This window comes from Prinia subflava, chromosome 5, assembly GCF_021018805.1.
Source record: "Prinia subflava isolate CZ2003 ecotype Zambia chromosome 5, Cam_Psub_1.2, whole genome shotgun sequence".
NCBI lineage: Eukaryota > Metazoa > Chordata > Aves > Passeriformes > Cisticolidae > Prinia > Prinia subflava.
Window position 1 is genome coordinate 34,171,121 of NC_086251.1, and position 144,179 is coordinate 34,315,299.

The 144,179-nt window shown below is 38.1% G+C and overlaps 4 protein-coding genes across 5 annotated transcripts; all 4 read left to right on the forward strand.

Annotated features, from left to right (window-relative positions):
- Nucleotides 1–2,473: 2,473 nt before the first annotated feature.
- Nucleotides 2,474–11,321, forward strand: ZNF770 (zinc finger protein 770). 2 transcript variants are annotated; one of them, XM_063398833.1, is made up of 2 exons: nt 2,474–2,615; nt 7,342–11,321. In XM_063398833.1, the coding sequence occupies exon 2, from the start codon at nt 7,484–7,486 to the stop codon at nt 9,677–9,679; it is 2,196 nt and encodes a 731-aa protein (XP_063254903.1). In that variant the 5' UTR covers nt 2,474–2,615; nt 7,342–7,483; the 3' UTR covers nt 9,680–11,321. The 2 variants fall into 2 exon arrangements, with proteins under 2 accessions (XP_063254903.1, XP_063254904.1); XM_063398834.1 differs by having other exon boundaries at nt 2,478–2,594.
- Nucleotides 11,322–20,496: 9,175 nt separating this feature from the next.
- On the forward strand, nt 20,497–69,394 carry AQR (aquarius intron-binding spliceosomal factor). The gene is made up of 35 exons (XM_063398835.1): nt 20,497–21,013; nt 22,098–22,154; nt 22,974–23,014; nt 23,986–24,021; nt 25,056–25,176; nt 26,476–26,616; nt 28,162–28,230; nt 28,699–28,799; nt 29,427–29,503; nt 30,724–30,788; nt 32,678–32,794; nt 34,257–34,370; nt 35,158–35,261; nt 35,766–35,868; nt 36,896–37,016; nt 39,893–40,034; nt 40,757–40,935; nt 42,727–42,894; nt 43,328–43,497; nt 47,554–47,795; nt 49,318–49,461; nt 49,962–50,031; nt 50,344–50,454; nt 52,104–52,213; nt 53,480–53,615; nt 55,316–55,525; nt 56,192–56,329; nt 57,169–57,240; nt 58,600–58,787; nt 59,644–59,815; nt 62,056–62,226; nt 62,892–62,977; nt 63,796–63,970; nt 65,248–65,361; nt 68,890–69,394. The coding sequence occupies exons 1-35, from the start codon at nt 20,756–20,758 to the stop codon at nt 69,115–69,117; spliced, it is 4,551 nt and encodes a 1,516-aa protein (XP_063254905.1). The 5' UTR covers nt 20,497–20,755; the 3' UTR covers nt 69,118–69,394.
- A 25,739-nt stretch (nt 69,395–95,133) lies between these two features.
- ACTC1 (actin alpha cardiac muscle 1) lies at nt 95,134–100,525 on the forward strand. The gene is made up of 7 exons (XM_063398836.1): nt 95,134–95,277; nt 95,844–95,992; nt 96,959–97,283; nt 97,929–98,090; nt 98,203–98,394; nt 99,670–99,851; nt 100,203–100,525. The coding sequence occupies exons 2-7, from the start codon at nt 95,864–95,866 to the stop codon at nt 100,344–100,346; spliced, it is 1,134 nt and encodes a 377-aa protein (XP_063254906.1). The 5' UTR covers nt 95,134–95,277; nt 95,844–95,863; the 3' UTR covers nt 100,347–100,525.
- Nucleotides 100,526–118,309: 17,784 nt separating this feature from the next.
- GJD2 (gap junction protein delta 2) lies at nt 118,310–121,453 on the forward strand. The gene is made up of 2 exons (XM_063397339.1): nt 118,310–119,759; nt 120,339–121,453. The coding sequence occupies exons 1-2, from the start codon at nt 119,689–119,691 to the stop codon at nt 121,180–121,182; spliced, it is 915 nt and encodes a 304-aa protein (XP_063253409.1). The 5' UTR covers nt 118,310–119,688; the 3' UTR covers nt 121,183–121,453.
- Nucleotides 121,454–144,179: the final 22,726 nt, after the last annotated feature.

Here is a 144,179-nt window from a genome sequence, read left to right on the forward strand (position 1 = left end):
TAAAAAGAAAAAGATATATATTCAGGTGATGTGCAGTTATTAAATGATGAATAAGATTTCTGAATAGTTTCATGCAATGAATGTGGCAATTATTATGCACTTTTTATAGCTAGGGGATGGACATCTAGAAGCCTAAGTGACTTCCCTGTGGTCATATAGTGTTTCCAAGCTTTCAGCTCTAGGCTGTCCCAATCCCCATTTTAACCACAAGACTTGGCTCCCTCTCAGGGAGGTTTCTACATGACTGTGTGCTACTGAAGCAACAATCAACACTAGCTAACCTGTTTGCTTGAGCTGACATGCTTAAATGGAAATAAATTTTGTTCTGTAGTGTTACAGCTTGGTTTGTATGTTGTAAACTAGGTGTTATTGATACCACTGGCGATGAGAATGATTTGATTTCTAATGGTACTAAGCTAAATAGTGATTGTTCTACAGACATTTATTTCTAGGTATCAGAAAAGGACATTTCTATATGATTCAAGAATAGTTGTTCACAGACACCAGGGCCTGCAAAATTATCCTTAGGCTAGTAAATACTGCCAAATTCTCTTTCATTGACATATACAACATTCATTAAAAAAACAATTACTTTTATTTTATATATGCAGCACTTGTTTGGAGTTTCCTCAGCACAGATGATTTCTACTTGAATTCTGAGTAGAACTGGGAGAGAGGGCTTAACACCCAGAGCAGAAAGACAATTTAGGTTACTGCAGCCTTTTTAAAACTTTGCTATTTTACATGTTTGATATTTCCTTGGTTCTGCCCTCTTCTATTCCTCCTGCTAAGAGTCAGATCCTTGCCTCATCCATTGTACTGAGATGGATTCTTGGTAAAAGGACAGCTGAAAAAAGAGGAGTGAGCTGGCAGTCATGTTTTTCTAAGAAATTAATGCTGCGCGTGCCAATAATTATTTGCTTAATTTCAGTCTGCATGAACAAAAGAAAATAAGCAAAGCCCTTAAGAAAGTGCATCTGTATCAAAAAAATGAATGTCTTATAACCTTTGTCTCGGGGAATGACCGATTTTGTCTTCAGCTGCAATTTCACTCACAAAGATGGTCAAATCAATTATCTGATGTTTAAAAAGGTGCAGTATGGTGAGCTGTCCTTTTTTTTTAAAGGAAAAAGAAAAGCATAGAAGACATCTACTGGTCTTCTGTAATTTCTGGAATATGGCAGATACCTTAGAAATAATTTAAAAAACAGAAAAAAATCTGCGATCTGTCTTTATGTGCTTTTGATAAAGAGTTTAAGATACGACTAATAGAGTCCATATTGAGCTATAATGCAGATGGCTAAGTCAAAAGTGTAGTGACTAGAAATCCTCTGCCTCAATGGGGACAATAACCATACATATATGGGGACAATAACCAAACATAACCAGCCTCATCTATGTCCTTGTGTTTTATTAACAGATATTTATGATGAATCTTTTACACTTGCTGTGCATTTGCATGTTCTTCTATGAGAATCACAGAGAAGAGTGATTTGGTTTGGCAGGGACCAAGCCCAGACTATCTAGTCTAAACCCTTGCTGTAGATAAGGGACATCTTTCACTAGACCAGCTTCTTAAAGCCCATTCGGCCTGGCCTTGAACACTTCCAGGGATGGGGCATCCATAGCTTCTGAGCAAGCTGTTCCAGGACTACCACTCTTTTTTGTGCAATACTTTATATGTCCTGTCTAAATCTACTCTCCTGCAGTTTAGAATTTTTGTTCCTTGTCCTGTCACTGTAAGCCTTGGGAAATCTTATAAGCCTCCTTTAAGGACGGGAGGGCAGCTGTACATTCTCCGCAGAGCCTTCTCTCTTCCAGGCTGACCAACCCCAACTCTCGCAGTGTGTCTTCATGGGAGAGGTGCTCCAGCCCCTTTCTTGGCCTCTTCTGGACTTGCTCCAGCAGCTCCTGTGCTGGGGACCCCTGAACTGGATGCAGGACCCAAATGTAAATGGTTTCTGGCTTTTTCTGTAGGTCTTCAGCCCTTTGCTGGCCATTGCTCTGAGGCAACCTCAGCCAAGCTGTGCCACCGAGGGAGATCTGGCTGCTGCTGGGCGGGTGTCCATCCTTCAGCCCAGGCGCTCCTGCACTTGTTTGTTCCCTCTGTCCTGCAGAGGAGGCAAACCTGGCACCTTTGTGTGCACGCGTTAATGAAGGTGTTCTCAGAATTCCGGGAAAGCGTCTCTTTCCCCCTTCCCTTCTAGGTACCATTTCCTGGCCTTTTAGGCCAGTAGGTTTGGCTTTACGGCGCGTTTAACACAGAACAAGAATATAACTCTGCCATCGTGCTTTGGTTGCAACCCTGCAACCACCTGGAATTGGTTTTTAAGTTGCTGAAGTAGAAAATGTGTCTTATTTGTAGGGAACAACGTGCCACACCGACTAAACTTCATCGGCAGGCCCGGGGGCATTTTCTGCCTGGTCATAAATGAAGCCTTCCCCGCGCCCGGCCCGGCCGCGGCCCGGCGGCGGGAGGGGCCGCATTGCGCGGGGGAACGGAAAGCACCGGCCCGGGTTTCCCGCTGTCCCGGTGCCATCCGGGGGGAAGCGTTTAGGCGGCAGCAATCCCCGGAGAGATGAGGAAGGTGGAGGTGCGCTGGCTGCTTCTCCAGGTCGCTCCCTCTTCGCCCCCGCTCGCTGCCTTTCCCTGGGCCGGGCGCGGTCCCGGCGCGGCGCTGCCGAGCCCCGGGGCACCGCGGGGCCGGGCCGGGCTGTGCCGGGCTGTGCCGGGCGGGGGTGGCGCGGCGGGGCCGGGCGGCCGCGGGCCCAGCAGGGACCCGTTGTGCGCTGAGGGAGGCCCGCCCCGGGGGTGGGGGTGGTGTATATGTGTGTGTGTGTACATGTGCATATATGTGTTTGTGTATATCTATGTGTGTGCGGTCCGCTGTGCGTAGGGGCCGCCTCACCGCCTGCATTCAGGTTCCCGACTGGATTTACGTGTGTCCTGTTGGGGGAGTGTTGGTGTCAGGCCGCTGAAGCAGAACCTATGTCTGTTCTTAAACCAGCCCTGCTTCACCATCGTACATCTTTTACTTTGGTTGGCTTCAGGAAGGGTATCGGAAAGTTAGAAGGAAAACAGGAGAGAATGGCGGGTGTTGGCTTGGAGGAGCCATAATGCCTGATGTTGATTTCTGTGTAATTGGCGAGTGAAGGTTCGTAGCGTTCCTGGTGTGGTTTGTTCTCCCGGTGAAGCAGTCTAAACTTTTTTCTCAAGAGAGAGCTGGTGAGGAAATCCAGCGGGCAGCGCGTCTTGGTGCTGAGGTTCCTCTCTCTCTCTGTCATCCTGTTTCATTAATCAGCAGCTAGATTTGTACTGTCTTATTGTGTTCTTAGTGTTACTGGAAGCACCTTATGTTTCTTCACACATCTATTATTATAATTTGTTTTCTTACATAATTGTTTCAGAGAAATTATAAGCATTAGCATGCCTCAAGAATTTGAAGATACACTGATAATAATGCAGAATTTTGAATGCAGAATAATGGCAAATCTTGAAATATATAGAATTTTTAATTCCCAAATGACTTGTTTTGAATTACAATAACGAGTCACCAAAACCAAGCAGGAATATATTCTTTTGTGTAGGGTCAGCTATATGGGTGAGAATTTGAGAAGTGTTTGTACAACCTCCTTTGGAGACTTCCAGTGTAGGCAGAGCAATCTCCTCACATAACTTATTTGTATGCTCATTAAGAAACATGTGGCAGCTGTAAGGACAATAATATATTTGAATTCTTTCTACTGTAATTTGAAGCCATTTTCATTCACAACAATAAATGGTTTGGGAAACTCTTATTTCTGTTTTTCTTAAAAGTGATTCTTCTGCTTTGTCTTGCAGGGAGGGTGTGATTTTTTTAAATTGTGTCTCCTTTAACCTAAACGATTCCAGTTACTTTAAGCTTTTCTTGTATATTTTGCATTTGAGCTCAGATCATCCTTGATCCTCTTCTCTGAATTCATTCATTCTGATCAATTCATATGTTTGACTCAGTTTGAAGGGCAGTATTCAAAACTGGGTAGACTACTCCAGCTGAATTCTAAACAGTAGTCAGTAAGTAAGAAGGAAGATTTATGTCCTTTCAGAGCTTTACATCTGTTCACTCATCCTGGTATGGATGGTAGCCTTTGGCATATTCACCTTCTGTTCCACCTTAGACTCTAGGTCTTTTCTGCACCAGGGGATTATTCTGTCCTAAACTGAAGATCTTGCTTTTCTTCTTATTTAAGTACCCTCTTCCTGATTGGTCGTTTGCTCTTTTTTTGTTTAAGCTTTTTGCCTTTTTTTTTTTTTTTAACCCCCAAAACACCACAATACAAACTATTCTGATTAGTAAAGGCTGGATTAGAATTCAGAATTTCTTCCATCATGTTCTCATTTTGTTGCAGCTTGCTGCCATCTGTAATATTAGGGAAACAGTTAATCATTAAACAGTGCTACTTAGGAGGGTCCTCTCTGATCCTGTTTTTCTGCATGACCTTCCAGCCAGGATGAAGAGTAGTGACAATGTAATATTAAATTGGACCTTTGCCACAAACTAAATCCTTATCCCGTAGTGAGGTATGTTTTCTAATTCAAATTAGGACAAGCCTGTGTACTTTCAAGGCTAGCAGGAAGCAATATTCCAAGCTTGTCTTTTGCTCTTTGATCTTCAGCAGCAGCATGTTTACTCCTTAGATGTCCAAGGCACAGAGCACCCTGAAATAGATGTGGAGACGTCTGTCTTTAGTAAATAGGATTTGAAAATCTATTTGGGCCACACAGTAATGCCCATCTTGGCTCCTTTCTCCTTCCCTTGCCTCCCCTTAGTTTAGCTTATCTGAGCTTTCAGTCTTTCACAGGGCAAGAAGATCACAGCAAGAAGCTCTGCTCTGCTTTTGACACCTTGTACTACAGAGCATTTTCCTCATTCACCAGATAGAATCTTAAAAAATTTATAGGCTAAATACGAAATCCCTGGTGTAATATGCCACAGCTGTCTCTTACTTCGGACTTTTTTCTTCGCATGTCACTGTAGTGTTTGAGCATTTTCCTGATGTGTAAATTAGATCTGTATGACAGTATGTTAACTGAAATTCATCACTCTTTACAGTTCTTCCTCAGGAGATTTTCTTTCTCTGCTAATGGAGGCTGCCTTGAGCTGCACAGAAACTCAGGGTAGCAGAGAATCTTTTCTCCTCTTCTCAGCCTGCCTGTCTTTAGCTTCATGGTAGCACAAACTAGAAAGCGTTTGGTGTCACGCACTTACTCTCTCTAAACCCCCAGCTTTCACATGATGTGACAACTGGGAGGACAAGGGGGTCTCCTAAAAATGTTGTGTTTTCTTGCATCTTCAAAAGAAGAGTAAAATTGAGTAGCTATTAAAATTCTACAGAAAAAGAGAATTGGAAAGGGAAAGTTGACTTTCTCAACTGCCTTATCTACCTTGAACTGTTTCAGTGAGATTAAGAAACTCCTCAGTGTAGTGACAGTCACATCTAAGGCAGACATCCATGTGTTCCTTATTAAGGCCCACAGTTAGATAGGAACATACCCGTTAGGGGTGGAACAACTCTACCTCATGACCAGGTTTTCTTTCCATTAAGCTTAAGAAAAATCATGATTCACCAGATACTGTCAGTCTTCGTGCATGTTTCTTGAATGTCATTGGAAATTGCTTTAAAATGCAGTAGGCTTGTATTCTTTGCAATTACTTTGAATAGACATTTTGGATATTTATAATTTTAAAAAAAATAAGGATATTATCTCTTTGTGAAGTGACGGGTTTTGGAGACACTGAAGAAATTAATTTTTATTCTGCTGGTGTGTTGAATGAATGTGCAACTCGCAATAACTTTGAGATACACGAGACATTTCTACTAACTATAGTTTGTGGTAGTTCGATACTACAGCTCACAAGTGCTAACTGTTACGCTCCTGCTTTAAAGTGCACTCCCTTCACCCCTTTTCTTTCATATTGGTAATATCATAGAGGTATTTTTATTCTGTTGTTTGTGCTATGCTTGTAGACTGGAATATTTAATCTGTCTTAGATGCTGCAATTTAGGAGTAAAGTGACCAACTGAAATTGATCCAGAGATGATTAAAAGCACCAATTGTTTTCTTTTGTGGACTTAAAAGCAATACTTAGAAAACCCCAGAATTTTCCTAGTTTTAAAACAAAAGGGGAGAAACCAGACTTTGAATACATAAAGTTGTGACAGAAACACTGACAATAACTTTGTAGTAAAGAAAGGCTCAGCTGGGTGCAAGAAAAAGCTTCATAAGAAGGTGAAGCTTTGAAGCAGGAGCCCTGCTGAGGTTAAGGAACCTCTCTCACTGGAAGTTTTTAAGACCACTTTGGAGGCTATCTAGACATGAGTTGGCCTCACAGTGGAAGGCTTGGGCTAAATGTTTGGCTGAGGTACTTGCTAGCAGTTCTTATGAATATTTCAATAACTTTTCATGCACTCAGGAGCTTAAAGATTATTTGTTCTTGTTTTTAAGCCATTGAACTGAGACACAATAGCTTGCCCAACTGTGTTCCATGTTGAAAGTTCAAAGAAAATTAGAACTGTTTCATTATTTTGGTTTAGACAAAAACAATAATTATAATGAATTATGATAAGTACCTTGGTATTCATGCTGACTTCACAGTATATGCATGGTTAGGTATCACAACCCTGATAATCTAGTTTTTTGGCGACACAGCAAACATAGCCTGTGTTTTTACCATGTTCTGGGAGTTTGCTTTGTTGTGGTTATAGTTTATGGGTAGTTGCTCTAAAGTAGTATGTTGCTCTTGCTGACTGGCTCTGACATTTACAATTTTGAGAGAAATCAAAATTGATTATACTGCTGGATACAGTTGATAAGGTGCAGAAACATGAATAGTAAATGTAACAATATATTGAAGCTAAGTGTTTTTCTTTTCACTAACACTGCATTTCATTTAATGTATTTCTGAAGTGCAGGAAATCCTAGTTCTTCTCTTTTTCTCTCATCTTCATAAATACCATATTTAGGAGTTAGAATTACTGCTGTAGAGAAGACATTTATTACAATAAGTTCTTGAATTTTTTAAATGAATACAATGTAGCTGAACTGTGTATTATTTGGAAGAGCAGATGAATTTATAGCACAGATGACTTATACTCATTTTTCTTCTGAAAAGTAATCTAGCTTTTCTGTATCATGTAACATAACTAGTGATTACTTGGTTATAAGGAAAGTATTTTAATCTGTATCAAATTAAGAGTGTACTAATCTAGGTACATTTGGTATCTTAAGTAGAAAACAAGAGACAAACTTAGGCAATTATGTATTAATAGGCTAAATAATAACTCTCTTTCTTATTTTAGGCACCAGTGGGATTTAAGAATCTCTCTCCTGAGAAAATTTGCTGCCTCTACAGCTTTTCATCTTAGTGTGCACTTGATGATTTCACTTGAAATACCTATCTGAAGAAATTAAGAGTAGGCGAGGTGTGATTACCTTTTAAAAATGTTAAAAGTTCAGCATTGTGTAACAGCTGTCAAGATACCCAAGAAAAAGCCATATATTTGTGACATGTGCTGTAAACAGTTTGAAACTCCATCAAAATTAGCTAGGCATTATCTCATACATACTGGTCAAAAGCCATTTGAGTGTCATGTCTGCAATAAAACATTTAGGCAGCTAGTCCACCTGGAGAGGCATCAGTTGACCCATAATCTGCCTTTTAAGTGTATTGTTTGTTATAGAAACTTCAAAAATGTAATCACTTTCTTAAAGCATCAGCAGCTGCATAATGAAAATTATGAGAATGATACAAAGGAAGCAGAAAACGTTGTGAATTCTGAGCAAGAGAGGGTCACTTGTGGCATCTTTCATTGCTCTGTGTGCTGGAAAGCCTTTACAACTGAAGAGAGGTGGATGCTGCATCAGTGTCTCAAGTCAGATCATCTGCATGGTGCCAGAAGGAGAAAGAAGAAAACTCACACTTGTGAATCATGTAACAAGACGTTTCCATCAAGATCCAAGCTAGAAAGACACTTCCTTATTCACACTGGCCAGAAGCCTTTTAAGTGTTCTTCATGTGGCAAATCTTTCAGACAGTCAACACACTTGAAAATTCATCAGCTCACACACACAGAAGAAAGGCCTTTTCAGTGCTGTTTTTGTCAGAAGGGATTTAAAATACAGAGCAAACTCATGAAGCATAAACAGCTCCATGCCAGAAATAAGACTTTACCCAATATTGTATGCAAAGCAAAGACTCTTAAATATCCCAGACCACACAACGTGTTGGAAGGAAAACGGGAGAGTTTTGAGAATGCTGGTACACACAAGTTACAGGAGAATGACCCACTTGATGTGCACTCAATTTATATTGTACCCTTTCAGTGCCCAGCATGTGAACAGTGTTTTGAAACAGAACATGTTCTAAATTTGCACAAATGTCGTTATTCAAAAGACAGCAGAAGTTCAAATAAAGGTACAACAGCATGCAGACACACAGTCAACAGGAGAAATAAGGCCCTGATGCAACGGAAGCATTCTGGCGGAAAGGCAACAGATTTTTCTCTGACCGACAGACAAAAAGTTAAATCAGGTCACGTTGGAAGTCCTGACGTGGTTGCAGCTAGAGATGAGCGTTGTGCTCAGCGTGTGTCCACTAAACCTTCCAGGGACTGCCGGAGCAGGCGTGACGTGCACAAGGCAGTTTGTAATCGGATGAAAAGAACCTTGGCTGTGCCATTGCCTTGGCCGCAGTACCCACAGCCTCCCCGCTTGGGCAGTGGTTTAAAAGGTGTGCTTCCCGATGAAGGCATGTTAAACATCGATGATTCACTGGATAATAAAGATGGTGCTTTTTATGGTTTATCAAATGATAGTTTTTTTGATAATCCAGAAGTGCTTCACTGTGCTTTTTCATCTTCTGCTAAAAATATACATAACAGACACAAAGTGTGTAAATGTGACAGATGTGAAAAAATTTTTCTATCTTCATCCAAACTGCAAAGACATTATCTTATACACACGGGACAAAAGCCCTTTGGCTGTAATGTTTGTGGGAAGACATTTAGACAGTCAGCTCACTTAAAAAGACATCAGCTCACCCATACCGAGAAGAGAGCCTGTAAAAGCCCCGTTTGCCAGGCAGAATTTGAAAACCTGAACAAACTTCTCAATCATCAGGGAGATCATACTGAATTTAAGTCTTCTCAGCCTGTGGGTTATTCAGGTTATTCTCCAACACCTTCACAGCCATCTGGCTTTCAAGAATTTGAGCTGATTCAGTCAAACCAAGCAGCTGATATCAAAGTTGAAATTGAGTCACAAGATTTTGTTCTTGACACCAGCAGTAGAAACCCACAGCCATATTTGTGCAGTAAATTGTTGGAAACAGAGCAAAGCTCTTACAGCTATTGGCATGATTTTTCTGAAGGTACTGAAAAAAGTGAAGCTGTTAACAAATTATATCAATGCAGTATCTGCTTTAAAACTTTTAAATCTCCTTCTAAGCTTGAAAGACATCACCTAATGCATGCTGGACAGAAGCCATTTGAATGTTTAGTTTGTGGAAAAAAATTCAGACAGGCTCCACATTTGAAAAGACACCACCTTATTCACTTTAAAGAGAGCTTAAAGCTTAGTTCCTCTGAGGAGCAAGCAGAGAATGTATTAGTTTTATCAAAACAGGATAATGTCCTATGAAACAATATTTAAAATTTTTGGTTACATAATCATAAAATATTTATATTAGGCCAAACAACTGAAGGGGATTATATTTTCTATTATAGAGATGACCTGGTGAAATTAATTCACTGTCTTCAGATCTGTCTACTTGATATAATTTGTGATACATTCATGTTGAGATTTTTTTTTTAATGGAACAAAACAATACACACACTCTTTGCATTCCCTTTGGCTAAATTAATTTATAAATACACATTCATATTGTATCAATAGTGTTGCAGCAATCTGCAATGTTTCATGGAAAAGATAATTAATCACTGAACATAAAATACAGTGTGGGAAAATGTGATACTTTTAAACTATCAGAAAAGTAAAGACAAAAAGGTAATTTTAAGAATATGAAACAAAAGTTCCTTTTAATTTCTTCTGGTTCCCCATATGTTCCAAGCAAAGGATTCTTGCTGTATTTATCCCATACCTTAAAAAAAGTTATTTTTAGATAGAAGAAAGTAGAAAAAGGGGCAAAATTTCAATGAGAAGTATGTTGATGTGGCATTATAGAACATTCTGTTTCCTACAGGATAGAAAAAAATAACTTATTTACACTTAATGTGCTTGGAGAGCTATATGTGAGGAATTAGGTAATTTCCCTTTTTATATAAAATACAAGGAGACAATGCTATAATATTAGGATTTATAATCAATTAATCCATTTCACTATTTCATTAACTCCACTTCCTTGTAAATCCCTTGCATTCACTAGAATTTTTGGCCACTTTATACTTTACTTAACTATTTCCCTGTAAGAAAAGAAGACAAGAAATTATCATTAAGATTACAAATGGGCTTACTATCTGTTCAGTCTCCTTTCCCTCTAGCATACATAGTGAACCAGTAAAAGAAGTGTTCTCTAAGATGTGATAATAACTCAGATGAACAGTTTTGTCAGGAAGTCATGTTCTCATTACATTAAATATATGAGACTGAAAATTACTTTTAGCTGAAATAAAGTAATTCTGATTTTGTATTAATAGAATCTGTAGTTATACTTTCTGTAAAGTAAATGGTTTTGTCCATTGTGCCAATGGGGCTGGCAAGAAGTGCAAGTGCAGTGGAGCTTCATACATAATGAACAAGATTGAAGTTTGTTTCTTCTTTTTTGTCCTCTGAAAAAAACCTACCTTTTAGGATACTTTCTTTGTTATGCAACTTTTGAATAGTTGAATCCTGAAGTTTGTATTCCTGTTTCTAAATGAACATATCTGTAAGATACATGACATTGGTTTTAGTATTTAAATAGAACCATATTTATTTAAGTAAAATGGGTTTTTTTAATTATTATTTTTGAAATGGCATGAACTTTGTGGTACTTGGTGAATATGAAGGGTAAAAGGAGTTTTGTTTTCATACATGTTATTCTTTTCCATTTTCAGCAAGAATAAAACCAGGAAAAATACTTGGAAATGGTCTGTAGTTCCTATGCTTTTTGTCAAACAGACAGAGTCCGTATATTAATGATGATTATAGTTATATATTGAGATTTTTTCTCCCTATGTGAATTGTTTCATATTGAAAGATAAAATGCTGTATAAAAAGTTTGGAAAGCATATTGTAGAGCTCTTTTAAAATACTTGTAATAAACTATTTTATTTATATTATACTTTCAGAGTGTACTTTATGTGCAAACCAGAGTTGTGAAGCTACCTAACATTCATTATGCAAAAAAGACTGCATATCAAAATAACTTTGTATGTTAGAACAATAGGTGTGGTTTCAGATATTTTTTGTTATAAAATATAAATATGTTTAAAGATAATATCTTTCTTAAGGAGTTACAGTCATTTAAAATGCTGTGAGAGTAATGTATAGAGAACACAAAACTTTCATGTTTTGAAAATATCAATTTAAGTAAAATGAAGGGAAAATAATATAAAAAAGGTATTTTTGAGGGGTGAATGAGACATTTGCAGGAAATGTTACTATTTGATGAATTTGGAAAGTAATGAAATCTTTGGGCTTAGATTTCAGAGCCACAATGTCTCTCTGGCTTTCCATCCCTTCGTAGAAAGTTTTGTGTTAGTATAAATTCATGATTTTATGTGGATTATTCCATAAACCAGCTAGAAAGGGGTTAAATAGTTTCTAAGAGTCAGAAGAGAAAAAACCTGAGGTTGAAATCCTGTGTCTTTTGCAGTTAGCAGTAAAATTTCCCAAGTATCTTCAAGAATTTGAGCTAGAGCAGTTTTCTCTGTGTTCACAGGAACACTTGTTGTTCAGTAGTATGTCAGTCATTTTCCATAATGCGTCAAGGAAAGTTCAAGCCATAATGTTTTAAGTATCTTTGGTGGCAGAAACATTGCCTGTGATTTTGTTAGAATGAACTGCTGGTTAATGCTAATAATCTGATAGTACTGAAGTAGTGGATTTTTTGAGACTGTGCAGAACCAAAGCATATTCTGCAGAGGAAAACACTGGTGTGTTAACAATGAGCTCCTGCTGAGGAGAACTCCAACAGCATGGGTTTAGCACTGAGGTTGTTCTCTGTGGAATAGAAGAAGGGTCAAATACTTTAAAACAAGCAGAAACAAAAGGTAAAAGGGATTTTTTGAAGACAAATTATGCAACTGCAGTACAAACTGATCACATCAATTTTCTGTCTAGATGTGGCTATGGATACCTTTAAAATGTTCATGCTGCATTATCATTACAAAGTGTCATAAATGAGTGTTTCAGGTGGCTCAAAGAATCACCAGCAAAGGTATCCTCAAAAGCTGGTTTAATGTAAAAGTGAAAGCACAAAAAGTTTGTTGGCAATGTTCACTCTGCTGCTTATTAGATGGCTAAAACACACAGACAAAAATTGACTGAAATCTAAAATCAGTAAATCTATAACTAAAATCAACCTAAAATTATCTGTGTGGAGGCTGATGATGGAATAAGGCAAAGAATGGGAAAGGGTAAGGATAAAAGAAATAAGGGGGACCCTCCAATTGAGTCACAAGGTTCAGAGGGGAGCCCCTTGCCAAACTTAACCCCAGGTTTGACCAACAGTTTTGGCCTAAAGTAACAGCGCTTAAAAGCACTTAATTGAAACAATTTCACTCGTGTGGCACTACAGTAACTCGAAGGCTTAACTCACAAATTTAACATACTTCAGAATCCCAGAGAGCAACTTCACAGTATGTTTGCTTCAGCATATTCACACTCGCACACACAGAGAACTAAAGGAGTATGTCCAGGGTGTATCTGTGAAAATCTTCCCTCAGTTCAGTGAAGTTCTCACTGCCACTGCAGATGCCATGGCATCATCTCAATGGGCAAAGGGCTGAGCCTGTGGGGGTCAGCCCAGGCTCTAGCAGCAGTGTTTGGTGCAGTCCTCAGAGTACAGCAAGCTTGAGAGTTCACCACCTGAGAGCCATCCCACTCCCACGGCAAGTGCTGTTTGAAGCCCACGGTGGTTCAGGAGAGCTCCAAGTGTCTTACTCAGGACTGCTGTTTATAGGGTTGCTAGAGAGACTTTAGTCACAGTAACTTGCCATCCTGGATGAAATTCAGCTCAGTAACTTTGAAAGTTTAGGAAAAAAAATTGTTCCATTTATGGTGTTATGCAGACAAGAAAAATAAGTTTCCAAGGCTGTTTGTTAAAAAACAGGAGCTTGTTATATAACAGAAGTTCCCAGAAAGAGACAGTGTTTCTGATAAGCTCAAGAGGAGCTCAGCCCCAATGCTGTTTGTCAAGGCCAAGGCCCGAGGAACAGTTCTGAGATGATTGTGTGGCCCAAGGTGTATGTGTGGGTGGCAGCTGTGTCCCCACAAAAGGTTTGCAGAAAGTCAAAACATACATATGTTAGTATTCCTATATATGTCTGCAGAAAAAGTCAAAGGAGGAAAAAATAATAATAGACCACAGAAAAACTGTTTAATGAACTGAAACTGATTTTCATTCTGTTCTGGGTTTCTCACTTGGCTGTGGTCTGCTCCCACACACCCAGAGCCAACAAGAAAATTGGGAGATGGACACAAAAGAAACTCAGTTGAAGTGAATGACACCTTAGGCTTCAAACCAAGATGCTGGATCTAATGTTTAGTTTTCCTGGCTGCTTCCTAGTAAAAATATAAAACTCCGAGAGTCATAATCTCTCAATAGCAGCTCATTTGAGTTAACACTTACCTAAGTACAGTTGGATGACTCTTAAATCAATAAAGACTATGGTTTCAGTCCATCTAATGGCCCCTTGTAATGATGTTGAAAATGCCCAGACCTCCTAAATAACTGAGGTGGTAATGGTTCATATTCCTAGCACCAGGCTTTGTGGATTTTTAAAGTGTAAGTTTTAATTTAATAGCTTGGTTTTATGGTCTGACGGCTGTGGATGAGATGTGTCTGAGAGGCAGTTATCATAAGGAAAATTGAAATTACAGAAGTGACTTTTCTATGCTCTCCTATAGTGTTCTTTCTCCAGGTTAAGCAAATAAGTTGTATTTCTTCATGTAATAAAGCTTTTAAACAGCTTTGAAACAGATTTTTTTTTAGCATCTTTTTAAAAAGTGAATCTTCAAAGTCCACACAAGTGAAGGAGAAATCAGTCTTAAGACAACAAAATCACTCACAAATGAACTGATATCTCCTTGTTCAGAAACTATTGTTCTAACATGAAAGTGTTATTTTGTCTATGCTATCATGGATCTCTGAATGCTGTTTTACTTCTCTGCCATTCCAGTTCCTGACTGCTCCCAGGATATCCTTATGTGTGGCTTGACTGTTAAACGCTTGACATGATTTGGGTATGTGGCTGAAATTTTTCCTCTTCGCTGGAATCCTTCCAGTGTCCCTGGTGCCAGTCCGTAGGGCTCTGTGAGTTCCAGTCCAAGACTCCTGGAGCTGGCTGTTGCACGGGTGCTGCCATGGCGTGTAAAATAGTGCCTGAGGATTGAGTGCAGGAGGATGTGAGGAGCTGACTGGTGATGATGGAGACCGTGGCCTGTCGTTCTCCACTCAGAGTCATATGGGTGTGTAGGGCAGTAGGAGCATATGGATACAGTGACTGTTCAGCTTTGCCTGTGGCACTGGAATGTGCCTTACTGACCTAGTGAAGGAGGGGAAAAAGAATTGCATGGTCACTGATATTTAAAAAAGTAAAAGACTAAAGAAGCCAGCCATGCATAGTGTCTCCCCTTTGTACTCTTAATGTGCTGCACTCAAATCCTATTGACATAAAGGAAAACACTAGCTGGATGCTAAGTGGCTTGATTTTATCTCTGCGTTTTTTGGGAGTATTAATTTTAATCCCTAGTATGCGTTTGCCAAAGTAGCTTGCTAAGCCACAGAAAATCAGATTATTTCCTCAATTTTTATTTATTTTGTTTCTAAGATGATCCTGAAAACACAGCAGAGAGATTCCTGCAAGTGACAATAGAGTCCCACTAAATGAAGTAGAAATTTGCTAAGCTATCTAGACACTCCAAGTGTAGGAGCCAATTTGAGGATAATTTTTAAGATCAAAACAGGTTAGGATTTTTTCATTACACTGAGAGCAACCTTGGATCAATATCTTGGCAACCTTCTTTGCTGTAGTGTACTATATCTTGTATTTTATACTCTGGGTCTTAAAAATAGCAGGTAATTGGGTGGTGAGAATAGCTCCGGAGGAATCCCCTCAGGTGTTGAGTAATGTGTCTGATGCTAATGCAATTAGCAGAGGAAACATATCTATTTGCTAATAAGCGAAATTGATTTGTTGAGTGATATTGTCCTTTATATTACAGTAGAAAGGTTTTTTCAATAAAAGGAATTATTAAAAGTCAAAACATTTTTTTTTTAGTATTACACAGGTGTGAATTTGCTGTTTTCAGTAGGTATTCTGTTTTATTGCCATTTTAAACTCTTTTAAAATCCTGAAATGCTAATGGAAATGTCTACCAAAAACCTAGAAAATACAGAGAAAAGCAAGGATGAAAGCTTTAGGAAACTGGAGTTAGCTCTCAGCATCTTAGAATGCTGTCTCCATTGAGTTTTATGCTGCATATTAGATATGTTACAATTTTTTCTGCAATATGTATTTTTTTCCTTTATTGTGAGAAAAGAGACATCATCAAGAATGTAATTTTACAATGATGTTGCAAATAGACCCAAATTTCTGTAGCACTTCTCATGCCACTACTAGCAGAAAGGAAATTATTTGCCTTAAAATCTCATTCCAGTGATGAAATTTCTCCATCAAACAGATTTATTTAATATTATTTTTTCCACATAGAAACTTTATCACATAAAAGCCTCTGACCAGATTTTTAGCAAATATTGCTAGAGGTTTTCTGACCATTGATCTCAGCTTCTCACCACTGTTCTCCCTCAGCTGGCAGGAACCTAGCTGGAAGTCTCTGAAGAGAATTAGAATAGTCCAGAGTCTGCTCTAACTTGAGCTGTTAGCCAAACGTGAGCCCAGCAGCAGAAAGCTAAGAATGACACCAAGTCTCCTCTTTCACCATCTCCTTCACTAGAGGCATTGCTTGCTATTCTGGGATATAAAAGCAGCTGGGTTGCTGAATTAACCATATTTTCCTCTAGTCATGAGCTCAGAATATCCACTGAAGTTACTGTAAGTTTTGCACAAAAATCAAGGGCAGTACATTGGCCAGAATGTGTGCTAAATAAATATTTATACACAAATCAGAATGCTACTGATGGCTTCTTTACACTTTAAAATTCTAAATATTTTAAGAAGCATCTGTTACTAAACTGAGGCATCATTTTTGAAAGTACCCATATTTACTGAGTGGAAGTACACATATTTAATGAGATGAACACAGTGACAAAAGTCTTGGACTAGAAGAATGCACATAAATAAAATAGTAAAAACAACGTGACATGATTGAATTAAAGCTGTAATGAACCGTCTGAACATTTAGTTGATATGAATATTAACTGCTATGAAAGATGAGCTATAACCAAAGCAATAACCCCCTGTCATTGTGCCTAACCTTTTTACATGTTAAAGGATTCCTCTAATCTTTTTGGAGAAGATTTTTCAAATTTTATTTACCTAAAGCAGGTTTAAATCAATATATTTCTTCTATAATTTCAACAGGTAAGAGACACAGAGATTTCAGATCTTTGCTTAATATACATATTATTCTGTTTATATGCCATTCATCCTCTCATCCATTTCAAAAACTTCTTTCATATAACTTAGCAAGAAATATTTTGAAATATTTCAAAATATTGCATATTCACTTTCCTCCTTTGGTTAGAAGAAAACCTGTATATGCAAGTTGGTATATATACATAATGCATGATGACACTTGAAATTCTCATATGTGGAGATTTTGGTTTCAGAACTTTTCAGAGGGACGCCTCTTGAAAAATCTCTTGTGTATTTGCAAAGTCAATAAACTGAGATAAAAGCTGATTTTAAAGTGATGCGTTCTCCTAAGCTTTACCGAGTTGCTTGACAGGAAGGCTACCCAACATATTGCTTAATGTCACTCAGGCTGAGATTCATGTGCTTTAAGTTAAGGTGTGCATGGTGCAGTTAGGTACCTCCCCATAGCTAAGTGTACACGTGTAGTGTAATGCAATGACATTAGGCCAGATAATACATTCCCATACAGCGCTGAGATGCACCCCAGATATTTCAAGCCCCATCCTGAGAAGCATAGTTCTTTTAAAAACCACCTGGACCACCTCAATATTTGTAAGCTGTGCACACAGAAAGCACAATTCAGCCATCAAAACTTAGCTGGTTTAGATTTTCTGCACACAGAACATGGCTGTCAGAACACTCATGGCTCGCTTTCGAAAAGGGAATGTAAACTTCCCTTGGCCTCTGAGTAATGGAACACAGGGGCCAAGAAACACTAAAGGGTATTCAGTATATGCAGAAAGGAGGAAAAACTGCTGTTGAAAGGGGAAGTACAGCCACAGTCAATGATTCGGGAAGGAAGAAGTGTCTCCATCTCTCAGGACCCAGTGTCTCTATAAAGAAGCAAATGAGGCCAAAGACTCAGCAGCCTTGGTCATGTAATGGAACTTTATAACTAGCTTGAAACTGTACAGGTGGATCAGCAGCAAAATTTGATCCAACCCCTGGATGGGAGTGCATGGGGCAGTGCAACAATGCTGTCTGTCAGTGAGCTGCTTCTCTGCTTTATGAGAGTGGTGTTAGCATGCCCTCAGCTATGAGAGAACAGTCTTCACCCTGGAAAGAAGGTTTTGGTATCTTCAATTCCATCTTATGTCAGGGGAATGTTTGCACCCCTGGCCACCTGGACAGGTGACAGTAGAGTTGTGGTAGTAGCCATCCCATCATTCCAGATCAAAGAGCCAGGAAAAGTCTCTGCTGCTGTGCTGCAGTGTCAAGGCTAAGGCACATGGGGAATCATCTGTCCCAGCAGAATGCTTCTTTGGAGGAGAACAAATCAGTTGTCCACCAGACAAGGTACTAGTTCATAATTTTCAAAAAAATTGCTGGCTAGAATGGGAAAGATAATGCCATTTTGCACGCTGAGTGCAATGCTGCTGGTATTTTTTACCTGCTTTAGAACAAAACTTTCCTACCAGAGTATACAAAGGTGCAAGATGGTATCCATACAGAGTCTGCATCTTAGTGCAGAGTTTGTTTATATCTCAGAAGCTGAAGTCTAAATCTCTGTGTGCTAGACAGTCAAAAGTGTGACAGTGTTTATATTAGAAGTATGGCCCTGCTGAATCTGCTGAATTCACTGGTCATGTCTCACCGATAACCTTAAAACAGTAACAAACAAAATCAGTGTTTGAAATCTTTATCTATGAATTGTCTGGAGTTTTCATTGCTAGAAATTAATATTTTCTGTGACTCTACATAGAATCTAAAATAATCTGAAAGATAGAAAATAGAGAAAATAGACTCAACCCCTGCTGATTTATCACTAGGTACTTCCTGCTCTGGTGGAACTGAAGTAAAAGCAACTGCCAGCTTACTGATGACCTTGGCTTACACAGTTTACAAATAAAAGGAGAAAAGTATATTTTTCCTGGTTACAATAATAGGGAAGGGGAAGCATTCAAAACAAGAGGTGCTAATTAAGCAAGAAAGCAGCATGGAATATAAATTGACCAGGACTGTATGCAGCCTAGAAATGAATAATAGTCTTGAAAACTGCATCTACTCAAGTATGTGACTTTTAAATAATACATGTCTTCATGAATGAATTAACAGGTTTTTGAAAGGAATATTTGATTTTCTTGACATGTTAAGCCAATGAGCATAGAGAGATGGAGAACTTCACAGGCTGCTGGGATGATGGGGTACAGGGTTTTATTTCTCCTCAATTACAAAGGAGTTTGGAGTGCAAAGTGTCAGATGTGCCTCCACTCTGGGGGAAACTGAGCATAGGAATTCAAGAGACCAGTCTTAACAGACACTGTGAGCTGGGGTGAGATTCACAGATGGGGACAAGGGGACAACACTGGCTGGCATTATGCATGGTCTTACCACAATTCTTTAAAGATTTCCCTGCACTTGAGGATGAAAGTAATGTATTTTTCCAAAGCACAAATTTATACATTTGCTACTCATTTGTAGTCCTACTGTCCCTGTACTCTCTTAATAAACAATACCTAGAATAGAGAAAAATTTAATATATAATTTATAGGGAGGGAATCTTTGTCACTTTATTTGACATTTTCACAGAGGGATGTAATCATACTGCTTAACATTAGGCATCTAATGTTAGTTTCTGATATCAGAAGCTCCTTCAGAGAATGAGGGAACTTACGTTAGTTCTGATTTGCCCTTTGGAAGAACCTCTGTTGCCACATTGACTGTAGTGAGATTGAAGACAACTGACCTCCTCACTGGGACACCCAAATGCCAAAAGTTAGGTAAATGAGGATTCATCCTTGAGGTTTCAGAGCTTTGATTACATATGGAAAGAAATTTGTGGGTTTTGACATAGGCCTGATAGTCCATCATAACCAGTTTTAGGTCAGCCTTGCAAGAAAAGAAAATTCACTGTTCTAGAAAATCCACATTTTTTTTTCAAAATATTCAAAGTCCAAAATGCATTTGCCACTCCTAATCATCTCTTCTTAACACAAATCAAACTTTCGGCTTCCATCTGAAAGCCGGTTCAGAAACTTTCTTAGTTTCAGCCTATACTTGTAGGTAAGAAACTTACATTCCTTTGTACATACATTTTATCACTGTTTTGTAGCTTCAGTTTCACTCCTTGTTATTTACAAAATTTGCTACTGATACTTTTGTAACTTTTAAATTTTACTAGTTTCCATCTTTCTGGATCTTCTAAAGTAAAGGCAAGCAGTAGGTGTATTTATTTGAATGCAGCCATTGTCTGATCCTATTCAAGGTACTGTCATTACTTTTCCCATTCCCATTGTACATTCTAATTCAACTTCAAAAAGAATATTTAGTTTAACCTCTGCTTGAAGAACTGAAATGGAGATCACCTTGATATGAAAACAAAGGAGGTCATATTCAAACAGACTTCGATAGGACCTGCCTGGAAGTTTAAAGGACTCAAGCGGTAAGTGATGGATAATGAGCCCAGAAACAAAGCACAGTAACTTCCCTGGGGAGCCTGTTAATTTCCTCCTTAATTAATCTGTTTACCAAGTAGAGTAAGTTAATTGCAAACCATTCTAAAGCATTATCAAACTGTTGACTTCCTTGAGCGTGCAATTTTCCCCTGGTACCTTTGCCTTTCCTCCACACATTTCAAGAGATTCACACAGTATTATTCTGAATTGGAAGGGACCCCATAAGGATCATCCTGTCCAATTCTTACATAAATGGCCCTAATTACCGGCCTATGGATCGGACAGAGCGCTCACCCACGCTCACGTGTCGGTGGCAATTGTTTGATGTTAAAAAGAGCGTGTTTTTTCTACGTTAGATGTGCAGAAAGCTGCGCTTTAAGAGATACATAAAATAGAAGGAGTCCCCCTAAGCGGATTCACTGAGCGCTGGAAGGCTGAGTGTGGCAGCAACCCCGTTCCCTCTTTTCCCTCACTTTTCCCTCAGCCTTCCTCCCCCGGCGGCTGAAGCCCGGCCGGCGGCGCGGCGGGGCGGCGCTGCAGCGGCGCGGCGGCACCAGCAGATGGCGGCGGCAGCAGCAGATGGCGCCGCCGCGCCCGCGGCCGCTCCAGCCCTCCCGGCCCCGGAAGCGCTCCCGCCTCCGCTGCTCCCGGCCCGGAGATCCCTCCCTCGGCCGGGCCCGGGCTGGCTGCGACCGAGGCCTGTGCCGGGCGGCTGCGGCGGCGGCACCATGGCCGCGCCCACGGCGGCGTCCTCGGCCCCGCCGAAGAAGATCGTGGCGCCCACGGTGTCGCAGATCAACGCGGAGTACGTGACACAGGTGGGGCCGGCGCTCGAAGGGGCGATCTGGCGGCGACGGCGCCTCGGTGTTCAAACAGCCTTTGTAGGCCGTGGGTGGTGGGGTAAAGGGTCTTGCTTGGCCCTAGTTGACAGAGATGTTCGCCTCTGGCATATACGAGAGGGTATTTCCCCCCGCGCTTCCAGACCAGCGGCGTGTACAGAGCAGCGCTCCCAAGCACATCAGTGCAGTCCACTGTGCATCGCTGTGAGGCGTGTTTGAACGTGTGAAAAGCTGCCCAGAGTTCCTTGTTGGTGAAAGTTTTAAGTGTTTTTCTACAAGTTGTCCTTTTCTTTTCTTTTCTTTTCTTTTCTTTTCTTTTCTTTTCTTTTCTTTTCTTTTCTTTTCTTTTCTTTTCTTTTCTTTTCTTTTCTTTTCTTTTCTTTTCTTTTTTTTCTTTTCTTTTCTTTTCTTTTCTTTTTTTCGCTTTTTTTTTTCTTTTTTTTTCTTTCTTTTTTCTTTTTTTTTTCCTTTCTTTTTTCTTTTTTCTTTCTTTCTTTTTTCTTTCTTTCTTTTTTCTTTCTTTCTTTTTTCTTTCTTTCTTTTTTTTGGACATCTGCGCTCCTTCCTCTTTCAGAGCATAAAGAAGCTTGAGCAAAGTTGCATAGGAAGCTCCTGACATCATGGCTCAGGATGAGGTGATGGCTGCAGCAAAGAGCCTTAAAATGCTGGAGTTTTGTGTATAACCTCTAGTCACTTGTCACTTTCCTCAAGGGAGCATAATCACTTGCCACTTGGGATTTGCAGTTCCTGAAAGATCATGGTGTATTTTTGGTGAATTTATTAGATGTAACTTAAGAATAGAAAATGTTCATTAGATAGCAATCTATGCATCTGAAATTTTTCCAAATAATTGCATTTCTTTTGAAAGGCGTTTAGGCATAAAAGCCTTAAATGGTTGATAAGCATTGCTGTTAGAAAACATAATTTTATTACTTGTAGTTAGCATAAGCTGAAATTAGGCACTAATTAGTGAAATAAAGTTTGAGGATGGGATATGTTGTGAGAGCTGCTGTATCATTGACATGAAACTGTATGTATTTAACCTTTTTTTTTCCTTGTGCAGTTAGCAAATAAATACTGGGCTCCACATGTGAAGAAAACATTGCCTTTTGATGTAAAGGTAATTAGTTCTACTGCAATTTTTGGGGGGGGGGTTGTAAAAGAGTGAGGATCAACCATTCCATGATGTGCCAATATTTAGTGTTGCTTATTTTATATGAGACTATAGGAGACTGCTTGGAAGGGTCAACTGTTGCCTGAGACACTCTAATTTGTTATTCATTTGTAGTTTGTAAATGTCGGCACTGTTAGGAAGTGTGCTGTAGCATGCAGTTATTTTGTATGCTACTCAGTTTGTTTTGGCCAAGAATTTATGAGGGCAAAAGGCTTTTGCACATTTCCTTTGAGGTTAAAAGATGCTTGAGGGGGTTCTACTTTTAAAAATCAAACAGGGATGGAAGATACAGGTATTTCTGAACTGTGTTCTTTCTAAAACCTTCTTTGGTGAGCTTCCATCAGACAACTTTATTGCCATTCTGGTGGATATGTGCATTTGGAACATTTAAAATTTGGCACAGTGTGTTTGGTTTTGTGTACTGCAGGGTACTTAAAAGAAACTTGGGTTTCTTTTCCTTGTTTTGCCTAAATCTCCCTGTTTAGCCTCAGTTCATTTTGTAGCATTTGTGATAGAATTTGTCTATGATTGTTAGAACTGCAGATTGTTAGGATGTACATAAACAGCTGAACTCTACCTCTGTCTGATGTGAGGTCAAAGTGTGCCTGTTGCAACCTACAGTGCAGATTCTTTCATTCTTGTTGGAAAAATTTATTGCAAGTATTTTAATAGCAATAAGCAGAGAATAATTCAGAGTAAAATGTCTTAATACATTTTGAATCACGTTAGTGGGTATATAAAATTCTCTTAAAATTTTTTTGACAGGTGATTGAAGATATATATACAAAAGAAATTGTCAGGTCAAAGTAAGTACCCCATTGCTTTCTCTTATTTACCACCATTCCAACATTATCTGTGTTGGAGTTGTTGCTAATGTTTGATAAAATACCTTAGAGCTCGTCTGTATGTTGAAAGCAGATGGAAATTACTCAAGTGCATTTAAGTAGTTGAATCATTATGGTATTTAAAAGTCTGAATGTGGTAACAAGAGAGTTCCTAAGCCCATAAACCTTAAACGTGATGGTTGGAGTTAATTCAGACCCTTTACCTGGTAGTCTGTTGTCTTTTGTGTTGGTTTTGTTGTGGTGGTTATAGAAGTCTGATCTCTTCTTTTGTCACTAAGAAATGTAAGGAAACAAAGAAACTGTTGCAGAGTGCCCTGTCTCTAGCTTCCATCTCTTCTGGCTGCTGTTACCAGATTCATGAAGGGAAAGTCTAGTTTTGATGAATTGCACTGTTAGATGGGGGAGACAAATCCAAGATACGCTGCATTCTGCGGCTCTCTGTGCAGAAAAGAGGTGTAACTGTAGCTGGAGCTTTTGGGGGAGGATTGAGCTCTGCAGAGAATTCTCTGTATTATTTCTGTATGAAAGCAATCTAAAAATTTGTTACATGGAGTCAAAGCAAACTTCCATTTCCAGTCACTAAGAAACAATACCATTATGAACAGATCAAAGATATAACTGGAATTTTCCAGGAGAGACAGCTTCTATTGGAGGTGGTGTCTTCATATTTAAAAGACCTACATGAATTTCTTTAAAATGTGAATTTAATTGCTTAAAGAATCTCCATGAACTTCAGCTTCCACAGTGTTACAACAGTTGCTTCTGCATTCAAGTGTTTGCTATTGTATATAAATGTCAAGACAGAAATAATTCCCAAGTGTTTCTACAAGTTTCCTTACATAATGAAATAAGGGAAAATGTAGCCATTTTCCATGCAGGTGTGTGTGGGAGGCTTTCTTTCCTGTGTTAATTGATTATTTTTTCCTTTTTAGGTTTGCAATTAGAAAGATAATGCTTCTTGAATTCAGGTAAGCTAATGGGAGGGAAATTTGGAGTTATTTTTTCATAGGAACCTGTAAAGGTGAGAGGCAAATGCAGTAGGACAGTTTGAAGGTAGTGTATTTGTTCATACTTTGTAAGGCTGTGAATTGTGTACTCAGGAAAATTAGGTGAGGAGAGCTTAATTAAAAGAGGAAATAATTCCATAAATGTAAGTAACATCTCAGAGTGTCTAGTTTTATGATTCTCAAGTTCCAGTGTAAGTGGAGCACTGAGAAAGACGGTATGAATGAAATAAATGAAAAACTTGGTTCTGTAATTTGGAGTGTATCATTAAGCCTTAAATAAGAACTCACTGAAATTAGAGAAGTTTTTGGATTATGTCTCTTACTATGAGGTTAAAAATGATTTGTGCTGTGGCAGCATCAATAACATTTTCTTCTCTTGAAAAAGAACGGAAATTTCTTTAAAAAGCAGTTTACAACTGCATCAGACTTTCCTGGAAAAACTTATGAAATATGTCTAAAAAGATATAAAATAAATATTTGTAATATGTACTTAAACTCACAGTATTTTATGTTTTGTTTTGTTCTTTTATCTCTCAAATCTTAAGAAAAAATGTGAGTTTTTTTGTTTGAGGTGCATTCTTTGTTTCAAAAAGGTTCAAGTCCGTAAGTTAGTACCAGTAGCTACAAAAGGACAAACTTCCCTTGGTTTTTGCATCTTAGTTAGAAAAAGTGCAAAAGAGAAAATGTAAATTATTAAGGGTTTGACACTAACAATGACATGCAATGGACTTCTGGAATTTTTTTGCCAGCAGTAGCACAAGGTTAGAGGTTCCTGTCCTTTCTGTGAACATTCTTAATGTCATCAGTTACTGAGTCTAACAAGTTTTGCTGCAGTGACCTAGATGAGAGGTAACTTGAGGAACTACTCACAAACTGTGAAGATGGCTTTCAGGGGAAGGAGAAAAAAAAAATCCTTGTGGATAACTGCTTTTTTAAATGAGTGACAGATTATGTGGGTGGCTGCAACTAATGAAATACTCTTTATCTCTTCACAGTCAGTACCTTGAAAATTACCTATGGATGAATTATTCTCCAGAGGTGTCCAGTAAGGCATATTTAATGTCAATCTGCTGTATGGTGAATGAGAAGTTCAGAGAGAATGTCCCTGCGTGGGAGGTAACTGATTTCAATTGCAGCTAGAATTGACTTTGATCTGCAAGTTGCAGCTTTTATGGTGTGCTCACTTAGAGTGACAGAAGGTAGAAGAGCTTGTAGTGCTAAAAGGAAAGGGTGCCTCAGCTAGAATATCTCATATGGTGTTTTAAACTTCGTGTTCTTTTTTGGAGAAGGGAATGGACAGGTGAAAAATTACTTGAGTCTTTCTGGTGTTAAAGTCCTTGGTTCTGCTGTGAGATGCCGAACATTATCACCAGCATTTGCTTTTTTGGCACTTGACAGAGGTTGGATGTTTACAGAGTAGTTCTTGCTCTGATATTGAAAGAAAAAGCAGGATTTATATATCCATATATACAAGAAGGCACCACTTGTATAGCGTATTAACCAGTAATGTCTTGTTTCAAAACATGTGAATATCAGTTTCTACCTTTTTTGCTTTATACGAAAATAATGTCTTACTCTTTTTTTGTGTATATTGTTTGTTTTCTTGGAGTTTTTTGGGGGGCTTTTTTTTTGGGTTTTGTGGGGGTTTTGGGTAATAACAGGTCTAGAAATTATTTGAGGTTTCTACAAACAATCCAGGTTTTACAGGCCATCTCAACAACAGAAGCCTAGTTACATATTCTGTGCAGGCATTATTTCAGAAGTACACTTTCTTCAATATGTTTGCCATGACTTGCACGTTGGCAAAGCACAAAGGATTAATAACTTGCTCATATGTTGTCCATGTGCTTTTCTTCTGACATATGTACTAGAAGTAAAGTGATAGGTCCGTGTAATGTTCCAAGCAGCTTAGTTAAATTTATTTGGTACGTGATTGTCTTATAAAGGCGCTGTTTTATCTTGGTGATTATTCAGTTTATCTTTTTCCTGCTCAGGTAGCTGAATGGAAGTTCCAGGACTGTCATTAATCTCTGGTGGTTTTTACTTGCTCACTTTTTGCATGTCACTTAAATCTGACATAGCTTTGGCCAAAACCTACCATTTATCTTCTATTTGGGAGATTTTAGAGTATTTCTGTGCAGTCACCAAAGGAACATCACCACAAGACTTCACCTGTGCTTCTTGTTTAGTTTGTTCTGTGCATCACCTGTTAGACTGTGCAGAAGGTCTAGGAGGAGGATGTCATTGGTGTGTTTTGCTTCTGCTGCCTGGTCAGAATAAATGAAAGTGGGAAGAACTAATCCCTTCTTTTATAGATTTAAATGGCTTTAGAGAACTTAAGCTATGTTATGTGAATGAAGATTGAAATTATTTGTATCAGCCTGACTCAAAACTACCTTCCTCTTCTATTCCTAGACATTCAAGAAAAGGCCAGAACACTTTCCTTTCTTTTTCAAATGCATACTGGAAGCATCGCTGGTCGAAGATGAGAGTGAATACTCTCTGCATGAACAGACAGTCCTGCTGCTTTTCCTTGATCACTGCTTCAATAGTTTGGTATGTTAAAAGTAACTGTAAATATTTCCAGTGTGTTTATACTGTTGTGTGTTAATAGCAGTTTAGTTGGAGCAATTTCTTCTCACAAGGCAGATGAAGCAAAATCCTGATTTAAGGAAAACACAGTACCAGAGGGCATCTACCCTCTGTTTTGACTTTATCTTGATTTATCTCTCTCATCACATCTACTTTTCTCTGACCCAAGAGAAAAGATTATAGATGAGACTTGGAACTGGAGAGCTGGCAGTTATACAATTGAAAGACAGGATTTAATATAAATTCTTGAATTAAAAATGGTACAATTAGTTACTACTGTGCTCTTTTTAGTTGGCCCAGGAAAAAGCACAAAAATAATTTCCAGTAACAATTGAGAAAGACAGTGAGGCTTTTTTCACTTTGGAAACCAGGTTTAGATATGATTTTTATCTGCCATTCTCCTGAGTTAGTTTTAAGAAAGCATTAGATCAATTTGTGTTCTCAATCTGTAGTTAAAACAGAGTTAAAGATCCTAGGCAGCAAGCAGGAAGAACAATTTACAATTACCTGTTATATGAAGCAGTGCTCTCTAACCTCTCTTGCTACTGGACTTTTTCCTTACTTACACTGCACATGGGGTGTATTATTCAAAGTCAGGATCTGCACAAATAACAAAATTGTCTCTCAGACAAAACAATACAGAAAATGTATTATTTGATTGTGGGATTAGGAATGATTTTGGGAGCCAGTAACAATCTTGGACTTTATGCATATAGTTTATTGAGATAGTATTTTTCTGTAGTGCCCATGGTACAATGCAGCTTCATTTTAAATAGTTTGATGATGACTACACATTCCTTGTAGAGCACGTTTCTAATACAACATGACAGGGAAGGTAGTGAAAATGTGCCTGTAAAAGCACACTGTTTTTGGAAGCTGCCCTTCTTTGTGAAAGGCAGAATGGAGTAGTCAAAGTAGAGTTTTAAGTGAAGAGCACTGAAATCTGAAGTTTCAGGATGCTGGGAATGGAGTATTTGTCCATGAAGACCTACCTAAGATTCAATAGCTCAGGAAAGAGGGAAAACTGTGTGGATCCAGATCACAGGTATAGTTGGAGAGAGCACATTTGAACTGACATGGAGAAAATGATGTTTCAGACAGTAGGAAGAGTGTAGAAGAAGTGAGAGAAACTTGATAAATTAAGGGCTTCAGGAGACAAAGAACAGCTTAAAAACAAGTAGAGAAAGCACAGTAGGTGAGTTCAAAGAATAAGAAATGACTGAAGAAGGAACATCAGTTCTCAGCAGCTTTTGTGCTAAAAATACTTGCATGGATGGGGCCCTTGGTGAAGTATTAAGAACTGACAGAGTCCATGAAAAGAACCTGAAATACAAAGGTGTCACTGGGTAGGGTTATAGTGCTGTTTCCTGTTGGGAAATCGTGAAATCTAATAGAAAAATGTAAATATTTTTGTCAGATGGTAATATACGTTGGTGTATTTTGTAAGACAAGCATATCAGAAAACATAAGAATGTTTTAAAAATTTTATCATCTGTAACTTTCTAACAGGAGGTGGATTTGATCAGAGGTCAGGTGCAGCAGCTCATTTCCTTACCGATGTGGATGGCTCTACAACCTGTAAGCATAACACTGTTACCTGGCAGAGGTTTTCTGTGCATTATCCAACTCCTGTTGAGTAAACTCTCATGGAATACTGTTAAGGAACTCTAATATTTACAGCATTGCTGTGGAATTATATTTTTGTGTGCTTTGCTAAATTCTTTCTTGTTTGTTGCAAATTTCCATGTAATAATGTTTTTATGTAATTTTTCAGAAAACTGAGCTTTGTTGTTACAGCTTCCTCAAGCTGTAGTGTGTAGGCAAGACCATGAGGTCACAGGGAGGCAATGGAATTGACATTTAGTCCTGGCTGGACTCTAGCATTATTACATTTTTGTTTTACAGTGGTTCTGAGAATAGCCAGAGACAGCTCTTTATTTCAGTTTGTTATATATTTTGTCTTTTTTAATAAAAAGACTGGACTGTGTTTTTCTTTTTTGAGAAGACAAGGTTCCTTGGTGACTGAATATCATTTTAACATTTCAGAATCGACTGGAACAAGAGTTGAAAAAGACACCAAAACTAAAAAAATTCTGGAATCTAATTAAGAAAAATGATGCAAAAATGGATGAAGAGTCAAGAATGCAGTATGTACAGAACCCTTTTTTCCTTAATGCATTCACTGTGTTTCAGCTAATATAAATAGTTTCAGTGAAAAATGTGGTTTTTGAAAACTTATGGCAAATGAGGATTGATCATATGCAGCCTCCTGGAAGCTGTTCTGTTTTTCAGTAGTCTTTATGTAAAAAACTGTTACAGAACTTTATATTTTATTGGTCAGTGAATTTGTGATATCAAATCCTAAAACTAAAGTATGAAAGCATAAAAGAATATTCATGTAGCAACTCACTTTTTTTCGTGACCTTTAACAAATGTTTAGCTCTTATGCATATAGCTTATGCAAGCATTTCAGTAAATCTGTGTCTGTCTCACAAAAATTAAATGTTCTAATGCCTTTGTTGCAGTGTGGTAAAGTGTAGGAGACTTACTTCTCCTTGACACAGTAAGAAGCATATGAATCAGTTTCTGTGCTGCTAATCTGTCTGCCTGAGTGCAGAGAAAAGTTATCATCTAAACAGTTTAGGTGTGTTTCAAAGCAACCTGCTTCCATTTATGAATTTTGAAACAGCTAACTTTGTATTAGTGAAAGCTACAACATACTTCTAGTCTGCATTTAAGGAGTATTAATTTGTTTGTCATATGTCCAATTTTAGAGCATATCGAGAGAGAAGATTTCTTTCACAGCTCATTCAGAAATTCATTTCTGTTCTAAAGTCAATACCTGTCTCAGGTAACTGTGATTCTTATGTTGTTTTGTTATCTGTTTTTGTTATCTAATGTTTTTGTGTTGCTGAATCAACTAGTCCTTAGGATATCAGCCTGAGGTTGGGGACGTTGTTCAGGTGGGGCTTGTAGGGAAATCTGTGCCTGTCTGCATGGATTTCATATCAAAATTAATATTCAAATGTGTATATACTTTAAAAATGAAACAGCACAAAGTACTTTAAACCTTCTCTGTTCAGTGTGTACTTAGTAAAAACAGTATTTCTGGAGCTGATATTCTGTATTGTGTGCTTAGACCCTTAAAGCATTAAAGCATTTCATACATACTTAGAGGCCTCGTTAAATGGGTGGTGTAAATGGATATCATAAGGCTCTCTATGTTCATACTGTTGTTTTACAGTAAGAACAAAAGCCTAAGTGAAGTGAAATTCTGTGAGATTTGACTGCTCTTGAGTCATTGTGACAAGCAAAATTATCTCCTTGCCTGATTTAGAAAGGAAAAGTGTTTGTAGAGGAAGGTGTTAGCCTTTTAACAGAAAAGGGTTATTATGCTCTAAGCACAGCACAATTTGGGTGAAATCAGTTCCCAGAGTTTTGCTTTTCCAGTTAAACTCTTAGCAAACTTCAGCTCGTAGCTGAGCTGTAAGGGTAAATTTTGTAATGTGGCTTCCTCAGAAAGGATACTTATCCTCTCTGTTTTCCTAATTATGCTAGACCTGTTTTAGGAAGATTTACTTTAACAGTTCCTTGGAGGCTTTAAGAATTAGAGTCATTAAAGCAGACTTGGTGTGTTCTGACATTATTCTAAAGGCCCCTTAATAGTCACCACTGAGTACCTTTGAACATGGTCACATGCTCACATTTGCACAAATCTTGTTTGCAGCTTTTAAGAAGTTTTATTTTTTTTTAGTGGCATTAAAAATTCTTAACAAATATAATGGACAAGTGATATCTCATGGAAGTGAGCATTTTGGCATGTTACATTCAAGGTTTTTCAAAGCTGATAAAATCACTCCTGAAATTCTGGTTCTGTTACTCTTTCATTGCTAACCAGAAGAATTTTTACTATAAGAAAGGATTGTTTTAAAAGGAGGATAATGTTTTAATTAGCTTTTGACAAGATTCAAATTAATCTTTGTAGCATTTATTTATTTTTTAAGGAATTGTTCAAGTGTAAATATATTGTGTTGTGGATCAGTTTAAAGATTTTTATTTTTTTTTATCCAGGCCCTATTTCTATGGACAAAGTTCATTATTGTGAGAGGTTTATTGAACTCATGCTAGACCTTGAGGTAAGTTTTTAAGTTGATTCAGCCAGTGTCCAGGTGTACTTTTCTAGGGTTTAAGTGCTAAACAACGTAATTATTACAGGTTTATTGCAAATAGGAGGTGATTATGTCACAGCTGTGTATATGGTTGTTTAACAGTGATTTTTCCATCTGTAAATAAGAGGCTGTAGCATTGCATCCGTATTGGGAACTGACCAGCAATGTTGATAAGCCAGTTGAATTCTAAGACAAAGCTAGGATACTAAAGTGCTCAGTGGAGAGGATTTAATTGGAATAGTGGTAATAATACTTGTAATTTCTGAAAATTTGTGATGCTTGCATCTGGTAGGAATAATTCAGAATTATTCTTCCCAGTCCATAACAGGTCACTTAAAGTCTCTTTTGTGTTGTTGGATTAAGTCCCAGAAAGCAGCAGTAGTATGAAATGCAAACTATTCCTGTTTGACTAGAGTTCATTATTTAGAAGTACCAGGTCTGGTGATCTGCAGTTTGTTAGAGTAATAGGGCATGGAGCAAGGTTTTGTGAAATTTTTCAGCAGATACTGAGGAAGTGAGACAATTTTAAGCACCACTGTGGCAGGATTAAAAGTAAAAGTAAAAAAGTAAACAATTTCTTGCATGAGTAATTATTTATTTAGAGTAACTTCAGATTCAGAAGGCATTGTGAAATGATGAGTTAACAGTTTTCTGAAACAGTATCACAGGGAACTTTAAAATGGTTTTGTGGTGAATTTCTCCAGGCTGACTGTTAAATCACTGAAGTAGTCTGTGCTTGTAGTTGCAATAGATTGAATAAATTAGAGCTTGTATGCCTTGTAAAGTCTCATGTATGTAATATACTCTGGTAAGAGAAAATATGTTGGAAAGTGAACTACAGTCTGACTTAAAATGCTTAGAAGCAGCACATTTAATATTGGTTCTCTCTAGGTATAACTGATTAGAATTCAGACAGGTTATAAAGCCTATTTAAGTGACTGGAACAACAAAAGAGAAATCAGCTGTAAATCCAGGTCTTTTTGTCTTTGTAGCATGTACTGTGTTAGTAGGTTCTTTTTATTTGTGTTAAAGCCCTGTTCAGAATATTACTGTTTGTATTACAGTGCATACACTGCCATCAAAACAGGTGATTTGGTAATTTGAAAATAATGATTCAATGGAGAGTTCTTGCAGTTTTTGAATTTGTTTTTGTAATTATTGTGCAGAGCAATCAACATTTTCTACTACATTTTGTCTTAGTTGTAATGCTGATGCTTTTTGGCATTCTAAATTCAGTCTGTAGAGAACAGCTATTTTTTCTCTTAAATTGTTGTGGTCTATTACTGTATGCTGTTCAACACTTGATACATATAGCAGCTTAATCTAGCTACACTGAAAAGAAAAGATCTCTATCATGTGTTATTGAAGATTTGAAAAATACTTGAGTATTTTGCAAAGAAAAGAAGATACCCCATCATATTTAGAAGAAAGAGTTGGCAATTTTTAGGAAAACGAGCTTAAAATTCATTAAATTAGTGTAGAAAACAGACATTTAAAACAGTGCTGAAGCAGATTGACATATCATTTGTAGCACACAATCATTATGTAGACACTTAGTAGTAGAACAATTGCTTTATTTAATTTACTTTTTTACTGGCAGGATGAACTCTCACTAATGGCAGGTTGGTGCCATGCTCCTGTTACATAAGGGACTGTGTTTGTAGCAGCTTACCTGCATAAAGTCAGTGTCTTGGCATGCATAAATGCTGCTTTATTGCCTCTGTAAGGGTATTAGATATGCAAATACCTGCAGCAATCTATCTTAATAGGCCTTCTTGAAATGGAAAATTTGGAGAAGCCAGAAGTTCTTACTTTTTAAACAGTTGCTTGTATTAACGTGATGTTATTCACCACAGGCTTTGCTTCCCACACGGCGCTGGTTTAATACGGTGCTGGATGACTCCCATCTTGTTGTTCACTGTTACCTGTCTAGTCTTGCTAAAAGAGAGAAAGAGGGTCATCTCTTCTGCCAGGTGAGATACAAAGTTCCTGAAAAGAACTTTTTCATTCCCTTTGTTTCTGAATGCTGCAGTTGTTTTGTTTTTTATTTTGTATTAAAGTTAGGCTTTGGTTTGGGTGCAAATTACATGTTTATTTGAATCCTTCACACAGTAATTCTGTGTGACTGCTCCTACATTTCTTGGAATCACAGGATGGCTTGGGTTGGAACAGACCTTAAAGATCATCTGCTTCCAGTTCCTCTGCCATGGACAGGGACACCTTCCACTAGATCAGGTTACTCAGAGTCCCATCCAGCCTGGTCGTGAGCACTTCCAGGGATGAGGCATCCTGAGGCTCTGTGGGCAGCCACTTCCAGGGCCTCACCATCTTCAATGTAAAAGGTTTTATCCTAATGTCTAACTAAACCTGCACTCCTTCAGTTTAAGGCCATTCCCTCTTGTCCTGTCACTACATGTCCTGTGAAAAGTCCTTCTCCATCCTTCTTGTAGCTCCCTTCAGGTTCTGCAAAGGGAGCTATAGGGTCTCCCTGGAGCCTTCTCCAGGCTGCACAGTCTTCACTCTCAGCCTGTTGTTACAGAAGAGGTGCTTCAGCCCTATGGTAAACTTCTCTGGACATTTTCTAACAAGTCCATGTTTTTTTTGGTGTTGGAGACCCCGGAGCTGGACACAGTACTCCAGGTGGGGTCTCACAAGAAGAGAGTAATATTTCTGCTTCTGTTTTTGAGAAGTTCTTAAAAATCCAAGCTGGAAAGCAGTGCAGCGTCTGGCATGCTTTACCATACACACAGCAGAAGTTGTCACCACTGCATTCTTCTCTAGTCCATTTTGACTTCACACTGTTCCGCAGTGCAGCTGTTTTTCACTGCTGTCCTTCCATTTACTCACTCATAGCTAGCATATTGGTTTTTATGGCAGGATCTGAAGATCTGTCCCCTTTCCTGCATCTCAGCTGCTTTTCCTGCTGCTTGCTGTCCCCCATCTCTTGCACTTGTACATTTTCTCTGAGGGTCAGTATTAATGGAACACGAAGCCAGTAGCACATCTGAATTATTTTATTCCTCCAAATTAAATAATCTCATTGAAAAGGAGGATGAATTTAAGAGCTGCCATCAGAGAGGGCAGAAGGGCACAAGGCCTCTCTCTTTTGGTAGCAGCAAGCTGTAAGTTGGGTTCAATGATAGCCTGTCGTAGGATGACCTTACTGTGATCTATTTCAGTTTCATGGCCTAGTATATCAAGAAACTCTGTTCCTTATGCATAATACTGGAATTTTGATGGCTTGCAGGTGAGATACATAACAAAAACTATTTTGTGCATCAGCCAAGTATAGAATTTAGATACCACTCCTTAGTCCAGTTCTTCTAGAGTTTTGAAGAGTTCTTGGTTGTGCATTTGTCCTCTTAAATTGTGGTTTGCTTTGTAGCACAGTGTCTTTTACTGTTAATTCACTAATTTATATTGATGATGTCTCAGCTTTTAGATATGCTCAAATTCTACACTGGCTTTGAAATCAATGATCAGACTGGAAATGCTTTGACAGAGAATGAGATGACTACAATTCACTATGACAGAATTACTTCTTTACAGGTAAGCACAGCATGAAGTGCTTTCGAGAGACAGAGGATTTGGTTTTACTGTTCTAGTCTAATTAGCCTCTGGAATAGGCATGGGGTTATTTCCCAAATCAAAACCCTTATGTTCCCTGTTGAGTTACAGGAATAGCTCTAGCTTGACTGCTTGTACCATATTGAAGACATATAATGCTTCAGTATGATGCATGTGACTATGACTAAATAATATGCCCTAGCAAAACATCAGCGTTTTGGACCTTCCGGTACCAAAATGAACTGTTTCTGTTAAGTCTGTTGAGAAGGGGAAGCAGAATGCTGTCGGGCCCTGTGGTGATGCAGTAGGTGGCAGCATTTCCTCAAGATCAGTGTGCACTTGTGCCTGCTGTGCCTACTTGTCCCTTGTACAAAAGAGACAAAGTAAATTCACACAGACATTTTAGAATTGTTCCCATCAGATTTAACAGAACAATTCAAGGAAGCATAGTTAAGTTAAACTTGTTCCTAACTTTTCTTAGTTGCCTGCAAAGCTACATATCTGCTTCCTTATGTTTTATTTTAATGACAACAAAAGCTGATAGAAATGTGTATAAGAAAGATACTGTGTCAGAAGTAGAGTAGTAACAAATACATTGTGTTAAGAAAAATGGAAATTTAATCTGGTTTGTATTTCAACCTATTAAGGTCCATAGAGTGGTTCATGTTATGAACCAGAAGAAGCTATGCTTTTTTCCTAAGTATTTAAACTGTTATTAAATTGTTTCATTGATATGCTTATCCAGTTTTCATGCGTGGATCTTTTGCAGAGAGCAGCATTTGCACATTTCCCAGAGTTATATGACTTTGCACTCTCAAATGTAGCTGCAGTAGATACTCGTGATGCACTGGTGAAGTTGTTTGGACCTCTTAGGTAAGTTATCAAATTGAAATTGAAATTCTTGGGTTCTCAGTGTGATTAAATTTAACAAATTTCCAGCCTTTTTTTCCTTCTGATTTCTCATGTGCATAACCATGCTCTTAACTTGTTCAGGTTTTTTAGTTTTTAAGTCTCTTCTGTAGAAGTACTACAACAGAAATCATGAAAGCATGCCACTGTATTAACTGTACTATATTGTAAATGCTGTGAGTAAAAGGTTAGCAGTATGTATTTTGAGAAAGGCAGTGTGTGCTTTGTTGTTTAGTTCCATGGCAGGTCTTGAAACAATAAAAAATACCCACCCCTTGCCATGTTTGTTGTAGGTGAGAGGTTCAGCTCACACCTTATACACAAACTTCACTTCAAAGTCTGACCCGTAATTGTTTATTTCTGGTCGAATCAGCCAGTTGCAATTTTCTTTAAGGAAAAAGCAGCTGCACCAGCGCCGTCTCTCCGGTTTCAATGTGACAGAGGCTTTTTTTTCCTTTCGCTGTGCAGCTCCAACGTTCTCCACCAGGTGGCGTCGTACCTGTGCCTGCTGCCGCCGCTGGCCGAGGGGGAGGACACGAGCCACGAGAAGGAATTTCTGCTGGAATTGCTGGTACGGACGTGCTTGGTGCTGCTTGCACTTCTTCTGTTGAAAACTCAAGGCATAGCTACATCCAGCAGCTACACGGCAATAAAGTAGTCATTTAGAAGGCTTTGTGAACCACCTGTGAACCACAGCAGTGTTGTAGCAGTAATTGGGAAGTTAAGATGGAGTTTAAAACCGTATCAGTTACATGTTTGAAAATGCTTATTCATAAATATAGTTTCCATGAGAAACTAAAGTATTGTTTTTTAGGTCAGTGAGGGCAGTCTTGGAAATGGTTTTGAGTTCTTCTGATAAAGTTTTTGTCTTGTTTAAAAGCAAAAAAATCTGCTAAAGTAGATCTAGGTATTCAGTACCTATTTGGGCCTCATACCAGTTTGAAATACTGTTTGACGCACATCATGGTTGTTTGGATATTCAAGGTCTACCAATATTACTGTGGGCTTCTAATCTGATAACAGTATTAGAATAGCATAGCTGTTTGGGGTTTTTTTAATCTCTTTCATAAGTTTGTTTTGTGGCCCTTGATTTCTTAAAAAAATTGTTCATGTAGTTTTCTGAGGTTCAAGGGTAATGATTTGATGCCTGTGGATGCCATGGAGAGATAGTTGTTCAGATAACATTTTATGGTATTTGATAGATTTTTTGGTGTCCCAAAGAGGAAGTAAAGACTAAGTGTTACCGAATGAGCAGGGTTAGGTAGGTACTGACCATATTTTTAATGGAAAATAAGACAAGTTTTATTTGAAGTTGATTCGCTGCTGAGCCTTGACTGAGTATTTTCATTTCTGTTATGCCATTTTTGGTCTGCTAAATAGCCAAATAATTGTTTGATTCTAGTACAATGACCAACAGTTGGACTACATGTTTGTTCATCTTCTGATGTCACTGTGCGCATTTATTATATTAAAATATTTAATTAGAAAAATACTGATGGAGAAAATGCAAGTGACCACCTTATGAATTATTGTCTGTGCTTCAAAAGTGTCTTTATTGTTCCTTTTTGACTTAGGTTTGAAATGCTTTCTTTCTTTAGGTTTCCCGTCATGAGCGACGAATATCTCAAATTCAGCAACTCAACCAGATGCCTCTCTATCCCACAGAGAAGATTATTTGGGATGAAAATATTGTACCAACTGAATATTACTCTGGAGAAGGTATGGTTGGTAGTTCAGTAAATGCTGAACAGAGCAGTAGATGCTGCCCCTAAAAAAGGAGTTCTGATGTGTTATGTTTATTCTGTCCAAGAAACTTACACGTGGTACTCTGACATCTTCCAGTATCTTAGAGAAAGATCAGGGGTTTTTTTCAGTTATGAATCAGAAACTCTTGAGATTAAATTGTTAGCAAATATATAGTGGGTTTAAAGAAAAATCTGTTTTTACACAAAGGTGTTTATTTGCTTCTGGATAAGAGATGTGCTGTACAACCGGCTGAGGCACAGGTAAGGTGGAAAAGGTTGGAAACAGTAACAGAAAAGCTGTTGTCTATGATTTGTGCTGAAGTATGTTCAAGAAAGCCTTTCTAAAAAGGGGAGGGAAGTGGTAATGGGGGAAAATTAGCACTACTTATCTTACTTCTATTTCAAGGTAGAAGTACATGTAGTCTCTGAAGTGTGACTACTTTGAGAACCAAATGTGCTCAAGATCAAGGAAGCAAACTGCCAGTATTGCAGACAAGAACCCTGTAATTTTAAGGCTTGCAATAGACAGGCCATGTATTTTTGTTTAGCTGCTTTTAAAAACTGTTGTTTTAGTGTAGATCATGAGAAATTTTATTAGAAATGTCAAAAATTTAATTTGGAATGTGACAGTTTCAGATAACAATATATCTCTTCAAAGACTAGTATAAAGTTGGGTTTGGATTTTAACAGCCAGTATTCCGTACCTTCTCCATGTAGTTTTGATTTAATGGGGTTTTTTTAACATAGGTATAAGCTGTAAGTTCAGCTCCTTAGCATAGATTAGTCTTTTTGGATAAATTCTCTGTAAACAAGTATTAATGAGAAGAAAGATGACCCCTTTTAGATAGGCAGGGTTATAGGGAACAAAGGATCTTTTTCTCAACAAAGTGGGATACTAATGTCATCTAGAGATCTGCCACAAAAGAGGGAAAAAAGTATCTTTATTTAGTATGATGCAGTTTGGTAAAAGCTGATTCAGATTCTTATGATGATGATATTAAAAAAAAAAAAAAAGGCAACAAAAAAGTGACTGCCCCTCTTTCCCCAAAAAAACCCCAAAACAAAATAAAGGAAAAAAAAATTGAACCAAGGAGATTGCTGTAATTTCTAGGAAATTATTATATAAACCAAGTCTTCTTTTTAATTTGCTTCTTTGTTTCGGTGAACAGCACATTGGTTGTTACACTGCTCTGAAACATTCAGGTTCTTAAATGCAGGTCAGGGCGGCTCTACTGTAATTCATCCTTGGGGATGGGAGGTTGACCTCTTTGTGCTATGTGGTTATGTTTGATTAGCCAAATATATTAATGGTAGGATGGGTTACATTTAGGGAGGGAAGGTGGGGGCAGGAGAAGAAAGCAGCTTATCATTGTGACTTTTTAATAATGCATTAAAGAAATTCTGTTAATGAAGAAATGTAATTTTGTTAAGTAACACTGGTTGCTAGTGTAAACATTTCCTCTTGTGGTTAATGCTTTTGGAATTATGGTATTGGTGGTGCTGTTGTGAAGGATTTCTTTTGCTGTCAAGACTCTTACAAGTATTTTTTTCTATTTTGTTTCTCTTAGTTTAGTTTACACTTTCTCTTTTTCATCTTTGTGTATACTGCTGTCGTGGTTTCAAACAGGACAGTGTTGGTTTTTTGGTCTTTTAAGGGTTTTTTTTGTGTGTTCTTTAAAGTAACTAAATAAGTTTGGTCTAAAATTTATGTAAGAGTAATTTAACTCAAGAATGTTAGGAGTATTGTTTCTATTTCCTCTTAGAAAATTAGGGAAGAAGACTGAAAGAGGGAAAAATGGGGGAAGAAGAGTGAAGAGAGTATTCATCTCTCTAATGAATACTGTGCAGCCTTAAAGAGGTGTTGCTTCACACCTTGCCCTGTGCATATGACTAGCTTTATAGGACAGAGTTTCTGACTTGGTGTTGGGAAATGTGTTAAAGTGTTTTATCACCAGCAGGCTTTCCACAATAGAAATTACTGTGTTCTCCTGCCTTTCTTCAGTGCTGTTGTATCTCAGTGCATATGAAATTCAATACACAGTACCTATACCAGAGAAAGGTTTCAACAATGATATTGCAAGTTTCAAAAACAAGATGCTGTCACAGGTCTTAAACATAGGTATCAAACTGGAACAGTGGTTCAGTAGTTAGATGAGTAACTTACAGGAATTTTAATTATGGAAAATTTGCATCTAAGACTATCCTAAAACAATGGAAGATGCTTTAGGACCTGTCTAGGAGTTCTAATACTCCTTCTGTAGTAGGATCAAATCTTCCTGTGTTTTTAATTCTCACTTAAAAAACAAACCAGTAACAGAAGCTTAAGAGATGTGTGTTAAAATTTGATTTCTTGAAATAAAGCTTTTTTCTACATTAATGGTTTTCTTGGCATCTAATAAACATAAAGCATGGGAATAGGGGAATTGTCAGATGTTGCATGGTTTTTATTAATTTATGAGCCTTTTTTATCATTATTTAATGCTAACTTAATTGTTGCATTTCCAAAGACCATTATTTTCCTGTGCATTTGATTTTTCTAAACTCAGTTTTGTTATAGTCTGAATACATTGATGGATTTAATATTTAAGTAGTTCACTGTATTACTGCTAGAAGGATGAAAATTCCTTCAATCCTGTGCAGGTTCTTTTAGAGAGAACCTGAAAAATACATGCCTGTTAGAGGTGTGTATTGAGAAAAAGGGTTTTTAGAATCTCCAAGGATAACAGCTATGGCAGTAGTACAGTAAAGTGTGTATGTATGTATGTATGAGTTCACAGAAACAGTGTATTAATTCATCATTTTTTTATTTATCCTTCAAATACCTCTTTCCTTCTACCCATAAACCCTTAGGCTGTCTTGCACTCCCCAAGCTGAATCTGCAGTTTCTGACTCTCCATGACTACCTGCTGAGGAACTTCAATCTTTTCCGCCTGGAGTCTACCTATGAGATCAGACAGGACATCGAGGATAGTGTCAGTAGGATGAAACCATGGTAATATTTATTAACTGGTGCAAACCAGCCAATTCACATCTAATCAAACTGTATTTAAAAATCAAAAACTGATACTGTGTGTATGTTAACTACATAGTAACAAATGCATTTAAAATTATTGCATACGTGCTGTGGTTTATACTTACTCCTGCCATAAGGTGTTGCCATCCCAAGGGTTGATATTTTAGGGGTTTGTAGATATGTAAGTATGTTAAAGGCAATATGTTGGATGCTAACAAACAGCTTTTGTTGTGTTGACATGGATGAGTTAATTTTCCATGAGTACTAAGCCTTGGCTGACATTTCAAAATATGCAAACGTCATAAACTCCTCTGTTTGGGGGAGATGTTATTGAGTATTCTTGAATTTACCATCTGGCGCATTTTAATCCTCTTTTGATTTAAAGGGTTTATTTGGTGTGATATCTTTTATACTCAGTAGTTGCTTTTTCTTACCTTTCTTCTTACCTTATCTTCTGTCTCTGTGAGGTTTTTTGTATAATGCTGGCATAAGTTGCCTTTGTTTTTTGAAATATAAGTCAGTTCATGTTATGCTTTGATTCTAAAATGAAGGATTCCATGAATCTAATTCAGTAGCACATAAAGTTAAGAATTCTACTTTTGTCTTAAAAATTACTGTGTGGTAATTTTTTTCATAGTTTAAAAAAGAATTGAATCTGGTTTTAGCTAATGACTAACAAAACTTTGGGGTTTATTCCTTAGGTTATCAGAATATGGAGGTGTGGTCTTTGGTGGATGGGCTAGGATGGCACAGCCCATTGTCTCTTTCACAGTGGTGGAGGTGGCCAAGCCCAACATTGGTGAAAACTGGCCCATGCGAGTGAGAGCAGATGTTACAATTAATTTGAATGTCCGAGATAACATCAAAGATGAGTGGGAAGGTACTTAACATGCTTTGAAATAAAGTGCTCAAAATAGGTGCTCATCAAAATACTTATTTTATAATAAGATATTCTTATGTGTAAGAAGAAGTTTTAAACCATTATACAGAGTTATCAATACACTGTTTAGAAGTCAGGTACTCAAATTCCAAGTTTAGGAAGTTTATATTTTCATGAAGTGAAGTTTGCAATAATTAAAGTTCTTAGGCGTTCATTGGGAACAGAATGTTTATTACTTCAGACTGATGTCATTTAGTGACCACTGTAAAATGCTGTCCTTTACAGGGACTGTGGAAAGTTAACTTAGCATTTTAAAATAATGTGTATGCTAAAACTGTCAGATTGAAAAGTATGGGCAATGTGATATCTGTCTCATACACAAGTGGAGGGGACAGATTTTTATTTAATTCAGACCAGTACATTTCAGTAGTTTTCAGTATGTCTGAATGTTACCAAGTGCTGACTGTATCAAATACAGTTTCTTACAAGTATCCACAGGGGACACTTCTTTTGCTTGGGGATTTGAACTTCAATTGACCATGTTAGAAAGTGACATAGACGCATGCACTTGTATTATCAGTAAATGTCACTCCTTTCTCTTTTGTTAGAGAAACCCGATAAATGTGCTGGAGCTGTGATTACAGGTCACGTAGCACAGATGCTAGAGCTGGGCTGTGTGATAAATGAGCAGATACCAATTTGGGATTGTAGATTTCTGTTAAAGTAGAAAATCTAGGAGGGTGGCAGAGAATTCACTATACTGAAGGTATCTATGTAGTGGTCCACCTCGCTTTTTAAGTACTAAAATAGTATTCTAGTATTTATAGAATACTCTGATACATAAAAAATCGTGTTTTAACTAAAGCAAAATTGAGATGAGAATTCATGAATTAGTCCCTGATGTAACAGGGTCTTGATGAAGCTGCCTTCTGTAGAGTAATATCTGATGCTTAGTGAGGAATTATTTGTCTCATGAAAAATACAGTATGTTTTCTGAAATTTGAAGGTGTCTTAGGTCTCAGAAACTCTGGAGGTATACTGGAGAGAAGGTTGAATGTTTAGAATTATGTTAGTGAATTGGAAAAGCAGCATTTTAAAAGTAGGATGTAGTTCAGCAGGGATGAGTATTAAGCAAGAACAAGTCACTGTACAAATACATGTTGGGACAATAACTTATCAGGCAGTACCTCTGCAGAATGGAAAGATTGGAGGTCATCATGGCTCACAAGTGAACACTGTGTAAGTGCTGAGGGAAAAAGAAAATACCTCAATTTATATTGGAATTTGTAAACTGGAATGAAACAGTAATCAAGTAACTTGGTTAAGTGACATTTTACTCTGTTAAACAGATAACTAAAGTAACTTAATTTAGTTTAGTTTAGTTTAGTTCCAGGCATTGCTGTAAAAAAAAAGAAAAAAGGGAATTGGAGGTTTGTCCAGAGGGAGGCAGTGAGAATAAGGGATTAATGCCACACTTCTTTAGAGATGGTGGAAAATAACTAGGTTGTGTAACTGGAGTAAGATTACTGGGAGAAGAATAATCTTGAAATTCTTTGTTCTTATGGAAAAAGCATTTGACTTCTACTTTGTATATCTATTATATCACAGTGGCCTATGCTTTTGTATTCTTTAAGTTCAAGGCATATTTTGAAGTAAAACAAAATGTACTCTATAGAGGTGGGATTTTAGTGAATTTTAAGCAGTTCTGGTGCATTCTTTCATATGTATGGTAAGGAATTGCTAAGGAAGTTGCCATTCAGTGCAATGACTGCCTGTTCCTTTGGGGAGCAGGTCTGCGTAAGCACGACGTCTGCTTCCTGATCACGGTGCGGCCCCTGCAGCCGTACGGCACCAAGTTCGACAGGCGGCAGCCCTTCGTGGAGCAGACCGGCCTGGTGTACGTCAGGGGCTGCGAAATTCAGGGCATGTTGGACGAGAAGGGCCGTGTTATTGAAGAAGGTGGGGTACACCAAAACTTGTTCAAAAGATTCATCTTTTTTTTCTCTATTTTTTTTATTTTTAACAGCCTAATTGATAATTTTCCTCTCTTTTAAGGAATGCTCATTGAATTAGTTATGTATTAGTTATGTACTTGGAAAAAAACAAACCAATTCCATGAGCAGCCTGAGAAAGGTTAACTGCTTTCCTCTGGTAAAATCTGATGTAGCTACATTAGTTAAATAAATCCAGTATGTTGGGTTAAGGAGTAAAATCTATTCAAAAACTGTTAGAATAATGCAATGAAAATGTTTCTATTGCTATGCAGGAATTAATTTCATCATATAAATTTGTCTAAATTTCATTTGAGGAACAATTATGGATCACTTACTTGAATGATAATTTGCTTTTAGCAGTGAGTCAAATTCTAACCTTGCTCTTTCATTATGAGCAGGACCTGAACCAAAACCAAGACTTAAAGGTGATTGTAGAACATACAGAGTATTTCTGGACCCAAACCAGTATCAGCAGGATATGACCAATACAATCCAAAATGGAGCAGAAGATGTCTATGAGACATTTAATATAATAATGAGAAGAAAACCTAAAGAAAACAATTTCAAGGTAAGGTACTTGGCTCTTAGCTCTTAGCTAAGAGTATGTCTGAATATGCTGTCAGAACTGAGACTTTTTTATTTTAGATGCATATCGTTAGGCTTTTTTAGTTGGCAAAGTTTAGGCTGTCTCTGCAGTAAGCTAGAGTGTGTCACTTGGTGATAACTTTTCCCTGCAGTTAACTCTCACACTGAAAATCAGAACACTGCTACTTTGCTTGAGTATATATAAAACATTAGTTTATAATTCCAGTCTTCTAACAGGAAGCCTACAGATAGGGACTTTTGGGATAAGGGAGTATGTGGAATGTTTTTGTTACCTAATGTAATAGTGAACTATAAGAAAAGGAGTAACCAGTCAAAATGTGAGAATCGAAGGAACCAGTTTGGGACAGTCACTGGATCAATTTTTTCCTGGCCATTGGAGTGTGCCAGATCAAGAGCAGCCCTCCTGGGAAGCACTTGGAGGTACTGGTGGATGATCAGCTTGATATGAGCCAGCAGTGTGCACTCAGTCCAGAAATCCAGCTGCGTCCTGGTCTGTGTCAAAAGCAGGGTGGCCAGCAGGTCACAGGAGATGCTTCTTCCCCTCTGCTCTGCTCTGGGAAGACCTCACCTGGAGTGCTGCATCCAGCTGAGGGCTCCCCAACACGAGAAGGACCTATTGGAGCAAGTCCAGAGGAATGACAGGAAGATGATCAGAGGGATGGAGCACCTCTCCTATGGGGAAAGCCTGAGATGGTTGGAGTAGATTAGTCTGGAGAAGAGAAGATTTCAGGGAGATCTGACTGCACACTTTCATTAAGAGGGCTTATAAGAAAGAGGAGGACAAACTTTCTAATAGTGACAATACAAGGGGTAATGTTTATAAACTAAAAGATGGTAGATGCAGACCAGATATAAGACAGAAATATGAGGGTGGTGAAATGCTGAAACAGATTGCCCAGAGAGGTGGTAGATGCCCCATCAATGGAAATTTTCAAGGTCAGGTTGGACAGGGATCTGAGAAACCTGGTCTGGTTGCAAATGGCCCTGCTCATTGCAGAGGGGATGGACTAGATGAGCTTTAAAGATCATTTCAGCCAAAACCACTATATGATTCAGCCTCAACAGTGCTGAGCAGAAAGGAAGGAGCCACTTCTCTTGACCTGCTGGGCAAATTTATACTGTAGCACAAGGTGCTGTTGGCCTTTTTCACTGTGAGGGTGCATAATTTTGTGCACCTAAAAATATTTCTTACTCAGTTTCTTTGCTTTTTAGACCTTTGAATCGTTAATGTTCCTTAAGTTTTCCATTATGAAAATGCAACATGAATGAAAAACTACATTTCTTTTGGTGCCATAAAGTCATGCACTGCATAATTGACGTGATTTTCATTTTAAAGAATTCTGTAGCAAGTTCTGTGTAAATGGATAAAGAGGTAGGCAGGAAGACTTGGACTCTTTTTTCTTTCTGTGTCTAGCAGTATACCTCTGGTGAAGCAGTAGCTTGCAGCCTGCATAGACCATTGTGGTGCCATCCACCTCTGGGTTGGTATACTGAAAGTACTTCATAGAGAGTCCTTTATAAATACATTCAAAAGAACCAACAGAACTGATTGTTTATGTTGTGTGTCTGTGGTAGGTTCCTTTCACATTATAAATACAAATGCTCTCTGCCAAAGCCTCCTAGTGTACAAGCATGTTGACATGTTTTTTCATTCACATGTATATGAACTTCTGTGTAGTGAGAGGGAAAGTTCTGCAGTGAATGCTTAAGTTTGGTCAGCATTGCTGTTAAACATGAGTGTAGCTTTCACATTTGTACTGTGTTCTTGCAGCTAATTTACAGGCAAATCCCAATGCAAGCCATTCTGTGGTGGCATTTACTAAAGTATCATACATTCATTTTTCAAGACAATCTAAGGTAATTCCACATTTATCATATTGTTACCAGTTTAGGTGCATGCATTCCATGTCGTTTGCAAACCTTTCTAACTTCAAGTAGAGAAAAGAAAGAAGTTGGTGCTATATGACTAGTGTAGACAGTGTGTGCAGCAGATAGAAGGCAGCTTGAAGTTTAAAGCTGAGCTTGTAGGAGAGAAGACAAGAGAACTCTTGTGCAGTCCTTGTAAATTAAGCAGATGAGACAGCAGAGAAAGTGCAGATATGATGTGTTTGCTGGAGGTGACATCCCTGTGTCACTGCAATTGGTCAGCAGTGTTAGTTCTTATAAGAATGTCTTACTATTTTTACATGCATAGAAACTAGTTTTTAAAAAGCTGAAGCAAAGTTTTTGTGATGTAGAAGCAGCACATTAGCTATTGGGAACATATTTCTTGCTTCCTCTTAGAAACTGATCAGTAGGTTTAGAAATACTACCTGAAATGTGACATTGTCTGATTTCTTTATGCTTTTCTTAGCACAAACATATTATGCTTTGCTTAATATATGTTTGAGCCAGAAGTACTTGTTCTATTTTTGCAACAGGAATGTAATATTCTTAATTCATAAGGGACTTCTCCATCCATATATCTTTGAAGTATTGCAGGACGTCCAGGCTTTAGAAGTGCTATGGTGCCCCCAACTTGGTAGCTTGACAGGTCTGTCAGAATCCACAGCATGACTGTGATTGGAAGGAACAGATTCAGAGAATGGTTGAGGTTAGAGGGACCTTTGGAGATGATTTAGTCCAAGGCCTATTTAAGGCAAGTCAGCTAGAGCAAGTTGCTCGAGTTCTTGTGACTTTGTGCAGTTGTAATTGGCTATGTCCAGTGATGGAGACTACGTAACCAGTCTAGACAACCTGTTCCTATGTCGCATTACCACTACAGTAAAAATGTTTTGGTGTATTTAGGTGAAATTTCCCGTATCTCAATTTGCATCCATTGCCCCTTGTCCTTTCACAGGGCACTACTGAGTGGACTCTCATTCCATTGACCTTACGATTTTTTAATACAAATCAATCAAATTCTCCAGTGTTCCTTGAGGTTTATATTCCTGAGGCTAACCAATCCCCAGCTCTCTCAGCTTCTCATACAGCAGATTCTCCAATCCCTTCATCTTGGTGGCTCTTTGCTGGACTCATTCCAGTATGTCTGTGTCTCTTGTCCTGAGGAGCCCAGCACTGGACACTGCACTCCAGGTGTGGTCTCACCCATGCTGAGTAGTGGGGAAGAATCAGGACCTTCACAGAGGTTGACTGAGCAGGGATGGTGATCACGTCGACTCTTTGAGTGATACAACACAAGCAAGAAAAGAAAATCCTACCCTTTGGAGATGGATATGTAAATGTAGACTATCAGAATAAAATTCTGTACTTTGATTTGACTGACTACTCTTTTACAAGATTTGGAGGTTCTGTATTATATTCTGATGTGGGTGGCTGATGCAGTGTGTTTGCCATTCATTTGTATCCACGTTTGCTGGCACAGGAAGTCAGAGGATCTGGAAATCAGTGCAGGTCTGGTATCCTGTGTTCTTGCTGCTGCTGAGGCGCAGATACATGGTGTCCAAATGCCGACTTTAAAGTGAGATGGTTCTTCAAGACTAGCCACTAAAGTAGGCCTTTAACAGGAAGGCTAAAGTTCAGCTACCTCTTAGTTAGAAAGCACACCCTCTGTGCAAGTCTAGGGTCTGGACATTGGTGTTTTCACAGGAGGGGAAAGGAAAAACAACTTAGGTAACCACAGATGTTAGATAAATTAATATGTGGGTGAAGAGCAAATGCTTGAAGAGAAGCTTAAGCTGACTTCAGGGGTGAAATTTGTAGGCATGTAAGAGGAAACATTAAACTGCATGAAGATGTTCTATGTGCTTTTCCCCTATTGTGAGTGTTCTGGAATGAAAACTTTACAGATGATTATGGTCTTCTTTACTAGCTTCTAGTTTCAGAATTCTGTGCTTTGATACTAGTGTTTTGTGCATATGTACACTGTCTATATATTGACTCAATCTAACCAAACATTGTCAATTAAAGGGTTACATTCTATTATCTTAAAGCAGATTTGATTGAAATTCAGTATGATTTTTACTTTGTAAAAGTCAGTCTCTTCAATCCTATTTTTTCTGGTTTTTCTTATTTACAGGCTCTTCTGGAGACTATTAGGAATTTGATGAACACAGATTGTGTGGTTCCTGACTGGCTCCACGACATCATTCTTGGATATGGAGACCCAAGTAGTGCACACTATTCAAAAATGCCAAATCAGATCGCAACTCTGGATTTTAATGACACTTTCCTCTCCATTGATCACTTAAAAGCTAGCTTTCCTGGGTACAATGTTAAAGTCACTGTTGACAATCCAGATCTGCATGTACCCCCCTTCAGGTGATCTCAGTATTTCAAGTACTTCTGGTCTGCTATTCTTGCTGAAATGTGTTTTCAGGTGGAGTTATGTTCAGGGGTTGAAGGGAGATGCTCTTTCTTTCAAGAAAAAATGGAGATATGTTAAGATTTAGATAGTTACATGGTAGAGTTAAGAGTACAACAGTTAGACCCTGTCTGTTACGACAGCTTCTGTTCTGTTCTGTACAAAAATTCATCAGGGCATTGCTTGTAGATCAGCCTAAGGAATATATGGAAAAAATGTGTGAGATAGAATCAAGACACATAATACTATCTTCTGCATATGGTATATAGCCTTCTCAAGATCAGCCTAGAGAATTTTAATTAAAAGTTCCCTTACAACAAGCAAACAATGTCTTGTTGTCTCAGTAGAACAAGCTAAGAACAGCAATTTCAATGTCAGTTAAAATTTGAGCTTTTGGGAACACTATCCAATCAACACAAAGGATTAAGTCTGAAATCCCATATTGCTTATTTTTAGAAATGATTTCTGAAATATGACGCCTACCTTCTTGGCAGCTAAATGAGATTTACTCATTTTGTTTCAGTGGTGCTATTGTCCAGCATTTTTAGACTAGACAATTCTGTCCCTCCTGGTGCACTTTGTTGAGTTTTGACAACTGAGATTTGCAGTGCATAGTACTGGAGAACAGTTCCATCAGCTGAAGAAACTATATCTTTTTCTTGTGAAGGAATAAATCTGTGGAGAGAAAAGGTGCCTTTCCTGTGCACCAGTCAGCTTTTATCATGGCTGAATTGAGTCTTGAAAAGCAGGGAGATTGTTTTAAGTTTTTTGGGAAACACTGCATGGAGAATTCGTATGGAGAAGGCACTAACACTATATAATGATATAAAAATAGTCAGAAGGTATCAGGAAAAGATCTCACACAATTTTCCTCAATGACCTATTGTTCAGTTTCAGTTCCTATATTAAGAGAGATTCTGCTCTTTATGAAGCACTGTTGCTTTTCCTACTGCTATATTTGTCCTGTAAGAAATTATTACTGTTATAGGTATCTGCATTTTTGTCTTGAGATATTTGGATAGGCATTGGGATTCCTTCACCTGTGATTTGTTCCTGAATTAGAGAAGCTTGCTAATTTATACAGAAGGCTATAAAAATTTTGAAATGGGAGGATAAAAACTTCATCTATTGGAACACTGACACAGCTTATGTTCTATGATAACTTTTCTCTTGTCCATTCCACTTTCACTTACGAACTTCTTGTCCTCAGTGTTTTCCCAGCTGGGTCTCAGCACTACTCCTGGCTTTTCTAGTTATGAAGCGAGTACTCTTGACATACTTTTTTTGTTTAATCAGCTTCATCAGTTTGTCACTTCTTTTCTTTATTCTCCTTAAAACTTTGTCATTTGCAGCACTTGTTTCCCTGTTGTATGAAAGTTTGTCTTAATGGTGAGAAAAAAAATCTTTCTCTATCATCTTCTTAGACAGTCTGTGTCATAGTGAGCATGTTTAACTGTAACCTTAAATTATGTGTTACAGGATAACTTTCCCAATGAAGGCAGGTAAAGGAACGAAAAGAAAAGAAGATGGAAATGAAGAAAACCCTGAAGAAGCTAAAACACTGACTGTAGAGCCTCATGTTATTCCAAACAGGGGACCATATCCATATAATCAACCAAAACGGTAAAAAGTGGATGGGATCTTATTTTCAAATAGTAGCACAGGCATAACAGTTCATTTTCAGAAATGAGAGTAGTTTGTTTTACATTTAAATCAAAATATTCTATTGTCCCTCATCTGTTAAAAAAGTCCATTGAAGAGCAGTGAGAAATCTTGTCTTCAGTGTTTTTTTGTCTCAGGAGTTTGAATATTAGGAAAGTAATACCTAAATAGTTTTACAACATCCTCTGCAAATAGTGACTAAAGACAAACAGTCTTTTAGATGGAATGAGTTTGTTGTCACATGGACAGTGTGATTTACTGCTTGCTTAGAAATTATGAGACTGTTATATTTATAAAAAAGATATTTGTAATGCAGATTTAATTTGTGCAAAAGTTTGCAAGTGTGTAGATTGGGAAAGATATTAAAAGTTAATTGCAATAAAACTTACTAAAACAATGGCTTTTATCAGAACTGTTGGCAAAATCTATCAATTATCTGATCTTGTTTTGCATTGTTACAGCAATACTATTCAATTTACCCATACTCAGATTGAAGCCATCCGTGCAGGAATGCAGCCTGGACTAACTATGGTAAGAATGTTTTTAAGGATTCCATGCTCTTATTTATTTCATTCTGGCCTTACATACATTCGTTGAAATACTGGTAATGCCCCAGGAATCTGCCAAAATAGTCTGAAGGATGAAGGAGTCTTTTAAAATATGTTATATTTGGTCTGAAAGTTCACCAAAGCCAGGAGGCAGTGTGTAATGTCAGTGTCTTGTGACATTGTTCTGGGTTTTTTCTTCCCCAGCTGACTCTGCTTTTTTATTGTGAAGTATTCTGATAAACTGTGTATTGATTTTTGTTTGGTTTTGTTTTTGTGTGTCTGTGTTTGATTTTAGGTAGTGGGTCCACCTGGTACTGGAAAAACTGATGTAGCAGTCCAGATAATATCCAATCTTTATCATAATTTCCCAGAACAACGAACTCTAATAGTTACCCACTCTAATCAGGTAAAAGTGTCAACCATGTGTGGAATTTTCCTGTAATTACAATGTAGAAGAACAGTAGGTATTGAGATCAGTAGTTTGGGAATCGCATTTGTCTCCTAGCAATGGAAACTTGAGTCAGCTTGTGTGCACTTTTGCCAGTTTCATAATGTGAAATTCAATTTTTGAATTTCAGGTGTGTAGTTCTAAACTATTTATCTGAAGTTTAATTGGTTGGAGGTCAAAAATAAGAAAATATTTTGAAAAAGTCTCTGCTTGCTTCTTATAGTTGCACATACATTGCACGCATGCCAGATTTTGGCTAGCTTTCTCAGGCACTGGTTGTTCTGTGCTTTATGCTCCTAAGGAAAGCCCTCTTCAGCTGAATATTTGCTTCCCGTTCATAAGAGATGGAGTCTAACTGCTAATTCTCAGGCATATTAAAATAAATAAATAAATAAATAAAAAATGATGATGATGTTAAGTTTTTAAGCATCTTACTCTTAATTTTCCCTCTGGAGTCAGACTGGTGCAGCCTCACTTTGAGTCTCGTGTGCAGTTTCGGGCACCACAATATGCAAGAAACATGGAGCTGTTAGAGAGTGTTGGAAGGAGGGCAGCAAAGATGCTGCAGGACCTTGAGGAGCAGCTGAGGTCACCTGGTCTGTTCAGCCTGGAGGAGACTGAGGGGAGACCTCATTGTAGTCTTCAACTGAGGGGAAGAGGAGGGGCAGGTATTTCTGCTCTGTGGTGTACAGAGACAAGACCTGAGGGAACGGCCTGAAGTTGAGTCAGGTTGGATATTAGGAAAATGTTCTTCCCCCAGAGGAAGAAGTTGGTCACTGGAACAGGGTCCCTAGGGAAGGGGTCACAGCACCAGCTGACAGAGCTCAAGAAGCATTTGGAAAATGCTCTCAGGTACATGGTGTGACTCTTGGGGTGTCCCATGCAAGGCCAAGAGTTGGACTTAGTGATCCTTGTAGGTCCCTTCCAACTCAGAATGTTCTATGATTATTAAATCTGCATCTGATTTGGAATGATTTGTTTGGAAACCAGGGTCAGCTGTTTCCTGGTCTGCCTGATTAGTCTGTCACATCTCAGTTATGAGTTACTTTAACTCAACATTTCATAACTTTTCATCAAAGTAAGATCAAAGAATGGGTGAGGGGGTATTGTTTTGGTGAGGAGTTACAGCTTGGAATAATACAGGCCAGTCTGCAGTGGGTTGCAGGAGAGTGACAGGTTAAAGCTGGGAGAAGGGGTTGAGAACATGTCCGTTGAGGAGAAAATACTTCTCTAATGTACAGTAAAAGTGAAATTGTTTAATGTCATCATACAAAAACTGCTGTTTATGCGACAGTTTTGTAAATTGATAGCTTTATCAACTACGTTAACTGTGGTATAGAATTAAATTTTAAAATTGTGAAATCAAATGTAATTGTTATATAAAGTGTGCAAATAAAAGGGTGTTAGTAGGCTAATTTCCTTCTCAAGATTAGGAGTTTCAGTATTAACTTTCTTTTGTTAGAATAAACTATTGTTTGTTTTTCCTTCCACTTATACTAAAATAGGCATAATCTCCTACTTTACTTAAAAGTAATTCCTCAGTTTTCCCTGAAAGAGCCTCTGAACTTCTAAAAGCTACCTTTTCTGCTGTTCTTGTCAATCTTTAGGCTTTGAACCAGCTGTTCGAAAAAATCATGGCTCTAGACATTGATGAGCGTCACCTTCTGCGTCTGGGTCACGGAGAAGAGGAATTAGAGACAGAGAAAGATTTCAGCAGGTGAGAAAGGAGATGTTAAACTCACTTGTATAAACATGGCAGCAAGATGTCTCTGTTGAATCCACTCTACCTCCCGTGCAAAGGAGCTGTGTTGGATAAGTTTTACCCTTCTCATATTATTGAATCCCAGTAAAGCAGAGTGCACTATTTTTCAGTAATTTTAGTCCTTATTCTGTACAGAAGCTGTGCTCCCTTGAGCACCTAAAGGCAGAATCAGTCAGTTGCTTGTTCACAAACTCAACTGCTTGAATAATAGATAATTAAATTTTTTGGACCCTTATACCTTTTGTACAATTAATCTGTGAGAGAAATTAGAATAATAGGACAGATTCTTGGAGTTACAGTTCTTTTGTACAAATGTGATATCATGGTGATTTTTGCATTAATTAACATGAAATTAAACTTTCTGCTTTGAATTCTTCAGGTACTCCTTAACCTCAAAGTTGCTTATTTCATTGATAATGCATTTTGAAGTATACATACATAAGGAAAGCTATCAACTCTGTATCAGTACAAAGACTTAAGAACCTGTTCTTCTAAATATTTGTATGTTTGTCATGCGTTAGTCCAATTGACGTCAGTAGGATTACACACATTCATAAATGTAAGCAGGGTATAATGGTCGTGCACTGGAAATATCTGAACTGTCCAGTACTGGATTATCATAGCAATACTTCCACTTCAAAAGCTGTAGTAAAAATTATATATAGTCACTAGAAGCTACCCACATATACATAGTTCAGTATTTAGCAAAATAAGTACCTTGCGATTTTTTTCTTTTAACTTGAATGCTTTGACATAGTCAAATGATTCCAGAAATTTGATAGCCAAAAACTGAAATGATGGCATAGCAGATATTTTTTTAGTAGTATCCATAGTTTAATACATTCCTTGAACTGTAGTGATCATTAAAAGGAGTTTTCTTTAAGACACTACAATGCCTATTTTCACACTTTGTCCAGGTAACTCCAGACCTGTGGGATATTTCTGCTATATGGGTTCTGGCAGTTCAAGGGGGAGAGGTAAAGGTTGAGGAATATATTTGAAGGTGGGCTGCAGTACTGTGAGAACTTTATTTCTCATAAGCTTGGCTCTGTGAATTGTTAAGGCTCAACTGGTAGAAATAGTCAGCACGTAGAAAATTCTTAGGTTTTGGAACAGGGTTGTGGGGGTTTTTTGGCAGGGTGCTGGGGTTTTTTGTGATCTCTCGTGATACTTAGATACTATTTTGACTTTAATAATAATTAAATGTAATCCATTTTTTAGGTATGGAAGAGTTAATTATGTGCTGGCTCGAAGACTTGAGCTTCTACGAGAAGTTGGGCGATTACAAGAGAGTCTTGGAGTCCCAGGAGATGTTTCTTACACTTGTGAAACAGCTGGCCACTTTTTCTTATACCAAGTAAGGACTGAAATACTTCTGCAGAGAGACTGTATGACCTAAATACATTATGAAACACTTTGTAAAACTTGCAGTGAATTTTTCTGAGTTGAGAGTAAAAGCAAAAAGCTTTTTGCTTGGTGATTCACAATACAGTAGCAGCTAAAGTTAAAACTGCAGCATGACTTGCTTGTGTTGCTATTGTTTTAAATCCTGCCTGCTGACTCACCAAGTCATTGCTGCCCTTCATGCATGCTGGCAAAGATTCTAACCTGAAGCTTCTCCTTCAGATAGGAAAATCTGTGGGCTGCTTTATATTTTGGACAAGCATTAGAGCAGCTACTTGATGGTCCTGATAGGTGGCTTTCATAGTATCAAATGCTAACGTGAAATGAAATGTACAGTGTACAAAATGGTATGTTGCACATCTCTCATTTCTTCTCCATGTGCTTTTCAGTGATATGGTCTACATTTGCAATTAGTGTTGCGTAAAGAGACTTAGAGAGTGGTAAAGACTTACAGAGTGGTACTTACATACATATTGTGTGTGTTTTTACAGAAGTTACTCTGGGCTAGCTTTAGTGTGGACCTTAGCATTAAATGGATATTAGATGTTGATGAGTGCGAGGAGCACTGCTTAGAGGTCATCTGGTTCAGTGTCTTCCTAAATGAATCCCACTTGGTATTTAAAGCAAAGTAGTCTAAGCAGAGATGATAAAGAAGTTTACTTCTGTATGGGATTTATGTAGCAAGGTTTGGGTAGCAGATGGCTGTAGGAATGACCTCTGAGAAGAGGCCAGGGGCTACCCTGTGCTGGACACAGCCAGCTCCAGCAGATGCACTGCTGAACAAAGCTGAACCCACAGTGACACTGGTGGTGTCTCTGTGAAAACCTCTTTGAGAAGAGGTCAAAAACCAGCAGCAGCTGAGGGCAGAGAGGGGGGGTGTGTGAGGAACACCCCATACACCCAGGTCAGAAGAAGATGAAGGGACAGGAGGAGCTCCAGGCATCAGAGCACAGCTTCCCCATAGCTTGTGGAGACAGCCATGGTAAAGCAGGTTTTCCACCTGCAGCCAATGGGGAGGCTGTGGAGAGTGCATACCTGAACTGCAGCCCATGGAGTACCCCAGGCTCAGCAGGTGGGTACATCCTGAAGGAAGAGACAGCCTGTTGAAGTCCCATGCTGGAGCAGGGAAGAAGTGTGAGTAGGAAGGGGTGGCAGACATGTGGTGTTGTGAACTTGAATGACAGCACCATTATTTCTGTACTGCTCAGGGTGGGGAGGAGATGAAAAAAGTTGACAATGAATTAAGCCTGGGAAGAAAGAGGGAGGGGAGAAGAAAGGTGCTTTTGGTTTTATCTTTATTGCTCACCATCTTACTGTTTTTAATTCACAATAAATGAAAGTAATTTTCCCTGTTTTGCCTGTGCCTGTGATGCTACTTGCTAAGCAATCTCCCTGTCTTTACCTCAACCCATAAGCTTTTCCATCTTACTTTCTCCCACTGTCCTGTTGAAAGAGGGGGAGTGAGGGAAACTCTTTTGGAGTCTGGCAGCCAGCCAAGCTCAACCCACCAAAACTTCAAGAATGTCATCCTGACACAAGGTCAAGTGCTACCTAAGACATACCTTACTTCTGTGATAATTCTTCTTATGCAATGCTGCAAGCCTACACATTGCTGAAAACCTTATGGTATAAACCCACTTTACTTTGTCATAGGTAATGTCTCGTTGGGAAGAGTATATCAGTAAAGTGAAAGTTAAAGGTGGAAAATCGCCAGATGTTGCAGATGTCTCCAGTTTTTTTCCTTTTCACCAGTATTTTGCAAATGCTCCTCAACCAGTTTTCAAAGGCAAATCATATGAAGAAGACATGGAAATTGCTGAAGGGTGTTTTAGACATATTAAGAAAATATTCACTCAGCTTGAGGTAAGACATGTAACTGTTAAAGGCAAGTGAAACTGGCTAATCCTGTAAAAAAACTTCACACAATTCCAAAATTCTCATTTTCCCTACATCCTAGGAAAAATACACATGTCTAGGCAACTTCATTACCTTGCAAGGTGAAAATTTCCACCTTTGAGTAATATAGGTATGTTACACAAAAGGGAAAAGGGTCTAAAAGTAACAGATTGTCTTCTGGTTTTGCCAGAATTACTTAAGAGGCTAGTAAAAGTTAGGGTAAAGGTGATTTTTTGCATCATTTGATTATGTTAGCAGTAATGGTCTTTTGACTACTGAATTTGCTTTGATGTTATGATGCAGTAAAGTAGGAAACAAGAAGATGTAATAAAAAAATACTTGGGGGGATTCTGAGAGGGTCCCTCAGAATTATTTGAATATTTGTTTGCAAATTTATATGTACATGCAGGTTGGAAGAATTCTTTGATAGGTTTTTTCAAGATTATTTTTCAAAATATGTTAAACCTGGAAACCACAACAAATTATTCAGATAGTATTGTTAACAGTACATACCCTCGGAACCTTCTTGTTTAATTATGTTAAGAAGGTGGCCACATAGTTTGAGTGGATTAATTTTATAAGTGATATTTTTTCATATTCTGACTTTCAACATTTTTCTTTTGTCATCCATAGGAATTCAGAGCATTTGAACTTCTCCGCAGTGGCCTGGATAGGTCCAAATACCTGTTGGTGAAAGAAGCAAAAATCATTGCCATGACTTGCACTCATGCTGCTCTGAAACGACGTGACCTGGTTGAATTAGGTTTCAAAGTAAATGATTACACTGGTGTTACTGTACTGCTAGATTTTGGTATTGGGTCTCCCCTATTCCCCACCCATATGAATCTTTTTATCTGCCCAAATCTAGGCAGCTAGATTATTTAGAGTTGCATTTTTTTATCTGTGTGTTTTGTTTTTTTAATTTTACTGAAGAAAAATATAACTACTGTAAGTAAAAAATAAAATCACTTTTAAGTTACTGTATATACAAAAAATGCTTAATATTGCATTTTTTAAAAAGTCAGTTACATGATAAACAACAATGATAGGATTAATAAAATTGAGGCAGAACTGTTTGGAAAAATATGGCCTTTACAGCTTTGTTTACCTAAAAAATTAACAATTTGAGGAAAAAGAACTATGATGCGATGCTTTATTCACTCTGCAGAGATAACTATTTATTTACTGTAGTAAACTAAACTGACAAAAGCCAGCCACCAGTAACTCTTTCAGTATTATTTTTCTTTGATCATGTACTGTATTGGATCAAATATCGACTCAGCTTCAGTGCAGTGATACCAAATTAGCTTGCTCTACTGCACAAAGCTTTTCTTTTGTGGTTATGGCATATAGGAAGCATGGAGTGTAATTCAGTCATGGATTCCTTCTAGGGTTAAGCCCTGACTGGTACAGAGAGATCTGCCATTGATGTAATAGGACTTCATCTATTTGGTGATACTGATATTTTGCCAATAAAGTGAAGTCCTGCTGTAACTGTCCCACCCAGCAAAATCTGAAGTAGTAATAGATGCTTTCTTTTGGTAGGCTGAATAAATATGTTCATTTGTGTTATTATGTTTATGGACATCTCTTTACTTTTTTTTTCTCAGTATGACAACATCTTAATGGAAGAGTCTGCTCAGATTCTGGAGATAGAAACCTTTATACCTCTCCTGTTGCAGGTTAGACTTGAGACATAAAAATATTTCAAGATAAATATGACTTTGTGTTCTTGAACAATATTGAATATTAAAATGAAAAATATCATGTGCAGAAAGTAACCCAGAACTGATACTTGCTAGTAAGAACTTTCACACTGATTATGAAATTACTTTATTCAGTGAAGTAAGCATCTTACTTTCGTTTTCTCCAAACTTTTAAATGAGCATTGAATAACCAGATGCATCTGGCAGGTGGGGTAAGATAGGTGTATGTGAGAAATGCAGAAACGGAAGAGTTTGTGTAATTAGAGTAGACCATGTCACCATGGAGGCATATTCTGGGGGATATTCCATGAGCTCATTTATGTGAGGCATCCAAATAGTCCTTGAAAATTACGTGGGTTTTTATTTTAACAAAGCCTAAGGATCTAGCCTTCCAGACTTATCAGCACTTGATTTCTTCACTTGTAATTCTGTGAGAAATTTTTAAAAAGAGAACTTGGGGGTGGGTTGCTCTCTGTCCAAGATTAAAATGGCTGATATGTACAGAAAAACTATATAAAATGCTTGGTTGTCTCCAAAGCAGAAACTTCTGGGTGCAGGTGAAAAAAAGAAAGTTTGAGGGTTTTGTGGGGTTTTTTTCTTGCCAATAAAAATAATTTCCATCCTATTACTTTCTTACTAAGGCTTTTTCAGGCTTGAAGAATTGGACAGTGCAGAGATCAGTTTTCTTTCCTTGCTGTCTGATCAGAAACAGCTTCAGAGCTCTTCCACTTCAAGTGGCAGGAGAAGGAACTTTACATTCTCTCTCAAATAGTGATCCCATGTGGAAAGGGAATTACCACAGGATACTAATTGTGAGGAGCATTCAGTCCAAGAGCCAAGATGGGAATTAGTTAGGGGCACATCCTGGTCATGGAAGAGGCTATTTGAGAATTACAGAAGTAAACAGATGAAGCAGATGAACTACAGAGACACTTAAAGGCAGGTTCAGTTTTGCCTCAGACATCTGACTGTTTTAGACACTTCATATTCAGAATCCAAAGAATAAAATTCAAAGGACAGTTCTGGGGTAACTACTACTACTGTGTAGTAATCAGGGGTTTTTGACTTTTAAAGCAATATAATCTAATACTTATTCTGCTATTTCTCTACTAATTGTAGTAGATAAAGGTACTTGTTTTATAAGAAAAGAGACTTTATTTACAAATCTACTCTCTGATTGGATGGAAGCTAGTAGTCTTTCAAAGGATGCAGTTCAGTGTAGCTTATAAACAAATGTTGAAGACATAGACAGAGGCAGACAATCTGACTCTTAATGTGTTTTGAGTGCCTTGTTTTTATTGTAATAGTTGCAATATTGTAATTCCTCAATTCCAGAACCCCCAGGATGGATTCAGTCGTTTGAAGCGGTGGATTATGATTGGTGACCACCATCAGTTGCCACCAGTCATTAAGAACATGGCTTTTCAAAAATACTCCAACATGGAACAGTCTCTTTTTACACGGTTTGTTCGAATTGGAGTGCCAACTGTTGATTTGGATGCACAAGGAAGAGCAAGAGCAAGGTAGGACAGAAAATCCTTTGTCTATCTTGTAAGAAAATAACAGATTAAAGAGGAGAGAAGGGCACATACAGTTACAGAAACTGTTTTTTGTTGTTAGGACAGGAGTTTGCAAAGCTGGAATTTATTTGTTTTGTTCATTAATTTTAGCTTGGACTGGGAGGACAGATTTTACTTCTCTGAATTTACTAATCTGAAATACAATAAGATTAATTTCTTCATTGGCATTTTTATATAGTAATACTCTGCTGTTGCATGAGTACTTTAATGAAAATGATATTGAAAGGTATGTAATAATCCTAAGTGTTTAGGGTTTTTTTACAAATGAGATTGTGCAGAAGCTTTCTTTTCTAAACTAACATTTAGTATATTCAAAGTTAAATAAAGACCTGATTTATTAAGCACTGAATGTATAATAATTCCCTTAAAGTCTGTAAAAGGGTGCTTTTCTGTAGTATTTCAAGGAGAGATGCATCCAGAGATTGGGCACATCCAGGTTGTCCACACAAGAGCATAAAGCCTCTTTTATATTAAATGAGATCACAGAATCACAGAATATATAGAGATACTGTCAATCTGTAGGGTAATAGCTTCTCTTTTTTATATATATATTTGTCGTTTCACAAATTTATTGATTGTGTAAATTGTATATTTGTAGTGTCAGGTTGAGAAGGAAAAATAAAGCCAAATAAGAGAAAATTACTCCATATAAAGTCTTGTTACTCTAAGTTTAGTTTTAAATCTTTATTTTAGGCATAAAATGTAGAGGCACTAATCTTGTATGCATCTGAACTGTTTTGAATGAGTTAAGGAGGCTGCAGTAACTCTTTGTGGTTTGTGTCTGTGTGGTTTTGAGCAGTTTGTGCAACCTCTACAACTGGCGCTACAAGAACCTGGGTAACCTGCCTCACGTGCAGCTTCTGCCAGAGTTCAGAACGGCCAATGCTGGCTTTTTGTATGACTTCCAGCTTATAAACGTGGAAGACTTCAATGGTGTAGGAGAGTCTGAACCCAATCCTTACTTCTATCAGGTAAGGGAAATACTACATGTGTAACTTATTAACCTCTATAGGGCTTGTTAGATCTGCAATGAAGACAGGCTATCCAACACAGTAAACTGACATTCAGTTCATGTTCTCAGATAATTGAGTCATGTATATGATTTTTTTCCTCCTTTTGATGAGTTTTGAATGTTGAAAAGGAAAACGTTACGTTGGGGCTTTTGCTCAATGAAAGACTTTGGTATCTGTTTTCTCATTGTTATGGGAAGGATGAGACTTCTTGTAATTCATTACAAAATGTCATTTTGAGCTAAGGCAAATTACAGTCCATTGTAATTCAGCTGTACTGCCATGATAGTGAAATAAACAGTAGCACTTCCCCTGAACACAAAGAATTGAAGTTTGCTTGGTAGCTCATACCTGAGTTTGAAGAGTCACTGGGTTGATTTGATCTATATGTAGGAATGCTAAAATGCCCATTCATAAAAGAATAAAACAGTAATAATATACATAAGAGGCATAGAGATGTTAAAGATGAAGTAAATTATCAAAAAACCTTAATCTTGGAGTTTCTCAACTAAGTTTTCAAACTCAACTAAATTTTGAAATTAAGCCATCAACAACAGTCTCTATGTATTTCTCTTAAATTAGGAAAACATTTTACACTTGTAATGAGATACTTATATTTTCAGTCCTTTTATTTTTCTTGTTTTAAAAACCGACAAAATGAATTATGGTGCCTAAAATAGCAAACTTGGGCTTTGGAAAAGCTAGAGCTGGAGCGATGTGCAAGTTAAGGAGTTTAAAACAGGGAATTAACACCTTATATTTTGTTTCATTTTATGGAAAGCAAACAGTATACTTTTTGATGGTAATATTCACATTCAGTTTTTCCTCTGAAGATCAGTGAGACTTATGTAAATCTGTATTTTTAAAAAGATATGAACTGTATTTGTAGTTTTTGCTTGGGTTCTTCTCAGTACTTTTTCAATACAAGTTAGGGTGCTGCTAGAGAAGAAAGCAATGATAAATCATAATCCACTTTATCCCATTAAGGACAGGATTGTTTGGAGAGATTATTTTGAATTTGTTTTTGAGACTGTAACACACAAGTCGTAAAAAGTTGTCCAGTGGAACACAAACAACTGAAAGGAGTGCCTGATAATGGAGAGTGTGAGCACAGCTTTAGACCACTCTTTGGCTAGAGAAGTTTAAGAACACTAACATGAGGGCACAGAACACACTTCTCATTATATCAATACTCTCATGTAAACACTCTTCTAATACTTCTACCATTAATTTTTTTTTGTGATCTTGATAATTGAATGATATTTAGCAGAGTATGTTGGTGGCTTTCATGGATTTTCATGAGATTACAGATTGCTGTCATGTATTATTTCTCTTTGTGAATTTGGACTTTTCTTTCCAGAGTTAAAGGGGATTAAAATTTGTAGAATAGCTTTACACCCACAGGTGTTTGATATGCCTGGCAACTGCATTTTCCAAGTAATGCAGAGCCCACTTAGTAAGAAAAAATAAATGAGGCTGATATGTCCAGCCTATTCAAACATATGCCAAGTGGGGATAAAATTCCTTGTATAAATAGAGCAGGAGTAAATGTCAGCATTTGAGAACAACTTTTTAACCTGAAAGATAATTTTTGTTGACAGAAAATGGATTTAAATAGGCTATGAATATCTTCAGTCTGAAAATAGAACAAAGCTTCCTGTTGCCAGAGTGGTGCTTTGGGACAGACTCATATAGTAATGACAGAGGGAAAGTTAAAATATACGAAATAACAGCTGGTAATTTGTAATTGAATAGGATGGCCTGCAGTCGAAATAACTGGATTTGATAATCCAGATGTCTGTCTCCTGATTAATACTTTAAAAGACTTTATTTATACTAGTGCAACTAGTTCTTACTTTCAGTTTACTGGGGAGTGAGTCATTGCAGCTTTTTGGGCTGACTGGAACTTTTGAGTAAATATTGCAAAGTTTCAATCAGTGCCTAACAACAGTATTGATGTAGATATTTTTAGCAGTTCTCTGAAAAGGAATGAGAATGAAGGTATTAAACCTACTTGTGGTTCTTTAATTCTTTCAAAATGGTTTGTATGAGGTGAGCAAAGAATCATCAGATTCAGGGACATTTCTCTCAGCACTAAAATATTTGTCTAAATACCAGGTGTATTCTTTCTAACCTTACAAGATGAGTAACCCTTTTTTTGTCTTTTTCTTCATGTCTTTTTCTCTTACTTTAAACTTTAGAATCTTGGTGAGGCAGAGTATGTTGTGGCAGTGTTCATGTACATGTGCCTGCTTGGTTATCCTGCAGACAGGATAAGTATCCTGACAACATACAATGGACAGAAGCACCTGATCCGGGATGTCATCAATCAGCGATGTGGAAACAATCCTCTCATTGGGCGGCCCAACAAGGTGACTTTCAAAATATATTAGTCATTGGAGTAGTTCTGCTTTCTGTGGTTTTAAATTGTCATATTGCAAATCAGGCTAGTTTAAGCTATACTAATTTCATAGATTAGTCCCCTTGTTTTTGCCTGTTGATAATTCGACAGAGTGAAGTCAGTGAAGGTGAAAAGACTACAGGCTATGTGGGACAGAGTAACACTTTTTTGTCATTTGTTTGTCCTCAATAATAACATGATTCCCCAAAATCACATCTTTAGAAAGAACCAACCAGAGTGGAAATTATTTGATAGAACATATGATCACAAATCTGAAGAAACAAATAAAGAATACAGTTATAAGTGTCTGGTGCTAATTCTGCAGGTTAAAACTGTGTTACAAAGTTGATGGCTTTCCATAATCTTTTGGTATTAGCACCCCGCTTCTAGCTGTCCAAATTTAAACAAAAAGAAGTAAAAGAAACAGTATACAGTCAGACAAAAGCTCCTCCCAACATATTCCAGAGAAATAAATCAGGCTTTTTGTTAAGAGTCCAACTAAATCAGTTAAAGAATTTTCTTTTCTCATTTACTGCAATCTCAATCCAAAATTGATGTTAAAATTTCGGTGTCATGTTTTAACTGAAATGGCAAAGATTAACCTATAGAGGTTTTTTCTTATTTTTAATCCTCTAGGTAACCACTGTGGACAGATTTCAAGGGCAACAGAATGATTATATTCTCCTTTCACTAGTGCGTACCAAAGCTGTAGGCCACCTTAGGTATGTAAGAACATTTTCTTGTAGTGCCATAGCAGTACTTGTATTCTGTATCAGATACAGAAGTGTTTATAGTAGTTTATACAAAAAAATCTACTGTATGAGTATGTAGTAGAAATGAGGTTCAATGCTATGTATATAATGAAGTTCAGACAGCCTTCCTTATATAACTGTCTGGTACCCTCTTCTCGACCACTTTATCCTTTTGTAATGGCTCTTACCCTATAATTAGTTTATTTTGCTGCAGATAGGCTGACCCTGGTTTCACCCTAGTAGAATGATAGGACTGTAGTATTTGTTGAGCAAATGCAGGCTTAAATTTTCTCATAGATCCTTTCCTGTTGTAGAGATTTTTATTTATTCTGCATCAGAAGTGCTTGATCATTGCATAGGTTGCATTATTGTGTGTAGTTTTAACTGTTCGCATGTTTGGTTTGGCATGTGATGGAGGAAGACTTGTCTAATCTTAGGTAGATAGATGAGTTATCAAATTCATCTTTACTCATTTAGATACAGAACTGCTGTTGGGATTTTTCTCAATGTTTATTCTCAACCTTACTTCTGAAGTGTAGGGAAACCGTAGAGGGTGTTTTTTCATAGTGGTATTGGTACAGTGAACCAGTATGTTTATGGTTCTATATAATGGTACTAGGATTTGCTAGTTATTGAAACAATATGTGGTGGAAAAAACTGAAGACAAGATAGTATTTTGGCAGATCAATTTATATTTCTTTTAATTAAGACTCTCATGTACTTCTAGTTATTTTTATTACAAGTGTGTCATCGTTGAAAAAGAACGTGATTGATTTTGTTTTCTGAAGGGATGTCCGACGATTGGTCGTTGCCATGTCAAGAGCCAGACTTGGACTTTATATCTTTGCAAGGGTATCACTGTTTCAGAACTGTTTTGAGCTGACTCCAGCTTTCAGCCAACTCACAGCTCGACCACTTCACCTCCATATTGTTCCCACAGAATGTTTTCCAACGGCAAGACAGGTAGGAGCAGCTGCACTGTAATGGGCATTTGTGTTTGCTTTTTGTGAGTGGGCTATAAGAGATGAAACTGTCTTCTCTGCTAGACTGGTGCATCTGCTTCTTGGCTTTGGACCAGGTTGCTCAGGGTAGTGATGGAATCACCATCCCTGGAAGTATTTAGAAAAAGGTGTGGATGTGGCACTTGAGGGTATGGTTTAGTGGTGAACTCAACAGTGCCACTTGATTGGGTTTTGTTGATATTAGAGGTCTTTTCCAACCTTAATGACTATGAATAACTCCTTAGAGTTATCTTTGTCATGATACACACCAGCTGGTTTTAATTCATGTTTCCACAAAAGTTGATTATCACTATAACTTAAGCATCAGTAACTGTTGTGCCTGCTTTTTCCTGAGTTCTGCTTGTGTAAATGATTCAGTATTTTTCTGTTGTGACCAAAATATTTTTTTAGTTTTTACATGTTTTTGATCTTGTTATGAAACAAGATAATGTTATTTCTCAAAGAAAGCAACATAAAGCTACTCATTTCTCATTTAAAGAGGTAAAATTACATGTCATCAAGTAATTCAGGATTACAAGGTAATTTTTTTCCTCTTAAAATTAGTATCACAAGAGTTTTGCTGCTGAGCTAGTTTCATAAGTACAAAACCCTAATTTGTAATATTGCACTAGATCTTTAGGGAAAGGTTCATGATGAGGATCTAAGCACAGGGCACACAGAGCAGGATGCTAAATGAAGAAATGAAGGAGCATATCCGCTCCTCTTTCTGAAGCTTTGAGAAGGGATGCCTGCATGTACCCAAAATTCATTTACAGGTCTTTCCCTGGCCTTGAATGCTGTTGACAAGTTTGGGAGGGAGCCCTTTCAGTTGAAACTTGTAGAAACTATGCAACAAGAATGAAAGGAGCATGGTCAGTGAGTGTGAGCAAGGAGCTGGGCTGCAACAGGCAAGAGGCCAAATCCTAATCTGATCATAAACAATTTGTGCCTTTAATATGTTAAATTATTTGAGTCCAAAATTTACTTCATGGAGTAAGAATCAAGACCCAGCCCCTCCTTTTGAAGTTTCTTCTTCAGGCTACAGTATCATGATTAATCCAGTTCCCCAAAATGTAAGACCTATGCTTCCTAACTTTCCAAAGAATTCACCAATTTTTTTTTCTTTGAGAAGCATTATTTAATTTCTCAGGGCTTTTGACTTCTTATGTAGTTAAATAAACTTTGAATGCTGGTTGTTTGCTGTGTTTGCTGAATGTCAACTTCTTTCCCCTTCCTTAGAATGGAGAAAGACCAGCTCACCAAATACATGTTATTAAGAACATGCCTCAAATGGCTAACTTTGTGTACAATATGTATATGCACATGATACAGAGTACACGCCACCATCAACAGGTAAGGACCTTCTGACTTTTGGAATGCATTTAAAATAAAATCATTTTTCAGTAAATGACATGAGAAGCTGTTGAAATTTGAGTCTCTTTCTGTTACATTTAAAATTCAAGAAGTGTTTATGACTGGAAGTGAGAATATTGAGGTCATGTAAAATGTTGCAGTAGCAAAAGCTGTGTATTCTACTGGTTTAAGGCCCAATTTAAGGCCCCAAACCTATCAGTAATTGATGACAAGTGCTTTGATGGCTCTGTCTGGGACAAAAATACTCTTCATTAATACTAAAGAACTAGCTTGTCCAGTATTGATTTGAAGGAAACTTGTGTGTTATGTTTCAGGTAAGTGTGGGATTTCAGCTAGTGGGATTATAACACCACTGTGTGATGTAACAGTGTTCTGTAAGAGAAAGACCAGATCATGTCGTGAAATCATTTTAACCCTATTAAATCACCCTATTATCCAGGTTGGTTTGCAGTTGTAGTGGTTTTTGTTCTGGAGCAGTTTTTTTTTTTGAGCTCTGCTTCAGCATCAAACAAAATTGCATGGGGTTGGAAGCAGTAGACACTTCTGCACCTAGTTTTGTCAGTGTTTAATCCCTGAAGCAGAATTCAGAACCCAGCAGAAAGTCTTTTTTGTCTCATGTAAGTGAGTGGAGCATTAAGGTAGCTTAGATAGTATGTATACTCAGCAGAAAGCTTCCTTTACTCAGCATAGTTGGATCTGTAAAGCCTAGAGGTAGTTAAACCAAAAGGAAATGGTTTAAATGCTACACCTCAACTGCATCATCTTTTACTCAGTGTCTGGGGTCTGTCATGTTTATATTACCTATAGATTATTACCTATATATTATGTAATACCTATCTGTTGAATTACCTGTCTTCTTTCTTAGTACTCTGAAGTTCCATTATTGGTTTTTGCTCTTCTGAGAGATTTCCAAAAATGGACAAAACTGATGTAAAAGGACACTGCTTACTCTGTGTAGGTGACTGTGGGAAGAGAGTGTGAACATGACTGTCCTTGAACAGATAGTCTGAGAGATCTAGGTTCTGTTCTTTAATGCAAGGATGTGTCTGTCACATCTTCCTTTTCTTCTTTCACTTCCATGTTTCATCTAATATGGAACAGTGTAACAGTAGAGATCAGAATCCAAAACGTTTTCTTCAACTGAATGTCAAACTTTTAGATAGAATTTTTTTTTCTCTGCAGTTCTTACCTAGTGACTTCTAGATTTTATTTTTGTTTCTGAGAGAAAGCTTCAGCCAAATTTGAAGTGTTTTGTTATCCAGAAGAAGCCTTTTCCAGGCTGTTGGGACAGAGAGGATATTTTCTCACTATGGAGAAATGCTGTAATTACCTGTGTGCTATAAAGAAAAGGGCATCTACAAAGAGAACACTACTAGAATTTCTTCTTACTGTAATTATTTGTAGTAGTAGTGAAATAAGCTCACACTGTTTTTTAAGAAACCCAGTCCTATAGGCACCTGGCAAGACTTGCTTTGAAGCCAGTTTGTCTAATATAGTTGGAGATCTTTCAACCATGTAAAATGTTATGTGATAAAGACTTAGTAGATTCTGCAGTAGATTGGCCACATTTAGGTGTAAATGAATAGCCCTGTCAAAACAGGAAAGCATATACATAGCTGCTAGCATCTAAATTTTACCAAAAAGCATTTGCTTGACACCTTAATCAACCTAAAACCTAATCTTATCTGTTGCTAGCTAAAATTAGTTACGAAACTGCTGTTTTCTTACTGCGACAATGAATCACATTCTCCTTGCAGGAGAAGCCAAAAAAGTGAACTACTGAAAAAAAAGCCAAGCTAGCATTAAATTTCTTTTATTCTATTCAGTGCAACATGATTGTTTTCTTTTTCTTTTACACTAGTCTTTACAGTAGTCGTCACAAAGCACAATGTGTATTGACATAAGTTACAGAAGTCAGAGTTTGTCTGATAGACCAAGAGAGTATTTTTTTTAAGGTCTTTAGTTTGGAACTACACTTTCCTGTGCAGATGGATATAGAGACAAGTCTGATAACTTCAAAGTCTATAGAAAATGCTTTTTATATCTCTGCTGGTAATCATAACTGATTTGTAGATTTGCCTATGCAAATTTGTAATATTAGTGTCTAATTGAAGGTCACTGTAATTAAACACTTCATTTGTCATGTGATACAAAGTTGCCTTTTGAGCAAAACAAAGGTAAACAATTGTCAAGTTTTTCAAGCTTGCATTTCATTAAAAGGATCCAAAATATTCTAAAGAAATATCCATCATGTTGATGCCTTGGGAAGGCTGACCTGAAACAGAGACTGGGCACAGCAAGAGAATAAAGTAGGTATTTATTGAAAGGCCTCCAGGATCCACCTTGGGCAGGACAGGAACATGACTAAGGCTGCACCGAGGGTAGACTAAGAATGGTCACAAAAATGGCTGAGCAGTCACGAGGTCCCACATTTTTATAAGTTTTGGTGCATTTACATATTGGGGTTTAATTGTCCAATTACAACTTCAGGTTGTGAGGTCTCATCCTTTTTGTTTTCTCCAATCCACCGTTGTTTATGCTTTTGGGCCTGAAAGTTGTCCTTGGTCCTCAACAGGAAAGGATTTGTGTTGTCTACCTGCTCTGTGAGGAGAGCTTACCAGCAGTTAATCTGAGGCCCAGAACTTCACCCCTAGGCAGCACAGAATCTGCAAACATGAAAGCTAAAGCTTAAGGCATCAATGTCATTAAATAATGTCAGGCTGCAAGAAGTATGAGTGTTTCTGTTCAGCCTGGAGTTGTATAGCATTCATCCATACTCTTCAGCTCAATATATTCCTTGTATTTTTTGTCCAGTTGTGTTACTTGGCTACCATTCCAGCCAGTAATGTTTTGCTTCTTTGTTTTACTATAATGTTTTACTTCTTTGGTTGTAAGCAGAACACTTTGAATACACTAAATTACTTTCTCAGAAGTATTATATGAAAATATTTAAGCACTGTTTAACTGTTAGTGAAACTTGAATGGTTCTACATTTACAGCTGTGCATGAAACTTGTGTAAGTATAGATAACATTCACACAGTATTTTATAAGATGTTGCAAGGGAAAATTATGGGTATGAGTTCTTAAAACAGGCCGGTTGAAGGCATCAAAACCAAGTTAAACATATCTAGGAGTTTGAAATGGTAACTGATGAGATTAGGGTAGAAATATGCATATTGCTCCAAGTAGGGATTTACCACAACCCTATTACTTGTCTGAGTGTTTGGGATAATGAAATGTGTTTTCTGTCCTTGAATTGGAAGTCCTGAGATTTTAATACTCTTTTCCATAAAAAAATGTATCTAAGAGGACTATATTGTGATCATTATTCTAACTTTTATTTTATTCTAACTTTTTTATATGGGAATGAAGTGCTTACAGAAGATTACAGCTTCTAAATTTTAAGTGTTTGTTAAATTGTTATCTAACGCAAAATCCTAATTATAAGATAAACAGTTCAAGCTAAAGTGTAAAAACTTAAAATTCTTCCTTTTTCAATCATCCAGCATTTACTGCCCCCACCTGCCATGATTGAAGAACCAGAACCAACACAAACTGGAGAGGCTGAAGGAGAAGGTGAAGGTCAGGGCATGCAAGACGATGCAGTGGAAGAAATGATGAAGGAAGGAGAATTGAATGTGGATGAAATGGATGAACATCGAAAAATGCCAGAACACCCTGGAAGAGACAGTGATAGTGGAGACAGTGAACCTGAGAACGAGACTGAAAAGTGATTGATGGAATCTTTGTCCTTAACACATTTTGGAAAATTGACAGGGAAAAAAGCAGTTAGAAAAATAATTGCTATTTTTACATTGACTTTCATCAAATGGCTGCCTGTGTAATATCTCTTTGGTATATTTTTCACTGAATACTTTGGGGACAAGCAAGATGTTTGGCAAACATTCTACTCAGTTCTTGTCACTGTTGATAATGTAATTTGTTTAATGGCCTCAAATTATGTGCATTTTCCTTTTTATAAGTTGCTCAGTAAAGGTGCTTTTTATACCAGTTTTGAATATTTGACTCTTAATTCAGTCACCCATTAAACCTCACTAACTATATTTGATATTGGTCAGATATGCTTTGTAGTTTCCTTAGTATTTTGCCATGCATTCCTTATGCGGAACTGTTCTTATGTATGCTGAGCTGGTATTTCAGGCATAGGCTCAAGTTCATTAAGATATTTGATTGTATGTCTGAGAAATGTGAATTGTCATGGGACTTCGAAGTGTTCAAAAGCTTTATTGAGTTTTGACCTTAGTGCATTCTCAGGATTTCAGAGACACATGTACTTGTTGCAATTTCTCATCATTGACTTTTGATGTTGTTTTTAATTTATTATTCTTTACAGAAGATGGAAAGATGCAGATTTTCGACAGCACTGGATTCTAAATCAGTGTTTTGAAATAAATTTCTTTTTCATGAAGAAGACACAGTGATTGCCCAGGCTAAAGCCTCATGAGGAAGAAAAGTTAAAGGATTTCCCTGAATGCAGGATATATAAACTATACAATATCCATATTAATGACATAATGGTTGAGTGGAGTTTTTTTTAGGGTAACTTCTGAGTGTGCACATTTCATAAAGTGATCAGAGAAAGGATTTGTCCCTGATTCATTATGAATACTTGCCATCATGTCAAATTCGTCAGTAGTTTAATAAGAATTAGGAATTTCCAAGTAGATTTTCAAACACAGCAATAGCCATAGGAACACCTTTTGCTGGCAAAGGGAAAACTCTTGGATTTCAAGTTTTGCAGTTGTGAAGCTGCCAGATGTACTTACTAGAAAGGCTAAAGAATAATTAACTTCCAAGTTTTTAACAGCATTGAAGTTTTTTATTTTTCTTAATATTTTAAAATATAGTATAGGAAAAATTAGTATCAAGTTAAATGTATGCCAAGCTCCATGAAATGCATCTATTGCATACCAGTCTGTGCGTGCATCTATAATGCATCCATTGCATATCTGTGCATGCTGGGATCTCATCTGCCCCTCCCCCTGAAATCATTCTCCCCTCTCTCAGAGGGGAGCTCAGGAGTAGCTAATGTAAGTACTTCCCTTTGGTACATGGTGTTTTATGGTCTTTCTTTGCTGAAATGAAGTTTTCTCAAGAAATTAATAATAATGCAGAATTTGTGTTCTATCCATGTGTGTTTTGATTTAAGGGAGTGTAGTGTTTTATCAATGAATTACCTGCCTTGGAAGAACGAATCGTGTTGAACGTATGGGTATTAAGTTTCATGCAGTAACAATCATGTTCACTCAGAACTGAGTAACACTCAGCCTTTAGACCACAAGCAACAAGCTCAGATGAGGATTGTCATCTTTGTTTTCTAGCTAATTTTCTATAAATACTGAGTATGACAGTCATTTACTTGCTTCAGTATTTTAGGAATTTGAAAAGGATTCTCCAGTTGTTTGGGGTTTTTTTCTAAAATGAATAATTTAACTGACAGAGATTCTATAAAAAACTAGGACAGAATGACTCTTAACAAGCACCTGAAGCTGCAAGGGGCTGCAGAGTCCTTCTGGAGTTGTGCAGGTTGCAGTGGGCAGTGTCCACGCCTGGCTGTGCCGTGCCGTGTTCTGTGTGCAGGCCCCAGGTGTGTCTGCTCACTTTGGCTCAGCCCTTGAGGAGCAGCAGCCAAGTCCAGGGTTGTCCCAGACAGATCTCAGTGTTGCCCTAGTCGTGACTGGAGTTGTCATGGAGGTTGTTTCTGGCTAAAGTGCAGGAAGAGGCAGTGGAACTGCAAACAATTGTAAAAGCTTTCTGAGGCACCAAGCACCGCCCATAAAAAGGGTTTTGTTGAGGTAACTTGAGCAGAGCAGGTCATTCATTTTCCTTAATGCCATCTTCCATAAGTTAAACTCAACTTTTTTCAGAGACATGAGGGCATGAGGAGAATACATTTTCAGGAATTTAGGAAAATTTTGTCTTTGTTCTAGCAGTGGTTGGAAAGTTCTTGAGGCTTTGCTTTGGAGTGTCGGGTTTTGGGGCTTTTACTTCAAAAGCTTTTTAGCTTTGTTTTTAATTTTTGGTAAAGGATGATCTTTGTCTTTTCCACCAAAATAGTTTTTTATGATTGATTTACATTTTCTTTCAGGAAAGATTAGGTGGGAGAAGGGAAGGAGTCTAAAATTATAATTTTGATCTATGTGGTTTGCTTTCCAATGGCAATATTTGCTTAGGATTTAGCATCTCTATTCAAGTGAGCAACACTATCTAGTTGTTAAACTAAATGTATTGAATTTTTAAAAAAATACATATAAATTTAATTACTTTTAAAAGACAATCTTTAACTGAACAAAATAATTGTTAAAGGAGCTTTTAAAAATATTTTTAAACATTATTGCAAAGATTATTATGACAGTGCATGAAAACTTCGTAAACAAAACTAAAATCTGAAGGCAAGATCCTCTAAGTGTATAAATTGGAGGAAAAGATACAAAATTGCTTTATTTTATTGTTCCAAACCTATAGAATAAGAACACCATAAAGGACATTTGAGTGAAACTAAAGAGCTATTACTGATTTTTCTTCATATTTATTTAGCCAACCCTTACATGAATTGCCTCATTTTCCTCTTACACCGAGCCTGTAAAACAACTTAGTTTCTACTTTCCAGCCTTGCTTAAAGACTGGGTTAGAAACAGCTCAACCCTTGGATGCTGGTGTAGTGCTAATGTAAAAATGATACTGTAAGGCAATGACCTGTTCATTTCTGCAATGGCCAGAAAAAGAAAGGTAAAGTGCAGTTTGCTTTGGGTTGTTATCCATATAGAGCTGAGATAATGCTATATAAATACAGGCTGGTTTCCATCTGTGACTGGAATAATGCAGTAAGTGCAGGTGTGGTGTTATCAAAGAAAATGTCTTGGTAACTATCAGAGCACGATTTGCTTTTGCTTGAAAGGCAAAGGTGGTGCATAATTCAGGACTAGAAAGTTCAGGAGCAGTTTTGCCAAGGCAAAAAGAAGGGACAAATAAGTGTAAGACATAAAGGCCAATATTTTTTGCTAACCTGCTCTGTATTTGCTTTAGTGGTGGACACCAAGTACTGATCTGTGTGTTCAATAAGCTAGGACCTAACTTCCTTTGGAGGGGAAGCAAGCACTGGCAGTTTCCCTTCCCTCTTGGAATGGATCTTACCATTTCCTGGGACGTAAAAGGCTGTGAATCCCTAAGAGAAGTATTCTCACGAAGAGTAAAAATTAAGTTTTCTTCAACAGAATTGCTTTGCTGACAGGACAAGAGAGACCAGCTTTCTGAAATCATTGAATTCTTTTAAAAGAAGACCTAGAGGTGGTGATGATCATATGCTGGATAAACATGGTGACATACAATTCTATTGAAACAAGAAGTAGGTAACACATGAAATTGTGTAGCAAGCAGACAAAAGTGAATGTCCCAGTCAACAAATGAATCACAGCTGACAGCAGTCAAGAAGCTGTGAGCGCTGTTAAGATATATGACAGCATTGTTTCCGTTGCCAAATATGGTAATGCTCTCAGGAGAGATAATCAAAAATGAATGGTTTTGTGGGAGTTTTGGAAGCTGGTTTTATGGCCCTTAGCCTTTCCTTTGCTATGCGGTTTCTCAAGTGGAGTTCTTTTACAATCATTTTCCTGGAAGTATTGGTTGCTTAGGTACCTGTTGGAAAAGCCCAATAATATGTAATGTTCATATGCTATAATGTTTTAAAAGAACACTGCTTCCATTGCAACTTACAAAAGAATGTTCTTGAAAGAGTTTCAGCTAAGTCTGCTCTGTAAGTCATGTATTTTCCTAAGTTTTTGAGAGGTATAGAAAAAAGCACAGTACTCAAACTTCCAAAACCTGCAAGCATGAGCATCTGCAAAATTGCTGCATTGAAGAGAATAGAAGAGAGGAATAATTGTAGCTACTCCCTCTCAGTTTCTAAATAGTAGTATTTCAGACTAAACACTACTACCATAATGAGAAAGTGATTTTTTTCCACACTTACGGTAGGTAACAAGGACAGACCATTTCTCAAGGCCTTGCTCTGGCAGGGCTTTAGCTTAATCTAACCAACATAAAGGATGAGGTAATAGGTTGCTATTAAGAAAGATAGTGTGTTTTATTTAGCTGGCATGATGATTTTCACTCACCTTGAAAAAGGAACAAGGGCAAGGATAATTGAATCAAGTAATAGCATTAATTAAGTGTAATGCAGGGTAGTGTGTTGCTATATCACTATATGTGGAAAATGAGATTCAAAAAGAAGCTGAAGAGGAGTTGTTTCAGCTATAGGTAAGAAACTTTCCAGAGCTCAGGTGTTATCTTTCTGCTTTAGAGACACTACCAGAGCAGAGTATGTTTCTGTACAAATATGTTTTAAGAAAATGTAGACCCAAACAAAAGGTTGAGCCAGCTGCTGACAATGACATACTTCACCTATAGATGTCAATGAAAAGCTATATACAATAACAGTGCATGTTTGCTTAATCAAACATTAGAATTTTGTGATTCCAGAGAACAGCATAAAAGAAGCAAGCTGGATTGCCAAATAAGGATCAGGAATACATCAGCCTTGGCACCATTTGCAAGAGATAAAAAGAAGCCGCCCTTATTGCATTTATCAAGTGTGAATTCCTAAATTGCTGCAGCCTGCTGTAAGAGAAGCCCTGCTACACATCTAGAGACGCTTCAGCATCCTGCTGTGCTAGCCTGACAACTCTTGTGTGTCAAGAGCACTTATTTTTAGATGGGACAGTCATTAGGGACAGAACGTATCCCAACTACTGTAAAGGAAGAAAGAAGTAGTTCAGGGGCAGCAGAAGTGTGTAGGGAGAAGCTCAGTATAGAGGCACAAAGATTGTGTTTCTGACCACAAGCCACAGCAGTTTAGGCTTGCCCTATTTTTTCAGAGTGATTTTTGGCAGCAGCAGTCATGTCCTATTGGGCAATACCCTGTTTTCTAAAATGAGACCATGTTTTGCAAGCTGAGTCAGAGAGGGGAGAAATCAACTCACTGATAATCCTCCTCTGCTGAGGACACAGTCAAGAACATTGAAACAGGACTAACTGGGATGAAAAATATCCAACTGTGGAAAGGTTTTCTGGCTGGCTGTTGCTGACAGCCCCTGGAAATGGGATCAGAGTTAAATAAAAATTGCTGTATTTTAATTATGCAATGTAATGTATGATCTAAGTTTGAAGAGAACTCATGCAGATCCAAATATTGCCTCTGTATAGCTCTGAATCGAACCTAATAATGACTAAATTTAAGATAAAAAGAGATAATGGTTTTGCATATGAGAAAGATATACTGAAAAACACTATTATTTGATTATAATATTTACTGAGACTAAGTCTATGAGGAGCTTTGTGGTTTTGTACAGATTCTAGAGAAGAAGGCTACATATTCACCTTCAAGAAAATGTTGAGATCTTATTTTGCCGACTGGTTTTTTTACTGATAGCCCAGTGTGTATTGATCTGGATTCTCTTATCTCTGTTTATGTGCAGTAGTGAGAAATCTTGTGGAGAGCAAGGCCAGAACCGATGGCATTAGTTCAATTCTGTTTTATGACTTTGTATCTAAAGTATTGCAACATCCAAACATGTTTGATCAGAGCTGGTCACAGTTTGTTGTTCTCATTTTGTGTGAAACTCCAAATTTTTTTTTTTTTTTGCATAAACTTTAAGTGATGAACTATGGGTTTTCAAACAGAAAAATAATTACATTATTTGGAAACTTCCATGGGATATTGTTTTTGAAAATAATGGGGTTCTAGACATGACGACAATTTTCCCAAAGCAATGCTTTTCCCAAAAGGTTACATTATTGTTGCAGTTTATTGGTTGCTTATTAAAAACAAACAACAAATAAAAAATTGTTTGAGCACTTGCCTTTAGTAATGTACTTTTCCCTGACATGAATTATACATTTTTAGGAAGTCAAGGGATGAAATAGAAAGTAAAAGGTGCAGTATTAAAAAACACCAAAACCAAACAAAAATAAATCAACCAATCAAACAAAAAACCCATCCACACCAAAAAAACACCCCAATATATTTGATTGTTTAAAATTTCTGTTGTTTTGTTTTGCTTGTTGATCCAATTAACACAAAAAAGAATTTAAAATTTGGAGTTTCACAGAAAATGAGAATATGAAACTGTGACCAGCTCTGATCAAAAATGTTTGGATGTTGAACTGTTCCTGCACTACCACTTGAGTTCCAGTTTTGAAAAATGGCCAACCTCTCTGCAGAAGTGGGTGACTCACTATAATCTTCAGAAAGTTCAAGCTATTGGAATTGTCCTAAACGCCCTGCCCTCCTGTCCTGGTAAGAGATGTGGTATCATTCTGTTTCTCTCCTTGACCAGGCTGTCCATGTTTGAGACACCTGCTAGTTTTACTCAGAGCTAAGAAATGCTAAGAAATTTTCACAGGCTCAGTTCTTTATCTCATTTGATCTCTAATGTACTATGAACTAATCTTGTTCCTGCAAACACAGATACTTCAGTGATGGGACAGTTGTCCTGGATTGCTCCCTGCTCCTGCAGTGCTCACCCACTGGCGTTCTGTCAGTCTGAGCTGCGTAATGAGATGAGACACTGAGGACAGCTGCTGCTCCTGACTCATCTCGGTGCTCAGCACCTTCCTGCAACTCTGAGCTGAAACTATCACTGTAAATGGGAAACAAACACTGAGCAAACACAGCAGGTATAATATGTTAAATTTTATCTATTGAAACAGAAATATCAGTGGAAGTACATATGCATACCTTGTGTAACAGTAAATTTGTATCAATCTGATTCTAAAGAGAATCTCTTAGTATAATCACAGATGTTAGTCAGTATGAAGCCTGAGATTTTATATAAATATAAGGTAAAGCCTATTTTGTAAATTATTAGTTTAAACCAAGTTTTTGAAACTATTTAATTATAAGGAACTATGAGTGAATATGTACCCATGCCTTCTATGCAAATATGCAAAAGCCTTTCAATTTAAACAACATAAAAGGGTCTGTCCTGCAAATTAAGTTATTCTATTTGCATTTATTTTATTACATTCAGAAATTATGCCTTTCAGTGTTCCAGATTGAATACAGTGGAATAAAGGGCCAATGCAAGTTATTGTTATTGCTAATGCTCCTCTGCCATGGAGGAGGAGGAGGTGTGAGAAGGCAATCCCTCTCTTATGTTTCTGAATTCTGCCAGCAACAGAGAGTACTAAAGGAAAGTATGTTTTACGCAAGCTGATGAGGCTTTGGGTCAAGAGTACTTATTTTGATTCTCCTAAGCCTTAGAGAAAGATGCTGAATTTACCCACACATAAATTTGTCCTAAAAATTGCTACCCAAATTTTGTGTAAAGATTTGTAAAAACTTTGTGACTACATGACTGGGACCTGGAAGGCAATAGGTATAAACTGGTGAGACCATTAGATCAGAGGTGCATAATATGCCATGGAACAGTGTGAGGAGATGCCCAGTAATGTGTAGCAGTAAGCTAAATATGTACCTCAGTGGTTTAGCTTTAATTTATGAATGTAACAACAGCTCCGTGTTTCTTCTGGCAAATCTTGTAAACGAGCTATAAATACGTCTGCTTTGATAAAATGTTTTCCCAGTTGACACCTGTCTCCACCTTAGGCTACTTTTCTCCTTTGAGAAGCAAGGGAGGCAACTGTGTTTGTACTCACACTGATGCCTGCAGAGCCAAGCTCTCTTTCTCAAGTCAACCAGAAAAGCCTTAGTGGGAATCTTCCCCTACCCTCTGCCTTCTGCCTTAGTTTGCTGTTGGTAGGAACTTCTCAGCTTGCAAACTTTGCTGAATGAGTTTTGCAGCTTTTTGCAGTCTAGATATGGCCACATTCAACAGCTGAAGGGAAAGACATAAGCTTCATCTTGCAAGGTGAGCCTCTGAGAGATTAATGTGAAAAAGAATTAATGTGCTTATAAGCAGAAATCTGTATAAGGTTTTAAGGGTAATGGAACACTAAATTGTCAAACTGCCTCTGCCTAACTCAATGTCAGCCCCAAGGGCTCTCCTAAGCCACACAACCCTGTGGCATTAGGTAGGAGGTAGGTGCACGTTTTCAGGTTATGGTTTTAGATTCTGATGTTTATATGCTGTCGTATTCACAAAAGTTTTGGTTTGGGTAGGGTTTTTTTCTTACAGATCTTTTCTTCAGATTTTTTCTTTCAGATCATACTATGCTGTATGGGTATCAGTATCTTTTCAAATCAGCAATCTTGAAGACAAAAAACAATTATTCATAACAATCTCTGGAGTAATTCTGAGAAAAGACTTGAATGTGTTCAAAATGTTTTCATTAATTTTTTTGGACTATCACCATTTCAGATACCCTTGTAAAATCTGCTGAAATAGGGAACTCCCTCACCCAATAGGACAAGAAAGACTGTACTTTCTTGTCTTGCTCTAGCTTGGAGCCAGATTTGGGACATCTTAAATATATTCATAACTAAGAAGTCTAAAGGTAGATTTAATTAGCTATTTAACTAGTTGGTTTAGGAAAGACAATCAGAAATTAAGCACTAATTTGCAATATTGTTTCTGTGGGTACATGTTCAGAGTGAAGACTTTGTTTGTTTTCTAATGAAAGAAAAAAATTAAATCATCTCCAAATTAATGTTAAGGACCTGTTCAGCAAGTATGATATTGAAGATATAGTACCACTATTTTGCTATGTCCTGTGCATTTTCTTTATTTGAATTTGTTCTTTTGCTTAAGTTGACTCTGTGTTTAAAATTTCAGCTGTCAGGCTTGCCAGCAGCATTATAACTGTGAATATCATGACATCCGTATACTTAAAACTTCAGCCAAAATATTGTTTAGCCACTTCACTGATGAGATAAATTTATGAAAAAACCCTCACTTCTTCATATACACTGTGAAAAAAAATTTCACATAGTGCAAATCAACATGTATTTACATGGACTATAAGATATTCTGTTAAACTAAATGCTCAACTCGTTTTGTGGCAGAGACTTTCTCTGAAATATCTCCACAAGAAGAAAGTAACTTAGAATATTTAACAACATTTCACTCTGATGTGATTTAATATAGTCTAAGTGGATTTTAACAGAATTTTCTGAAGCATAAACATAGCTGAATTACAAAAAAGCTGCCTATATGAAAGCATTTGTTAAACGTCTTTTAAAAAATTACCAAATGCACTAACAGAAATACACACTAAACATTCCCAGGAAGTCATAGAATGTTCTTGTCATCTAGCAAAATGATGGCAAAGACAAGGAAATTGGAGGATTTGAGGAAGTGCTTGTATAATGAATACAAGCAGAAAATTTCACGTAGGGGTTTTGGGACATGTTTTCCTCCCTGTCTGGTTGTTTCCTGTTTCTTTGGTATGCCTGTACCAAAATCACAGAGCCACAGAATATTTTGGGTTGAAAGGGTCCCACAAGGATCACTGAGTCCAGCTCCTGGCCCTGCACAGCACCATCCCCAAGGGTCTCACCCTGTGCCTGAGAGCATTTTCCAAATGCTTCTTGAGCTCTGTCAGGCTGGTGCTGTGACCCCTTCCCTGGGGAGCCTCTTCCAGTGCCCAAACCCCCTCTGGGGGAAGAACCTTTTCTTGATGTCCAATCTAAACCTCACCTGATTCAGATTTTTGCTGTGTGAATGACATGAAGAATATAATCTTTCCCAGTGATCACAGTGGAGTTTTCTGCAAATAAGCACTCCTTATTTTTCTATTCCTGTGCTGGAAGGAATGGAGGGACTAATTTTTAATATCTTCAGGTGTGCTATGTCTCTCCTCCAGAAGTTTTCACTAATGAAAGCACAGCATGCACATGCATTAGTGCCTACCTTTAGTTTTCCTGCCTCGTGTTTTTTGTAGCTGAGATCAGAAGAGGCTTACCATATTCACTAAAACACATCTGCTGAACCATGGCTGAGGCTGGAAGCTGCAGTAGAACAGGTGACATACAAGGGGCAGCCATCAATGCCTCTTGGAATGTGCAGTCTCTGGCTGATGCTGGTGACTTCTACACGCTTCTGTCCTCGCCCAGCAGCTCCAGATAGCCCAGCCACCAGCTGGGATTCCATGAGCCAAAGGTGTTTCCTGCCATGGTTTCTGGGTTACAGGTGCGAGTGTTGGGGGATGTCAGGCTCAGGAGCACCTCAGTTCCTGAGAAACATTTGCTGTCTACAGAAGTCTTTCCTTTCCTTGCAACCCTCCTGGGGCATGAGCCACTTGCTGAGACCATGTCTGTCACTGTGGCATGTCTGTGTTTTGGCTACAGTGTAGTTGGTCATGTTCAGGTGACACAAGAGGAGACAGGTTCCTGTCAAACACTGTATTCACCTTGGTCTCCTGCTTTGGTGAGCTCATCCTGGAGAAAATACCATTTAAATCATTAAAAAAGCCATAAATCTGTGCTGTCAAGGTAAGGAAGGCTGTTTTCCATTTATTTTTCTGGTTTTACTCATAATGGATAAATTTGTGTGCTTTACAGTATGATGTCATAAGGCAGTAAAGATTCAGCTAGTTAATCCACACCTTCCTATCTTTGAGCCCTGGTCTATGGTCCATTTTTTGGTCCATTTGGTCCATTTTGGTCCATTTATTTGGTCCATTTTAATTAACAGGAATGACAAAAACTGCATTAGTATGTCACTATGATAATGTGATTGTGTTAGTATGATTAGTGTGATCGCTATGAAATTAGTCCATGAGCAGCACTCTCTAGGTGAGGCTATACTGTTCAAGGAAACATGCTTTCTGGTCATACTTTAAATGCTTTGTAAGCAGAACTTGTCTGAAGAAATGGAACTGTATGTGTTGCCCATACACCCAGAGATATTCTTATCTTTCATGTTATTCTGTACTTTGTCATGATTTTAAAGAGGTGCCTCCTGTGTGTTCATGTATTTCATTAACTTCTGAATTAGAGCAATCTGTTTAACTCAATAATACTGTACCATAAACAGTTATCTCTCATTAGGCTGAGTAATAATGCGTTTTACTACCACAACTTTTGCTTCTTTCTCTCTTCCTGATATTTAACCCCTTTATCACCTTGAATATATAACTAGTTAACAGCAGTCATCTGATAACCAAGAGTGTGCAGAGTTCTTGGAGTCTAATTATAAAATAACTTCCTGAGCAGTTTGTATTTTTACCATGAAATCTCAATTATGAATTATTAAAAATGAAACATTGAGAAATGTCTCAGTATTTTAGATATGATGATTTATTTTTCCATTGCATCCTTTTTCTAGGTTTATTTAGTTGTTGGACCTCTCACAAGACCATCAGAAAACGGCAGGTTGTGTTTTCAGTTGTGCGGTGTTATCATAGGTATAAATATATCTGCAATTTTCCAGTCTGCTGAAAGAATGAGCAAGGCAGAAATAAAATACTCTGACAGCTCACAACACATCTCAGTCATTGGGGAGATAGCTGTTAATAGTCTTGGTGGATAATAGGCTTGATGGATCTGTTAAATAAAGCACATAGTCTCAAAGCTCATCACAGGGAGTAGGTGATAATGAAAAGAACCAGCAGATATGCAAACTCAATTAACCTGCTACTAGTTGTGGACAAGCTATTCCTCATTAAGAAAATAACCAGTGTTGTCAACCTGAGATGTTCTGCACCTTTATAGACTAGCCATAGTCTAATTCTTGGGATTTTATTAATGTACTGTATTCCAAACGTATTATCTTCCAAACATTAATTTTATTCTTCATCTATAGCCGTATTTTATAATGCATTATCTCTGTAGAGCTGTGTTGAAAGATTGCATCTAAGTCATTCTGCTCTAGAATGCTATTCACTAAAGTGAATCTGGTATTTTCTTTCTTCCTCAGGAAGGAACTCCAGAAGGCATGTGTGACTTGGTATTTTTTAAATTAGACTTTTATTAAATAGAGGAAACAGATTTTTCTTGGCTGAAAATATCTTTGACTCCCTCTCTTAAAAAAAAAATCAAACAAAAAAGGCCTATCTATGTATCTCTATACACACTTGCAATCAAAATCAACCCTTCTTTTCCATGTCAGTGGTTTCAGATGGCAGAATGCAACTGCGTAGTGTGGAGATTATTTTGCCTCATTGTGCTGGTGTTTCTTGGCTGGCCCTTGTAGCCTCGTGTGCCCTCTGTGGATTCCTTTCTCCTCTCTGGGCTTCAGCAGGAGCTGATGAATCAAGCCAAGTGTTGCTGAAGGGCACAGGTCTGGGGAGGCAGCACGCTCAGAATGCGTGCAATGGCAAGCTGCAGTGCTGGGCAGTGGAGACAGCTTTGCCTCAGACAAGCTCTCAACTGTAGGCTGTTGGATTTCATGGTTTACTCTGTTAGTCCTCGTTTTTCAGGTCTGAACAACCTTTTCTCAGGTTTCAACTGCGTGAATTTCTCTTGAGCGTGTCACAGAAACCTTAACAATCCAGAGGTTTGTCTCCTAAAATTTACGATGGAGGATATTGCAGTGAAAATGAGTAATGATACCCTGTGCTTAGAGAAAGTAGCTTACTTGGAAGAGGTAGATATATATGCATTTGTCAGGTTTTGAACTCAGTGTCAAAACCTAATCAGTTAGGAAAGATTGAAAAAGGAGGATAGGGCAGCCACGGTTATATTGTGGAGATAGACTTGAATGTAAGTAAGTAAGAATGAGGTTATAGGGTTGAGAAGACGTTGAAAGACTTAGAGGAAAACAATCCACACAGGAATGATACTTATCTCCAACATGGTTGTGGAAACCTGTTACTCCTGTGGCAGTAATACTGGTGAAAGTAAAGACACAAGCCTCACTGGTTTGTGATGTCACTTTTTATGATGTCACTTTTGAATTTCAGCTTCTTTTTTAAAATCTCCCTGAAACCTTTGTGCAAAGACAGTTCAGTGAAAGTATACCATGCTTGCAAAGTCAAGAACCCAAAGTCAGGAATGTTTCTCTTATAGTTACTGATTAAGTAGAAGTTAAAAGACTGCATGTATTTTCTTCAGCAGGGGTTTTGGTATCACTCTGGGTGCTACAGGGACATGCTTTGGGTGTGATGTTTTGGACTTTAACTTTATTCAAACCTATTCCAGAGCTTTTCATATGTGGAGATTAATGTATCATCTTCTTCTGCAGGGCCCTTGGAAAACTCTGTGGTGAAGAAGGGTAAGGGAAAATGCCTGAGGAAACCAGAGTCTATCTTCTCCAGCCTTCAGCTTAGAGAACCATCTCCAAGCCTGGTTTACAGTATTTATATCATGCAGTTACTTTTTAAGTACTGAAAAGGAAGAATAGATAGAGAAACAACCTCCAATTACCTCTCATTTCCTCTTTTTAAGGATGTATCTAATCATTAGGGTATAGTGAGAGATTCAATCCTGTGTATAGCTACCCACAATTACTCTTGTAATTCTGCCCAGAACTGCCTTGAACTTGTTTCTGAGAGGCAGTGATATGTATTTCTGCCTCAGTAGGAACACAGAAGCATTACATATGCTATTTATGAATAAGCTACTGCAATTAAAAAGCCACTGGAAAATAAAGTTGGCTGTAACTGATGCATTTTTGAGCCTTTGGAAAGTGGTTTCAGGCTGTGAATCCAAACTGGCAAAAAGAGCATCTAAGCATTGAAGATAAATGGTGTTTCAGAAATACCCTTGTCCTCATTTAGCCTCAACCTTCAAGCATCATCTTATGCTGAATTGGGTGATGATACACTGGAGAAATTTAATATTTTAGAGGATAGGATCAGAGAAAACACAATGCTGACTGAGGTGATTCATTGGGAGTTTTTTTGCTGATTCTGTTCTCTGAAACATTAAACTTCCCCTGTATATTAACATGGGAGCTGTGAATTCTGTTAGGGCACAGCAGACATATAAAACATAGACATGAAACATTCATCTAACATTCATGTTAATATATCATGTGGAAATGAGATTTATATTTGGCACAGTATGTGTCCTTGATATTAAAAAAAGAGAGAAATAAATGCACCCAACTCAAAGTCTAAACTTAGTATGTGGTTCATGTGATGGACTCCCTGTAGGTCAGCTTCTAAGTGTTGGAATGAAAGCATATTTTTTGTTTGACTTATTTAGTGCAGACGGAATGATTTGGATATTTACTCTTTTCTCCCTCTTTTATAGCTCCATAATAATCAAACAAAATTAAGAAAAATTCCTGAAAAATCAGCTTTTTTTGTTGAAAGCTAATTTTGAAATATCTGTATGTAGTTAATTTTTGTTCTGCACAGAAGACCACTTTCTAGAAATCAGTGCTATAATCAGATTTCCTCTCAATCATCAATGTTGCTGTGTGACTTCCAGCAGTGACTGTGCTGGCTGGTGAAGGGAGCCCCCAGTGTACAAACATCTTTCAGGTACTGCTCAAGCCTCCCAGGTGCATCCTGCATTCGCTGCTTGGCTCTTCGTGTCACTTCTGTCACTCCTCCAGTTCCACACCCACAGGGCACCACTGTGGCAAGGCTGTGTCCATGGCCCAGACTCCCAGGGGGATTTGTGAGAAGTGCACTGGGAATTAGAATGTTGAGTGATCTCTGTGAGCACCTCTTTAATATGTTCTTCCCTCCCCATCTCTCTCAGATTAAAAATTAGTAGGTGATTGCTCAAAAACTTTTGGATTGCAATGAGTTTTGGAGCCCACCAATCAAGACAGATGTGAATGTATGTCAGAACAGCTTCCATTCTTTTCCCTTCCCTTTCACTCTTGATGTGCAATCCATCTTTATTCTCTTTAACTCTTTCCTCTGATTTTTCCTATTTTTGCTGGGTTTTTGTTCAGTTCATTGTAATTTGCATCCTCTTTTTTTTCCTGTAACACATTTAATATTTTTTAAATTTCAGGTTCTGTTAATTGATTTCATTTTCCTTCACAATTTTTCTATGTCCTCCATTACACATTTTATTTTGTTAAAGTCCCTTTTATATTTTAAAAGCTGCTTTTATGCCTGACATAACAGTTGTAGAATTCCTTGTGCTGAGTATGTCTTAAGGGGTTGTTGCATTTTGTTTTGTGTTGTTTGTTTTGGTTTTTTGTTGTGTCGTTTTTTGGATCAGAGCCTGATAAACCTTATGTTATTAAGTTTTCTTGATCAGCCATCCTTGATCATATTTTGTACTGCATCCTATTGTTTATTATTTCCTAACTGGAATGGGCCTTCAGCATTAAGTGTTCTAGGCTGTGGTGTCCAAACTTTTTTGATTGCACACCTCTGTCAGTAAAAATTTTGAATGGGCACATCCAATCTATGCATGTTTATTAATGTGTAATTTAATTATGAGTGCTACTGTAATAACACATTCTGTACACTATAAAACATATTAAAACAAAAATTAGAAAGTGAATGAGATAAAGCTGAAACAGACACATTTTTTTTTAAATCTTATTTATTAATGATACAAAGAATATTTTCTTCCTGCACCCCTATGGATTGTCTTGTGCATCCCCTTGGGTCCTGGCATCCCACTTGGACCCCGCAGCATTTACCATTTGTAACATTCTTTTTCCTAACTCAAATTTCTAAGGTGCTAAGTAGAACCAGGATAATTTCTTCAGTTTTCCTTTTAGAGTTCACCCATCTCACATGATTTTTTCCATGCTACGTAATTAATCTCCCATGGTATCATATGGGTTGTTTTGATAGCAGTGACATTTTTATATCCAACTACATTCTCCCAACAGCTCCAGAAGCAGGAGTTAAACCAAGCATATATGTTAAGATGTGATATTCAAACCCCTTGTGTTTCTATGCTCAAGATTTTATTTTTTCTTTTCATTTGAATAATGCAGAGATAATTTTCCTAAAGGTAAGGCCTCCAGTGTTTAATTTCCTTTTTATTAATAATTGAACTCAGAATCTTACTGCTCTCTGGCTTCAGGTGGGTGTAACTGCTGAAACCAGCAGTACTTTCTGGGGCTTTCAAGCAGATCAGCTTGGAAAATATGCCTGAGGAAAGGAATTTTTTCATATTGACAACTGTGTCATCATGCAAAAGTCTGAAACTGCAGCCCCGAAACACTAGTAGGAATGGGGGATAATTAGAAAATTTGAGGACTATAGGGCTGATGCTTAAAACACTGGAGTGGTACTTTTAAGAAGATTTTTTTTTCAGGTTGATCAATTATTTCCTGTTTATCAGTAAGTCATTTAACCTGTACCTCATTGCTTTGTGCATAACAGCCTCACAGGAATTTTGAGAGTTTAAAATTCACCAAGAAGCATGAACATCTTCATTATATCAAACTGGAAGACCTCTGCAGATCCAGAAAATTACTGACTTTAGGACAGAGGCAGGTTGTCAGCTAGCCCAAGACTGTAATTACAGTTCATGTTCTATCATTTTCTCTTAATGTTCAGGCTTTAAGACCTCATTTAGTTTATATGTTTCTTAGTGTATATGCTTCCAGGCCAATTCAAATTTTCAGAATATATTTAAACAGAGTATTTTCAATATTCATCCTATTATTTATTTAATCTCGAATTTATTTTATGCTTGTATAGAAATGCATCTTCTTCCTGGTGTTACGGAAATTAACTCAGTGAAATATTATGTCAATCAGTTCAATAGAATAGTCCAGTTTCTGCTGGGGTTTGAACTCCTACAGTATCCTTTCAAGGTCACAACCTAAATAAAGCTTTATAGGGTACACAGTGATCCATAATTAATGGCCAGGGTAAATACACCAGCTATATTTCTACCAAATAAATATTTCTTTATCCTTGGGCATTTATGCCTTCTATTTAACTATAAATAGCTGTTGTGTCCTTCTTAATTTGATAGGAAAGCAATATACCTAAACAACTCTTCTTGGGCTTATTCTAAAGCCTATAAATACAGTGAGAGTTTATTAAGAATTTTGGTGCAGTTTTTATGAACTCCTTAAGCTTTCTTCTAAAGATTTTTCTCTCAAACATATCATGTTTCTGAATTTGCTGTAGTTAATTCCCATTTTTCTTGCCTTGAGTACTTAGAACCTGCATTCTGATTGCAACAGTTTAATTCTTACAGCAGCCACTTAGATAATTTTCATCTGAGTTATCCTAGGGTCTTCAGCAGGAATCAGCTTGACCATGAATGACAGAAAAAGGAAACAGTGCAGATGAGTCTTACAGAAGACAAAGTATTTCTTTTCAGTTTCCAAAAGCTTTACACAATATTTACATTTCAGAAGAGATTCTATATTTAAGGCCTTTACCTTTAAAATGGTATCTTTTTGGAAAGCATGATAGATTTTAATGGTTGCTTTCAAAAATTGTGTGCAGTGTGCTAAATACAAGGTAGGCTGGAGGTGCTGCATACCCAATTCTCAGCTGCTTCTCACTCAGCAGGAATTTAGAAAATTGGCTTAGATGTGTTGGTTCCACCTGCAGTATGTGAGATGGCTTGGAACCCTCAGCAAGTAGCTGTTCTTTTTTACTAACTTTTGCTGAATCCTTTGTCTTAAGGCCATTTTATCTCATTTTGAAATGCAGTATGCTGTATTTGAAATTTTCTTCATGTCAAGCTGTGTCATGAAGACAATACAATCCAAGATGAGACATTTTGCACTGGGAAACAACTGCTTATCATGAGAACCATTCCTCTGAGGGCAACCTTGTGGCCTGGTAGTTTAGATATCATTTTGCAAAGCAGGAAAACATTTATATTCCCCTTGTGGTGACTGCCTTTGGTTGTACTATGTGTATTATTTTAGAAAATATTTTATGGGGAAATAATTGCTTTATGAACCATTGAATTGACCTTTCTTTTTTTCCCCTGAACATCTCCTGTGCTTAGGGCAACCTATTAAAACTGTATTTTCAGCAACATTTTCCCAGTTGACTTAAATGATGAACTTTTGCCAGTGAGATTTTACTGATTTCCATCTGGTACTTTCTCTGATCTTGAATTACTGAGACATTAGGTAGATTACCAGTTTCTTGAATATTTCTCAGACGTTTTCCAGGGTTTTGCTATAATTCAAACCCCCACATGGAATGGATTATTGTTCCCAAGCTTAGAATTGTTCCTGTTTGTCAGTTCCTTACTGGAGGAATGACAACCAACAGAAATTTTAGCTATACCTTAACAGTATTTTAAATGGAAAATTCTGTTGCTGTCTCCTACCTGTAGTATATACTGGACAACTTTATACAAAATGCTAATTGAAATTTGAATTTTAGACATCTTTGTAGCAGGCATAAATAATTACTAAGTTTGATGAGCCAGTAACATAACTTCCTATGTTGATGATGAAAGTAGCTCAAAGTATTTCAATACATTGGAAATCCAGCATTCTGTTCTACAATTCACTCAGAAATGCCCCTTTTTCTATCATGTAAATGAAATCTTGGTAAATATTTCGGCTTGTATAAAACCAGGCTTTTAAGCAAGAAAAATGACGGACACCCTGACTTATTTTTTTTTCTGTAGTTAGGACTTCAAATAAATAAGTGGCAAAATAATTACTGGTAGAAAATATTTCCCACTGTCATTCTAGAATACTCTTTAGATAATTATTAAGCCCTGGATGTAATCCCCTTTTAGTCCACTGAAATTGTTTCCATCACCAAGCATTCTACAATGGCTTAAAATGTGGGTTTGCTCTTCTCGTTTCACTCTGATTTTTTGTTGTGGTATTGGTTTTTTAAGCCTGTAGGTACTTAAATGAGTAGCTTAAAAAATGCTCTCTGAGATCTTTAAAGTCTGTCAGTACTGCTAAAAATGTTACACATATATTTTATTGGTAAAATGAAAAATGTCAGTCTGATATGGATTCTTGTTAGTTGTACTGAATATATTATGGAAATTCTGGATTGGAATTAGGGTTGCATTACTGAAGACAGCTCACTGTAGGATATTGATTTTGTAAATATTTGGGTGTTCTTTATAAAACACTAGGCAAGTAACCATTGATAAAATCTGGTAAAAAGTGTAAGCCACACCTGCACCAAAAAGGTATAGCCATATTATAGTTCCCTGTGAAAGAAATATTTGTGATCTTCTGGTGGCTGACTGAAAATTCAGGCAATGGAGCCCATATTACATAATGATTCCTTCACTGGTAAGTGTAGATTTTTGAATTATACTTTCTCTCAATCTCGTTCTCTCTCTCTCTTACTAGTCATAAGGAGAAATAAATGGCAAAAGTTGGATAAAACTTGCATTTATAATATGATATGCAATCACAATATATGAACCTATTCTAATAACATTTTTTTTTTATTATTACATAAACTCTCTTTATAAGGTAACATTATGGAAGATTCTTCAATCTTGTAGCTCATTGCTTTACTGCTAATTGTTCCATTTTCAAGGAAATCTAATTGTCAGTAAGATTCCAGAGAATTTTCATTTTGGTTATCAGAGTTTCAGCTTTGCTTAGTAAACTATTATGTTTGAGATAATTTTTCATCTTTTGAAAACGGTGAGACAAAAATAATTTTTCTACTGAATTTGTCTGGAGGACAAAAATATTGAAAACATCAAAGAGTTTTTTTCTTCGTAATTCAGATAGTGTTTTTCTGCAAAGTAAATATGTAGTTTTGTGGATATTTTATTAACTGAAGGAAAGTGAAAAGAGCTGAATTGAGAGCACTCTGAAAAATGGAGTAGTAAACTTGTGAGGTAAATGTATTTTGAAGGAATTTTGATTTTTTTTAGCAAGAGGAATAATTTTTCCAGAAAGTTCCAAGCCAGTCTCTGCATCATCTGGTTCTACACCTGAATCCACCCCCTTCAACTCCATATAACACAGTGCAGCTACACCTTCTCTTAATAATTGTGTAATTGATATTTTTATGTAAAACATCTCACAGCTTTGCAAAACTATATGTGGGAACCATCCCAATATTATGAGACTCATCAAATATCTTTGTATTCCTAATAGCATCAGCAGAATCCATGTCTTCAACACATTTCTTCAGAAAGATATATCTGTGAATTGTGGCAAAGCAAATACAATGCATGCACCACAGATTCAGGAAGTCTTATGTACTCATATCTGAGAGCAATGGAGTGCTCCTTATTCAATGGCAGAAGTGGTCTTCAGAAGCAGGATTTAATTCTTACATAAACTGCTAATTTCCAGAGTTATTTCATCCTGATGAAGCTTAGCTTCTCATCTGTAAAGTGTCACTTCCTTCTTTCCTTAGCCTGTGCAGATTAAGAAATGTTGGTCCTCCTGCTTTCATACACAGTACAACCAAATGCACGTAGAAGGGTTAACAGAAAAGCAAGAATTTGATGGTTTCCTCTATTAAAGGTTAATTCTTTAATGAGAATGCAATTAAAATAGACTGTTTAATTGTTGCTTTTGTTGTAATCATGAGACATCTGCCTGATTCTGAAAAACTAAAAGGCAGCTGAGAAACAATCTGGAAACCCCTTGGTACCTTACTTTGCAGCAGCTGGTAGATTCAGGGCCTTTTAGTTTCAAATGAAAATAATTTCTTCTTAATGTCTAATCTAAATCTACTCTCTTTCAGGTTGAAGCCATTCCCCCCTGTCCTGTAACTCCAGGCCCTTGTAAAAAGTCCCTCTTCGTCTTCCTTGTAGGCTCCTTTCAGGTACTGGAAGGCTGCAATTAGGTCACTCCAAAGCCTTTCTTTTTCCAGGCTCAACACTCCCAATTCTCTCAGCTTTTCCTCACAGGGGAAGTGTTTCATCCCTCTGATCACCTTCATGGCCCTCCTCTGGAGTCCCTGCAGCAGGTCCCTGTCCTTGCTGTGCTGGCACCCAGAGCTGGGTGCAGCCCTGCAGGTGGGGTCTCAGCAGAGCAGAGCAGAGGGGCAGAATCCCCTCCCTGGCCCTGCTGCCCACGGGGTTTGGATGCAGCCCAGGACACGTTTGTCTCTCTGGGCTGGCAGTGCCCATGGCTGGGTCATGTCCAGCCTCTCACCCAGCAGCACCCCCAGGTCCTTCTGGGCAGGGCTGCTCCCATCTGCTCATCCCCAGCCCGGGCTGATGCAGGGGATTGCCCCAACCCAGGTGCAGCACCAGCACCTGGTCTTGTTAAACCTCATGAGGTTCTCATGGACCCTTTCCTTTAGCTTGCTCAGGTCCCTCCGGATGGATCCCATCCCTCAGGTGTGTCAACCACGCCACTCATCTTGAACATGAACTGCCAGAGGTGGTTGTGACTCAGACCTTGAGAAGGGCTTACAGTAGAGAATGTGACCACACTGGGAGGTTACAGCAGTGTGCAGGAAACACCACTGGTAGTAGATTTGCATCTGCTCATGGCACTGGTCTGGTAGCAATTTTCAAAAGGCTAAATTTGCAAAGCAATACATGGATAGGGCACAGATCTACTTGTCCAATCTGGCACACTCTGAGCTCTCTTTCCACTGCCAAGGGGCCAGAATGGATGCAAGAATCTCATCCTTCCTTTGGAACTGACATATGGCTAATAATACTTCTGGAGAGTGAGAGACTGAGAAGAACAAATTCCTTTGACTGCCACTCACCTCCAGTGATGCTGCCCATACCTAAACCTCTTAGCTTCATAACAAGATGTTTTAGCTGCATCTCCAACTCCAGTGCCCACCTCATGATTCTGCCCTTTCAGCTCACACTTAAGATGTTTTAGGTTAATTATAGAAATGCAGCAGCACATGAGTGAGTGAGAGAAAGACGCAGAGAGATGATAAGAGCTTGCAATTATGTGAAGGGTTTAAATACTGAGGAGACAAGGAACATATAAAGCATGAAACATGGGCTAGTACTAGGGTGGATGAGACATAACTAAGAAAGGGGAACACCCAATAAATTCTCTGGAAAAGTTTGCCAGACAGTGTAATTGTTAAATTGGGAAACTCTCTTCTAGGAGGATTTCTCACTTGGAAGGTTCAAGACTTCAATAGTTTCATAGGGAACAATTTTAGATTTGTGGGGAGTGCAGAACTGTCTTTTCTGGCTTCTCTTTGTATGTCTGCATACACATTCATTACTGCACAGACATTGGTAACAACACATGGCTCCTTCATGACAGTGATTTTCATCATATATTGCATGTTTGGCATTCTCGTCTCATCAGGGCTGCTCCCCATCAACAAGGCAATGCTCCAATGCTGCTTGTATTTCTAAAGACCATATAGCTCCAAACAGCTGTTGCGAGACAAAAGAGACAAAAGAAAACCTGTCAGAATGGCATTTTCTTCTTATTCTTGAAAATGTAAAGTTTCTTTCAAAGACTACACTGGCCTGAGGCTTAAGAGAGGTAACATTTGGCTCTGTGCTAGGACAGATTTTATATGTCAACATCCATTGGATTTAGAAATAGCAGATTTTAAAGGAGAAGTTGCTCTAAAGTCTGCTAGGTCAGGATATACTGTATATAAAATTGGTATATTATGAAAAATGTATTGATTTTATTAAGACATTTACAGAAAAAAAATCATAAATTGAAAGGCTGAACTAAAAATTACAGAGAGGACCTGATCCTACACATTTGCAATTTCTGAATGCATTGCTAAATGCTGTAAATAATCTGAGGTCTGTTGTAATAAGTGTTCTATCCTTTAGAGCTGTTGAAGAATCACGGCTATATTTTTAAGCTTTTGTAATTTTTTTAGTCAAAAGCTGAATAGCAGTTTTGAGAATTTCTAGGCATCATAAGATGACAGTGTGATTTTTTTTGTTCACATTTTAGCCAGGCAGGGGTAAGGACTCATGTTCTGATTTTGGCTGCAGTCTCAATAGCGTCTTCTTGGTTGAACAATATATCCAGTTTTGCCTATGTGCATGTGTCTCCTATATATGTGTGCATGTGTAGTATATATATACACACACACACCACTCTCTATATATACAGACACACATATATTTAATTTTGTTCTCCTATTAATAATCATACACATTGAGGCTTCATGCTCCTGTGTGTTCAGGCTGTTCTAGGGGCATGCAGATCACGTCCACTGCAGATCTGTCTGCTCTCCAACACCCTGTACTGCCTGTGTTCCCTGTCTCTGGGGTCACTCCCAACAGCTAAGTCATGAGAAATGTACACAGCGTGTGGGGGCCCTGGTCAGCCAGAGCCAGAGTGTTTTTCCTGTAGATGACATTGCATAACATACCTCAGTAGGTTTTTGCTTCTCTGGTTTACTTGAGTCTGTGATTACATTTTATTGCAGAAAGCAGTACTATTTTGGCCAGAGGAATAACTTTAGCTGGGCAATTTTCAAGTGGCTACAAAGAAGGAAATGATATTTTGGAATTACGTACGTTGTGTGGTGCCCTTTTTGTTTGACCTTGCAATATATGGGAGTGTGTTGGTGTGTGGACTGATGAGTTCTCAAGTGCATCAGGATCCTAACTGTGAGTTCTGCTGGATTAGAAATGTAAAACTTGAGGAGACAGTAGAGAAAGCAAAAATTTAGTTAGAAAGTAAACAAGAAAATACAAACTGTTTCACAGATTTTTCAGTGAGAGCTGGCTCTGTCCCAGTTTCAGGAGAGTCTGTCTCTCTCTAGCCAGAGGGAATGTAGGATGTGTCAGAGAGGGTCTGATTGGGGAGGAATTCAGTGCAGCTATCAGCAGTGGACTTCTATGTAAATACTGCAACACCTCTGAACTGAGCAACAGCTGAGATAACACTGTAAACTAATCTCTAGTGCTGGCCAAGCTAGTCAATCCCTCACATTATATGGTTTCTGTAGAAAAGATGTGCTAGGAAAAAAAGAAGCAGATTTAAACTATATATGGCAACTTACCATGGCGTAAAATATGCTGACTTTTGAAAATTGAAAACAGCATATGGTATTTTTTTCTTCGAAAGGGTGCTCTGTGCCAGGGTGTATATGCTTAGAAATCCTTGCATGTATGTGAGCTCTTGTTTAAATAGGCATTGCTATCACCAAAGTATTTCCAAGTGTCTGTTACGTGTGCCCGATCAATTTAGATAAATATATACTCACTTGGGATCCTTATCCCACCAGTATTGATTTTGGTTGATTTTCCATCAGGACAAAGCAAACAAAGAGCCAAAATTTATCCAGAGCAGAGGCATTGAAGCACAGTGTTTTGCTGCTTTGACCTTTTGAGATCACTGCAGTTCACAGTCCTACACAGCTCTTCTTAGGTAGCTAAGAAAAAGAAAAAAACAACATATAAATACATATATATATACACAGATAAATATATGCATATAAAATATAAATGTGCATAATATTTTTATATGCTGATGTATTAAATATACATACACAATTCTGTACACAAATGGTATCTCACCTGGAACAGGTTTTCCTTCCTGATGGCATTTAAAGAAAAGGAGCTATTAATATCCAAGAACTTTGCTGCTACCATCCCTTTCAGAGTTGTGCTCATAATTGGGCACAAACCCAAGATAAACTGGGCTTGGGGTGGAGCTAACCACCTCATTAATTGTGCTAGAAACAAGGCAATTGATTCCACAATCTCTGATTTCAGAAGAAATGAGTCTGAGGGTCTCTGACGCCCCCTTAGGATATGGTTCAGAAACCATGAGCGATTTCCAGTTGTTGCACGCTTTGTCAGAGCTAAACCACCGTGCAAAGATTGCTCTTCCCCACTTCTCAAAGCCCCCAGACTGCAGGTTGTGTAGCATTCCTTCCATATAATTTAAGATGTATATACCCATGTGATGTCTGCCAGCCTTTCTATGGCATCTCATAAACTGGACCTGTGTTTAAGCAGTTGATCCACTTGAGTGTTCCTCTCTTGACTTTGAATCTCACCATTCATTCCCTTCTGTCCCAAACCTCAATCCTCCCTGCTGCATCCTTGCACTGTTTCACAGGCAGACATGGGGCATTTTACAAGCTGAGCTCCTGGAGGACACTGTACTCCACATTATAATGAGTTTCTCTGGGACACGAGTTGACAATCTCTCCTTTCACATACCAGGCCAAACCCACTCAAGGGATGCCTCTCCAGTCTTTCTATTTTTAACAAACAAAAAAAAAGTCCTGAAGACACATGGATTTTCTAGGTTCCACCGCTGGAACAAATTATCAATGTGGATGTTTCAACAACTGAGCAGGAAAACAACTGTCACATTACATTAATACCATAGCTGGGTTTTGTCCAAGCTATTCCCATATCTCATCCTCTGCCCTGGACATATCTTACTGATCTTACTTAAGATCTCTTACTGATCTGGTGTGCACTAAAAGAGCAAGAATGATGAGTGTAAGTATATGCATGTTAGCATAAATGAGCACATCCCATTTTGTGCTATAGATGTCAGCCAAAAGCAGAGAAAAGGGTGAATTTTGCAGCATGTGCTCATCAAAGTTTAAAAGAAATTGTGTGTGCGCTGCTCCTTCCTAAGGCAACACAGAGAGCAGATGCCGCCTCCATGCAGGAGAGGAGCCTCAGTTGTTGGCACCAAAGTAGCCTCATCACTCGCTGATTAAATACAAGCTCGACTGGCCTTTTTATTTTCCCTTGGAAAAAAAGAAAAGCCGGTAGAGAAAACACCCGTGCGGCTTCCCTCGCACCCTGCGCCAAGCCCGAGCATCACGAGTTCAGGCGCCGCACCGGGTCGGGCACCGGCGGGTGCTGACCCCGGGGCCGAGCCGGGCTGCGGCTTCCCGGCCCTTCCCGGCCCTTCCCGGCCCTTCCCGGCCCTTCCCGGCCCCTGCCCGGGGCGCTGACCCCGGGGGGCTGCGCTGGGCTCCCTATTTGGCCATGCGGCGGCCGGGGCCGCGCTGCCCCGCGCCTGCCTTACATGGGCCGGGCGGCCGCGCCGCGCCGGGGCCGGCCGGGCCATTCATGGCTGCGCGGCCGCTCAGTGGCGCGGAGCCGACCAAATAAGGACAAGGTGGCTGTCCCGGCCCGCCGCGGCCCGCACGACGCTGGCCCTCGGGGGGTATAAATCGGGGCGTCTCCGCCGAGCCGGCAGCCAGGGTCTCCTCCGCTGCCCCCCGCCGCCGGTGCCGGTCTGGTGAGTAGCGCGGCGGCACCCGCGGCCCCGAGGGGCGGGCGGGAGGCGTTGGGTGGGACGGGACGGGACGGGACGGGATGGAACACACGGGAGGCACCGGCGGGAGGCACGGGCGGGAAGCACCGGCGGTCGTGCGGGTGCAGCCGGAGCTGGGGCCGTGCAGCCCCCGGCGGAGCGCTGCTTCTGCCGGGCACACCGCCCGCCCCGGCCCCGGCCGTCCCCCGGGCAGCAGCGGCCGCCGCGCTCCGGCGGGGCGCTCCGGGCAGGATGGATCGCCGCGATTCAAAACGCTTTCCCTCCCTTTTCGATCTGCGGCCAGAGGGATCCGCTAATGACGCCCTAATTTGGCGTTTTGCGAGCTGATGCAGCTTTTAAAGCGCGGAGAAGAAAGCGGCTGACGGATCCCGTTTAGAGCCCTGCCTACGAGCCGTCGAGCATCCTCCCGGGACGAGTCAAATTTCCCGCTCCCGCCGCAGCGATCCGGCGGTGCCCTCCGGGATGGCGGGCCGGGGGGCGCGGAGGGGCTGCCCGCGGGGCTCTGAACGTGCCGCCGTGCTTTTTTCCAGGTTCGTGCTTCCTTCCGAAGATGTGCGACGACGAGGAAACCACCGCACTGGTGTGCGACAATGGCTCCGGGCTGGTCAAGGCGGGCTTTGCCGGAGACGATGCCCCCAGGGCCGTTTTCCCGTCCATCGTCGGTCGCCCGAGGCACCAGGTAAACTCAGAGGCAGGATGGAGGCAGGACAGAGCATCGCTCTCTCTCTAGGCGTTGCCTCCACTTTCCCCTTCCCTCAGTTCTTCTGCCCTGTCCCAAATACCCTGCCGTCTCGTCTGCTCAGCTCTTGCGACAGTATTGGTGATTCATTCCCGGGTCTGGCCAGGGTTTCCTTAACTTCCCTGTTTGGCTCTCCCATACCTTCCTTTTCTCCTACAATTTCCTTGGTAAAAAGTCCATAAAGTTCATAATGCTTATTTTTTTTAAATGAAAACACTTTCAGTTTATATTTTTTTATCCTGGATAAATTTCTGCTGAGGCTGCATAGTAATAGGAAGTGTCTTCTATCACTGGAATGCTAATTTTCCTCTCATTTCCTATTTACAGACTCCTTTTCCTGCTCATGATATTGTGCAGTTTACTTTCAGTCACATTTTTGGACCAGAAAGAAACAATTTAATATAAGAGGTGTATTATAAATGGGAGAAAATCCATTCATCTCATGGAAGGAAAAAAGAATTTATGAAAACACCTCATATTCTCTTGACTTAATATTTTAATAATGTTAAATTTATTTTCCCACAGCCTTTTAGGGTTGTGACTGCTTGTACCTTTCTTGAAAATAAGATAGTTAGAATTGCAGAACTGTAGAATGTCCTGGCTTGGAAGGGACCAACAAGGATCATTAAAGTCCAGTTCCTGGCCCTGCATGGGGCAGCCCTGGGAGCCACACCATGTGCCTGGGACAGTTGTCCAAATTCTTCTTGAACCCTGTCCGGGTTGGTGACCAGTTCCCTGGGGAGCCTGTTCCAATGCCCAACCACCCTCTGGGTGAAGAACCTTTTTCTAATATCCAGCCTAAATCTCTCCTGACTCAGCTTCAGGCCAGTTGTCTGTGATGTAGTTGTTTGGGCTCTGTGTTGTTGTCTTCCCCAAATAACGCTTTTCTGTGTTTTCTTCTCTTAGGGTGTGATGGTTGGTATGGGTCAAAAAGATTCCTATGTGGGTGATGAAGCTCAGAGCAAAAGAGGCATCCTTACTTTGAAATATCCAATTGAACACGGCATCATCACCAACTGGGATGATATGGAAAAGATATGGCACCACACTTTCTACAATGAACTCCGTGTGGCCCCTGAGGAACACCCTACTTTGCTCACAGAAGCCCCCTTGAACCCTAAAGCTAATCGTGAAAAGATGACCCAGATAATGTTTGAAACCTTCAACGTACCTGCTATGTATGTGGCAATCCAGGCTGTCCTGTCCCTGTATGCTTCCGGTCGTACAACAGGTAAAATAAACAAATGAACACCATTTAGAGTCCATTTCCTTTCAGGAACTCTCCTTTCTTTACATTCCATATACGAAAATGCACCATAACTCATTCAATTTACTCAAAAATCGGTATTTTTACTTTATAGCAATTAATGATAGCATAAAAGCCAATACAAAATAGGTTCACATTGCTCTTTCCACAGACAGTTTGCATTGGTTTTGCAGAGGCACCATGGAACTGACTGTGCCACTGCTTGTTGTGGTGCAAATGAGGAGACATTCCTGTAGGGATACTGTAGTTACAAAAGTGTTACACCAGCTGAAGGGTTTAAACTGGACCAAAAGATGCCTATTATCAGATCAAGGCAGTCACTATTGCAAATATTCTTACTGCTCAGTATAGTAGAGGTGGAAGACTGGTCTTATGGATTATTGTAAAATACCTATGGAACAACTGTTCTGTGCAAAAATTCACAACCCACAGGAATGTCCAGCAAAGGCAGAAAGAATTGGAAAGATCTTTGTGACTGGAAAAGAATTATGCTTCTTTATATTGCCTGAAAAATCCTTTATTTTATTATGCTTCTTGCTACTTCCTGTGTGTCAGGGCTCTAAGCATTTGGCAGGTGATTCCAGCTGCTCTCTGCCGTTTCTCTCCCAGGTATTGTCCTTGATTCCGGAGATGGTGTCACCCACAATGTACCCATTTACGAAGGGTATGCTTTGCCTCATGCCATCATGCGTCTGGATCTGGCTGGCAGGGATCTGACTGACTACCTCATGAAGATCCTCACGGAGCGTGGCTACTCCTTTGTGACAACAGGTCAGTCCTTCAGCTTTTCTCTACCATGAAAATCCTCACGTCTCTCTTGGCTGATCGTCTTCTCTAGCCTTGTGCTTATCCAAAGTTTGATTTGATTCTCTTGTACCTACAGCTGAACGTGAGATTGTTCGTGACATCAAAGAGAAATTGTGCTATGTTGCACTGGACTTTGAGAACGAAATGGCCACTGCTGCCTCTTCCTCCTCTCTGGAAAAGAGCTATGAATTGCCTGATGGCCAAGTGATCACCATTGGTAACGAACGTTTCCGCTGCCCTGAAACCTTATTCCAGCCATCCTTTATCGGTAAGTGTTCCCAGGAAATTCTCCTTTCTGTAGGAGGTATGAATGAATCAGAAGACTTGGAAGGTGCGCCGCTCCTCTTCCTGCTTACCTAAATTTGGCAAAAAATCAGACATGAATGAATAATAATTTAGATCATTTGGTTCCTGTAAGATGGGCTTGATGTAAGCTCATCCGGTAATTAGCTGAGTTCTGGGCTCTTGTTGCAAGTTTTAGATCAAGTTTTAGGGTCACAATCTTTTAATGATAAAACATACAGTTACAATATCATCATTGAGGAGTTGGACTCCATGATCCTTATGGGTCCCTTCCAACTCTTGACATTTTATGATTCTGTGTCACTGATGGCAAGAATAGCCTTCAGTGCTGCCTTTGTAAGGCTTACACTTGAAACAGTATCTATTTCCATGAAGAAGTAAAGTGTCAGAGAGGAGAAGGACATGGAGTGAAGGTGTGTGTATATTTATATACACTGTAATTAACATTGCCATGGTCGAGATGGTAAGCCATGCTGGTTGTGCGTGCAGCTGACGGATACAGCAAATGTTTATACTCTTAAGTCCCAAGCAGAACATGCAGTTGTTCATCAGCTGACATCTTACTGTGGATCCAGTGTCAACCCTTTCAGGAAGCACCTGTTAAAATTAACAAATTGGAATGCAACCCACAAACACTTGCTTCTTGTTTCTTTTTTCTTACCACTAATATCTTCTTCTGTGTCATGGTATGTCTTGCCTTGATGATTCTGAATACTATAGACTGTATTTTGAGTAGACTGAAGAAGTTACTATTGTCTTCTTTAGTTCTACTTCAACTGTTTTTATTGTCATTTGCTGTCTTTACTATATTCAACTATATTCAACTATATTCAACTATATTCAACTATATTCAACTATATTCAACTATATTCAACTGCTTTTAGTGAGACTGACATAAACTTACACTCATGTTTTCTGTTCTTGATACCCTTCTTCCATTGCTGTATACTAAATGAGTTTATCTTGTGTGTCTACTTGTTCTCTTGCTGTATATTTTGAGTCTCTTGCCTCTGCACATGCATTATGAGTCTTACCTTTTCTAACAAATAATGTTCACTTCCTAAGCTAGTTTTGCAATTCTGTATTTTTATGTTTTTCTGTAGCGCTTTATAATCAGGAAGCATTTTTACAAGAAAAGGGCCACAGAAGTTCATATTAATGATGATGAGCAATGCCACAGTTTGGTTTCATGGAGACCTCTTGTATAATTCACTGGCCTATTGTCTTTTTTTTCCTCAAGGTATGGAATCTGCTGGTATCCATGAAACTACCTATAACAGCATCATGAAGTGTGATATTGATATCCGTAAGGACCTCTATGCTAACAACGTCCTCTCAGGTGGTACAACAATGTACCCTGGCATTGCTGATCGCATGCAGAAAGAAATCACTGCTCTTGCTCCTAGCACTATGAAGATCAAGGTAAGGAACTTGACTCTGTGTTGTAGAATTTGGGTAAAGATGGAGACAATGTCCACTTCATTAAACTGGGATATAAGAACAGAGCAAAAATGAGATCAACAACTCTGGACAGACAAGCAGAAATTCCATTTAATCAGAATAATTATGTTGGTTAGAAGCAAGTGTTAGAAAAGAAGAAAATATGATTACAGATTTTTTTAATACATTACATATATTGTAAGAGCTGCTGAAGATCAATACCATTATAGAAAAGCCCTTTACTTGCTTAAGGAAGTATCTAGCAGTGTGTAGCATTGACAATATGGATTTATTGTTCAGAAATGAGGATTCTGTTGCTTTTCTTTATCCTAGATCATTGCCCCTCCTGAACGCAAGTACTCTGTCTGGATCGGTGGCTCCATTCTAGCATCTCTGTCCACTTTCCAGCAAATGTGGATCAGCAAACAGGAGTATGATGAGGCTGGTCCATCCATTGTACACCGCAAGTGCTTCTAAGCACTCCCCCCCTCAATTTACTTCCCACTCAGGATGACGACAATATGCTTCTTGGAGTCTTCTGGCAAACCTTCCCGAACTCTTCAGTCATTGTACAGTTTGTTTACACACCCGTGCAATTTATTTGTGCTTCTAATATTTATTGCTTTATAAATAAACGAGATCTGGGACTTGCAACCTACAAATTATTGTCTTTTGTTTTATTTTAAGTATTTTTTGGTCAGAAAAATGAGACTTAACCCCTGGGATTTGGAAACTCGCACAAGACCTGTGAATACCTTTACTGCATCCATGTCCTAACTGTTGTAGGCATGTTAGGTCATGGTTTTTCTCTTAGAAGGATTTACACTTTATAGTTTTAATTTTAGAATCTGGAACAAAAGAAGTAATATATTTCAAGGCTTATAAAGAAAAAGCCTTAAGGTAGAGCCAGTAAGTGGAACAAGTGAAAGGAAACCTCTCATACTCACTCAGTTTAGAAAGATTCTTTTATCACATTTATTGTAACTCAGACATTTTAATATTCATTTATTAAAAGCCAAAGCTTCTGTAAAAGAATTATGTTAATACATTTAGAACGTAATTTATAAATAATTAGCTCAATCCTAAAGAGTCATGCAATTGTTTTCCATGGGCTATAAATATTTATGACAAAAGATTAATTGAAACTGACAGCTTACTCATCTTCCCCTATCTCTTCAAAGCCAGAGATAAAGTGAAGTCTTTATTGTAGTAATGCACAAGAATTAAACTTTTGCTGTATAAACCTACAATTGTTACAATCACAATTATTTTCACATCATCATTCATCTGTCTTAAGCAATTTTTAATCCTTAATCTTTGCTATCCTTTCTTGCTGTTTGACCTAGATACTACAATCATAAACTGCACACTTTCCATGGGCATTTGTGTTCCTCACCAAGACTTCTTATAACTGGGCTCTGATTTTTTTTCAAAAAGTAGTAACTAAAAAGGGAAGTACAGAATGATCTGGGACATTTTCATAAAAGTGTCATAGTTTTCAGTCAGTGTCATAGTTTGAACTATATACAGACTGGAATACGCCTAAGTTTGATTTAGGATATCAGTTAAAGCAAGTATCAAACTGTGTATGTAGTTGGTTAGCTGAGTTTTGTCACAGCTGTTTGAAAAGATAAGGCTTATGCGAATTTTATAATCCAATGCTAATTAAAAAAATAGTTTACATTTTTTTGGGAAACTTTCTGTTCCTCTCTGCTTTTATTTTCTAAAAGGTGTTAAAAATAGTGATTAGATGTGATCTGTAATTATATAGAACCAATTTTATTCTTTCAAAAATGTGAAGACATAGTTAAAATTTGTCCCCAGTTTACTTATCATTAGAAAGCATTTTACTGAGGGACCATCTCCTTGCAATTGAAATATTAAAATATTTCTAGATATTTTTGGGGTTGGGCAGAGAAATTGGATGGAATTGTCAAATATATTAAAAGATGAACATATATAGGGCATGTAAAACATTTTTCAATTTGGACATTAATTTAAATAATTCAGACACTTAAAAAGGAAATTTTAACAGTATGAAAATCTAAACATAAACGTGAAATACTCATTCTAATACTGCACACAGTATTACTGAAATGTTGCTGCAAATAGGGCTTTTCATAATAAAATACGAATGTATTAACCTCTGAATCTGTTAAGGCAAAGTCAGCAGCCTCCACTGTTCTCAAGAAGGTTCCCACAGAAGGTAGTTATTCTGAAGTTCACACCATGGAGAAATCTTGTATGTTTTGGAGACATGGGAACTCTTCCAGATGTCTGACCAACACAGATGTTTGCCAATGACTTTTGCATATGGTTGTTTAGAACCGTTGCACTTTTTTCACTCAACTTGCTTGCTAATTTGAAAGATTTGGCTGGGCAGAAAGGTTATCTCAGGTATTAGTGTGAATTAATAGGGTAACACTGGACATAAATTGCAACTAATTGGAGCTTAAAATGTTAAGCAGGTATGCGAAGGGCATGCTAAGTCAGCCCCAGTGGCTGCCTGCCTTGACTGGCTCTGACTGACAGGTCAGGAATGGCAGGCAACTGTTGGCACCACATTCACAGCTCTGCTCAGGGATTCACTGCTGAGCTGTGGGCATGAGCAGGGAATTGAAGGAAGCCACTGATTACAGGACTGATGGAAAAATTCCTTCCACAGGCATTTAGGGATTTGTAATTCACAGTTTGCAGAAATGGATATGAGCAGCAAGGATTGTACGAAGTGGTCGTGTGTTTGCATATACTTGGGACAGGACTAAAAAATGTGCCAATGCCTTACCCTTTTGCTCTTCTGAAGGCATTTTTCCAGATGCATTAATTTTTAGTGCAATAGCCCCAAATTTGGCCATTGAAAATGATGTATTCCCACCCAATGCAGTGAAAACTAGTAATTCATTTATATGGGAATTATAAGTATTTCTGGAAGCAAAACTAGATCTAATGTGATTGAGAGAAATTTGAATATTAAGTCACATAATGTAGGATTCAAAATACTAAGAGAGGCCACTGTTAAACTTTGCTTTCTGTTTACATTTTACAAGACTTAATGTGTTATACATTTTGCACGCAAAATGGGGATGGTGGAATGGGATGCAGAAACTAACTGCAGAGCACCTAAATGACAGGTAAAACTGTCTAAAAATCTATCTAAAAATATTTTAGATATTTCCTTGAAAAAGGTAGATACCCTGTTGTGGTCAACTATCTTCACCTCTGAAACACCTCAGCTGATGAAGATGCTGCCATTAATTTGAAGACTAAAGGAGCACAGCTAACCTTCACTGCTTTTGATGAGATGCCTTTTCAATGGAAGCACAGGAATTAATGTTTAGCCAGATTGTAGATTCAACACACACCTTTTGAAAAGCAGTGTGAATACATGGCAAAAGGTCTGTCTGCCACACTGAAGGGTGTCTGGTTATTTGTCTTTGTAGCTCCCTACTGCTCTGTATGTAAAATGGAGTGGAAGGAATTCTGTGGAAGTAGTCTGACGTGATTTTTAAGCTACATAAAGAAGCTTTATTCAATAAGAAGGGCTAAATGGTATTAAGAAATACTGACATACATCAGTAAGAGCTGAGACAAAATCTTATTGCCTGTTCCGGCAGCCAGAACAAACACTGCCCAGTATTTATGCTTTTGGCTGAAGGGCATTGAGGTATTACCACTGCTGGCTGACCCTCAGATCTTACAGGAAACTTTCCGTGTAGACTGACAAGCTTGTTGAAGAGTATTGAGAATCACGATCAAAACACAATGCTGTTAACATCTATATTAAGTATGTGCTAAGGATCTGAAAATGTTGTGTTTGTGCTTAAAAAGATGGGATTTTTTTACAGGAAATAAGGAGATGTTTCAGAACTCATTTGTTGGTGCTTAAAATTTCCTTAAAGAATTGGTAACAGAGTCATAAATTTGATAGAGTTGTCTACTTTGTACTAATCGTCTCTTAAAAGGCTGTTTTAGCTAAAGCTTTAAGAAAGTCGGCCTGAGGGAAAGCACTAATAGGAAATTTTTTGGCTTGAATAATTGAATTCTGTAGAGTGATATTTTTTTAATATAGAATGAGAGGGTTTTATACTTAGAATCATTAAATGACTCTAAATATATGTGACAGTCAGATTAATCTACAATACTAACACTAAAATGATAATAATAAAAAGGATAAAACCCTGCTGGTTGGATAACTGTATATGAGACCTGGGCAGAGATTGATGCTTGCTTCCAGTAAGAGCTGAAACCTGTCCTACCCTGAAGCAACCTGTGACAGTAGTCTCTGTCATTATCAGGACACAACAAAGAGAATAAAATATTATAAAATGGAATGATTAGTGAATCTTCCCCATTACACTTCAGAAAGACGCAATTCAGGAAGTTAATATACTACCAATTACCTTTAGTTTTTATCCTGAATATGGCTACAATTGCTGAAACACAAAAAGTAAGCAATCAGAAATGTTAATTATTGGAAGAATGTTACAATACTGTTACACATTTAAAGGATGGATTCAATTTATAATTAAGCTGTCCTGTGTGAATAATATTGGATGAAATTAATACAGTAGACATTAGCACAAGTTAATATATCTGGCAGCAATTTTATGTTTCATCATAAAGGTAGACTTCACAAAATGCTATATATGTTGTCTACCAAATACAGGCTAGTATGCTCTTGTAGAGGAGAGGAATTGTATTTTAGAAATATTTTTTAACCAGGACATATATATTCATACAGTGAAAAAGTGTGGATGAGGCATAGCTAAAGCTTTATTGACATAGATTTGTATAACATGTAAATGATATAATAAGTCTGGGAAGGTACCAAATGATGAAGGTAGAAAGAGCTTAAAGATTAGTTCTGAGTCTTTAAGCCCCTCAGGTTCAGATCACCAGAAAGGGTGATTAACATTGACATTATCATTGTCAATGATAATGAGGACTAGGTGAGCTTTCTGTCCAAAGGATCCCACATGCCTTAGGAGTTACACTGTGGCTTCTGGATATGCTTTTGCAAAAAGGCAGTGCTCTGTATGGCAACCAGACAAACTGCAGTAGTGCAGCAGCTTCTGACCTTTTGCCCCTACTCTTTGGCACTTGAATGAAATCTGAAAGAGACTTGCATAGAATTGACATCTTCACTGTACATAGGAAAATGAGTTCTGTTATTTTATTATGCTATTGATGGTGATATTTTCTCTCTTACACCTATTTCTGGATCCTCCATTTTTTTCTGTAATAACATATATGTATATATATATATACACACACACACACACATGCATACATACATGCACACAGAAATATATTTATACATATTTGTGCATATATATGCATGCAAATGTTTTCCCTGAGCCTTCTCTTTAACTTTACAATGGAAGGGCATCTCTGACTTGGTAACAAGTTTCAGAGACCACGTCTGTACCACACAGTAAATGAGTACTCCTCTCTGGAGAATTAGCATAGTTGCAGTTGGAAAGGAAAATACTTCTGGTCAGAAACATCGCAGAGGTATTTTAGTAAAAAAAACTATGAATATTTTGTAGTTTTGTTACTAAGACAGAAGTTAATTCCTGATTTATTTCTGTGTTCAGAGGAAAACCTCAGAACTTTGGAATTCTGAGATCAGAACAGAAGTGTTTCTAGTAAAAATGTGAAATACTCTTTCATTCTTACAATCTACAGTCAAAAAGTGCCACAGAAATAAGATTTTCAGCTGTAACCTCAATACATCATATACTGCTGAAAGTGTAAAAATGCTCAGAGAAAACATCAGGGACATCTGGTGTCACATTCTGCATTTTAATGGCTGCACAACTAGTTTTGTAGACTTTTCCTTCTGATGAAACATATTGGCATCTGTTGTCATCAAACATCTTCTGCCATTTCATTTCAACTAAGATCATGAATTCTGTCCATTGTACTGGCACTTAACAGAAATAGGAAACTACATTCTGACCTTGTTTTTGTAAATAAAAAGTACATGAAATCATCAGGAATAGTACGGATCCTGCAGGCTCTTCTTTTTGGAAGAGATATACAAAGGCTTCCATTGCTTATACAAAGCAAATATCTTGCCATTGAAAATGCTGTAAGGCTATTTCTTGTATAAGAAATTATACAGAGATAGTGATTGTGCAATCTCCTAATAGGGTCATGTAGTGACAGAGGGACAGTGGGTGCTATTAAAAGCTTGACATTTATCACTCACAGTGTTTAAATTTATCATGGAATTTGTGGCATTTGCCAATCTAAGTATAGAGAATGCCACAAATACCACAGAACAGATAAATACTGCTATGCAAAACCCAACAAGCTGCTGGTGGTCCTTTGCTAAACCTACAGCACCCTCCATTCTGGAAATGCATTGCAGGTGTTACTGGCTGAAATTTCTGAGTATGAAAAAAGTAAAAAATTGTTTTTATGCTTTTTTTCCCCCCTTTATCTTGACTATTTAGACTAAAAAGTTTTATGTATAGGTAATCTTTCAGTGTGTCTGTCTGTAGCCTCCAGAGCAACGGAGTCCCTATCAAAGTTTAAGTGTCCTAAAGCTAACAAAAACCAGATCATGGAGTAACACTTCGTGTTACAGTTTAGTGGTTACACTTGAGCAAAGGTTGGATTTGATGGTCTTGGAGGTAATTTCCAACCTTTATGATTCTATGATGCTATGGCATATCATTCACACAGACAAATGTACATGCCAGTACATGAATGTTATGAAAAGTTATAGTGGAAAATACATTATCCAGCTGGCGATGAACAACTGTGGAATTCCTGTTGGAAAAAATGACTTTTTTGCAGAAAGTTTTTCTGTAGGACTCTGAGCTTTAGAGCTCTCTCTAAATCCTGAAGGATAGAATTGATATAATCAATCACACTGTACACTTACCCTAAGAAACACACAAAAGTCATCATTATTTTCTTTTCAATAACTGCAGAAAAGACATTAAGATAATATAATGTTTAATGAAGCTATATTTTCTTCACCTAACAAAGCAGCTTTAATTGGTTGGTAGCAGAGAAGATAAAGGCTTTGCCATTGTCTTACGTCTTTACATTTATGGAGTGTAAGCACCCAAATCCAATTTGTACCTGGGAAGATATTGTTTCTTGACTTCTCTTTCCCAAGTTCACAAGGTGAACATGAAATGGGCAGCTGCCCTCAACTCACACCAGCAGGTGTAGATCAGTGCCTACTTGGCTGGAGGAGGAGTTGTGCTAAAGCAACAATTCTCAGTAAAGGGTAGTTTGCTACAGCTTAGGAAAGTGAGGCAAAAGGTTGAATGAATGTGTCCATAGTTGTGACCAAGTTCTTCATCTTTGACAATGATGTGCACTTGATTCCTTCATGGGATTCTAGCCTTGTAGGGCAGACCTAAGCCTAGAGTTAGATAGTTTTCCTGCCATGCAGGTATTGAGACTGGCTATTTGATTAGCCGTTAAGTTTTTTAATGTCTCTGGTTACAGCAGATGGCACTGAAGAGTATATAATGAAATTCCTGGGCTATCAACAAGACCTGTGTGTCACAAGTCACTCCTGCTGTTAGTTCATGACATGAAATCTTCACATTCATTTGCTGTTTTCTTCCAAGTTCTTTCCAAAACCACAATTTGCTTGGTGAAAGCAATGGAGAGAAGTAGGCTACAGAAAGAGGGTACTGTATCCAACTTTAGCCATTTCTATATTGATTTAGAATTTACACAAATCATAGGTAAGTTTACCTCTTGAAAAATCTCTTTAAGAGTCTAATGTATTTTGTTTCAGTGAGTATGTCTTTGGAGGACTAGAACTTCAGATATAACTTAAATGAGGAACAAAAAGGCTGTGCAATAGTCTTAGGTTGATTAAAAAAAAAAAAAAGAAAAGGAAAAAAGGCCAAAATCTCAGGTGAGAAAAATATAAACACTGCTCTTGTCTTGAAGCTGATGATACTAGTAGGGCTGTCTAAAGTGGCTATTTTCCAAAACAGTTTTTTTTTCTTCCCATGCTGTAAATCTCCAGTGCATGTTTCTAATCAACCACTGAATACAGAGGCTAAAAAATAATCAAGTGGATATACCCTTTGTCTCTGTGGAAGGGCGCTTTGTGTGGATATTTCAAACTGTGTGCTTCAATCTAGATTCTACTGCAACCTCATGCATACCTCTGTATATACTTTCTGACTTCTGAGAAAATGATTTTGTAAAAAAAATCATATATAAAAAGCACTTTTATGTTCTCTTGAGTAAGAAGGCAGTAACTCCTAGTCACAGAAGACCACTTAGAATTTGGGCTATGTACTTCTTCAACTTTTGGTTTTCTGTGTGTATTGTGATTTGATTATCTTATCAACCCATTCACTTAATTAAAAATAAAACTATTTGAGCAAGTTAATTGCAGCCATTGTAACAGCATGCTTGATTTGTTTCAGAGGCAGCTGTGACAGGTCTCTGCAGAACCATCATCATGTCCTGTGAAGCAGATATGTTGGCACTTCCTAGTTCTGGAAAGACTATTTTACCCTGCTGCTGGGAAAAGAACAATTAAATATCTTTAATTTAATTCTTTTGCTATATGTACTTGATATATTTCTCTGACCAACCTTCCCAGTGGAAAGAAAGCACATCATCTTATTTATGATGCCAAAATCAATGTCTTTACATTATACTTCCTCCCACCCCCACCCCATCTTAAAAACTGAGGAAAATCACATTGTTGAGAAGGACTGATCATAAGAAGGGGAGATTCAGACCCTGTTCCCAGTTTGAGAATGTTTCTACACTCATGGTGCAGGTAGGAGGCTTGCCACTCAGTTTAGTTTATCCTGTTGGCCTCATTGTCTTTCAGAGTGAAACACGTGGTGTTGTATTTTCCATTCAACAGAAGCTGTGCCTACACCGTGTGTATGACTCATCTGCCTGTCTAGCTGGTGTTCTTTGGATTAATTGATCTATCTTTGAGCTCATGTTTTCTCTCATGCCTTGTTTGTTTTTGTGGCAGTCATATTTGGATTTCACACATTTATTTTTGCTGAGCATTGTGCCATCAAGCCCAAGGTACAGTTTGCACTGACATTTCAGGTAGCATGGCTTTGCACTTCGATAACTAGTTGAGTTAATTAAACTAAATATGCTTCACAAATATTTATTAAAGCCCGGTGGGACTGGCTGTCATTTTTTTTCTCTTCCCCATTGCACTAGCATTCCTGTGAGCCTTTTCCTTTTGTAATACAGTTTCTGTCCTAAGGCTGATCCTACACACCAAGGAAATAGTTAAAATGATAAAATGTATTAAAAAAACCCCATTAGTGAAACAAAGAACATCAATAATTTATCCATGTTTTTTGGACATATTACTGATTGAAATACATTTTAAACAGATGAAGCCTTTAAGTGTTTATCAGAAAATACTTGAATAGCTTTGCCTGATCTTTGTCCACTAAAACTGTAGGATGGATATACTTATACAGTGAAACCAGGGCTGGAAATCAACTGATTTCTATTTCTTATGATCAGGAGAGAGTCTGTTTTGAGAAAACACTGGGGAGCTATGTCTCACCATGACATCCTGAAACTCCAATCTGAAAATTGTATGTAATTTTCATCTATTTGAAGTATTGAAAAATCTTAACTAAATCAAAAGCTTGGGAGGCCTAGTCCTGGCTTTTTGATTCACTGTAACTCCTTTTTTCTTTTTAGGCAAAAAGAAGTCTCTGGGATGCAACAAGTCTTTCACAGATTCATTCTTAGAAGTTTTCACCAGGAAGAATGTATTTCATCCTGCCTCTGCAGTAAATCAGGGTGGGGAAAGGGAGAATTACTGTCCCAAGTTAGGAGGTATGACCTCCTTATGGGCTTGAATACAGTCTGAGTGACTCTATCATGAGGAATTTGTGTGTGAAATGAAGATATTCTTTACAGGGTTACTTAAGAAAATATAGTTCTTTCATTTTTATTTCTTTTATTGTGTTCTGGCAGGTACAGACATATAGACACATACAGATATAAGAGACGCTTCAAAACCTGAAAAAAACCCAAAAAGCATACGTAAAACCTCATGTAGTATTGGCAATACATCTTAGTAACTAGTAAAAATCAATAGCTTTTAAAAATGTTTATGATGTAAATTATTTATCCATTTGCAGGTAAATATAAATATATGACATTCACACTCTGTTGTATCCTTTGAAGTTCAACTGACAAATATTTTAAAGACTCTGTGTTTCAGGCTCTGGTTTAGGTGTTTAGCCTCACAAGAGGTGTGAAATGTAGGGTGTGTAATGTAGCCCTTCACCTTCCCTTGGTCCTCAGCACGGTGTGCAGCAGGGCAAGCACAAGAGGGAAAGGTATCCAGGGATAGCTCACAGAGATGCTTGGTGGGCTGGTAGGGTGAGCCAGCCTGCCCACCCCAGGGCCCAGCTCCTGGGAATGCTGTACAGATAGATGTGGATAGAGTAATGGAAGATACATCTCTGCATGCTGTTTCCCACTTGTAAGACAGACACAGCTTTAGATTAATGAAATCATGGAGCAAGGTACCCTGACAAATTTTCTTTTTCTTTTTTTGTCTATAAATCAATGACAGCTTGGTTAAGTTTATCAAGGGAATAAATCCTCATGTTCTCACAGAAAAGTGTGAAAGATGTTGCAAACACTGCAGAGCAGAATTTCTAAATCTAAAATGTCAAGTAAACAATTCAAACGAGGACAGATTTGCATAGGATGTACATAAATCAGTGCAGCCCTTGAGAAACTCTAACCTATGCAAGAAATTATGTGGGTTTCACTGTCATACAGAAAAATAAACTGTAACTTCCAATATATAGCAACACTAAACATAATGCTGATTTGTCTGTTTAAAAACACAGAAATAAATCACACATATTTGCAGCTGTCCCACAATATTCTATGAATAATTGAATTTATCTTTTTCTCTTGTTGTGTCAGATTCCTGCATTACAGAAAGTACACCATCCATAATAGATTCTGAAAAATATAGTTCTGAGTTGAATATTTCAAAACATGAAAATTTTTGCAAAAATCTATAAGTAAGCATTCAATTTCCTGTGGGATAAAAGAAATTGATATTCTGAATTTGATTTTGTTCCATTTTGAAATAGAAACACTACAAAAATTTAATTAAATTTTCATCCTGGAAATCTTTTTCTTTAGGAAAGATTAACAAATGGTGTTATGAAAACAGAGCATGTTGCACAGCACTGAGCAGATGCTGTTTGTTAGTAACAGTTGTGGAACTCACAAAAATGCCAGTTTAAATCACCACCTGCAAAATTTCAGATGTGTATGATTGGGATGGGTCTGGGAAAGCATTCTGGGTCCATAAATTTGTAATTTCCAGTAAAAGTGTGTCACTTTATATACCAGATTAAAGATTCCAGACTAAAAAATCAATACCACTGAATATTTATAAACTAACATGAATCTGAAATTAATTAAAATATATGTAATGAACTCCACAAAATATGTCAGATTCTTTTCTCAAATCTATGACTGTATATTCTTGGTCCATCTATACTAATGTCACTGAAAGCCAAAATTCAATAGCTTTTACCTAGGATCTTACCTAGAACAGTCTAAAATCTTGTGGAATTAAAATATATTTTCCCCACAGAACCAACTGAACCCACTTCTGTGATCTCATAGAAGATTCCTAGAGAATTCCTGTGGATGAGTTTGCCTTTGCTTAATCCAGACTGTCTTCCTTAACACATTCCTCATATGCACTACGGGGGACTTGAGCCCCTTCCGACTGAGCAGGGCCAGCTGGAGAGGTGGAGCCTGTAGTGTTAATTTATCAGATGTTAACTAATCAGATGTTAGCTAATCAGGTGTCATCTAATTTTCACTGAAATGTAAGTCTTAGTGTTTGAAAGTCCCACCACTCACTACTTTCAGTGTGGTTCTTAACGCTCCATTGTACCATTCAATTTTCTCAGAGGCAGGTGCAGGGTAGAAAATATGACACACCCAATCAACTCTCTGGCTCTCTGGCCCAGGTTCCTATGAGGTTATTTTGCAAATGAGTCCCATTGTCCAGCTCAGTTCCTTCGGGAGTGCCATGTCTCCACAGGACTTGCTTTTCCAGTCTCAGGATGTGTTTTGGGCAGTAGTGTGAGGCACAGGGTAGGTCTCCAACCCTCCAGTGGTTGCTTCTACCCTAGTCAGCACATAGCACTTGCCCTGGCTGGTTTGGGGAGGGGTGATGTAATCAATCTGCCAGGCCTCCTCACACTCATATTTTTACCATTATCCCCCACACTGGCAGATATTGTCCATGGCTAAGTCCACCCCTCAGTCATGGCCCCATCTGGATGTTTCATCTCTTCCCTAATGACCTGAGGTGTCATGGGCCACCAAGCCAGAAATAATTCACCATTATATTGTCAGCCCAGATCCACCTGAGACACTTTAATCTTGGCAGCCCGATCCACTTGTCCATTGTGGTGTTCTTCCACAGCCAACTCTCAGGCACACACGCATCTCATGATGTACTTCTACAGCCAACGTCTCTACCTGGGTGGCCATGTCTTGCCACAATTCAGTAGCAAGGTTTCCCTCTGTGCTGCCAGTTGGTCTTGTTCTGTGGGAGTGGCTGGATCAATGGAAAATTTGCTACCATCCATGCCCCAGTGTAGAGGTGGAACACTGGCCATTTCTGTTGTTCAGAGATGTGCAAATCCAGCTGGATGGCTTTCAGCTCTGCAACCTGACTTGATGCACCTTGCCCCTCAATAGTTTCTGTCTCGTCACATAGGACTCCCCAGCCAGGGCATACGTGCATAAATGCATACAACTGTGCACCCATGAATATCTATTTATACCTTATATATCTGGAATAGAATTAATATTAAATATATTTCACAATTTTTATTACAACTGTAGAATCTTTGAATGGCAGAAGGATTAAAAACACTCTGCATTTCTTACTGAGCTCCTGCTTTTCACTCCCGTTCACTGACATAGTTTATTTTCAAGTCAATCACTTGACTGCCCTAGTTATTTCAAGGGATTGTTTCAGCCTGGCTTCTGAAGGGAAGGTTTAATGTAATGTGAATTCCCTTCTGTGACTGGTGAGATGGGGAGGAAGAGGACAAGAGTGAGGGGCACCAGGAACACTGAAGACATATGGTGCTGTAACAATCAAAACAAAGGAAAAGAACTCTTTGGTAAATCACATCATCAAACTGAAAGCAGCTGGGAGTACAGAGATTCAGCATGTGGTTGAAGACAAACATAGACAGGGCAGAGATAAACAGCATGTCTGAAAAAAAGTGCTTGATGTAATGCATTCATGCTGAAATACTGAAGCATGGTTTCTCATACTTTATTTTCTTTTTCTGTATAGGAAAAGCATTAAAATGCTGCTGGAAGTTCCAGTGTAGAGGATTCTTTTCTTATTACAGGATGTTATTTTTCTGTTATTCTGGATATTCTGAAGCATACAATATGCTTTCTCATAATTCATATTCTGCCGTAGGAAATTTTAAAATGTTCTGGTATAAATATTTTCAAGGTTTTTAAATTCTGGCTCATCTAAAGCCAGTGGGAATAGCTATTTGTACAATGAAAATTTACCACCACAGGATGGAGATATGATGATATAATATAATTTTTAAAAGGTATTTTATTACAGTTAAATTTAATTGTGTTTCTTCTGATGAAAAGTAGTAACTCTCTTTGATGGAAAAAGGAAAAATAAGATTTGCCAAACTGAATCTAAAAATATTCTGCATTGGCTCTGGAATCTGGTGGTATAATTGGCTGGTATTTTACCACAATGCCCTAATCAGTTATATTGGGCTACATTTATTTTGTAATACATATCTCTGAAAGAATAGGATCTTGGAATTAAATCATTTATTCAACGGTGAAAAATTTTCACTCCCATATTGAATTAATTGTTATATTATTATGTAGGTATTTTTTGCATCCTTAAAATGTGTGCTAAATCTCTTTATAGAGGAATCATTCATACTCTTTTCTGTCCAAGGTATTTTTAAAAGCTCTTTCATTAGTGTGTATGAAAACTTCAAGAAAACTGAAATGGAAACCCACATAAGAATGGCTCACAAATTTACACTTAAGACATCATAATCCATGAAATTCCATTAATGGATGTTTGGATGCTTTAGCACAATGTGAGTGTTTTTTTGAGATTGGTGGGAGTCAGAAAGGAAACTCAACAGAATGGCAGCAGATGATCTGGTCACTAAAACATTTTACTTCTTTTGTATTTCTTTGCAGACCCTGCCAAGTCATAAGTATTTGTTTCAATGATATTTCCTTTCCTGGCTGCATCCTATCTGCAAATAAATCTGAGTTTTCAAGCAGTGCAAATGCTGCTGCATTAGGAGCTGTAAATATGCCAGAAGTAAATGCAACTGTAATTCAGTACATAGGTTCAAATAACTTCCTAGGAAATTGATTTGAGCTGTTAATTTGTGCATAGAAAGGTCCCTGTGGACAGCTTATAAGAGCCTCATAAAACTTGGGTCATTTTTTTCTGTCATGAAATAAAATATTCTGTAACTAGGAAAATATGATACTTAAAACTTGTTTTCCCTTTAAAGCAGTTATATTTTGACATTTTAAATTCTCTTAGTTCAGAAGATTGTGGCATACTTACTTAGTACCTGTCCCCATTGTGAATATTTCCCATGGTAGCTGCCCCCACCTCTCCATTCTTGCAAGAATAGTTATGGAACTTCAACATGACTTATGAAGCCTCACTTTCAAAGTTCATGACCATTCATAGATTTATTCCTTCTTCACTGATTACATTCATAGTTTTTCCTGAATAGCTTCCATGTATAGCAATTTTCATTTGTAGATATGGACCTCTGATGCATAATAGAGTCTTAATCTGATTATTAGGTTAACTGAGTGTTTTGTCTGTTCATGCATTGGAGGAAACCCTGAATTCTGTGCACTTGACACTGCTGCTGTCAAGCATGAAGCATATAAATGCAGGCTCCATTCCATGCTCACAACAAGGTGCACAAGAGCCCACGCTGAGATTGACAGCTTTGACACAAACACTGTTGACTGGATGGGAAGAGTGTGCTACCCATTGCTTGGCAGCAAAATGAGTATTCTTGAAACGTTGCTTTCTCTTGTGGAGGATTGAAGTCATCAGCACATCCAAATCTTTTACCTTTTGGGAAGTCATTACTTTTGAAACTGCTGAAGAAATACACTTTCTCTGCTGTCATATACTAGAGTTACCTTTTGAGGGAATTTCATTTGAGAAAAAGACATGGAGAGGGATTTTTTAGTAAGATCTACATATAGCAGCTAACAGCACCTAGAACTGTACTCATACAGTGGGGAACTTACACACAAATGCTCATTTTAATGAGAAAGTGTAGGTAGAAGCAGATGACCTAGATGATTTTATGAATAAAAGATTTAATCTGATGCAATCATTTCATTAATACACACATGGCACCAAATGAAAACAGAGCATAGCAGATGGCTATGAGGGGTCTTAAAAAGGCATTTTTAGTTTAGTAGCTAATGACTTAGATTTCATGGACTACACCAAATAGTATCAGAAATGAAACATTTATCATACCAGTCTTCCAAAGAATGTTCTAATGCTTTATCAAAGTAATGCTGAAAAATCTGTCTTGTGTGGCACTAGTTACAAAATGCTGTCACATTATGTATTATACAGCTGTAAGGGAACAGTTATATTTTTTCACAAAAACTACTGAAAGAAAACGACTATTTTCTTTATTAATAGCCTATATTCATTTAATTTAAAGCTCTTTCTTTGCTTCCAGTTTACTACAAATGGTGGAAAGTGATTTCCGATATAACCATGAAATACGGTCATTTGCCATGCAATTTTAGGATATAAATATGACATATATTCATTTGCTATGATAATGGATCCACTGCAAAGAGCTGCAAAGAATTGCACTGGGGAAGATTGTTGGCATAGTACTAATAACTGATTCAATTTAAGATAAAATAATTGGAATAAGTTTAGAATGAATGTACAACTTTAAAAGGAGGCAGTAAGTGTGGAAGGCTCATGTGAGGTCTGTATTGTGTTTTTACATTAGTAAACCTCAGCAGAGAAAGCAGTGAAGCAGGGGACTAATGTTATTAAGCACACTCTGTGGCAGCACTGGCCATGTGGCTACCTCATCCTGACCCTGTCTTGTCACCCCCGTCCAGGTTGCAGGGGGTCTGACAGACAAGCCAAATGTGCCAGTTCTGCTCTCAGTCTGTTCTGCTCCATCCTTGTGCAGGAATGTGCATCCTGCAAGATTTGATTGCTCTCCAGACCCTTTACAAAACCAGATCAGGGCAAAAGGGCTGGATTTCTTAGAGAGAATCTGGCCTACAGCTTCTTACAGACAGATTAACCTCAGTATGGCTTCAAACTGAGGACACATACAGTCTCATTCTTCAGACCTAATCCAAGATCAACTTAGTCTATATTATTTCATCAGAAATTAATATTACAGCACTGGCATATTTGAACTCATGCAGAATGAATTTTCTTTTTGCGAAGCTTGTTTGAGATCCTGTAGGAGTGGCAGAGTTTATACTGAATTTGGACAGAACAGGAATACTTATTCTCTTTGAATGCAAAGAGGAACAAAAATACACCCTACCACCCAAAAGCCTATGTGTGGAATAGCAAGCTGATTTTGTTTCCTTTCTATGTAACAGATAAAAATATTGAACAAGACAAGCTTAGCCCTGTTGCAAACTGTTATTGCTGCTTCATTAGGAAACAGTCCTTTGCAAGCCAGGAGATATAAAGTTTTGATAATCCTAAATGCTTTTGAATGAAAGGTAGGCATGGGTTTCAAACCTGAATATGTACACTGTGCTATATATCTCCACAGCATCTTTGGCAGCCTGCTGCTCTGCAAATCCTGGCTTTACCATTGGCTGAAGCACTCAGGGGAATGGTGTAAAAACTAAGATGAACCTTTAGAAGCTGAAAATCTTCTTAGGTCTACAACTTACAGTCATGACTATACATAGTCTGAGCACTTTTTTGATTTAGACAATTTCTCAGATAAGTCCAAAGGTTGCTGTTACTCACATAAAGAGCACTGGAAATGCAGCTAATTGTATTGTTCATACACTTCTCATTTTTATGTAAAACATTCAGAGAATATAATGTTGATTCTTATTACTTCTATTTTGACAGCAAGTCAGGCCTCAGATAAAGGACAGAAATTAAAAGCCTCAGAAATCATACATGTAAATTTGAGAGATATTTGAATTTTTAGTCACTTAAAATGAATGTTGGCCTTGTGAAATAGACTCACTGATTTTTTTTTCCAAACTCACCAAGGTCTGAAGTTCTGTAAACTTACTGAAAAGAAAGGCCAAGTATCCTGCATGTGAAGGCGGCTACAGGTGTATGAGGTAATGTATGAGGTTATCACTAAAAAAGATGTCAGGTATCCCAGACTGAGATGCAACTCCTGTAAAAGAAGGTCTGAAAGAATTTATCTTTAAAAATAATTCAATCAAAAGCGATTTAATAACAGTGTTTATATGTTTGCAGCATTCATTTATTATATTTCCCTTCCTTGTCTTCATGACTGGGCTGTCAGGAGCCCAGTAAACACTAACTCTTAATTAATATACCGGTGTTTGGTGTGATCATAATGTAATTCCTTTTCATTTAAGGTTCTTAAAAGCTCAGGTAAATGAACCAGGTACTGGTTTTCTATCCCAGTACCAGGGAACAGCTTTACTTTGTAGAAATTCTATTATTTGTCGATGAACTAAAATCTTCTCTCTTCAGTAACTTCAGTCATGGTTTTCCCCTCTGTTTGGTGTGGTAAATAGGATTATCATCATTAGCTTCTTAGCATATTCCCTGCCCTTTCTCCTTCTACAATTCCTCTTATGCTTTAATTTCTCTCTTTTTCAGTTCCACCTGCAAACAGAAAATTTTGGTCTATATGAGACACTCAGTTGTCAGGGTAGCTGGATAGATACCACAATCCTCTTAAAACAAACCAACCAAACCAAACAAAACCAAACTCCAAATTCTTCTTTCTAGCTTCGCTGCTGTTGCAGCAGCAATTTTTAGAAACTATATACAAAAAGCCAAAGACTCTTGACTGGGAGAGAATAAAAATCTCTCAATTTCTGCACAGAATTTCTGTGTATTCACTGATCCTCTCTTGTTTGATACTTTCCTAATTCAGTCAGTCAACTGACCCAGTATCACGTGAAGCCATCAGAGACCATCTGCATAGTCCAAGTGAAAGGATAACAAACCTTGGGGTGTCTAGAGCATACAGATGCCTTCTTGCACAGATGAAGCATTCTCCCATTCAGAAAACACTTAACATCTTTAATATAACATGGAACTAATTCATGAGCTGCAAAGCAAAGCAAAGCAAAGCAAAGCAAAGCAAAGCAAAGCAAAGCAAAGCAAAGCAAAAAAAAAAAAAAAAAAAAAAAAAGACTACAGGACTACACTGTTTATTATGGCCTGTGTAGTTCTGCCTTAGAAAGAATTTGATGTTAATGAGTTCAATGGTAGAAATACTACAATAAGTCTGATAAGAATTTTTATTATGTTGTTCTTTAATGAGATTACTTGAGCAGGTGTGAAGGTTTACTTGATTATGTTGTAAATATACAGAATACAAGGATATATTTTACACTTCACTGGAAAAGTCAATTCCAATTGGTACCAATGTTTTGTGTGGAAATGTTTGGTGATGTCTCAGTTACAGTCTGTAAGGGTATCTGTAAAATGAAAAAAAACTATTTTAAACATAATTGTTTATGAGAATAAAATATGTGGTCTGATAATAATGCAGGGATTTATTCAAGATACTTTTTCTTGTACTGTTTAGAGATGCTTTGCATGAAGATTTGTCTAGCATAAATACAATCTTAGTCTCAGTAGTCTCTGAATTGGCTATATGTGAGCTTCATTTCTCTGCAGTGATTCTTATAACTGTAACCAGGGGAGAATAAAGATGCAATTTTAAGTCAAATATCTTCCAGGGCTTAGCAGTTCTAACAAGTAAGGTCACTGCTGTATGTCACCGCTGTTTTGACCTCTAAGGAGCGAGGCAAAGCCCAGCAGTCCCTGGGGACCCCCGGCCAGGTTCCGTGGCTGGAGGGGCCGGGTGTCCCCCTCCGGGCTAGAGCAGCGTTCCGGACGGGCAGGGCAGCGCCGGGGCCGGCGGGCAGCGCTCCCGGGCGGAGCGCGGGCTGTGCGGGCGGGGGCGGAGGGGCAGCGGGCCGGCCGGGCGCTCCGGAGAGGCGGCACTCGGCTGCACAAGGAACCTCGTACCTGCCGGGGCAGCTCTTCCTCCGCCCTCCCTCCTCTTCCTCCTCCTCCTCCGTTTATTTATTTCATTTATTTTTATTGCATTTATTTGTTTGTATTCACCGGAATAATAAAAAATGAGAAAATCCGAGCGCTGCTTTTGGCCGCTCTCCACCAACCTGTCAGTGACGCAAGCGGAGACTACTTAAAGGCAGATTAGAGGCAGCAAGACATTAAAGCCAACCTTCCTCCCTCCACGCCGCCGGTCCGCCCGCCGCGCCGCGCCACGAGCCGAGCGGGCCGGGTCGGTGGCGGCTGCCGAGCCGAGCCGAGCCGAGCCGAGCCGAGCCGAGCCGGGGAGCCTCGGCAGGCTGCGCCTCCAGCCGCCCTCCCGCCACCGGACTGCGGGCGGTAGAGACCGGCTGCTCTTCGGCTTGTTTTCCCTCCCCCTGAAAAAAAAAAAAATAGGAGGGGTGAAAAAAGGCAGAAGTGAAGAGATCCCCTACGCTTGCCAAAGTCTTTGTCTCCGGATGAACAGCGATGGGGGAATGGACTATTCTAGAGAGGCTACTGGAAGCTGCCGTGCAGCAGCATTCTACTATGATAGGGAGGTAAGGGTCGCGGGAGAGCTACGGGGAGCACGGGGGGGATCCCCTGCTGTCCGAGCCGGCCAGGAGGTCCCGGCTGCGCGGTGCCCTTCGGCCGGGCTCTTTCAGGGTGAGCCTGGAGCCCGCGTGTGTTGTGTGTGTATGTGTGTGTGTGTGCTGTCTCGTGTGTGTTTGTGTGTGTGTGTGTTCGGGAGGCTGGTATGCGGCACGGGGCGCGGAGCGCGGGGACGCCGCAAACGCCGCCGTCCTTGTCCCCGAGCAGCCTCGGGGCACCGGGCGGTCGTCGGGGACACCCCACTGCCATCGGGGTCCCGCCGCCGGCGCAGCCCCGCGCCTTTCCCGGCCGTGCTCTCGGGGGCCCCGGGGCCCGTGTGATGGCCCTTCGGCCGAAGGGGCCGGGCGGGGGCCGGCGGTGCCCGCGGTGTGTGGCACACGGCCCGCCGAGGCGGTGCCGCACAGCCTGCGCGCCCCCCGCGCCGCGCCGGGGCCGTGCCGGGGCTGCCGCGGCGCCGGGGCCCGGCCAGCACTGGACAGCTCCCGGCCCGCGGCGGCGGCGCGCACTGACGGGCTTCTCTGTTGCAGGATCCTGCTGACCGTGGTGGTGATCTTCAGAATTCTCATTGTGGCCATTGTAGGGGAGACGGTGTACGATGACGAGCAAACGATGTTTGTCTGTAACACGCTGCAGCCAGGCTGCAACCAGGCGTGTTATGACCAGGCTTTCCCCATTTCTCACATAAGGTACTGGGTGTTCCAGATCATCATGGTGTGCACTCCCAGCCTGTGCTTCATAACGTACTCCGTTCACCAGTCTGCTAAACAAAGGGAACGGAGGTACTCCACTGTCTTCCTTACCTTGGAAAGGGACCAGGATTCAATGAAGCGTGAGGACAGTAAGAAAATCAAGAACACGATTGTCAATGGGGTGCTGCAAAACACTGAGAACTCCACCAAAGAGGCAGAGCCAGACTGCTTAGAAGTGAAGGAAATCCCCAATCCTGCTATCAGAACTACAAAGTCAAAGATGAGGAGGCAAGAAGGCATTTCTCGATTTTATATCATCCAAGTGGTCTTTCGAAATGCCCTAGAGATTGGATTCCTAGTGGGACAGTACTTTCTGTACGGATTCAATGTCCCTTCCATGTACGAATGTGACAGATACCCTTGCATTAAAGAAGTAGAGTGCTATGTCTCTAGACCCACTGAGAAGACTGTATTCTTGGTATTCATGTTTGCTGTCAGTGGGATTTGTGTGGTGCTTAATTTGGCAGAACTGAACCACTTGGGCTGGAGAAAGATCAAAATGGCAGTGAGAGGAGTACAGGCAAAAAGGAAATCCATATATGAAATAAGAAATAAGGACCTGCCAAGAATGAGCATGCCTAACTTCGGCAGGACTCAGTCAAGTGACTCAGCTTATGTGTGAGGCTGTGAAAGAACTGAAACACTGTGCCAGGTGGAACAGACCCAGATACCATTAGAGAAAGGTACATTGCTTAGGCAAGCATTTTATCAAACCACCAAGAAAGCCATTAAGGTATTGGATCTGCACTTACTGAACCAGCTGCAAAACGCAGCGCTACATAAAAGACTGAAAAAACAGCTATAAAACCATGCTTGACCTAGCCTTACAGCACAGCTACTATTATTCCTACTTTTCTTTCTAATGATTGGGTTTTATCTGTCAGTGAAGCAGCTTTTTGGTCGTCATTAGGATGTTTACGGTTCGAACTCTCTGACTAATTGTTGTAAATGTGTAGAATGTTCATATCAAAAACTCTGCAAGGATACTCTATATGGGGTGGGGTGGGGTGGGGGACACTGTTGCAATGTGCAGGCATAAGCATGTTTTAAAAGGAGGGTAAGCACACTGTAAGGAACCTAACCACAGCTCAGTCAGGATATCTGCGTTCACGTATCTCACAGATGTCTTATTTATTTGTCTATCACAAACTTTATTCCTGGTGTGTATTACTAGCTATTTTCTATCATGGTTTGTGCATCAATTAGCCATGCTAAAAATAAATGCTGAATATAATTTTGCCATTTTTTCTTTGCCTGTACACACACACACAGACACACAGACACACACACACACACCAGAGACCTTAATCATCTTGCATTAGTTGTGATCTGCAGAATATATCAGTACATTTTGATTGATTCCCTAATATGTGCATGAATAAGATGAAGCTGGTCCATACCAGCCGAGTTATGCATTTACCTACAATCACTTATGATGACACACATACCAAAGGAAGAGAGTTCATTGCATTTAACTGTGAATATATCATCTTTTCTCTGCTCTTATTTATATAAGTGCCATACTTGAAACATCTAACTCTGTACTTAATCAAAAGGTTGTCTTGAGATACCAGCTGGAGTGAAATGATTTTATACTCTCTTTTGTTTATTCTATGCTATTTGTTTAGTCATTGCAATGGTGTAAAAAGCAGCTAAAGTATCTATTGATAAATAAAGTACTTGCCTTTTTTTTTTTTTTTTTTTTTTTTTTTTTTTTTTTGTAAGCCAGAGAGATTTGTTCTTCTTTATTCTTGTATACAATTGTAAAAAAACTTACAGGGTTAAAATAATTGACTTACAAAAATGATTCTTCAGGGTTTAAAATGTCTTATTGGTATTCTGAACTCTAAGCGACAAAACCTGGACTGTTTTTTATGTCTCTTTTCCTCCTTAAGCAAGCTTCCTCTGTCTTTAAAGCCTGATCCAAAGCCCACTGACACCAACAGCCTTCTTTCTGCTGACACTAAGGGCAGCACAGTTGGCTGCCAAGGTCACTCTAGGAATAGCCAGAATACATTTACCCTTAAATGAAGTAATTGCAGCTTTTCATCAGGGAATCCAAATAGTAACCTCAGCTTTTCTGCCTTACAGCTGGTTTAAGAAATACGTTGTTTATGTCCCATCAACTTATTGGTGAGCCACTGGGGCAGTCTCAAATGAATCTCTGTTAACAGCAATCATCTTAGTACAGAATAGAATACTAAGTTTTATTTAATGATTTTTTAACATTTTTTAGAATTCCTTCTGAATTCAACAGAAAATATTTCTCTGTCAACAGTAGGAGTTGGATCAGGACTAAAAAACATACAAGTGCATTTCTAAATAAATAATATCTGCCCTTTAAAGAAAAGGGCCAAAATGGTGCTGGAAAATTTGGGGGTACTTTACAACATAAGAAGGAGACATGAGCTCAGAGTCACAAATGGCCTTTTGATTGTATTTTATGCCAAGCCTGAAAATGGATTTTATTATATATTGGCTTGGAGATGATGCATATAAATCTTTTCCTCTTGGCTTACAACAAATACCTTAACATTCCATTCTTGTCGTTTGCCAGCATTGTCACTTTAAAAAATGTTGATTAATTCTTAGATAGTCTATCCATTATCACATTCATCTGCTGTCTTTTTTCTTCCACTGTGAAGCATTAAAGGACTTTGAGATGTGTCACGTTTTTAAAAATTTTAAAAATATTTTTCCTTATGTATAAATTTAAGAGTTTTCCTGACTTGATTATAGAAACCTCTAAAGATGGATTTCTCAAATTCTTTGTGATAAAAACGCACACTGATATTGCTAGTTGACTGCATGCTCACTGGAAAACTGCATGTTATTTTTAGAAGGACAACATGGCAGCTAAAATCTCCATCTGCAAAATAACAAGCTTCTGAAGATTATTATTTGACACACAAATCCAAGTCTGATTTTCATTTTGCAGAGTCCTGGGATGGTTTTCAAAATCTCATTTGGAACAGATATTGAAAGGAAAAATATACTTTGACAGTCATAAGCACTCCTTTAATGTTGAAGAAATGAGAGATTGTGTGCAAAGTGCTTGATCCAGTGCAAATTAAAGGTGAAAGAAACACAACTAATACTTCATTGGGCTTTGGTTCAGGTTCAACATAATTTCCTGTTAGGCAGAAGCCCTAATGCAAGTTTTTTCCAGTGCCTGCATAGCAGTTTTCAGTCAAACTCTAGTGAAGGTGCATGTCTTGAAAGCGATAAGATTTTAATACCTTAAAATTCTAAGGTAATATTTAGAAGGTATCTGTTTATATTAGTCAATGCAGATGACTCAGTTAATTTAATTTTTTTAATGTAGTTGCACATTTGTACTTCAGTAAGCTGTGATTCTTCAGACTTGTCCAAAGAGATGAATATCAGGAAATGTAAATGCTGATTTATGTAACAGGATCAGTGATAAAGTAGGCAAAGACTTATTTTGATCAACAGAAACATCATCCACCTTACTTGGAGTATGGCTTTTCGTATTTCAGATGAGAGATGAAATGTGTCAAGAGATCAGTTATTCTAATCTTCCTTTTAAATTGTTATTTTTTATTTCTTATCAACTACTCATTTGTCATGGACAAGAGAAATATAGCAAACACTTTCTTTGTCAGTGTATGTGAGAATCATATGATTAATGCTAATGGACTGTTTGCATGAAAGCTGACTATTCATTTACAGAATAAATGCTTTAAAATTGTCACAGCAATGGAAAAGTGTGTTAACTGAACAGAACTGAGTGAACATGATGCTGAAGGGGACATTACTGGCTACTTAGGTCTTGCTCCTGCCTCAGTGAAATAAATTAGTCTCACCATTGACATCTCTGTAAGGATCAAACATTAAAAATGAAAATTTAGTTAATGTTTGTTTTGTTTATTGTTTACATTGTTTTGCGCTGGTGGACAACATTATGTGTCATGATAAGTGCCAACATAAATGCTATGTTCCACTACTATGGAAAATTGCAATAGAATCTAATAAACAATTAGTTTAATGGAATTTTAAAATTTATATAAAATAATGACATTATTTCATTTTTATGTAGATGTGATCTTGTGCTTTCCACATGTATGTGAATTTCAAAAACTATTTACATAGGGGTTATGAACCATTTCACCAGATATGTGTAAGATACAATGAGAGTCTATTAAAATAATTTTTAAAAGAGGATTTTTTTTCATAATGAAAACTAGCTGCATTTTTACATGGGGAAGCAGAATTCACTGGTCCCATGAAGAGTTTAGTTTTAGAGACCTCTAACTACGAAGAAATATAAGGGTTTTCAGTCTTTTCAAGGGAAAACTGAAGAGTAAAGACATCAGCTGAGATTAATGAATCACAGAAGCAGTCAGATGGATTTTACTTTGCTTTACACTAAAGAAGTCGGAAATACCCAGAATCTTCAGGGTGGGTGCAATGCTTTTCTTGCATTATACCTAATAAGGTAGGACAAAGCTGCTGCTATGTAGAGAACCATAGGAGAAAACGTACCTGAAATGCCAAATGTGAGGAAGGATTCTTTTCCTGCATTTGTAAAATAATACATTTTTTTCAGGGCAAGAGGTTGGATCAGGTAGACATTGTGACTGCATCCTTTTGGCTTTGTTTTGCTTGAATAAAACTGTTTTACCGTGCTTCTTCAGAAAAACGTGTTAGAGGCTTTGGTTTGCTGTGCAAGTATAGAAATGCGAATTTAAAAATTGGGTCATGTGAGGAGAACACAGGCGTATGCTTTCAGTTCTTAGAGTCTGGTCTGGTTCTTCATGCATTTAATGACAAGACTCTGTGGGACCAAGTCAATTCTCAGCCGGGTGAAACACTTTCATTTCATGAGATTAACAGGAGAGATTCCAGCATTTCTGCTTTGCACACCCACCGCTGGATATTTTCGAATATTCTTCCCAGAAATTCTATTGTAAGCTTTCAGAAAACACACCAAATTAGTAGCAGCTACTAATACCACATCCCAAACATCATCATCCTCTCAATGAAATTTTAATAGTATCTCTATGAAGAAAAATTGCACTAGGAAGTGCTTCATATTATGCCTGTTAAAATGTACAAGAGAAGTCATTCAAGAGTCAGTAGCCCATTAGATGAGTGTAGATATGGAGTATTCCCTGGCACTGCATTAAAAATAAAGCATGCATATAGATGTGTATACGAAGCTAAATATTTGCAAGATTGTTAAAAGATTTTACCTGAACTGAATTAGCATGTTACAGATTGAATTTCAGAAATGGATACAGAAGTCACACTTCCAGAGTTAGAAACCAAACTAGATGCAATGACCCGACTGGATATTTAACATGCACAAATCCCCCTCAATCACCCCTTTCCTGTGACTTCTGAGGCTATGGGCTATACCAATTGCTTTGGGAGTTTAGCTGAGCAGGTATCTCTCTAAGCAATAGCTTTTAAGAGGCTTGTTTTCACAGCATTAAAATCTGTCAGCGTTTCTTGGTGGTGCCTGAAATACAGGATGAATTTGATCTCTAGGTTATGGAGACCCACTTATAACATGACTTTCTGATATCTCCTCAAAGTGAAAATTACTCTTATATTCAACACAATGTGAAAGTGAGGTAATTTACTAGTAATCCACCTATTTTTTGCATATGTAGTGTGGCAAAAAAGGAATTAGAAGGGTTACCAGTGCCTGGATAATAATTAATACACCCCAAAGTGATTAAGCGGATCTTGACTTTTGTTTCTTTCACTGAAAACAGTATTCGCTGCGTATGATTTATCTATAAACATATTTCATGGCAGATTATTAAGTGCAACTTTAATTTTTGAAATATTTTGTGAAGCTTCCAGTGAAATAATGATTGATGTTTTCATTTTTTTTTTTTTTTTAGAGAAAGGTTAAAAGATTACTGTTTGAAATTGGCTCTCTATTTTTCAAAAGATGTTATAATAATTAAACCTGTATTTTAAATCTGATAACAATTTAGGGTTTTTTTGAGGAAGGTAGAAAATCATTTGTACCAGTAAAGCAACATTACATTTGGAAGAGATGGCTTCCTTTTCAGTGGCAAGCTTTATTTGTCAATTTTTTTTTTTAATTTACACTAAGCTGAGTTTTTTTAACACATTACACATTAGAAATGCATATTAAGAATAACTTTAAGGAAATGTATAACAGCAAAATTGGGGGGAAAAAAAGTAAGGATTTGTGGGCATTAGAGAAAAGTAGGTGTGCTATGGGCTTACTTTTCCCTGCTTATTAACAGTTTAGGGATTAAAGCATCTTCAGGACATATTCATGAGCAAATATACAAGATTCCTTGCATTATCTCTTAAGTAAGCAAAATATTTCTCAAAATTATTTCCAACTATTCTTCAGTTCTACTTTGAATAATCTAAATAGTGCATTACAATGTCAAAGCCATCATGAATACTGATGTACCTACTTTCACCCCAAACTTTAGGAGTGTTTTTGAAAATGCACCGCTGCTCTGTGACGAAAACCATTTTGTCATCAGAAAACCTGTCCATCAGAAAACAGATGGTACTTGACATGGATGGCAAGCAGACCTTAATGGAGCAACCAGACTTAAAACTGCTCACTAAAGGGTGAATTGTGATGAGCATGTTGTGAGTGGAGTTACTGCAAGGCCAAAACAACTTAAATAAAGGGACTTTCACATTTGCACTGCATGTCATATTCAGGTGCAAGAGATTCAGGAGGGGGCTCACAAGAAAGATAAAGGCCATAGGAATTTCTTTACTTCCTCATTTGAAAAAAGAAGACAAAACCTGTTCTGGCAATGTTCTTTGTGTAAGAAAATGTATAATCCTACATATGTACAGCTGTGAGAGGACTCCTCATCCGACACTGTTAAATGTCCACCAGCAAGTGTATGAGCAGTATTCAGTTTACATATATATAGAGATAATGCATTCAAGTCTTTACCAGCATTTTCTCACACGCAATGGAAACATAAATTTGTAGGACCAAGGAAATAATTTGTTGCATCTGCTATGTATTTGTACCAATTTCCTCAAAGTGAAATTCTTCATATTTCTCTCATGAAACTATAGAAGTTCCTCTGTTTATAAAAAAGGTGGAAGAATCTTTAAAAAAAAAAAAATCAACATTTACACTAATGTCACAACTTGACTTTTTAATTCTGTATGGTTCAAATTTTTTTTATGTATTCTTCAATTTAATGTTCTGGGAACTGTAATTTTTCTGCTTTTCTTTTTAAATTATTATTATTGTTATTAACTCAGATTCTGCACATATGTTAAGGTATTGTAATTCTTAAGGTGTCAGCAAATATAGAATTTTTAAAAAAATATGTACAAGGCATCCAATTATGCTTAATTTAGTTTGTGGAGGTTTTGTTTAAAAAATACTGGTAAAACATAAGAATTTCATTGATCACTTTAATTCTTATTCCATTTTTAGAAATTATATCTTCTGCATTTATACATGTAATTTTTATGTTAGTGGAGACTGAAATTATCTGCCTTCAGCTGTGTGATCTATAGCTCAAATTTCAGTTTACCATAAACCAATAGGACCATAGAGTATGAACAACCAAGAGAATCACAAGGCTCAATGAGACACATGGAAAGAGAAGTGAATTTTAGAGTGATGTTGATCTTATAAATAACATATTTATTAAATCAGTGTTTATGGCCTAATCACACATAAGCAAATACATTATCATTGTATATTGTTGGGAGTCATAATAAGAAAAAAGTTAATGTCAGTTATTAATAAGAAGGATTTCTTAAAAATTGTTAATTTTTTAGTTCTCAAATAGTTGTATAAAATTTCTTTGAAATGATGCAAAGATTGGAATGTAACTGTGACACTTGCCCATCTTCTTAAGTTGCTGAAGCATAAATTATAAATACATCTCTTTTGATAAAATACTTCATAGAATCACAGGATATGTTGAGTTGCAAGGGACACACAAGGATCATCAAGTCCAACTCCTGACCCTGGACAGGACACCCGAAGAATCCCACCCTGTGCCTGAGAGCATTTTCCAAATGCTTCTTGAGCTCTGTCACGCTGGTGCTGTGACCCCTTCCCTGGGGAGCCTCTTCCAGTGCCCAACCATCCTCTGGGGGAAGAACCTTTTCTTGATATCCACCTAAACCTGCCCTCAGTTTCATGACATGCCCTTGGGTCCTGTCCCTGTCACTACAGAGAAGAGATCAGTGCCTGCCCCTCCTCTTCCCCTCACACGAAGATGCAGACTGCAGTGAGGTCTCCCCTGAGTCTCCCTTTCTTCAGGCTGAACAGACCAAGTGACCTCAGCCACTCCTTTTGGTGCTGCCCCTGCAGAGCCCTCCCCATCCTCGTGGCCTTTCTTTGTACATTCTCTAACAACCTAATGTCTTTTGTGTATTGTGGTGCCCAAAGCTGCACACAGGGCTCAAGGTGAGGCTGCCCCAGTGCAGAGCAGTACTTCTCTCTTCACATGTGTGTGCTCCTCATCTTTGCTTAGCAGGCAGTCAAGAGAAAAGGGGCTTTGATTGTACAAATTTCATTAGACTGCAGTAAGAGCATAGACAGATAAAATATTAATAGCATGATTTTTGAATTTGGCAGCATGGCTCCTATTAACATTAATGGAATTTTTACAGCTGAATCTTAGCGCATTAAGTAAAAAATATTCATTCCTGCTGTTTGCTCAACAACTTGACCTTTCTACTGTAAATTAATACAATATTTTGAATTAATTTTAGACTAATTAAACTTTGAGGCCCTCTTGTACTCTTTCATGAAAACAAATATCAGGGAGAAGCTAGCTTGTCAGCATGAGCATATGGTTATCTAAATTTAGCCTATTTTATTGAAAAGGTGTCAAATTTGATACATTGAAACTGTGGCACTGTTAGAATAGCACCTTACACTTTGCAGTATTAGAGTTTACAGCAATTCAGTGTGCCAAAGAACTCTGCAGCACTGGATATTTGATTCCTTTCAGTACTGAAATCCTATGAATATTTGTTGCAATGACCTTCTGCTTTGACTAAAGGAGAAAGAAAGGAATCCTGCCAACATGGTGCTTGACCATGCTGCCTCCTTAGCAAATGTGAGAGCTTCTGAAACAAAAATATAAAAATGGAACGGTGTTTAGGCTACCAGTCCTATTCAAAAGGAGTCTTGCTTAGAAATGTCCCCTGCTAGACTATGGATGATACTAGGGGTCTGTGAGAGTTTCTGCAACGCTGCTGCAATCCTGTATGAAAATATTTAATTGTAATTAACACCTGAGTTGCTACTGGTTGTCTGTCTGTCTTGAAGGTACTGTATGACTTGCTTAACTATTAAAACAGCTAATCTCTCTAATCTGTTTTGGTCAGCATTGCTTCACAACATATCTTCCAAGAGGCAAAACTCCCATTCAAGCAACCACGCTTTCTCAAATTTTATCCTAGGACAGAGGCTCATATCCTCGCAGGAACTAAAGAACATAAAACTGGCTCCAGCCTGTTCAGCAGCATAAGCAAAACCACGGGGGAGGGAGGGAGAGGGAACAGGAAGAGCTGGCTTTGCCAGTTTTCTGCTGCTAAGGAGAAGTGGGAAGGAAAGCTGTGCTTGTCCTTGCCTTCACCCCGTCCTCACTTCTCAGAGGCGGCTGTCACCTCGCATATGTGACCGTCCCCTGGACCCAGCAGCTGTGCTGAGCTCTGTGACTGTACTTGCTGGTCTCTCCTGCCTGCTGGTGCCTTTGCAGTGGCTGTAATGGGCTCAGCAACTGGCATTTGCTAATTCTCGCTTGTCCTGAGATTCTTTCACCATCCTTCAGAACAATATCTTGCTTTTTTCTTGTGCAAGACAGCTAAATTATCAAGAGTCTGAGGCAAGCCTAGATAATTTGTGTATTTGCTCCATAGTGAAGAAAAAGAAGAGATTTATTAAGCACAGGAGTTTTAAAATGAAGTTAAGGCTGTCATTTCTCAGCTGTTAAGAGATACACATAGCAAAATTCTTTATGTTGGAACATTCATGCAGAAATGCTGACTCATTACAGAATGAATGCATATTTCAAATTAAATTCTAAGGAAATGCGAGGATACTCCTGTCAATGTCAATTAGAAATCCTTAGACTTGTCTGGAAAAGAACATAATGTCACATGCAAATTAGAGAGAAGAGTGAAAAACAGTAAGGTTAACATTTCCTAAAAAGTTCCTCTATATTAAAAAAAAAATCCCACTACAGGTAAAAACCCTGATCTTCCTTTTATACTTCTCATAAGCGTAATATGTGATTGCCACTGTGCTATTTTTAAGAAAAACTTTTTAGAAAACTTTATTCTGATACTCATCATACTCAGAGCTCCAGGATAGTTCAACACTGAAGATGAAAATACTCAAATAGATAAACATTCTCAAATTTAAGTCTTCCTAAGGAAAAAATATAGTTGGCTGTACACTCTAAAAATATTTTGAACTCTTTTATAAAACAGAATTTATCAAGACAACAGTTAAAAAAGTGCCAGAAGAGACAAACTGAAAGTCTTTAAAGAACAGGGGCAAGGAATTAAGATAAAGATAGTCACTAAAAATATTTAACATATTATGTGGTGAATTTCTGCTTTGCTGGATCTGATAGCCCTGAAATGGGTAAGCTTCATGGCCCAGGTCCAACCAGCAGTGAGACTGAACACATATGCTCAGCATGCACACACATGAACATCACACATAAACATGGCTGGCTACACAGATCAGACACAGAACACTCCCATGGAGCATATCCCACTTCCATCTGTGTGGGGTGGAGATACCCCAGTGAAAAAAATTACATGTGTATATATGTATAATATATGTATTTTTAAATACATATACATATACACATGTAACTTGGCACCAGATCCCAGCCTCCTCAGTTGGTGTCACCTGGACATATGAGCCCCTGAGGCTGCAGCCTCACTGCAGCTGCTGGTGCAGACCCTGCACTCACACAGACACACATTTGCACATACCCAAGGCTGCCTCTGGCTTTCACTCACTCGGGTCTCTGCAGTAGCTCCCACACAGGCACGTGGAATTCCCGACCTGTCTGACTGCAATTGCTGGCACCCAGACCCCGGTACAGACACACTCAGTGGAGAGTCCCTCACTGAAAGAAATTTTGAAAGAGGATAGACAGGCTGAGCTGGTCAGGTACATCTCTGGCCAGAGAAGCATACCAAGGAGAGAATTGCACCTGACTGGCCTCTTTAGCACTTCTTTATCCTCACACTTGTTCCTCCCAAAATTATCTAGATCATTTCCTTTCCCCACCATTGGCTTGTCCCCTAAACATCCCAGAATAAATCTTGAAATGAACTTCTCTTGCATCCCATGATATGTCCCATATCCTTAGCCACGTTTCCCTTCCTCTAGCTGGAGTAAAACCATCAAATGATGCTGTAGTCATAACTCACGTTGATGGGCCTAACATCCAAACTTTGGCACTGAGGCTCTACTAGGGCAGCTCTGAGAGAAGCCTAGACAGAACACTCCTTCCTTTGAATCTTTAATTTGGGTCCTTTTCTTGCTTTTGTACTCCTGCGTTTCTCTGATCTTGTAGAGATAAGTATTTTATGGGCTCATGGCTCCGTGATGGGTGTGGCAGTAATTGGGAAGGGTGTATTTTGAGTTTCCCCATCTACTGTTATCTATCTTCTTTTGTGGGGGTGCAGATGAGCTTTGACTGCATAAAAATCTTTTGTCAGGTACAAATGCAGGTTTTAGAATATTTCCCATGATTCTCTGAGAGCTTATAGCAGAAATGCACGACAAAAACCTGAATTTGTTGCAGCTGTATCTGTGCAACATCCTCTAACAGCTTTCAGAGTGCTGAAGGAGATTTAACTATGATGGTAAGCTTTTTAAAGAGGAAGCTGAGCTGTGCAAATGGGGAAGGTTTATTCTGCTTATTTTGTAAGGGTAGTCAATTACTTCTTGTCAGTTCTTTCCTCACCTAAGTGGAAGATTTTCACAATAACATAAATGAAAGTTGGCTTCACACTTGATAAATAATTCCTGAGGAGTTTCCTGCAGAGAAGAGGGTTTGAGACCTGGGGCCAGTGACTTAAAACATTTTGACTGGTTCTTCTGCACTCTTAGATCCCATACCTGTCAACACTCCCAGATCCCATTCTCAGCAGCTTCTGTCCTTCAAAGGCATGCACTGTTTCTTTCTTGGATTGAGACATTAAGCTTTATAGCCAAATCCACAGGAAGGATGCCATGATTTCTGTAAAGGCAGCAGGGTTTCTAAATATTAAGGATAATTTGCATTTTAAATTTTTGTGTAAAAGGTGAAATAAAAAGGTGAAAACCTTTGTATCTATGGTGTGGTTTCCATGATTCTCTTCATATTGACAGCTGTGTTATTCAAAGTATGAAGCAAAAACTTAAAATCTGAAAAATTTTGACTGTCTTTGACTTACACTTTCCTAAAAACATGAAGGAATAGGTAGACCTGTTTTGTTACTTTTTTCTGGTTTCATTCAAGTTCCTTATCTGGTTAGTTCAAATGATAGACTGTATCTCAGCCCTTACGCTTGTAACTCTGTCCCTATTTTTCAGCTCGATGGCTGTTGACAGGCACAGGAGAAAGTACTTCAGAGCATATAAAATGTGTCTTATAAATGTTCTGTTGGAATCCCAGCAATGGTCTACTTGAACAATTTTGCAATGTTCTATTTCAGATGGCAGGTCTGAGATCACTGGGAAACAGCAGCTCACTGCCCGCTCTTGCAAAGGCAGAGCAGTAAGTGCAACAGACATGGAAAATACAAGGACATAAACAGCTAAATGAGAAAAAATGTGCTGAAATATTTGCAGTATAGGTAGTCCATTGTGGTCTGGACACCTGTTACCTGTATACAGAGGGGATAACTTCACTGAGATTAGTAGACTCTGTAAAATCACATTTTCACCTTGTCAACAGAGAACCAAATCTGGCACTGTTTTGACAATTACATAATGTCATAAAAAATATTTCAGGTTATTCTATTGCACAACTGTCACAGCTTTACATGAGTATGAGCTGTAGAACTGTATGTCACCTCAAAATGAGTAAGACAGCTTTTAAAAATGTTTTTTATTCTGTTCACATTTTTGGTCAACTTGCTATTTTCCCATTAAACTCACATGTGTGTCAAAATACTTATATGTATATATACTTGTATATATATATTTGTGTGTGTGTGTGCAGAGTAGAGACCTGAGGCTGTATTGGGTTTAAGTTGTCCTTTCAACCCTTGTGAAAGGAAACATTATAAAAAGTCCTGTTCATTGCACAGACACCCTAGGCCTTCCATGTGCACTGTTCTTCGACAGCTGCTTAGCCATAGGCTTCTTTTGACTTCATTCAGGTGACTTTAAAAGCTAATGACAGAAACACTTGTTAAGAAAAGTGAGTGGCTCAGCCCTGTAGCACAGCAGAATGCCTTGTTATCACAGTGAGAGAAAATTCAGTCACCTTTATTTAAGGGTTATTTTGTGCAACCACAGATGTTGAATTTAGCAGTTATACTTGTTTAGATACTCTAAGGACCTGACTACTTTGAGGAAATCTACACATCTCTGTGAGCCATCTAGTCCCTCCACACTTTGCTGTCACTCCCTCACTCCCTGGGAGTGTTTCCACACTGCAGCTGCACAGCGATGCTCAGATGCTGCAATGAGCCTGGCCACCCTGTACACCACCCTCTTAATGTCTGCAGAGTGCAATCCTACCAAGGTTCAATGCACACTGTTTAACTGAGCACAGGTTTTGTTATCTTCCATTGTGGCCAATTTAGGGACTCCAACCTGTGTGATCTGTGGGTTTTCCATGAGTCTTTAGATTATGGTAGGACTACACTATTATAAAAGGGAAAACTGAAGTGAAATCCTTTTTTTTCCCTGTTACTATATGGCCACAATAAAGCAAGAGGCCTCAACAGCCGTTTTATGAAAAATGTATTGTCTGTTATGTCACAAAAATAAAAATAATGTTAAATAGGATGGTTTATTGTAGCAACTTTTAGTTGCTCCTCTATGGCTTATTCATTTTATTTCCTTCCTTGAAAGTGTGAGGTTTCTTATTTCTTTAAATGCAGCTTCTTTCCATGGACTATCTTTTATATCTTATGTGAAAATAGCAATCTGTGGTTGCCAGGTTGGAAAAAATATGGCAAAGATTAGTTACACAACATCAGAAAAATAATTGCCAGAGTCTAGAGTAAAACTTGGAGGAACACCAAAGCCTAGTAATTAAAAATCGCCATCTTACTGGTTTCTAGTGCTCTTTCCTTAATAGTTAGTGAACTCTTGCTCCTAATTACTTGGAAGCTATTCAAGCATCTATTTGATTCTGTTAACACATAAATGATATATCATACATATCCCATCTATGTCATTACATAATTCAACTTTGCCAAGTTCATTATCATTCACCTTTGTAGTGCATATATGAGCCACTTTACTAATCTCATCATCACTAAATCATTTATCACTAAATCCCATCAATAAATTCAAAGTGTTCCCCTACCTGGCATTACTATAATAAGGCACAGAGGCCAAAAGGGTGCCCTTGGTAAGCACCAAGGGTAGCACTAAGCAGCTAAAGCTATTTGAGAGAGACTTTTAGCTAATTGGTCCAAAAATTCTTTAATGTGGTTTAGCAAGTTAAACAGTTATATTAAAGTTTCTTGCTTTGAATGAGTTTATTCCAGGTAAGAACCTGTAGTTAAACAGATTTCACACATCCTTCTCTCGCCCTCTGTCTTACAGTGTGGCACAGAAAAAAATAAACGGAAAGCAAAGTAGTGCATATCAGTTCCCTCCACTTTCAGCTTCATTTCCTTTGCCTACAGAGGTGTTCATGACTCTACAAATATCCTGGAAAAGTAAAGCAAGATCTGGGAGTGAATTAAGCCTGCTGATCAGTGAAAGGGCAAGGCAGAGAGACAGGCAGCACTTCTAGCACAGGATTAGCCACAGTGGAGGATTGTCTGCTCACCTCAGGTCAGGGATTGAGGTTCAAAATCTGACAGCACCTGGAAGTCCTGCTAGCAGCACCTAAAAGACTAGCAGAAACTTTGGATTGTGTAGGAAATGATAATTTTTCTGAAAATCATGCAACATTTTCATGCACAAGGAAATTTTTGATACTTGCTATGGCACTTGTGCATGGATTTGGTGCTGTTGAAGGTGTTATGATTTAGGACCAAGAACTCAGTCAGATGCAGGCCAATTTTATGTCAGGAGGGTCTGACCACTATCTAAAACTCTGGACAAGAGGAAAAATTTAGAATTTCTGTTTGTTAATAGGCTTTTCTGAGCAAAACTGGATGAATAGAAGTGAATCTCATTATGCAAAAACCTTGAAGGTGAAAGAACTGGGAATTCCAAAAATATTCTCCATATGTAGTGTGGTGACACTTGATGAGAACTTGATAGCAAGGGGAAAAGTGAGATATGTATCTAATTGCAGCCCTCTAGCTTCTGCAAAATTATTTGTATGGATTACCATTTACCAGCTTTGCAGGTCCACTTTTGCTAACCATCCAAAAATGTTTTCATTTTAGTTAGGAATGGATTTTAATTTTAAACTTGCTGTCTTTATTTCCACAAAAAAAAAAAAAAAAAAAAAAAAAAAAAAAAAAAAAAAAAAAAAAAAGTATGCACTTACAGATTTGTACTGATTTATTGAGACATCTGCAACAAATAAGTGTGAAAATCAGTTTTCTTTTTTCAAGGACCACTCAATTGATTACAGAATATTTCCTTAAAAGTTTTTTTTATTTGTTTGGGATGCAAATTCTAGGTACTTTTCTGCAAATCTGCTTGAGAGAAATTTCAACCTATTTTTTCACTGTCAAAAAAACCTTTTCAACATAAGTAATTCCTTTGACCAGTTTGCTTAATTTAGCAATTTACCTTTGAAAATTAAAACTTTGTACCTAATCTGTTCTAATTTATTCTTTCACTTAACTAAGACTATTGAACTGGGCCTTCATGCGAAGTTGATTTCAATTACCTCCTTTGCTATTATTGCTTGAGACTTGGCAAAGACAATATAAAATACTCACCACCTTTTGTCACTTTCTCGGTAATTTAGTGAGAGACAGAGACAGGTGTATGATCAGTGCTGCTACATTTTCACTCCCTACCCATGAAGAAAATATTTCTGGCTTATCTGTGTGAAACAAATATGGAAATTCATAGCAGACTGCTGTCCTGACAGAATATCTTCCAGTAATATTTGCTGGCCAGAACAATTGTATTTAGTCTGTGTAATTACCCTAATTTGTTCACTGTGCCATTCTTACCTCTATTGTGGTTGCTCAACCACTATATGCCATTTAATACTGCTGTTCAACTCAGGTCCTGCAAACTGTCAAATTTCTTTTGTTTTTGAGCAACTCACTGTCTGCTTGGGAAAGGAACTAAATGGTGCGAGCACATGACAGGTCTTTCTAATAAGGTGGGCTTGCTTATAAAGTAACCACAGAATGCCATGAACCTACTGTCACTTCAATAAAATGTGATGAAAGCTGCAAACTGATTCACAGTGATTAACACCTCCATGACATGAGCATCTCAGGCCAGATGAGGAAAAGAATCCTGTGGAAATATTATTTCTTGAGCTGAGAGGTAAACATCTCTCTGTACCAAATCTCTGTATGAACAAAAATTCTGTGAATGTGCTTTATACATTTTTTAATAAAAAACCAGCCTACATATATAATTACCTGTTTTGTTCCATCATTAATTGCAATAAAGGAGGGCAGAAACAAGTGAAGTGAAAAATGGACAGAACAGGTTATGGAGCAAGTTATGAAGTTCTAAAAATTACTTGTTCTTTGAAAAAAAATCTTTGTTTATTGAAACTATTGGAGAACAAGATAAAAGTTTCATTATTTGAATTTTGACCAGTATCAGAAAAGAAGTGTTATTAGACCCATACTGCAGGAAAAGATAAGTTGAAGAACATTGATGCATATCTTTAAAACTAATATTAAATTAATTTTGATTTACTAATTAAATAATGAGGATCAAAATAGAAAAATAGAAGACAGTGCTTTGCCATGTATGTAAAATGCTTTTATTAAACATAGTTATTATTCATATCTTATCCTCCTGTGAGCATTTACATTTGTACAAACCTAGTGACTTCCTGTTGGTCATGCGTGTGTAACAAAGAGAAGAATTTGGTCCAGTCCCTTCATTTCCTGTCACATAAAGTAACCAGATTACATTGATAAGAAAAACCACAGGGGAAAAAAATGAATATATCTGTATGAATTAATTTCATTTATCTACTACAGGATTTGATTTAATGATTAAACACACTCTGTTCTCTGGTAAAAAACAGGTACCAGATGGTATGCATAGCAAAATATGGTCGCTCTATACCTGCAGGTTTTGAAGTAAAATAGAACCTTCCTAACATCTGGCATACCACCTCAGGACATCTGAAAGTGCACAAAGTGGACAGATATTATAGTGGCACCAAATAGTGAAGAACAGAAAAAGCATAACAAGTAATATCAATTCCATGCAGCATTTTACATCTGATTTTTAGATTGTCTGTTGTGCAACACCAAGTTTCTTAGAATAGCCACAATTGTCATATATAATTTATTCTGTAGTTTCCATTGCTAAACAGAAAAATGTACAGGGAGTTATCTAAAAATGTGTTGACATGCTGGCTTGTATATAAATAATAAATACTTTTGTATTATTTCCTAAGGGAGCTGTCAGAGAAGAACTCTAGCAACCTAGGGTATCTTTTCTTTTTCAGTACGGCTGATAACCACGACATTGTTGTTCCAGTCAAACATAGGATCTGAATAAGTCCAGAAGCATCAGTAACTTCATAGTTATCTTGTGGAATTGATAACTATATAATATATAACTATTCAAATGGGACTTATGGGATACATAAAGTCCCATTTGAATTACTGAGAGCTTGTGTTCACAGTGCACAATGCAGGAGTATGGAATACTGTACTGACTTTAAGCCTAGTTTTTGAGCTACTCAGGGCTTTTAACAAGGGCAGCCTTCCCCTTGAACTTCAAGAGTCTCCTCAAAGCATTTCAGAGTGTTGTGAATCTTTTATTTCCAAACTGGTCAATTCCACGGAATACTGTGTGTCTGCTTTAAAGGTCCCAATATATAGAAATTCTATGACATATAGAAGAATATGCAATCATATGATTTTATGAGTTGACATTACCTGTAAAGTGGTCTGAAATATGTTTCTTTTTTCTTTCCCTGTTAAATTGGTTAAAGGTTTTCTTTGAATAAAGAACTTAAAAAAATACACTTTTCTTGCATGGTTCTTGAGCTATTTATTGGGTTGGCAGCCTAAATAGTCTGTACCCAGAAGTGTGAGAGGAATGAGCAGGCTCACTTCCATGCTGGATTGCATTTGATTCCCCATTTCAAGTAAACAGGTGAGGAGCCTGAGTCCCAAGCTTCAGGGACAAAAGGCAGTGGTAGGTCTGCTGCAGTGCTGAACAGCCTGGAGGAGCCAGTGGAAGCTTTTCATGCAGTTGGTGTTAAACACGTGTTCTAAACACCCTTCAGATATCTTGTGCTCTGCTATTGAAGTGTCTCAGGTGTTCCAATGAAAAATGACTGAGATAATGTCAGGCATTGAAAATAGTATGTCAAAATTCTGAAGGAAAATCACCAGACTATGCCGTACCTTAGACTGATCAAATACTTAAATGACAGCCTGACTCTGAATACTTTCCTAAAAGGGTAGGGTTAAATACTTTTCCATGCTGCAGTCTATGACTTTGGATATTTATTTGTCCAATTTTATTAAGCTTAGTAGAAACTAAAGTCTACGGTGTGTTTCATTTTCCAGTTTTCTTCAGTGGATTTTTTCAGCAATACTATATTTAGTGAAATGGCTTCTTTGCAAAAACTTTTTTTCCTATGTTCAGACTGGAAACTAGAAGCTTGAAAACTGTCTTGTCTTTAGGTATGCATTTTCAGAACCTTAAGTATTACTCAGAACAGCTGATTTTTCTTCTCTATCACCAGTGTCTGAAATGATATTTAAAGATAAACAGAACTATATATCAGAATGTTCTTTCCTCTTCCTTGTATTCTCAGGGAATGACAGTTCTTGAGAAATTTTGTTGACCTCACCTGTCTCAGATATTATATACCTATATTTCTAAGAATGACCATCTGACATTTGCACTAAATAATGTGCCATTTCCAAATGAATCACAACAGTTTAGCTCAGTACAGAACCCAATCAATATAGAAAGAAACATTGCACTCAGAAATGTTGTTCTGATTCAGACTCTACATGAAGCAGCAGTTTTTCTTTATAATGATAGAAAAAAATGGATATCAGATATACACTATGTGAACACCTCCAGTCTTTTTAGATTTTCCCAGATCCACTATGCAGAATAGTCTGCAACACTTATGACATTTTAATGATTAAAATCAAGGCTGATCTATCTGAAGCCTGGTTCTGCTGAGTGCATTTATTTATATTTTGATCTAATTTCAGCTTGATGTAAAAGAAGAGGGATTCACATGAGCATTTTCTGTCCTTCACCACAGCTGAAAGAGTAGACATTGTCATCTGCAGCCCATTGTCCATCTGGAAACCTGCCATTCTGCTGAGAAAAGGCTTATGGTTGGTGTAACCTTGCAGATTCCTGGGGGCAGGTGGACTTGTGGCCAGAGCACCGGCCTGCTGAATGACAAGCATTGGCTCTCTGTGAGCCATTTCAAAGACTTGTTTTAAGACATTGCTTATTCAAGCAAGTTATGTAAATAACTGGAAAAAAAAAAAAAAAAGGGAATGGGTGAATGAAGACATGGTCAGGTCAGTAGACTGAGTTATTTTGCTCTCTTGACAGTTATTAAAAACTAAGTGGGAGACAGAGAGGCAATCTGACTCTTCTTAAAGGTTCATCTTTGTATCTTGACCCTCAGAAGCAATATTCTGAGCCTGGGCAGAGCAGAATGCTGATGTCTTGCACCCCTCAAATGCACTTCTGTTTCTGCTCCCTTTTGAAGAATATGAGCTCATCTGATATTGCCAGTTGTCCTGTCTCCTCTGAACTGTGGAGAAGACTTGTGACCTTGCAAGTGTGTAAGAGACCTGGTCTGATGATAGCATGTGATTGAAGGAGGGCAATCAAAGAGGTAATGGTAGCCCCATCTGAAAAATAGGCACATATCTATTGGGAAAATATCTCTGTGTGGTGCAAATGTTAACTGTTGTAACTTGTTCATTGGAATTTTGAAGCTGTAGACCAGGATTCACATAATCTGTGTTTTATTGTTAACTGGACAAAAATACTGTGAGGAGGGTATCATAAATGACTGTCCTTGCACTTTATCTCTGTGTGGATAACAAGGTTGCTATACTTAATTATTGAGCTAAAATGCTCCTATCAGGCCAAAGAATGAAGGTATGACAAGCCTATTTGGTAGGTTAGGGTTGACATATTTTCTGTGGCTGAAAAAAAAAAAAGAGAAATTTGTGTTATCTCAATCCATTCTTCTGGACAGAAATAAACTGGTGTGTCTGTGAATTTTAATAATAGATGACACAAGTGCATATTTACTGGGTAATTCCCACCTCATCTATTATCTAAAAGATGCAAAAGTATCCCCAAGGAAGAGTGGCCTGAAGTAGGCCTGTGGAAATTCAGCTTTTTTTTGTAATAAAAATAACAAGGCCAAGTGCTCAGGCATTTAGTGGTGTTTAGAAGGAGAGGCATCCCCTTGATCTGTTTTAAGACACATTTTCTAATGATTGCAGGATTGCAGCATAAATTTTACGACGTCATGCTCAAACTAAACGCCACAGCAAACATAGGCAAAAGGTGATAGCAGAAGCAGAACTGGAAGAACACCTAGCAATTAATGGTCTCACATATGAAGAATAACCTTAGAAGGTTAAGAGTAAGCTCTGTTTGAATTAAGACACAGGAAGTGTAAATGGAATATTCTGGCTTTATCAGCTTTCTTTCTGTAATTCTAAAAGCTTATCTGAAAATATTTACCCAACTTCCCTTTTATTCCAGTTACTCTTTCTATGACAGGACATGTGTAGAAGTTGAGGTACTCCCCCAGACTGTGTGGAAAACGGAAGTTTTCAAAGCAATACACCTTTCAATATTCTGAATTTAGCGTCTAGACTAAAAATCATAAAAACAAAACTATTTACAGGGATCTGGAGTTTAAGGGAATAAGAGGTTTGAAACATGATATGTACATAATAAAAAATAAAGCAGAAAGTAAGTTGCACTAATGATTCTCATTGAGATCATAAGAAACTCAAAATTATGAAAATCAGGTTCTGATTTTGTAAAAGATCAGAAGCTAGGAACAATGGGTTGCACCTCAGCATCAGGCACAGTGGGGGCCTCAGCTTAGGGCAGCTAATACAAAGAGCAAGGAAAAGAAGACAGTAAATGGATATCTGTATATGTGAGCCGTACTAACAAATTGCATAAAATCAGGTAGTCAAAATCTGCCTAATCTGTCAGTAACCAAAACATGAAGAAATCGAATGCTGATCAAATGTAACATGAGTCAATAGTAAGAAATGTTTTCATTCTTCCTTTCCATAATATTTTAGAGGAATGCATGAGCAAAAGATGCATATTTTTAATATTTTTTGTAAGTTATGATTTAAAACATTGTTTGTATATTTAATGCTGAAAAATGACAGGCTAAACTGTATACAGTAAAATAATTAGAAAGCAAAGGGGCAAGGAATACTTAAAATCCTGGCTCAGGATAATGGACAGTCCAGAGAAAAAAAGAGAATGGTATAAGCTCCTTAAAACCCCTGGATTACAGAATAAACTTTTTTTCCTCTCCTTTAAAATTGCTGATTCACAAAAGTAAGTTCATATTAAACTTCTTCTATAGTTTAAAATTATCTTATGTGCTATTTGACAATATTAACTAGCTCTTGCAAGCTCTTTGTAAAACATCCTGACTGAAACAGATGGATGTGTAATTCAAATAATGAGCTGGATCCACTCCCTGTAGCAGTCAATTATGCAGGGTTTTTTCAGCATAGTATTCAAGAGACTAAGATCTTTCTCTATATATAGATCACCTGAAATGACCTTGCCTATGCAGTGTCAGAGCCAAAACAGAGCAGTAGAATATCTATCTTGCTGCATTGTTAAAAGCTCAAACTGATTAAGAATTATTACATATGACATTTGCACTTAAATTGTTCCCAGTACTTAGCACTCTGATCTTTTAATGTGATACTTTCTCTCTAGGTAAACTGCCCAGAGACATCTGATGTCTGAACATGGAATCCATGCAAAGACTCCTCATAACACTGCATTGTGCTGAGGAAATGATGACACTGAGGGAATGCATGTTCATCTCATTAACAATAAGCGATAATCTCTTAATAGTGAGAACTCACAGACAAGATTTAATTTGCTTCTAGCACTGAAAATGAAATTGTCTAAGGACCTGTCAAGTGGTGTGTGTACAGTGTTCATCAAAAGTATTACACAGAGACTGCTCTTCCTCTGTGCTTGTCAACATGCACTTTGGACCAGGTAAAACTGTAAAAACCTTGACTTGCAAAAGCATTTGACTAAGTGCTGTGGGAATTTTCCTTGATCTGTAGTGAGGTATCAATGACAAAACTCTAGCAAACGTGTCACAGGATTAGAACACCTCGTTAACAAATGAAGTGAAGATGTTGAGGTTGGATAGGGGCCTCACTACTGCTTACAGATGTTAGATTTATCAGGAACTATCATGGAAAAGAGATAATGCTGATTGCCTTTGGTTGCATGCTCCATCAATGGTTCAGTTTGTGAGTTACTGAGGTAAAACCTAGAAAGCCTAGGTGAGGCTGTGTGCTGGGCTGGAACTACACTGCACTCATGGAACCACTTGGCTGCTGCTAAAAAGAAAAAACTTCTAGCCTATTGCAGAGTGGCTTGAAAAGTGAGAAGCACAATTATTTCTGTTTTGTATGACTTGTTGGTATGCAGATATAAACACTAATTGTATGTGGCTGCAGTCAAAATGATGTGAAACTGAAGAATGAGAGAGAGCTGAAATCTGGACCTGCAGTTAAAAACAGCCTTGAAGCTCAACTTTTGCGAAGAGATAAGATACAATATGCTAGAATTTGTAATCTGATAAGTTTAAATACCTCATTTTCTACATGAAGGAACATAGAAAGTCTGGAATTCCTGTTACATGATATTATCAATGAAATATCTTGTCTGTATAACTTGCCGTTTTCAAATAGTTTGTCATATATGAAGTGCTCAAATGTACAGCTTTGGTTAAACAAAGATACTGTTATGCTCTGATTTACCATATAAATGCAATTACCAATTGTATTGGTGCACTTTGAAAGTACTATGTTATAGTTGTTGCTTGTATAAGTGTTCAAAAGAACATTTACAACAAACGGAAAGAAAAGCATTGCAAATAAGACAAAGTATTTTTATTCCTCTATTTTGGAATGAAGGCATCACTTTAATTTTTGACTTACTATAGAACCATTACTTTACTTTTTTCTTGTTCACTTTATATTGTTCCATCATTCAGAGTAACTAGCACTTTTTGAGCATTTTAGGTGTCTCCCTTCATTTCAAGTTGTGCT

What these genes read in the sequence shown, in the direction of transcription:
- ZNF770 (XM_063398833.1), top strand. Translation starts at nt 7,484, where the DNA reads ATGTTAAAAGTTCAGCATTGTGTAACAGCTGTCAAGATACCCAAGAAA.
- AQR (XM_063398835.1), top strand. Translation starts at nt 20,756, where the DNA reads ATGGCGGCGGCAGCAGCAGATGGCGCCGCCGCGCCCGCGGCCGCTCCA. An exon ending in TTATACCTCTCCTGTTGCAG is followed by an intron (nt 57,241 to 58,599) that starts GTTAGACTTGAG and finishes CCTCAATTCCAG; the next exon opens with AACCCCCAGGATGGATTCAG. An exon ending in CAAGGAAGAGCAAGAGCAAG is followed by an intron (nt 58,788 to 59,643) that starts GTAGGACAGAAA and finishes GGTTTTGAGCAG; the next exon opens with TTTGTGCAACCTCTACAACT.
- ACTC1 (XM_063398836.1), top strand. Translation starts at nt 95,864, where the DNA reads ATGTGCGACGACGAGGAAACCACCGCACTGGTGTGCGACAATGGCTCC. An exon ending in TCGGTCGCCCGAGGCACCAG is followed by an intron (nt 95,993 to 96,958) that starts GTAAACTCAGAG and finishes TTCTTCTCTTAG; the next exon opens with GGTGTGATGGTTGGTATGGG. An exon ending in CTAGCACTATGAAGATCAAG is followed by an intron (nt 99,852 to 100,202) that starts GTAAGGAACTTG and finishes TCTTTATCCTAG; the next exon opens with ATCATTGCCCCTCCTGAACG.
- GJD2 (XM_063397339.1), top strand. Translation starts at nt 119,689, where the DNA reads ATGGGGGAATGGACTATTCTAGAGAGGCTACTGGAAGCTGCCGTGCAG. An exon ending in CATTCTACTATGATAGGGAG is followed by an intron (nt 119,760 to 120,338) that starts GTAAGGGTCGCG and finishes TCTCTGTTGCAG; the next exon opens with GATCCTGCTGACCGTGGTGG.